Here is a 144,179-nt window from a genome sequence, read left to right on the forward strand (position 1 = left end):
CTGCGTCGCCTTCACTCAGGGGTTTTGCTGCCATGACACGTAGCTCATGGTGGCTAATGTTAGCAAACTGTACATTATATATATATATATATATATATTGCTGTGTAACAAACTTACCCGAGTCAGTTTGCTGAATCCTATCTGTTCTTGTTATACTGTTACATTTTAGCATCTCACACACAAACCTTTCAATGCTTTTACCACAACAGTGAAACGATAGACACGACGTACTTCGGCAGAAATGGAGGGAAAACAAAGTGACATTATCCTGTAACTACCGCGTGTGGCCACAGTGACTCACTTTAAGAGCCATGCAGAGCAAAAGCTTCCACGTTAGATCATTTAATAACAAAAACTCTTCTCGTCCTACTCTCAGCAGGAATGTAAATACCCAAAATGTCAAACTTCTCCTTTAAATTTTAAACTTAAAATACAGACAATAAGAGCGAGTTTGTGAACTTATGAGTGCGTTAACACTCGGAGTCCACGAGGTTTAAATCGGCTAAAATATAGACAACAAAGAAAGTATTCTCATTTTTTAATAATTGCATTTTATTAATTGAAAAAACAAAAAAACAAATGCAAATAAAAAAAGAGCAAAAACAAAAAAAACAGTATCATTAGGTAAGACAAGGCGAGAGACACTTAAATAAGAAGAGTTCCATGTTGGTGAGGATAAAGGTGAAGGCGGGTTGATGTAGGAGGGGGGGGGGGGCATTGTTGGATGTGGCAGTTTGGATTATGTACACTGTTTCTCACTGCAGGACTGGCAGACCCCGTAAAGGGGGGGGGGGGCTCAAAGTAGCAGGTCGGAGACACTGAAACACCAGAGAGAAAGGCACTATCCAGAGAGAACAAGAAAACACAAACACAGTAAACAAACACACAAACACACACACACAGGACCAGAAATCTAAATGTTCGACAAAAAAAGTGCTTGACCACACGCCACATTAGACAAAAAACAAACAAAAAACCCCCAAAAAAACGTTTACATCATTTAAGCTGATCTCTCAACTTTTAGCATAAAAGACAATCTCTCAGTTTTCTGTACTGTTTATCTGTGCCAGCTGCGGATCTGCACTGGTGATTACACAATGTGATTATCCAAACTCAGCCTCCTTGTTACGTGCAGGTATAACAAGGAGGAGAGCGTCTGCGTATGCATGCATGTAATGAACGTTTGTGAATATGGATGTGAACATATCCTCATACACCACTCTCTTGAATGAATATCGACAACATCACTATTTCAGCATGTCTTTTTTTTCTTTTTTTAAATCCCTTGCATGTTTTATGTGTAGTTCAGTTCTCCGACCTTGCTTCCCTCATGTTAATGTCTGTGGACTCAGTCAGCTACATTCACTGCCCAAGTAAAAATGGCTGCAATAAATACATTGGCTTTAAAAAAACAAAGAAAAAAAAAAGGTGGTTGACCTTTATACAGGGCTTTGTAATACGACAGCTCTTGCAGCATTCATGGCTCTACTTGCTGGTCAACATTTAGCTTCCTGACAGTATTAGTTTCTTCTCAGAGAACTAATGTTACTTTTCTTGCATTATAGACAAGTTCATTCAAATGGAATTTATGACCCCTTAAATATCATGCTGTATTATCTGAGAGCCCTCAGATGGATTCAGAAAAAAAAGGAAAAGAAAAAATAGACTGACAATTCAGCACATCCTAGAGCTACTAGGTCTTATCCAGACTAACAGAAGATTGAACATAATTTACAAAATGGAAAAAAATACAATTTGTGATGAGAGGTAAAACAGACAAACACATACAAATATATAATATATATTCTTAAAAAATGGATTCTCTCTATAGTTGATTTATTTATACAGCCAATGGCTGATGTACAATGCTCACGTGCCAATGATCTTAGACATGGAAACTTGCTGTACTGTAGATTGCATCTTTTTTTCCTCTCTTCTTTTTTGTACAATTTTTAAAACCATTTCTTCTTTTTTATATTTTTAATCTTTTTTTTTCTTTTCTTTAAAACAGAGTTAGGATTTATCGGTAGGCATTTCATTTAGGTGATTAAAACAACATGCGGCAAAGAAAGAAACAAAAGAAAACACAAAAGAAATGAAGGCAGAATGTTAAGAAGTTAAGGAGAAGACAGAAGCAGCTGTGGGAGCGGTAGAATCATTTGGTTATCTTCACGGTTGGTTGCACTACTCTTTAGTTTCTCTGCATTTAGATTTCCCTCAAAGACGGTTCAATCCTCGCCGAGGCGTTCACTGGGGAGGTGAACGTTCTCAGCGCGAGTAAAAGTTGATTTTGCTCAGCTGCCACCCACACAGCGACGCCTACGACAGCACTACTCCTGTTTTATCTCTCTCTTTCGGTTGTTCTTCCTGTCTGCTCCTGTTATCGTGGGATGGCGAAGAGGGGTGGAGGGGGGGGTTGGATGGTGGGGAGGGGGGGGCTGATGAGATCAAGAATGATGATGATGATGGTGGTGGTTTGGTGGTGGTGATGGTTGCTGTTGTGGCTGTTGTTGTTGTTGTTTACATGATCTGACTGTTTACATGTTCCGATTGACAGGCGTGACGTAGTTGCGGGGGAACATGCCCGTCTGGCCGTGGCAGCCTCCTTTCCACCAGTTAGGGTCAGAGTTGTCCAGGACTTGGATGAAGTCTCCGCGTCGGAAGCCCAGCTCTCCTTCCTCCTGGGGGTCAAAGTCAAAGAGTGCCTGCACATATGTGGGATGCTGTGCGATGGAAAAGAAGGAAAGAGAGGTTGAGAGACAGGTTAGCACGGGTGTGATAGGATGACTGACAAAGTATGTGACAGAATAAAAACACTTCTCGCGATGAAGTAACCCTACGCTATATCCTCAATATTCAACGCTCTAGACGGCGAATACTCCAAAGTATGACACTGGGATTACGAGATGTGTACAATATATCCAACAAGGTGTGCATTCCATAATTGTAATTAAAGTATGGGCAAAATGCGTCTGCTGCAAAATCGTTCAAATCTTGAGAAAACAACAAATTTCAGTGGTTGAACATACGCAACGTACAAGAACAAACAAAGAGTATCCTGCTACACAATCTCTCTTCCCCCTCCTGCTATGTCTCTCACACACACACACACCTTTCCCTCTGACTGTCTAACCTGCAACTTCTTGTCATCTATTTAATGTCTGTGTGGTTTTGTTCACTTCCTCTCTTCTTTCCCTCAGACCTGCAGGCTACCAGCTTCACTGTAGCTAACTTCCTCCGGCCTATCGACTCCCAGACTCGCGCAAATTTCACATCAATTTGAAATTAAAGCGATTTTTAAATTATTTTATATTTTTCGTATTTATTTAAAATCAGTTACACAAATTATACTAGCTCCAAACTCTTTAGTGTAGCCTCACTGTGGCTGTCTCTACCTACAGTCTGTCTCATCACACACACACACACACACACACACACACACACACACACACACACACACACACACACACACACACGTTGGTATATTCAAATGACTTCTCGGCACAAGAAAGATGTTTTCACGCATCATCTTCTCTCAACCCCACAGCAGGAATTATATATTTATGCATCTTGATTTCATGATTTCTGAAAATAATATAACTGAATATATAAAATAATTGTTCTAGTTTGAACAGTAAATCTCATTTTATCCTCAAATAAAACACATGTTCACCTCTGAACAGTTTATATATTACATCATTCTGTAACCTTACAGAGACTATTTCTTGTTGTGATTTTAGTTTAAAGGAGTAGAGCTCAGAGTGTGCTCACTCTTCACTATCAATTCTTACCTGGGGGACCTGCTCTATGTCTCGCAGAAAGATTTGTTGATTACGAGAGACTGAGGTGGAGCGGTGGTAGTCCACAAGCTCGTTGAGGGAGTTAAACTTCACCACCCATAAGAAATACTTTCCAGCGCCGTCACGAAGAACCTTGAAGTGCTGGACGTCATTTCCAAACCTGCATGAGGGCAAAGAGAGGAGAAGAGTGAGGAGGGGGGTCAGATTCTGACCGCCTTATTCAGTGTTTTTGACGGCAAACTTCAGAGCCCCAGATAACTTTTCTCAGTGCATGCATGGTACAGCGTGTCACTAATGAATGACCTTGCATGCTGACGGATGGTTGTCTTCATTTTTTTGAAAGGTGGCCTACTTTTTCTTCTTCACTGGCTCAGTCGGTCTCTTCCTGCCTGCACTTTCATCATTCCTCTCTCTCGTCATTTGGCTTTTTATAAATAATAATAATTTTATAAATAATCAGCTATAGACAGCTTCGTTTTTGGACAGCTAAATGGATCGTGTGCTGAAAGTTCTATGCCGGCGGGGGCACCGATGATAATCATCATCATGCACACACCTTGTGGTGTAGAGAAGCATGAAGCCATGTAAGTATTAGTGAAATTAATCAGTCAGCTCCTATTGAATGTCTGCGACTGGCATGACTGAGTGGAATCAGGGCCGTCCAGACAGTAATTAGGATTCCATATCTTAGCATTAACTTCACATGAGACCTGCTGTGAACTCTCTTTGTGGAAGGCCAGAATGGAGAGAGACAGATAAGAGGAAATGAGCTCTTTGTGCGTCAGCTAAAACAGTAAGTACTCATAGGGCTGATGTCCAACTCACAATACAAATCCTAACAGGCGAACATCGGTCACCAGGGGGCAGCACTGAGACTTCACAGGCATAAGGAAGAGGCTGTGTTGATGACTCAGACATACCAAGTATGGAAACACAAGAACCTGATCACTAGTGAGGAAACTGTACACTGATGTCAGCATCATTTTAAATAGTATTTATAGAAAACAGAGTGCGTGTGAATCATGTTCTTACTGTATATTGGTGCGGCACTAACTTACTTCACAGAGAGGGAGAAGTCTCCCGGCGCACTCTCGCTCTCTCTGATGAGGAAGGCCCCGTCGTGCCTCTGTTTGTTTAGCATCTCCTCTGCTTTGGCCCGGGGAATCTTCCCGAAGAACCACCTGTAGGAGGCAGAAAACAGGTACAAGTTAGCATCGACTAAGCTGACCCAAAGCAACCGCGTAGCCTTCTTCTTGCATAGACTGGATCCATGGAGTCTATAAGAAATGGGAATGTTTTTTTATTAAATTCATTGGAAAACCTTAATAGGAGTTTTGAATATAAACAGTGGCATTCAGTGCAGCCCTACAATACTGTTTGTTCACAGCTCACACCAGGAAGTAAAGAAAAAGGTATACAAGCATTGTGAGTCCAATGGAGCTGCACTGTCCATCCGTGTACCAGGAAGTAGGTTAGTCATAATCTAATTATAGGGGGAAAGCCAACACTATTTTTTATTGTCCCACTATTCCCATGTGCACGAGGGAGCATCCGTGTTTCGGCGTCTCTAAATCGAGAAGCATTAAAAATTAACAGATTCAATTTGAGATTTAAAGTCAGAACGCTTTTTAAAGGGCCATAAAAGTGTCTTTGTTGCATACATGCTGCTGATATAGAACTGTAAGAAGAGACCCTGACAGAGGGAACAAGTGAGCGTGATTAGGATGGAGAGAGAAAGGTGGACATAAAGCCAGTGAAAGCTCTTTACTTGTGTAAATAATTAAAAAGTACAGTCAGCCAAAAGATGGCATCTTGGCTCCTTTACACGTAGGTGAAAATCAATAATGAAATGGCTAACTCTTGACAAACAAGGAGAAAGACTCGGTGTGTGTGCTCGCTTTGCTGCCAAGCCGACGCAAAGCGAGCACGCACACCGAGTCTTTCTCCTTGTTTGATACAAGTGACAGCAGAGCGAGTGATGGAGCCAATGAAACAGGACATTACTATCAGCAACAGACATGCCCACAGTCAGGTGATCCTTCCCATTTCCATTTGGTCCAATCGCGGTTACCCGGTTGCCAGGGGGTCGGCTGCGTGGCTCAGACACTGATAGAGCTTAATCAAACCTTTACGCTTTCTCCAAGCAGCAAGTTGGAGTTTTGTGAATTAACATTTATAAAAAGAGTACGAAAAACGTAATCGTCCACATACGATCCCATCGCCAAAATGGGCACAAAGCCTAACCCACACTTGAAAGCATTCATGCTGCTCTCCCACTCTAATTATGAGACTATTAGCCACAAAAACACAATTACTGGCGAGCGGGGTAAAAGATGTGTTTACAAACAGAAAGGACTCTTGACTTGGAGCAGAGCCATGCTGTATTGTGCCCTGCTGTATAGCACAGCTGTGTGTGCGTGTCTGTTGGGCTGCGTGGGTGCCTGGTGCTTTCGGGTGGCACTCTGTTGTCACCACAATGGGAGGCGAAGGCAGACTCCAGCCACAGCATCACTGTCCCCACTGTTTCTATGCGTTACTGTACTGGGGAGTTCCTCAATCAAACGTTTGCAGTAAAGCTATATTCTGTCCAGAAACTAGGTGATAAAACATCTAATATAATATAAAATATACTATACTGCGTCACAGTGAAGTATTTATTATTCTACAGCACCAAGACAGGTCCAGAATAAAGTCCATTTAAAACTACTTTTGTTGACGTCCTAGGATGTGGTAACACTTTAACGGAGCCCATTAAGGCGAGCACCATGAGACATTAGGAAACCTCTCAGTCACTGCAGTCTGTGATTTGTGGTTCTTCTGGGATGTAGCCTTAGTGCAAATTTGGCCCGCTGGCTATTTCACTATAAAATCTGCACGGAATTATCTGCACTTTGAAAAGCAGGTACTGAATGAGTTTCCATTGACAGCACCCCCATGATGCCTCCGCTCAATGTCTCGAAACTCTGCTTCTACGTTAACGTGCACAAGAAAGCACATAATTGTTTCTAAAGCAAGTAGGACATGCGACATGAACCTTGACCGGGCTGACGAGAGAGACAAGTGTGGGCGGTGGAACACACACACAGTCGATGACCTTATTGTGTGCTGAAATAACACAATACGAACAACATAGTGTTCAAATTCACAAATGGTTCCCCTGCGGTGGAGCACAGGTCGGATCTTCTCTCGTGTAGAAATGTCAGATCCTGCACATGCACTGCCTTCCTGCTCTCTGTGATGTGGCAGGCAGTAACACTCATTCTAACCCCTGATGAGAGCCTAATACCAATAAACTAATGATCAATTTGAGGGGTGAAATTTACCTCACGGGTGGAACAGGCAGTGATAGCTGCTGGCACAAACCTCTCCTGGAGGCTGATGGCATTATTAGCTGGGATATGCTAAAGTATAAATATTCCAACGTCCCAAGTCACAAATATATTCACAAATATAACCGAATGCTTTACATTACTTTTTAAAAAAGGGACTATAACGCTGATCTACATACGGCGCTGAGTTTTACAATTGTGTCGTGAAATGATGTTTATTCATACAGGGTGAGTAAACACCTGAAGAATCTGTTAAAAAAAATGATAATGAGATTATTATTTTACCATTTTGTTTCCAATCCAAATAATTAATAGTTTGTTAGATGCTGTGCAAAATGTTGTGGTACGCCTTTCTGTATGTGTATTATTTTGCAGAAAACATTGCACTCAGCATGAATGTGTTGAAACAGCCTTAAGAGACTTCATTTTAATGATTACGGGAGGTTTAGGGTTACAGATGTACGAGGCACAGTTAAATATTGATTCCCCATAACCATGATAAGTACTGTCAGCACTTGAGTATTGTCGTTACACCGGCATAAGGGGCATAAAAAAAAAAAACACAGGAGCAGTAAAAGAAAAGAAAAAAAGAGAAAGAAATGCAACATGGTGTCTTCCCCCACAAACATAAAGGAGGTCAATCTGATCGCACCACAGCAATAAGGTAAGTGTCAGACTTGAGCACATTAATAAAGAAGGAACTAATCTAGCACTGAGCACAGGACCACAGGTAATGTCCACACACACACACACACACACACACACACACACACACACACACACAGGAACTGACAGTTAACATGTCCAAATTAATCAGTACAAGCAGAGAGTTTCAAGAAAGGTCACGCAGGCGAGAGGTGCTGTAAAGGTCGCGGAGCCAGCAGCCACCTTCATAAGCTGGCATAGGGTCAGTTGAGGTGCACGGGGGGGAAAGTGCACCACTGTAAAAGGAAAGCGGGGGGGGGGGCGCTGGATTCATAACACAAGACACATCGAGTGCCTCATTGCAATTGAATTAATCGCACAGCCCGACAGTATACACACACACACACACACACACACATTCACAGATACTTTCAAATTAAGGCACAGTTACACAATTAAAGACTGACCAGGGATCTGGGATGCATAATACTTACGGATGGGCTTTCATCTCTATGTAATTCTTGGGAATGAAGCCATCTTTTCCATTTAGCTCTGCCTTGTACCAGTTCTGGTCACACTCTTCATTTAATACCTGGTGTTGACAAAGAGAGAGAGAGGAGTCGTTCAGGTTAGTGCCACACACAAATGTCAACAATGGACAGCAATCAACCTCCTAAATTTAGCTTTGAGCCATTTCCTTTAATTTCCTGTGACTTCAGAAGGTGCATGTTACAAACTGCTTGGTAAATATTGGGAGCAGCTGGCAAATACAATTTAAAATGCTTCAAAAGATAGCTTCTAAAACAACCAATAATGTGTGTGGATGTGACGAGCACCTTTAGCTGCAGAGACTCATTTAGCAGAATGCCTCAGTGACAGGCGGCTGAGGGCATTCATGTCTGAAAGTACGGTTGCAGTGCAGGTGTGGTTGGAGAGTGGTGCGTCGGTGTGTGTCCAAGATAATATGCATGTGCCACTTTGTCTATGTGTGAGCGTGCTTATGAGCGATGGCTCTGGTTGGCAGCAGCGTCTACAAAACGGAGCCCATGAGTGTTGTTCCATTCTTAACTTGAAATGTTCGATTTCTTTTTGATTATTTGAAATCATTTTAAAACTCTGAAGTGTTCATTTCCACTGAAACTTTTAGAATTGGGTCTTTAAAAGAAAAGGGACAATAAACAATAAGGAAAAGCCGTGCACAATATCCTTTCTTACGGTACATGTGAAATCGTTTTTACTTTTCAGCAACACAGACTAGCGTTGGGTGATAGGAAGAATGCATCAGATATCGGGGCGAGTGGATGTCACCGGGAGGCTTTATTTGGTGCTTTTTGTCTTTTTATTTAGCTTATTTAATGGTCTGCCCCGGAGAGGGAGTGAGTGGGGAGATGCTCAGATTTTGCCTCCACCTTAATAAACGTATTTTGTTTTATGAGGTGAGTTTTCAAGATATCCAGCACACACACACAACACACACACAATCGCTTGTTGTTGGGCAATTTTAACATATTGCCCAACCCTTTACTAGACATTTACAATTTTCAGAGGAAAACAAAGCAACAGCACTGAGTGACGCAGCATCCGTCTGAAGGATGTTGTAAAAAGCACTCAAAGCCCATTTGATAGCCCAACTTATGGCCAACAAACAGCAGCCTGAAAAGCAAGAGAAAAAGGACGTGATACACATGTCACACAGCCTAGCTGTCACTTGTTTGATTCTTTGAGCAGCTCGAGGTAAAGCAGGGCTAACATTAATCTCTCCGCTCTCATCCAGTCAGAATCTTGTACTGAAGAGTGACTCAGTTTAACTCAGAAGAAGAACACAAGTCAGGTTTGTTAAAAGCAATTTCTTTAACCGTCTTTGATCACAACTCATCTGCATAATTCAAGAGAATTTTTTTTTTTTTTTTGCTTAGGCAGGCATGCAATCCTTAATGCAGCGTCACTGGAGTTTTCTGCAAGAAGAAAGCAGCACACTGACAAACGGAAAACATCAGACAAAAAGAAGACTTGACAATTCTCTATGCATATTTTTTTCTAGATCACCATTTTCTATTTTGCCTCCCTCTTCATCTCCCCTTAAATTCAGAATTTCCCACTAACCCAGCCCAAGACAGCTGTCCAATAGGCCCCCGTGTAGTGAGTGGCCTGGGTCTATTTGCTCCAGTGAGCCTGCAGAATGCCAGCTGTCACTAGCCTCCCCCAGCTGCTAACCCTGCACAAGACCAGCATTACTGGATCAAGGAGTGGCCTTGGACCAAAAACATAAGTAGGTTGAAATCATGAGTGGGGGGTAGATGTGTCTATACGTGCATTTGTATGTGCTACACAGTGGACTTACTTTATTTATTTTATATATATATATTTAGATATATATATATATATATATATATATATATATTTAGATATATATATATATATATATATATTTAGTTATATATATATATATATTTAGTTATATATATATATATATATTTAGTTATATATATATATATATTTAGTTATATATATATATATATATATATATATATATATATATATATATATATATATATATCTTATATATATATATATATATATATATATATATATATCTATATATATATATATATATATATATATATCTATATATATATATATATATATATATATATATATATATAGGAGTACATCTGTGATACACAGAGAGATGGGGCGAGTGTGTTTATGTCAATGTGACACTGTCTGAGCCAAGACTCACACAAAAGGCCTTAGCCTTTGGGCTGTATGTTGACACACCAAACCAACCTTTAAGAACTAGCTCCTACAAAAGGAGACTGATCCAACACTGTTGCCTCGCGGCCAGCTGACATGCAGTTCTCTGCTCACATTTGCACGGGCATTGTCAGCTTAGGGTGTACTCTATATGAAGGATAACAAGACAGAGTACAGTCATGATATTGGCTCTGTGAGTACTTAGGCACAGCTGTGCTTTGCGCTAAATGCAAATATCAGCATGCTCACAATGATAATGCTAGCATGTTGATGTTTAGCTGGTTTAATAATCGTAATCAGAGTTTAGCATGTTAGCACGCTAACCCTTGTTAATTAGCGCTAAACACAAAGTACAGCTAAAGCTGATGGGAATGTTTTGCAGGTATTGTCGACTCATTGTCAAGTGTCAAGTGTCAAATTGAATCTTTGACCAAATGATGGCGCGAGATGAAACGTCAGGGGATCACCAAAAGTCATGTCAGTCTGGCAATCCATTCAAAAGTTATCCAAATATTTCACTCTGGACCAAAATGTCAATGACAGTGTTGGCAATAAAGTCAGGAGATCCCCAACATTAGTAGTAGAAATCCTTTCCTGACATCTTACACATTGAACCTTTAAAACCAGCCATTACTGGGGCAGTGTTCATAAAGAGTCTTAGAAAACAACATTTATAATCATGTTCTTAGATTTTGTCATTCTTAGAATTATGAGGTTTTCTAGGCATTTTCTCAACAGTCAAAGACTAGTTCCTGGTAAAGATAAAATCTCTTCATGAAGCTTCCCTTATGAAAGCCCTTAAAAGGTGAACAACTGTTATGAGTAGTGGGACATTCAAAAGCCTTTCAAAGTTTCTTAAGAAGTTGAAAATGGCAGAAAGACAAAGAGGTTGGAGAAATATTACCCAAAACACTGAATGACTGAGTTAATTAATACATTAAATAATAAAATTAGCAGCATGGTAAATGAAGATAAAGCAAATAAATCTAACAGCGTTCACCATGTGAATATGCTACTGCAGTGAGGTCCGTGTTTAACAATGTGTTTACAATGTATTCAACAGAGAGGTTCATTACATGTGTTCATAATGACACCCGTCTCAAGAGACTCACTTTAATACATTTCTATTAGCCAAGTGTCAAACTTGTTATAAGGCAATTTAATAAAATGGCTTTTATCAAAGTTTTTATTTCTGTTTCATGGGTTTGTTTGTTTATGTTTATACACGTATACACACACACACACACACACCTTCTACATTCTCTGACACAGGACTGTCTGACGTATTGCCTGTATAATGTTTGTAATGCATTTTAAGAGATGGCTTTGCTGTAAAAAAGTGCAATATAAATAAAGATAATTCATTTATTCTTTAAGCCCGTAAACATCTGTGTGCGTATATGAAGAAGCAATGCTTTCCGTGGACTTATTAATGCTTACTGTGCAATCATGTTGCCGCCACCGGTGTTTTCCAAAGTAGCCCGTCTAATGAGAAAGTCCCGTCTGTGCAATCGATGCAGTTCTTAATGCGTTTTTGTCATTAATTATTTTGCTAATATTTGTCAAACCCTGTAGACGGATCTCGGCTCTCTAATCCTGCAGGACACAACCTCTCGGCTGAGCGCACAGACACATCGAGCATGTGGGGGCGGGACTGATATGGACACATTTCTCCATCATCATGCTCGCATTGTATTGAAGCTAGTGGTTCGTAAAACGTACAGCGAATCCAAACGTGTTAATCAAATCCATTTTATTAAAAATCAAAGCAACAAAAACTGTAGAAGTACAAAATGTGCTTTTCTAAAGTATTGTAAGTGGAAGAGCGAGACGACGCTTCATCCTCACCACCCAGGCTCAAGCCCACTTGTTTGCAAACATCCACTCTGCTGAATTGCCCACGAAACCCTTCCGGCTCCAGCCGTGCTGTTCAGTTGACCCTGAAGTCTGACCTCCCTCAGGGAAAGCAATCAAAAAAAAGAAACTTTCTTAACTGGATGAATTACTCTTGACAGATTGACATCAAGTAAGTACAACGTTGTGAAGTAGATTGACTCTGCAATTGTGAAAATAAGAACTGGAAGTTACATTTCTCATTTCATTTTCAGCAAGATGACAGCAGAGAGAAAATTGGATGCACTTTTCTTCAACCCATCATGGTCAAATAAAGTAAAACGAAAGCTCTCAAAGTTAAAACAACATTCCTAAAGCAGAGTAGCTCAATTATATTACTGATAAATCATAAGTCTCACTACGATGCATTTGAACAGTGTTGAGGAGTCTCTCTGGCAGACAGCACAACATGTCCATATGAACTTGAGTAACCTTAAATAATTACCCAGTCTACAACCAGCTAATAATAGACCACAGCAGGTGCTGCTATATACTGTACTCCTAAGCTTATATGAATTGCTAAGATGCTTAAGTGAATTTCCAGGCAATTAAAAAGAAGCACCCGTTTGTACAAGTGGTATCCCGATCTAACTTTCATTTTCGATGTCTGATGCAGAAGATAAAAACTATAATTACACAATATATGCAAGCACTGGTTATATTGCTGGTGTTTTTGAAAATGCTTTATTCTGTATGCAAACCTGCAATATTACAGCACACAGCAAAACTCATCGGACATCCAAGTGAAACAAATTGGGGTCACGTCCTTGGTGCAGTGGGACATATGTTCACATGCACCGTTGTGTTGTTGTGGGATGATGGTGTCTGAAAGATGCAGCAGGGTAAACCGCAGCATGGCTCCTAAGGCTCCATTGAACAAAAAAGTAAGAAACTTGTGCGTACATACAAAATCCATTTCCAGCTTAAAAACAAAATGTTGCAAAATCTGGACAATCTTGATATTTTAGGCCTTGTTCAAATAAATAGCTTTACAAAACGATAAATGCCGTTACATTTGTACAAACAAGTAAAACCGTTATTTTATTTTATAGACAAAAAACAGAATTCAGTAGCGACTGTATGACCAAAACTGAAATTATTAAAGCATGTAGTCAATAACCAGAAGATGGATTGCATTGTATATAGACTTAGTACTGGTGAGAGGGAGTGGCTGAAGAAAGAGACGGCTAATGAGTGAAAGCACTGGTCGAACAAATTCAATCAAATTAAGCGGCTGCAGTGACAGAGAAACATCCCTCACCTCCTACAAAGATGTCAGCAAAGGGTTGGGCTTGCCAAGCACTACTGACCTCAATTGGTAATTTTCCGACCACAGACCGAGCTGAGCCGCGGTGTCTTGGTAAAAAATAGAGCGCAAAGAGAAGCCCCTTATCTTTTTAATATCTTCAAAACTGCCTGTGGCACAATCAACTGAAGTTCTACAGCACAGTGTCTTATGATTGCAGCATGGTGGCAGACTTCTGAGTAACGTGTGACGAAAGGTGTTTCAGTAAGTATTAGGTCAAACAAAGAAGAATTATCTCTTCTTATGCCACCCTTTAATACCCTTCTAATACAAAGATAATTATCTATTTGCTTTCAGATTTCCATAAAAAAAAAAAAAAGGAATAGTTCCACATTTAAGTAAAAGTGCTTACCGGTATTTGTTTTCTGGCAGAGAGTTAAATGAGAAGATTGATACCAGTGTCATATCTGTCCAGTAAATATAAAAGGGCAAATGCAAGCAGCTGGAGCTTAGTTTGGCACACTGACAGGAAACAGGGGGAAACAGCTAGTCTGGCTGTGTCCAACGATGCCCACCCACACCTCAAGCTCATTACACGCTATGTCACGTTTGTTTAATCAGTACCAAAACAAAAAAGTGTAAAAACAAGTTTCCATTAACAGTGGGTGATCCAACTCGCCAGTTAGGTTTAATGAATCTGAATATGCATCTCAAGCCTGTCACAACATACAATAAGTGTCCGTTCTCACTGTGACAACCAACTTTCCCAAGTTGATATCCTTTAGGAAATTTAGGAGACATTTGCAAAAACCTATTCAAAAAGATAAGACCCGAAGCCTGGATATTAAAAGGGAGTGAGATGGTATGCTCAAATATTGCTTAAAATAGAAACCAGAGGAAATAGTCAGCTTAGACGTGCCTTTGGAGTGACATTTGACCTTAAATGTTTACGGCTCCATCTGGTGACTCTCAAAACCGAAAGAATGGCAGCCCATGAGGAAAAGCAGAAATAAAATATTTGCTTAGCTGGCTTCTTTTTTTTTACCATACAGCGAGCAGACAACCGCAGCATTGTCTTTAACAGAACTCTGTCTCTGTGTTCCAAGACGAGCCAGCATTGTGCTGTGGCACTTCTGTGGATGATATGCATTCCCATCCTGCCTCTCTCCCTCTACGAAACATTTTTTGTCTCTTTAATCTGATTGAGCCACAATAGTTGTAGGAGTTTCTATTTGAGAGGCTAAGGTCCATGCCAGGGATTATCTCCGCCACAGCTGCCACTGTAGACGCCATCCTCCCCCTGTCTCACACACACAAATATTATAGCACTTCCACCCACAAAAGCCATGTGTCACACACACACACACACACACACACACACACACACACACGTGTAATGTCATTCACAAGAGACCCAGCTCCACAACCACTAATTCAGCATCTCTCTGTAAAACACTTATACAATATCCAACAGGGTTGCTGGATTTCAACGTTTACAGTAGAGATTTATTTAGGGCCGATGTGGAGAAACTGGTGCGGGATTTATTTTATTCTGTCATCTAATGAAAGGTCAACACAGCCAGATGAAGTCAGATTCTATAAACACGTCACTGTATTACAGAAATGTAACAGAAATGATGCCTGATGCCTGGACAGAGGTTGTCACCATCTATTGTTGAGTCTATGCAGGGGCTTTTATGGGGCTCATGAAGTAATGCCATAGTTATTTTTACACCACTTTCATTGTTTACACCAACACCGAGAAAACATGGATTTTTGCTGGCTCTTTGCTTTGATTCGGACGGGGAGTAAGTGAGGACCACGAGGAGATTAGATTCAAATCCTTACTTTCCCGGTCACCTTAAACCGGATGTCACAAAGATAATCCTTTGTATAACACTTAAGTATGTGAATAAAAGAAATAACCGCGCTCAATAAGTCATGATTGCATAAGGTCAGACTCAGCATTGCTTGGCACGAGATGGAGGTGGAGAGTAAGGGTGGGGGCAGAAAAAACAAGATGATAAAAAAAACCACACGTCTGCACCGTCCACATGGGATTGCAATAAATCAGTAGCAGGGATTACCCTGGAGGGTGAGTTAATCTGAGTGTGCGGCAGGTCGTCCAGATAGAAAGATAGACGAGCTAAAGCTTCATCGGAACCTCGGAGGCTAAAGCCTGTTGGGTCTGCCACTAACTTTAATGAAACTGATCGAGCCCCTTCTGCTGACTATTTGCACACCAGACGGCAGCCATGACAACTTCAATTACTGTGTGGTTATCTAAAATCAGACCACAGACAATTATCAGTTACAACATTGTACCTGGTAATATGCAAAGTGGAGTCAGTGAATCAAAACTGACAGGAAATAAATATTTTAAGAAACCCAGACAGCCCGACAGATCAGGAGTGGCACACGCTACAATATCAATCCTAACTCCACAGGATAAGGAAGAGCGGAAAAGGAAGTGGTTCTTTGTAAACTCAAAAGGCAGCACATTTGCAGGGCAATATAACATTTGATCTCACCTCATGTGCAATAATCTGCTAAAATGATACAAATCTAAACATTGTATGAACATACCAAACCTACATCTGGTGCGGCCCATAGATTTCTGAAAGTGTACATTACACACCCTCAAAAGGTTTGCTATAGGGACGGACTTCAAAGTCCACGTGGAGGCGGCTGCTTGGTCACTCATCCTAAACAGTGATTTCTAGCAGACAATAGAGTCATCAGGCGGGCTGGCTCACACATATCCAAAAATAGACACAAGTAAAAATACAGGGAGAATAGATGGCCTGTGATGGCACAAGAACTAGGAGATGCCTGAACACATCTGTGTGTATGTTTGTTTGTTCGTCAGTGCCAACTGTGTGGATGTCCTGCAGGAATGGAATCTAAGGCCTGGTATTTTGACATACTGGCAGCAGAAGTGACCCGTTAGTGGCACCAGATCTTACACTGATTCACCCATTGAACAGTACAGTATCTAGGACAGTATGCAGGGACTGTGGGATTAAGGCTTAAAAAAAGGTAGGTTACATATTGGTGTAATAAATCATTTTAAAATACCCTCAACGCATTATCCCCAAAGATGATTATCTGTGCCAGCCTAGACTGATGATATGGAGAGGAAGACAGCAGTTTTGGGGGTGTGTTTGGGTGGAGTGAACCCACACACGTCCACATTTTACTTTGTTTAGCACAACAGCTTTAGGGAAAAAAACAAAAGCCGTCAAAATGAGTTTGACCTCCTTTGCTCCCAGCAGGGAGGCGTCAGACTTGGATCAGGGAGGCAATGAGTGCCACCCCGATGCAGAAAGACACAGAGAAAGTGATTACATTGGATTCCAGTAAATGAAGGCTTGTAACACTCTTGTAATTAAAATAATGCTTGAGGCCATTACCACATGGGGAGCCTCCCTTATAGAGCAGAGATTGTATCTCCGAACACACATTATACCTCACCCAGGGGATACACTGAATGTTGGACAGCCCGGCAGAAGAGGCTGACTGTGGCTTTAAAGTCCACCAACGCTCATGCAGACGTGGTTCTCAGACTTGAGGTAATAAAGTAATAACTTTATTACCAACTATTGTAGGCATATACACACTGAATTAAACTGTTTTTATATAAACAGGGAAAGTTGAAAAGATGAAAATGTACGAAAAGTAAGGAATACAAAAAGAGCACTGTATGAAGTCTTCACCATCGTTTGGACTATAAAACCAGGATACAAAGGAGGTGATCCAACAGTTATAGTGTAGTTGATTATAAGAAAAAAAAGAATCTCATCTCATGACTACTGAAAAATTAGTCATAATGCCATCAAAAGAAGAAGAACCCACCAGCCAAACCAGATGGGTGGTAAACTCTAATCAACAGTGTAAGTGTGATTATGGATATGGAAGGATACTTTTTGGCTTAGCCCCACACTTTCCTCCTCTCAACATTCATTTTTACTCCTGCAGCTCGGGGGAGGATCCTCTCTTACGTCATGATGTTGTTCGTCACAGCTTGAATCCTCAGCGCAGTTTGTTTTGGCAATACCCTCTATTGACTCGTGCTTTAAAAAAAATAAAAGCTACAAAATCTTTAGTGCCGTAAACAGATGTGACAGCTTAGGCAAGTGTGTGCATTCAGGGACAACTGTTGTATAGTGTTTATAATGGTCTGATGCCAACGCAAGGCTTCACCAGCTGTTGAGTATGGTTGGTTAATCTCTTCAACGAGTGGCACCAAATCTGAAGTCAGTGGAAGCCAAAAGTTGACGATCCATTGCTTTCTGTTATGTCAAGGAATATATGTCAAAGGCCCATCAGTCATTTCATGTAATTGTTATGCATTAAAAAAGGAATATTTCACCCACAAAATGACAATTTTTATATCAATTAATTACTCAGTGTTATCTTGAATTACTGAGAAAACGTATGTCTCGCATTCCTCCACGGTGAACAAAGAATCCAAAAAACTGAAAAGTCGCATTTAACAACAGAAAAGCAATATCAAAACAAGCGTTCACAAACTCTCACACAACTCCATCAGTATGTTACAAGTCTCATTTATCCAGTGGTATGATACTTTCCAAACATGTTACATTTAGCTAAAAACATTACTTTTTTAATATACTTCGGACTCGCAACGTCGACTTTCCACCGTTTTTTAATTCTTTGTTCACTGTGGAGGCCTGGGAGAAAAACTAAGTTTTCTTCAAGGTAACACGGGCGAGTAATGGATATACAAATGATCATTTTGGGGGTGAAGTATTCCTTTAAACATTGGTTTATCAGTGTCTGCACTACTTCTCACTCCTATGCTGTGCAGATTGGGAACTAAAGCCGAGTAGAGAGAGAATGATAACTTTTGGTTTAAATACAGCAGTCAGTGACTTTATGGCACATCAGGAGGGAGTGATGTGAAGATGAGAAGGAGCGAGATCTAATTACAGCTCTCTGACTCAACACTCTGCTACAGAGAGGAAGAGCAGAGAGAAAAGAGGCAGAGGAAGCAAGAGAAGAAGAGCAAAAAAAAACAAGGCACAAACAGTGACGGAGGACTGATCAAAAGAGAGAGAGAGAGAGAGAGAGAGACCGAGAGAGAGAGACAGAGAGAGAGAGACAGAGAGGGCAGAGGAGCACTTTGAAGAATCACACTCCTTGTGATCAGCTTAGGAAATCTCCTCAGGGGCAAATTACAAGAAATGAGGGCATATCTTTTTCCAAGCAGCCAAACTAGCTATTCTGTGGACTGCACTGTCCTCCATCTGCGGTAGCCGGCTAGCTAAATGCCTTTTTGTGATACCTTGGGTTGGGCATCGTTTGGATTTTAACGATTCCGGTTCTTAACTGTTCCTGATTTTGATTCTTTGGGAGGGGTCCAAACAGGTCACATGCTTATTTCACAGAACAAACACGCATTTATGGACACCTTTACAGTCCTCACAGGTTTCAAAACAAACTATTGCTAACCTTGGCTCCCAGGACAAGAACTGAAACAGAACTGCATGCATCACCTCTTTGATCAATTTGTCAACAGGAAATGTTTGACTTTCAACCAGGATATCAAAATGTCATCCTAGTGTTCCTTATTTCACTGGTTCAGAACAGCATGTATTAACATGCCAAATCAAAATCCTATGCATTTCCACCGAGTCCCCTACTCATTCTCCACACTCAACAGCTCGTCTTTGTTGTGCAATAAGCTATACCATTGAGCTATAAACAGAGACTCTTTGAGGTCATTATTTAGGAATCATGTGCCTTTACCACAGAGGGATACAAACACAAAGACTGCCTGAAATCTATATTTATATAGTGAACTACATTTACCATCTGTGTCTCATACATTACACAAATAGAACTAAAAAAGTAGCGTTGAATCAGCGAAGATTAATCGATTGTCAACTATTAAACTAATCTCCAACAATGTTGATAATTCATTTATCTGTTTGAGTAACATTCTCTGATTCCAGCTCCTTAAAACGTGAATATTTATGTTTTCAACATTTTCTGACGTATATAAATAATTATCGACAGATTAAATCAACAATGACATTAATAGTCATGTGCAGCCCTAGTGGAATCTGTAATGCAATGAATCACATTTTAAAGATATGAAAATGTCATAAAGCCTGTCAGTGATGACACAAAATGATAATGATTAGGCAAAGTGTTTGCAAATGGGAACCGACTGCTCACAATAGAGTAAACTATTCAGAGTCTATTATAAAGGGAGTAGTGAATGAGTGAACGAGAGAGTGATTTCTGACACAGCTCAGTCAAGTGCCTTAATAGCACCTGTACTGCTGCTACTCTTTGCATAAGGTCTATACAGGCTGTCCCTGAGCACAATGTACTGCTCCAAGAGGCTGTGAGCAAGCAAGGCCAGAGAGAGAGCGAGCGGAGAGGAGAGGAGAGAGTCAATTCATCTTCAGCATCAGCAGCAGGCATGAGTGCAGACGTATTAAACCATGCGCAGTTGGGCAGCTATTAGGCCAGAGTGGGAAGTCGCTGGGACAAATAAGTGTCACAACAACGAAAAGGGAGAAAGGCAGGAAAAGGTTCATGCAAACACACTTTCTTCCATTACTAAGCTAAGGCAATATTTGCAGTTTCCACATCGCCTTCCATTGGCCTTGTGACATGCTGGTAGTGGAGTCGCTAGTAATAGCTACTCCAGCTATTTTAAAATACACCTGTTTTCCCTCTTAGCTCTCATCTTTTTTGCTACTGCTGCTTTACTTCTGAAAATCATTTACAAATACAGGTTGTGCACACAACAAAAGCAACACATGTACCAGTGTGTTGCAGGGGTATTTTCGGTGTTTCATCCCGACTGGCTAATGTCTGTGTGTTTTTGTGTTAAAGACTCCTTTAATACCTACATTCCTTACGGGCTATATGTCCTATGGCTATACTTCATAACAAAGCATTTAAAAAAAGTTAAGTTCCATTAACAAGATCACACTGTTTGAATTAGACAAGAGAAAGAGAAAAAAAAAAGTCAGAGAAATGTACTTATCTATGCTCGCTCTCCAGAGATTCAGCACTTAATTAGAATATAGACTGCTCTTATGCAAATGTGAAAAGAAACACACACACACAGTTTAAGAAGGGTGAATCTCAGATGTAACAAAAACTGCACAATGAGCAACATAGCAGCAAATGTATTGACCCTTCAGATCCAGTCATCTGTAATGCTGCTTTACACAGACAGCCAAGAAATGTGCAGAAAAACCACCACTGACTTGAAGGGTTTAGAAAGGAAATCAAATAGTGGGATTTGGATCTGGGATTTGAGCTCAGACTCTAATGACGGCTTACGAGTCTTTCAAGTGAGGTTTGGATTTTCAAGACATTCAGGCATCACAAGGCAGAGCTGATACAACTCTTCCTCTCTTCAGTGGTCAGATGTACAGGGAGGGGAAATCAATACCCTAAGCACTAATAGGCGATGAGGGAAACATTAAATCAGAGGAAGGGTGGGAGGGCATTAAGAGAAAGTGTTGAAGAAACTGGCTAAAGGCTGATTTCGCCTCTATATTGCAACCCCTAACCAGGGAAAATCATTTCACTGCAATTCTATTGCAAGTAGTGCGACTACTAAATTCTAACCGTATGCGTCAGAAAGCACCAGGCGTGTTTCTCTGTAAATTCAGGGCTGTGGCGCGGTAGTCTGCTCGAGTTTGCTGTGGAGATACAGGAAGTTACTGGGTGTTGGAAGACATATCAAACAGGATGTGAAAACAGCAAGGCTGAAGCATTAACATAAGCACGCGCTGATACAAGGACACACTAATGTTGGGACAGACGAAACAACTTTACCACAGATTCGGAGCCCAATTTAGCTCTGGGATCGAAGAAGGTTTCTCTCAAGGAAAACACTCTTCTTTTTGAGAATATCCCATTCTTATATTCAGTTGAAACAAAAGCTAGGTCAATGTACATACCTCAGAATATAGCATTTTAGGTAGAGAATAGCTAAACCGGGAAATCTAACTAACCGATATTGGCCTGATTAGCTATAAAATCGATTAAAAAAATCTTATTTCGTTTGGTCACTTTTACCATCCTGAAGCACTCCAGTTGTAGTTCCTAGACCATGCAAACCTCTTCATCACGTTTCAGAGTTTTGTTTATTTATTTTGCAATTTTGGTGACTGAATATTCAATTTCTCAGTGTAATAATAGTTTACATATTCCCTTTCGTGAGCTGACATTTGCCTTTGTGCATCTTAATGTTCCACAAAGGCCTCGCCTCTATTGGCAAGCTCTCATTCAATTCCTGGGTTGACTTTAAATTGGAGTTTTATAGCATACCATTTCATTAGTGGCTGCAATATAAGATTGACAGAGTAGCATGACTTAAACAGAGGTCCAACAATAAATGATCTGAATCTGTAGACGGCAGTTTGAAGACATAGCGAGGTGGAAAGGTGGAACATAGATCATTCTACACGGGCACAGTTCAAAGATCTGTTGATAGGAGCTAATTCTGTCAGCTAGCAGGGCTGTTAATCTTTATTTATTTAAGGAGGAAATGAGAACAAGTGTACAGTGCTCAGGGCAATGGCCAGACTCTACAGTGGCCTCCACATGCCTGCTGCTTTGCCTCTAGATCGGCTTTCTGACACAGAAAATGAGCAGAAGAAGACTCGGCTAGGCATTTATTTAAAAACAGATGATATGATTATAAAAAATAAACTGGTCAAACAACAACGCACGATGGGACCGGTGACAATTGACTGCAGATGTGGCTGGTTGATTAGTCTTAAATGTATGCTCATGTGCAACTATGTATTTGAGTCAAGAGACAGCTGTGATGAATAGTGATTTATCGGTCGATTGCTTTTACACTGTGCAGTTCAAATGCTACAGTACCAGGTCACGTAGACAAAGTTCTGATACGTGTGAACCTAGCTCGAACAATGGATTTTTCACTTCAATAAATGACCTCAATCATATTAGTAAATCATCTCCAGTAATCTACCAAGGACAAATATTACTAGTAAGGTCAATGTGATTTTTCCCTGGTTGTTGCACCTCAAGAGAACACTTCAACTGGTAATGTTAAAAAGTATGCGTATGTTCAATGAAGTGAATGTTCTGAAGTTGCACAAAGTAGATGACAATAAGCCCACCAGTCAGGGAAAAAGGCACCAAAACTGCAAATCTTATAGTATATAGCTGGATTTAGAAAAAGATCTTCTACCCACTGGTGGCAATTTCCCCTTTTGTGTCTATGCATGATGGGAGATCAGACTGTGAAACTGAACTATTCTGCATTATGCAAATGTGTCATGGGCCCACTCTCTGCACATTTGTACTGTAGGATATTTTACATACAAGCCCACGCTTCAATGCTTTCAAATTTTTATATTTCTGTATCCAAAATGTAAGAGACTCAACAACTAATCTACTCTATGTTCAGATTAAGTGAAAACAGTTTAACAACTTGAAACCGTCTGTAAAGATAAAACAGGATGGTGGTTGAAACAGCTCTGTGTGCCATTTACTGATAAAGCAATATGTGGAGAAAAAGCACACAACTAATTAAAAGAGACGATACATTTTATAAAACATGAAATGGCTCTGACTTTGTGAGGGGTTGGAGCCTCAGTTCAAATGTGATAGTTTGCGTCACTACTCGTGAACCCGCCAATGATAGAACAAAACGTTGGCGTATGACTCAAGGCTGCAAACTAGATGGGAACTGCGTGAGTCACAGTGACACAGAGCTTGCTAACCGGCTGACAGTTGTGGAAACGGATTACTACATATATTGATGGAATTGGACAATATGGATAATCTAATAAAAATGCCTTAAAAGTGTTGCAACACAGTAATATTTATGAAGGAAGGCAAGAGGAGCTGAAGAGAGTGATAGATAAGAAATACTATGATTGATCAGTCAATCAAAACAAAAATATCACTTATCCAAAGACAACCAAAACAAAAGCGAATGAATCCTCAGATGGATCAACATTTCCCCCAGACTGATTTAACATCAGTGAACACCTCCTTAAAAAGTAATGCTGGTTCTGAAGAAAATTCACAAATGACATGCAATATGAATTTTAATGTTCATACTTAATGCTCAACAAACTGGCATTGATAAAAGTCAGCATACACATTTCAGGATGATTAAATAGTGCAACACAACGGGATTGAATGTCCCCAAGACAACCTTTTGATCCCCGCCGTGTCAGACCATTAGATAAATGGTTATATAAGAGGCCTTAAATAAAAGCTATTGAAACGATGGGGGAATACTGCCGTGTGGCATTCAGTCAGAGCTGCCTAATATTTGTGCTTCATCAGCATATTGAGTTTTGGTGAACTGTAGTACTGATGCCTATCCTACTTGCTACTAGACGTCTACAGTATTGACCCACACTGGCTTCATTTCATCCATGCATACTGAATGCAATGTTGACAATACCCAACTGCCTTTTTTTGTATCTACAGCAATTTCTACAGTATCACAATCAATCGACCCCGCCGTAGTGTGTGGTAAGAGGTAGTGATATTGTGAATGAAAGCAGGAGCAGATGAACGACGTCAACAGATCTGATCTCCTTGTATGCCAACGTGAGGGCTAGTGGCAACACAGCCACCGTCTCCCAGTGATACTGAAAATGGTGAGAAATTGAAAGGATGCTACATTCATGCACAGCCTTAACACAGGCTTGCTCTCTCATGAGAGGGACCCTTTGTCCTAAGAGCAGAGCTGTTTAGTATTAGCATCAGCAGACAGATAGCACTGGTGATGGAAGCAAAAGGAGCCACTATGAACACTCCACCTCAGGAAAGTTTGCTTTTAGATGTACTACTCCAAATGCCTGTGTATAGCATGCTGTATATTTTCAGGTGAAGTAACAGGTACATGTAATGTAACCTGGAACACTTCTAAATAAACAGACTTGTTAGGCTTTTTATGGTTGCCAATTTATTTCTCGAGCACGTTCTATTATTTGTGGTAATGTTGCGAATTGATAGAGAAGTTTAGTTAAGTATTATTGATATTTAAACAGCTTATAAGTAACAAAAAGTGAGATGGTGAGCGAGAGAGAGACCAAACTCATCAGCCACACACAGCTAAAACCAGTCCAATACTAAATGGTATTGGTAGGTTCCAGGCCATCAGTTTCTCACTTGTTTTTTCAAAGAGTAAAGTTGCTGCAAATTCACCATTGTGTGTCTCAATATGTACAAAACTCAGTGACATCCTGGTAGGACATGAGAACTAGTCTGAATACAACTGTTGGATCAATTACTCAATAATCATTGCTCATAGGCTCCCAAAATTGACTTACAACTGCAGACTTTTAGCTACAGGTTAAATTAAGATGTAGCTTGGGTCAACCTGAGTACGAGTATGTTTCATTGGATGACAGCAGCTTGTCCGATCCTGTTTCTCATAAGTTACCTGGGGGGAAAGATTCAGACTTGAGACTAAAGTATGAGTACTGCGAGGAGGAACAAACACAGTTTAAAAGATGATGAAAGAAACGGAGAGGGGGATGGTATCTGACAAACATTGGGCCAATTCATTTGGTCTCAAAAAGTAAACCGGTCCGATAAGCAAAGCAGCCCACAATTAATTCAGACGAAATGTGGACAGTGCGAGATGCAAGGCAGGCTTTCCTTCTCTGTCCAGAAATAACTTGACACTTTTTCTGTAGCTCTTATCGTTGTGCACTTAATATGTAAAGCCAGGACATATTAATATCTTTTAATTTTAAAGTCATTGTGTGCAGCACTGGTGGGCCTAAAAGTCAGACATTTGAACATAGTGGCATTTACTGTATCTGTTAATATAGTATGTCGGGTGGGGTTGGCTACATGCTATATAGTGTGTGAAAAAAAAATATTACAAAGTGTCAGAGTAGAGCCGCATGCAGAGGATAAGCCTCGATTTGAAGAAAACATTTTTTATTATTGGCTTTCAGTCATTAATGTAAAATGACCGTACTTTCTGGGGAACTGTGACTTCTGTAAATTAGTTAGAAAAGGCCTTAAAAAGAACATCTTACAGGAAGGAAACAGATTCAGAATCTGTTCAGCAACATCGTGCTAAACAAACAGGGAACTGAGAAGTACAATTTAGGATTGGAAATTTGAAAGAAATCTGTAATGTAATTTACAGGGAACAATCTGTGGTATTTCCCATTAACATCTTGGCTGGAAATCTGCCATGTGGCTTGACGTTTTCCACTAGCTGTTTAAATTAGAGGAAAAGTACAGTGTTTTCTCTTCTCTTATGCAAATTTAATAAGAACTCATATATAGCTCTGTGCTTCCTGAGCCGACTTTCTCTCCCTCTAGGCCCCCCTGGTGAGATAAGAAATCTTTTTTAAACTCCCTAGTCCCCACTCAAATCTCTTATTCAGCAAAGACACAGCACTCATCGCTGCGAGAACAGCCAACTCATTCAAGACAGCCAACTTCTATATTATATACAGACAAAGAATAGTATAAAATCTAGGTACGTCATCACATGCATGCATCCTGCATGCTGCTGAATTATTAGCACAGAGCGGGCTCATCTCACACGAACAGAAAAGCAGAAGGCCTCTCACAGTTAAGATAAAGATTCTGTGGGAGGATAACAGCAAAACTACTTGGAGTGTTTATTTACTGGTCACTGCTGATCACGTAATACTAGCTACAGTTCTCTGGAGCAAAAATGTATAATATGATAATAAAATTATGTGTATGTTAAGTTGAATCACAACAATGTTCCATCTACCTGCATGTTTGGCAAAGAAGAAGTTGCCCATAAAAACAATTTATTGTTATGATCAAAACAGGATGACAGGTAACACAAAGCCGTTTGGTCCTTTACAAATGTATCTTTTACCAAAGGGGCTATTCAACCTGTTTTCAGCAAAAAGCTTAAGAGGAGTGTTCTTTAGAAATGTCTTAACCGTAGGCGGTCCTTTTTAATGGTAAAATAAGGACGGACCTTTAAGCCAAAAGGGAAAAAAGGGATTTCTTAAAGTCATGTATTATGAAAAGGATGTTATTTAGCGACACATAAATAAGAAAATACGAAGGTTTATCTTGTTTTTCTGCATTTGTTGCTTCTTCATCCTGCTCGTCATCACTATGACGCTAAACAAAGGAATTATGATGATTGCATTTAAATCCAAAGAGAATCATTGTGTCGGAGAATTGCAGTATGTACTTTCTAATATCTTTGCTATCTTATCAAGGTCAGAGTGACATAAACGCTTTTCAAGCAACCAGAAAGCATGAGGCTTTGAATAAGCTTCTCGTGCCTGAGGATCTGGACAAGCCTGGGGTTTGCACTTTAGATGCTTCATAATGGAACAAAAACCTGCCATCTTTGCCTCTTTAAGCCCTTTGCAGTGAAACACAAGCACTGCTCCTTTAGAATACTTCACTATCACACAACGGGCCAGAGATTCTAAAATGTTGTTGTTCTGTTGGCACATGTAATTACCATGTGCATCATCACATGACGCAGTAGTGTTGGATTTTAGGCTGTAGTCCAACCCTTCTGATCTTTTTCTTTTTCAAAGTGGGTTCATGTTTAACAGATACATCTGGCAAGAGATTGATCTCAATGTAAGGACAGATGTAACACTGTCGCTTTATTTGGGTAATTATTTTAAATCCTACAGATTTTCTTTTTGTGTTTAACAAAAACAACATTACTTAACACAGGCTGGGTATGATTTACTACACAGGAAACATACCTACTACAGCAAGAAACTATTTTCCAGCATTTCATAATTATGAGTAATACAGACAAGTCTTGACATTAAATTATCAAATACTTTTGTTTCACTTACCTTGAGGACTTCTCCACGCTTGAAACTAAGCTCATCATCAGCAGTAGCTTTGAAATCGTATTTAGCTATGGCCTCCATGGTTGTTGTTGGGTGCTGGAAAACTGCTTGGCTGTAGTTGTGTTTCAGTGGCTGAATAAAAAATAAAAAACACTTATCCAGGCTTCCGTGGCCAGATGCTTTCCTCCGAGTCTCTCCTCCCGTCTATGACCCGCTCCTTTCGGGCTGAGACCTCACATACAGGTCACAGTAATGGTACCTACAAACCAGACATAATGTGGTCCACAATCAGACTCAAATGTAGTAATAACTGCACAGGGGAGGGCGGTCTTTTTTTAGAAAAGAAATGTTAGGAAAATGTTTACTCTTATGCATTAAGATTCTCATTTAAAAACATAAAATAGAACATAGAATAAAAACTTAAGATGAATTTGGTTTGGTCTGAACCTATAATATATATAGTACATGTTAACATTATATCTCCTTTATGTTGCAAGTTTGGTTTTATTTTAGTGCCTCTTAGTTACGCTGATAATGTGTTTTTAAGAAATTGCTTCCCTGTAATCATGAGATTATTATTCCGTGGTCTAGACATCCCACGCTTTGTTCATTGAGATCTTTAAAAAAGTACTTATGGTCATATCAATGGCAGACCTATGTGAAAAGAGAATAAGCGTCTACATAATCTAGCTGCTGTTACATAAGGGGACATTGATGCAAAATTCACTACAATGAACGTCAACTCGTAAAGACTTTGACAGCCAACCACCTGGCCCCACCACAGATAAGTCAGTAGCATACTTAAGCAGAGCTGACAGTGATACACTGGAAACACCTACAGGTGCCGAGTTAAATGGATAAAGCCATGTTATCTCATTAAGTTGTTTGCTAATATGCCACCGTGTAGCTCTGATGGGTTCACACTAATAAAGCCCTGCATCGAATATAGCAAGTAAATTACAGCCTGGCAGCCAGATAACAAACAAAAAACAGAAACAAATGTATGAAAAAGTATCCAAATGTAATTGGTTTTTTTTTTAAAACAATCCATTTAATCTCGTCACATATAATCAGTTTATGTGTTAGCTTTACAGAACAGGAGATGCAGGACAGTTTCCTAGAAAAGTAATTTGACTTAACGGTAACTCCTAAAATGTGACTGCAGCCATTGTTTACAGCAATACAACTGTCAACAACTCAGCCCGTGGCCACTAACGCGCCTGAAGACAGACGAAGATCGCACACCAGTGACAGAAGTAAATTAGTAAAGACAAAGTAATGAAAAGGGAAGCTGAAGTCCAAAGGAAGCCTGCAACAATCCTCTAGATTTTACAACCTTGTCGTGGTTCTTTACGGTCAAAACTGTGTCAGATTTCAACATCTAGTAACATACCATTTAGAGCATTATTAGACCACGTTTTGTACTGTTTTTCACGAGACTTCGAGTGGATCGATTCCGTTCCAGCTAAACAGCCTGCGCCCAGTGTTCTAGAACGCTAGAGCTAGCATGCCGGCTAACGGTCGGATAACAATAACTGCGATGCAGTGTGACTACCAAACTTAACCCATTTATTTTTACAACAGCGGGCAAATTAACGATGACATTACTCACAAGTGTCCAGTTTAAAATGAACATGCAGTGTATATTAAAGCACGAGGCCTACACGCTAGCTTCACGTTGGCAAATGTGAAAGGGAAGAAAACACCTTTTTTTCATAGCGCAAGCTGTTGTTGCTAGCTTAGTGGCACAGTTAGCCCCAGCTAACGTAACTGAACTTGCCTAGCCTGCGTCGGGAAAGGAAAACAGTACACAACTTTTACGTTAGGAGAAAGCATAAGGAAAGCTCACCTCTCGAGATATTCCGTTTCGATGCTGCCACCGTAACAAAACCCTATCGTGTGACTATCCACTCCCTGCTTCCTCTTAAGAGGCAACAAACGATGTATGTCTGATGTCGCTTACACCCCGTCCTAAATGTAGCTACTAGCATAAGGTTTGCGACGTTTATTTCCGCTTCCTTCCACAGTGCTGAGAGGGTCGGCCTGCTGTTGTGACTGGAGCTCCTCCCTGTCAGTCTGTTCCACTTGCCTGCCAAACCCACCACAAAACTGTTTCTGCCGCCTACAACTGGCTTTAATTATCCTCTATGATTGTTACAAGTAGCCTAATGCTAAATATCTAATAATAATATGGAGGCTACTTTATGACACAGCGCTCTATGTATATCTAATAGATAGTTAGACCACATTATTCCATATCAGACATTACATATATGTATTGAGGGTGGTGAAATTAGGCAAGGTGGAACATCAGATAAAATAGGTTAGATAAGGTTGGAGCATCCTATTTCTTTAAGACAAATGGCTGAAAAATAACAGTTAAAAATGTTTTTTTTTTTTTCCACACCAGTGCTTGACATCTGACTTTACTGGTCAGGTAATACAAGTAGACAGGGCAATGCATGTAGTGAGCCAGGTGACAAAGGTGCATCAAATGCAATGCAATCATATTGGCAAATTCAAGATGTATGCATGGATATTTACCTATATACAAAGTAGCTATATATGTGCACACACATTGATGATTTTCTGGACAAAAAGAAGTACTAAAAGAACACTTTTTCCACCTTGCATGTTGTCAGCGGGGAGTGTGTGTGTTATCCCACCACAGAACTCAATTATTTGGCACATATTTGTTCTTCTTTCTTCTATTCAATTTTTTTGGACATCTGCTTTTAATTGTGACCTCTCTGTCTGTGGCAACCTTTAAATACCTTGACAATGCTGACACCTAGTGGAAAAGTTTAACCTGGTAAAACCAGCGTCAGCAATGTGTTGCAGGATGAAAGTGTACCATGCTGTTCAATGGTAAATCATGGGGGAAGTTCCCATCAGAATTTATAAGAGCATTGTTATTATGAGATACCTAAACTATATATCTTTTAATAAAATGATGGATAAAGCTATATATAATCTCTCTCTCTCTCTCTCTCTCTCTCTCTCTCTCTCTCTCTCTCTCTCTCTCTCTCTCTCTCTCTCTCTCTCTCACACACACACACACACACACACACACACACACACTCACTCACTCTCTCACACACACACACACACACACACACACACACACACACACACACACACACACACACACACACACACACAAATACTCTCTTTCTTTCTCTTTCTCTCATACTCTCTCTCTCTTACTTGCTCTCTCACACACATACACACACTCTCTCTCTCTCGCTCTCTCTCTCTCTCTCTCTCTCTCTCTCTCTCTCTCTCACACACACACACACACACACACACACACACACACTCACTCTCTCTCACACACACACACACACACACACACACACACACACACACAAATACTCTCTTTCTCTCTCTCTCTCTCTCTCTCTCACACACACACACACACACACACACACAAACACTCTCTTTCTTTCTCTTTCTCTCACACTCTCTCTCTCTCTCTCTCTCTCTCTTACTTGCTCTCTCACACACAGACACAGACACAGACACACACACACACACACACACACACACACACACACAGACACACACGCACACACACACACACACACACTCTCTCTCTCTCTCTCTCTCTCTCTCTCTCTTTTTTTTTTTTCTCTCTCTCTCACACTCGCTCTCTTTCTCTCTCACACCCACCCAAATTGAGAGACTTCCAAAACGGAAGCTGTGATATCGTGGTTTTAGCGTAATGACCTCCTTTAGTCATAGAGTCTATGATGTTGCTCATTTTCAGACTGATAGGATGACGAGTGTTTTAAGTCGGCGTTTTTCTTTCATAGTGCGATTTAGTTGTCGCGTGCACTGATGAAGTCGGTGGATAACAATAAAATGCGCGCGGCGTTGCATCTCTGCTGTCAAATCTCAAATGTTTTTGAGTGGAACTATTTAAAAAACAACAACTTTATAATGCTATTCATGTGATATTTTACTTTATTTCGTTCGAAAACTATGCAAATTGTATTATTATTATTATTATTATTATTATTATTATTATTATTATTATTATTATTATTATTATTATTATTATTATCAGTTTAGAGAAAGACCACAAACAGTTATTTGGGATGGACTTTGCCTACATTTCGAATTCCTCCTTTTCATCCTTCATTTCGGCCAAGAATCTAACAGAAGGTAGGTTGTTTGTTCCTTCCCAATTTTTAAATCGCGCCTGAACACACGATGTTAGTGCTGTGTCAAACATGTAAAAACATTTGTTGAAGAATTTAGACAGATTAGGTCATCTGCAGCTGTGGAGCTAAAAATAAATCCAGTGTCTTAAACATACATTGATATATGTATGTTTTGTTTGTATTTACTGCATATTATTAGTGCCTGACAAAGAGCATTCTGTTTGTATCCTCAGAGCATGAGCAGCACAACAATGTTCTCATGCCCAGCATCTTTGGTTTCATCTGTTTTTTTGGGATCTTTGGAAACACAATTGTAATCTACACCATTGTGAAGAAAACCAAGTTCTGCTCCCAGCAAACAGTACCAGACATATTTATCTTCAGCTTGTCCATCGCAGACCTCCTCTTTCTCCTGGGAATGCCTTTCCTCATTCACCAGCTTGTGGGCAACGGCTCCTGGTGCTTTGGTGGCACCATGTGCACCGTCATCACAGCACTTGACTCCAACAGCCAGATTGTCAGCACGTACATCCTGACTGTAATGACTCTGGATCGCTACCTGGCCACTGTCCATCCCATCCGCTTCAAGCATGTTCGAACCCCCTTCGTGGCTGGGGCTTCGGTGGCTCTTGTGTGGGTGTTTTCTCTGATCTCCATCACTCCGGTCTGGATGTACACTGGACTCATGCATCTGAAAGATGGCTCGGTTGGCTGTGCCCTCCTGCTGCCAAACCCAGCCACAGATACATACTGGTTCACCCTCTACCAGTTCTTCTTGGCCTTTGCTCTGCCTTGGCTGCTCATTTGTGGGGTCTTTTTCAAGATTCTCCAAAACATGTCAGCTACAGTTGCTCCACTGCCCCAGCGCAGCCTCAGGGTGCGGACGAGAAAAGTGACCCGTATGGCGGTGGTCATATGCCTGGCATTCTTCATCTGCTGGGCCCCGTACTACATCTTGCAGCTGGCCCACCTCGGAGTACAGCGGCCCACCTTTGCTTTCCTGTACGCCTACAACATTGCTATCAGCTTGGGCTACGCCAACAGCTGCATCAACCCGTTTATCTACATTGTATTGAGTGAAACATTTAAGAGGCAGTTCATTGTAGCCATTCGGCCATCGCACTGCAGGGTTTTCAGAGTTGCCCCTGCTCGGGCTGATGACAGTATGAGTCTGAGGATGACACAAGACCGCTCTCAACCATCTCACTCGCAGTCAGCAAGGGAACTACTTCAACACATGCTGCCTGTCACTGTGGCTGTGCACTGAGATGGACACCGCCATTGCCAACAAATGGCCACCTGCCACTTCTGACTGCAGTTATTCCCTCAGGAAACATCTCTGTTTACATGAAGACTTAATGCCTATTCCAAATGCAGTGGTGGAAGAAGTATTCAGATCATTTTCTAAATTAAAAATACTAATACCACCATAAATACTCCACTACAAGTTAAAGTCCTGCATGCAAAACCTTATTTAGGTAAAATAATGAAAGCAAAGTAGTCATTATGCAGTAAAATGTTCCCTGTCAGTGTTTTACGATTATATTTGATGTTTCTGGATTAATTATACTACTGCTTTCATGTGTATGTTGCAATTTACTGCTGTAAATGTTTAAGATTGTCCTCATTAAAACTCATTGTATGCACTGTTGGGTAGCTTAATCCACAGCAATGTATCATATATTATAAGATATTAATATGTTTGTAGTTGTGTTGCTGTCCTGTGAGAACCACATACTGTATCTCTACAAACTGTTTTGTTTTCAGCTTTGTGACGATGCATTGTCCAGCTGATCCAAAAGGCTTTTTAAATAGTTAATTCATCCTAAGAAGTATAAACATAAAGGAACACTTCATGCTTCCTGTGGAGATGCATGGTTTTCACGGGACAGGAAGGGGATGGAAAACTGTGATCTGAAAAGTAACTAAAGCTGTCAGATAAATGTAGTGAAGTACAATATTTATGTTTATGTTTATGTGGAAATCTGCAATCAGTATTGTGGTATTACAGAATGATTGTGCATGTCAATATGTTTGTCTTATCATACAGCCACGGCACTAATAGACCCAAGTTGAGTTTGAATCATGGAACCCATCTGTAATCCATCTCATCCATATTCAAAGTGATGCATCAGCTGCAGCTTCTAATTGTTTTCATTGTTATCATTTTAACTTTATTGTGGCATTGTCTTGAAACAGAGTTTTGCCGGATCACTGCGTACATATTTAACACATCTGAAATGTCAGAAATAATTGTTATTCAGCAGCTGCAACACCATTGTTGTAAAGTGAGCACAAACAGCTCCAGGTAATAATTAGACAGTGTGTAAAAGCCCAGCTAGCAGAGTATGTGCTAAACGTCATGTGACTCCTGTTTCATTTGAACCATATCATTAACTGACGACAGATTGCACACAAAAAGTGTCCATTACACTTGTGTTATGTTGCATTGGCAACTGTGTAGATCTCATTACTGATTGTATCTACGTGGCTCTTTAACGTGCGATGCTGTGATGCAGTTATGTGTCTGTGTGTACTTAGCTGGGCATCTTTACTGCGATGCAGAATATACTCTTTGGCATGTCTATCGTAGCCTGCTGTATGTTTTAACTGGTGAATTCTCTAGGAGATAAAGAAGTCTTTACAATGTGAAATGTCCAATTCAGTTAGCTCTTAATGTTTTATTTTCAGTGTGTCATACGATTAAAAAGGAAATCTTTAGATTTTTGAAGAAAAAGCATCAATAAAGTGTTGAATTAAATTGAAACATTTCTATTCAACTGTGTGGTCACATATCAAGTTGAGAGAATTTTAACTAGGAATATCCGTTGTGACATTTTTCTCAGACTTAAAGAGGATGAAAGCAACTTTTTTTTCTTTACACTTTCACAGTGGGAAGGCTCAGCATCATCGCTAATCTAAATGTCAGGTGGCAGGAATTCAGTATCACCCATTATCTTGAAAAGAACAGAGGAGTGGAATAGAGTCAGGATTACAGCGCAATTACATGATCATTCCCCAACAAACTAACCCAAGATAAGGAAATAGCAAAACAACCCTGCTGAGAGAGCTTCTTTGAGTAACGGTGGTAATAAGACATTAAGTCCTGATCACAAAACTGTGTGTGACAGTCTGGAACTAATGTCAGAATATCTCACATTTTAGTGAGCATAAAGTGGACATATTGTGTGAGTTTAGTTTAAACATACATTTTTATTTTTATTTGAATATATATATATATATATATATATATATATATATATATATGTTAATAAGCTAATGAAATAATGATGAGGTTGACAAATGTGTAAAAATGATTCAGAAGACGTCTTGAGTTTAAATATTCCCCTAAAGCGACACGTTGGAGAAAACGAGCAGGATATACAAGCGAGTCGTAAAGAAATATATTTTTTAATCAAAGAAAGTTAATTGGAAAAATCTCCGGGAGAAATATCCTTTCAACACTTATATATTATTGTAATACTATGGTGTGACATAAAAGCAGATAATATAGTTTTATCATATCTTGTGGTGAAGAATAACTATCCTGATCTTCCACAGCAGTCTGTAATATAATATGATATAATAATATAATATAATATAATATAATAATATAATAATAAAATATAACATAATATAATATAATAATATAATAATATAATATAATAATATAATATAATATAATATAATATAATATAATATAATATAATATAATAATATAATACACGGTTCTGAGAGAATAGCAGAAACAGATCCGTGGCTCCTGCTGTGCTTAGATTTCAAGCGTTCAAAGCTCAGTTTCTGCTCTGTATTCTCTCAGTGTCCAACAAACTGTAAATGTTGACGTCAGACTGTAAACTAAAGAGAGCAACAAGTCATGAGACAGCCCTGTGCCTTTCATGTTCACTGCACATGAAAAGTCATAATAAAAGTGTAAGACAAAGGCCCAAGGCACTCATGTATGCATGGATAGATTACTGAACACAGCCTGTTTGAAGTGACAGAAAATATTTCTTGTTGGAAACTCAATCCAACGACTACAAAGATACACAAAACAATCACAAAGACAAGCAAAACAAGACACAAAACACAGAAAGGGATGCAAAGTTTCCACAAAAAGATTTAAACGACTAAAAAGAGATACAGAACAACGACAAAGAGAAGCAAAATTACAACCATAAGACTGCAAAAAGATACAAAACAAGAAAAGTCAAAACAAGATGACACAAAATGAACAGAAAAACAACCACAAAGAAATGCTAAATGACTACAAAGAATCATAACACAACCACAAAAAGATGCAAAACGAGCACGGAGAGATTTAAAACAAAAGAACCATAAAGTGACGCAAAACAAAACAACTACAAAGAGACAAAAAACAACCACAAAGTGATGCAAAATGACGACAAAGAAGTGCAAAACGGCTAAAAACACCTTGACGTTTGTAGTCGTTTTGTGTCTCTTTCAGTCTGTAGTCTTGCTCCTGTAGGTGGGGGCCACACACACAGACCCGTTGTCTCATAATCTGTCCATGGATGTATCTTTATCTTAAAAAAACAGCCACTGACAAAAACATTAGTGGATGTTTATATTATCACAGACATCCACCTGGTTATGACTCAAAGCGTCTTTTGCATATTGTACATCCCATCATCTTTAAACCGTCTGTTTCTCTTCCTTGGTGGTTGGTTTATATTTCCTATATAATATATTGGCTTTCATGTGGATTCAACTTTATCGCTACATAAAACAGTAGGTGTCCCTACAGTTTTGAACATCCCTTATATCTCCACACGGTTTGTGACACATGAGGCAGTTTGGCATTTTGTTGTACTCATTTGATTTCCCAAATGGCATCACTATCGGTTTCATTTTCATCAGCTCATGCATTCTGCTAGCATCACGCAATTGTTTCTGAGAGCAGCAAGCTTTTTCCTTAATCTGCTTCACGAACCGAGGAACTCTTTCTTTGCTGATTTCTATACTGGTTTTAATTTCCAACTTAATTTAGTAAAAACCCATTTTATCCCATTCCAGATGATCAATGAAGAGATAACATTAGTGTTGCACAATGTTGCCCATCACTCACTGTTACAAATCAGATGTTACTCTGGAAAGAAAAAAGCAGAGACAATTCCATATGTTATTCTATATAAAAGATGAAATACATAGAGGGGGATCTAATATGAAACAAAACACGAGCAGCGAGTAATGGCCTCAGGATATTAAACAGCCTTCATCATTACACAAATCCGTACATGAGCAAGGACAACAATTACCCTCTGTGTAATAAGTTTGGTGTGAAGGCAGGGATCAGCCTCCAGGCCTCACAAACTAGCACCATCATTCTGACTATATCTATAGCGCAGATGTGTGTCTCTGTAGCCAACACGCTTTCTTTTTGTTTTCAGAGCATTACGTTTTTTCAATTTAGAAAACATTTTCACTTTCGTTATCGCCTGCGCTAAGCCGTAAAAATGCAAATAGATGCGCATCAACATCCTCACAACAGTGCGGCCACGTCCGCTAACGGCCACTACGGGTCATCTCTGTATACTTTCCTTCACAAAGTAGCATGCATGTGTGTGTCACTGGAGATATAAATGAGGATGTGTGTGTGTGCGTGTATGTGTATTAAATACGTTGCACATTTATCCGTACCGTTACGGTACAGGTGCCCAGAGTGGCCAAAAATGTGTTTCCCCCCGTTTTTCTTATTGAGGAGTGGGAGTTTTGCCGTTATGATGTGTAGACTGTAGCGTTGCTACAGTAAATGCAAGATTCACTTCTAGCCAAGAAACAGCACCACGAACACGTCCAAGCGGTTTGTTCTAGTTTAAGCAAATGACACCAAAAATAAGCCGCAATTTCTTGCCAAGAATTTGATGAGACGATTGATAGGCCTACCACTCTCATGTCTGTAAACAGCTAGAGCTAGAAGTTAGTTTAGCTTTAGGTCTTCCGGTGCACTTTTTCTAATGATGAATACAGAAGAACAGCAGAAAGTACATGCTAGTTGGCTGTTGGCTGTAGTCTTCGCGGTGTGTCCAAATGCAACTTTTTGACGCAGGCAACGTGAGCCGACGCAATAGTCTTCTCTATTGCCACTAGTTCCTTGATGTCTGTTTGGTGTGTCTGGGCCTTAACAAGAAGTCATGTGGACTATTATGCAAAGCTAGTGAACATCCTAATAGGTTAACACTAAATATTCTGGCACATTAACCCACCAGGCATAGCAAATAGTTGTTTTTACACTTTGGCTTTTGTACAGCTTGAACAAACGAAGGGTGCCTAAGCAGTCGGGCTCTCTCCTCTATAGGTTATTTGGTTTGTTGGGACAAATTAGAAATATAACCTATATACAGTAAATGAACCATTAAAGTATGCATTTCTGCTTTAGCTGTTGAGAGTACCATAAACATGTATTTGTGATTTATTCAAGCGCTGTGCTTCTGAGCATTCAACTAAATAATTAAGGGTACAACTCCCTCCGTTCACACTGATGTGAATGTTGAAGTCTTGTGAAACAGACCAGGAAGTGTGATGCAGGGTGGAAGCATGTGAACCATGGCCTATCTAAATAGAAATCACTCTTGCATTACTTACCACTACCAGCAACAACACTTCTGCGGAGATAACTCAAATTATGATTCTGTACATGTTGCCAGTGCATCAGCCACATCCAGGCTGATTAACATTATGTAGGTATCCTCCGTTTCCTCTGAAAGAGTGGTTTTACTGGAGGACTGGTTTTGAGAAAAAGAGAATTCCTTCAATTACAGAAAAACGAGCATGGCATTGACATCAGATTGAGTCATTTATGTGTTTGGAGGACAGAACCTGCCAAAAAAAAAAGAATGACTCAATACATAAAGGAATATGCCACTAAATGTACCAAAAATAATATCAAAAATAAATGTAGGCATGAATGAATTGATATTTCTGGTTTTATTAGTTTTTTTTATTTAGTTACCTTTACATTAGTTTCCCTCTTATTAAAATGTATTTATGCATTTATTTATTTTTAAATGTATTCATTCATTTTTAATGTACGTATTTATCCTTTAAATTTCTTCCCCTATTTTTTTCACCAAACTTATTTATTTCTATTTTCTTTTCATGGGGTCAAATTGAAGCAGAAATTAATAAAGGAATGTAAAAGGAAACGTATAAAGAATAAAATCCAGAATTAATAGGGGGAGAAATGCAAAGGGTAAAATAATTCTGTAATACATCAATAAATAAAGACATAAATAAATACATATATTTAAAAATACATGTTTTTTTCTTTTATTAAAAAAAAGAGAAAATTAAACAGAAGACAAACCAAATGAATACAGATAAATAGTTAAAAAGCAAATTAAATCAGAAATATCTAGTTGATCTTTGATCAATTCATTAATGCCTACATTTGTTTTTAATATTATCTTTGTTACATTTAATGGCATATTAATGTATTTATCAAGTAATTTAAAACATTCTTTATTTTATTTTGGCATGTACGAACAAGGCTGCAACACTGAGAAATGTTTTTTCAGTGTGAGTGACCTGTTCTTTGAAGTCAATTTTCACACTGCTGAGTGAAAGAGCCTGCAGCATTTTGAAGTTTATATGTATATCCAGTGTCCAATTAGCACACAGGATTATCTTTCTATATGGAATAGTATTGTGTGTCAGTGATAAAAAAAAAAAAAAATTAAGTAAGTTTCAGCAACACCTAGATATTGACAGACAGCATCAAAGAGGTTCAATGTAACGAGTTTCTCTCTCTCAGCTTACATTCTTCTGAAAGGTTCTCTGAAAATGTCACACAATGGAGCAGTTTGTATTCTACATTTGATGAGCAGCACTTTCCACAGTTCTGCTGCGAGTCTGATCCTCCTGCTGCAGAATTGTGACTGTACAGTCCCTGTACAGTAGATGATCGGATTAGATTTGGAGATAGACGCTGCAAACATTTGCATATTAAAAATATGTTATTTTAAAGCATTGGACCAATAGCCCAATAAGCATTCTGTACAGAAGCTGATTATCTGCCGCTTATCATTTAATTTGCGTCATCAACAACTTACAGGTCATTAAATAGTACTTAGAGAAAACTATTCTTGCATGTTAATGGTAATTGCTTTTTGAGCTCTGATAAGTGGATACATTGAAACAATTAAAAATAATGACAGAATAGATCAACTGAATAGTCACTACATCTCAGACCACTAATTTATCAAATCAACTCTACAAGTTGGTTGGTGTGCACAAAGAAGAAAAACATTATTACTGTAGCTGCTGTTGAGTATAAGTGGGACATGATGTGATGGTGAGAACATATTTCTAGACCAATGAATAAATCATCTTTATGGAAATGTTCACCATTCTAACATATTACCACTGAACAATTGGATAATTCATCCTGATGATGGTGCCGTACAGTTTGTACTCTGTAGCTGATGTACTTCTGTAAAGTCTGATTAGTGTAGTATAACAGTATAAGGAGTCACACTGGAATCACAGCTCCTCTTTATTAGCGACCAAGTACAGGCCTTCCTCAGGCAAATACCCACGTAAAGGAAAAAAGTGATGTATGTAGTAAATGACCAGTGACATCCTAATAATCTAATCACATTCATATGTGTCAGAATATCCTTGTTACAAGGACAATAAAGACATTAAAGGTAGTGATGTGTCCTTTCGTGTCGAGGCTTCGAAGCGTGTGTCGAGTAATCGCGGAAGATTTTTGTGAAGCGCGTATCGAGGCTTGTGTTGATGACGTATGTGATGACGTTCGAAGCCTCGCGAACCTGCCGTACCACGGGTTTGGCGTGCGATTCGAAATATAAAGGGGAGCGAACCGCAATTGAGCCCCCTCATAATCAACACTTTATATAATATATAATGTGTGGGTTGTTGTCGTCGTAGTATGCATTGTTGCTGTTGAGTTGTTGGTATTGCGTTTGTATTGGATCATTATGGAGCTAGCCAACTAGCGAGCCAGCATCATCTTCCTTTTGAGCAAGTAAAGATACCAAATCTAAATCTGTTGAAAAGATATTGTACATCCAACATGTACATTACACCTCCCTGGTGGCAGCGGCCCGGGGTTCGAAACAGACCTGCTGCTATTTGCTGCATGTCATTCCCCTTCTCTCTGTCCAATCTTAAACTGCACTATCATTTAAGGCAAGGCATTTAGCAAAATAATATGTTGAGTGGATAACGTTAACTAATTCATTCAGAATCCCAGGGCTGATCTGGCTGGTAAATTATCTAGCTTGCCAAATCACCAGCTAACGTGATCCATGATAATAATTTGTGTATTATGACAAACGGTGGTGATTTTAGCCGATGATAATTGTGGTACAAAGCAAATGTGCTACATATAACTACCAATTGCTTTCTACTAGCCATGAGTATTGGACGGCAGGGAAGACATCTAGCAAACTGTAACCTAAGTTAAGCTAAGGTCTTGGCACAACAGGGTTAGGCTAACCCTAATTTATTCAGGCTAACCCTAACCGGGCCTGAAAACCTTCTCCTTCCAGCGGTCCAAAGCTCCTGTGCTAGCGGTGTGTTAAGGCCAACACTGCCCTGGTACTCCAAGCTCCCAGTCCTGGTAGCACAGCTAAGCTAACAGCTAACTAGCTGATGGCAGCTACTGGAAGCGATAGTTAGCGGTTAGCGTTGCTTTAGCAACAATTTAAGCTTCCTGTCCATCAGGAAACTCAGTGACTCACCGAGAGTTGATGCAGAGCAACAAGAAGACAAACCAGATAACATTTTCTACATAAAATATTCTCCAATTTCACCAAAATCAACTTCAGTCGTTCAGGGCGCAGAGCGACACTGACAGCGACACCTATTAAAAGTCAGTGTTGCATTAAAAAAATATGTTTTTAAGCTGTTATTTTAAGGTTAAAATAGTCACATTATATTGTTGCTTTAATAACAAGTATTTTCTGAAAGTTCCACATTCAACCTTTAATACGAATAGACAGATAAGTATAATTCAGAAGAGTTGTGCCAAACCCCTCAGTAGTCTGGCCTCGAACCAGCCTTCATCAGAGCAGAAACTCTGGCTGACAAGTTGCTTGACTTTAGCAGAGAATTCATTATTTTCAGAGGAAGCACTCCTGTCTTGAATACTGAAAAATACCATTGTTGCAAGATGTGAGCCGGAGATGAGAATGATGAGATGCACACTCTGCTCATAAATCATTCAGGTACAGTCCATTCATCTGTGAGAAAAGCTGTGTTTAATTGGCAATCCATAAAACTTGCACTACATTAAGCAGATATTATCGACAGTCCAGTACAAGGACTTCTGTGTATTGTGTCCAATTTAACCCCATTTACAGTATGTAGTAATCTGACTTTATACAGTAACCTGAAACATACAGTTTTAATCTGGTACTTAAATTACATAATTACACATCAGGTACAAAATGTAGACTTTTAAAAAAGTTAATAAAATATAATCTAGCCATATTTCCCAAATAATGTCTCAGAAACATCCTTCATTTACTTTCATTTCATTTTGGTAAAGAGTGTTGTTAAACAGTAATGTTAAATGACACAACATGAGACGTGAACACAGTTACAGTGTCGGCAAAAATCTGGATTCTCCCTTTTATATTCCCTAATAATCCCCATTGATGAACGTACAATATACATAAAACAGAAACGGTGATTATGACTGACGGCTCTTACTACTTTATTAACGTTTTTGTGAATGTGAAAAGCATGATTCCCATTCAGACCCGTTACATGCCTGTGGCTGCAGATAAAGAAAAAATGTGTGTGTGCACAGTGTGAATCCTCGGTTTAATCCCAAATCAGAAAACTGATCTTTGCTTTTGTACCTGGTCCTCTTGATGTTGGCATTTTATCGGAAGGACTTTAAATCCAACTTCAGTGAAAGAGAACGGAAATCAAAATGCTGTTTTTATTGCTCTGTAAGCTTCGGGGGCGGTTCAAATTTATTTTTGGTACGAACAATCTCACTTGCGGTTTGATGATGAGCCAAAACTCTTTGTTCATCCACAGAAAACAAACCCAAACAAAAACCATAAAAAAAAGTTATTTGAAGGGGAAGGGGTTTTCACAAGTTAACAGATTCCCCTTACATATTTTATCTAGTGAAGATGAATGGTGGATTGTAGGTTGCAGATTAATTGTTGTCAATATCTGAAACACAGAAAAAGAAAATGCTTTTTGCCAATTTAGCTGCAGTGTAATTGTACCTTTATTAGCGGTGTCAGTTAGCATGTAAGCTCTGATCATGTCGCAGAAATTTGAATTAAAAGAAAGAAAGAGCATCGGAAATATAACATGAAAATGATTGTAAATGACAAAGCAAATGATGTATGTTGTTATATCAGAACATGTACAATGCAGGTGTTGGTTCATTTTGCATTGTTTAACAATTGTACATGCTTCAGCCCATGTAACATGATTTTATAAAAGTGTAATGGGCTTAATGCAAATTCACTAAATCACCCACTGCTTTTCAAATATTGATCATAAACTCCAAAATAAAACAATGTATCACCAGTAGACTGCTTTGTAAAACAACAAAAAGGAAAAAAGAAAATCACCTTACAGCAGTATTTCTCCTCAGTAAATTCAACTCTGCATAGATTTAGTTTAAGACACACACAGGTAAGAACTTATAACAGTACTATGAAGGGGAGCGAGAAGATGTACTTTGTTTGCAGTGTGCCTCCTGCTGGGAGCTTTAGATGGGCGCTGAGCGTAGACATCAGTAGAGAGCTCATTCGGGGCTGTCACAGAGGCACTGGGAAAAAATACAAAGTCATCAGTCACATGGGAACCAGTCACTGAAGCAATCACTAGGATTAAAGGACAGTTCAGCCCAAAATCACATACACATATTTTTCTCTTACCTGTAGTGTTGTTGTTGAGTGTTGGAGATATCAGCTGTAGCAGATGTCTGTCTTCTCTCAATATAATGGAACTAGATGCTCTCGGCTTGTGGAGCTCAAAGTAACAAAATACATTTGAAAAACTCAACAGTAATGTCTCTGTCTGTGACAGTGCGAGATGTAAACATTAATAGTGTCCACTTTGGCTGAGCTGTAACGTCAGCTAGCTTCGGTATAAAGAAAATAGTTCCTACATGAAACTGCTCACAACATGTTCTGTGGATTATCTTCAGTAACCGGGTCATGATTTCTATAAAGAGAGCTCCACAAGCCGAGAGCATCTAGTTCCATTATATTGAGAGAAGACAGACATCTCTACATCTGATATCTCCAACACTCTGCAACTCACACCAAAACAATCTACATTAATAAACAGCACTACAGGTAAGAGGACAAATATGTATTTTTGATTTTGGGGTGAACTGTTCCTTAAACATTAATGATAATAGTTAAACAGACTTAGCTTTACACTCTGAGAATTGAAAACAGAAACTCCATGTACTGCAATGTAAAGCCTTACACTTATTCTGCAAGACTCACTTACTGCATTACATATTAAAGCATCAGGGAAGCTTCCCAATAAAATCCTGTTAATATCATCATTATTTCTTTCCTTTACCAAAGGAGATTTCTAATTTTAAATCAAAGTTGATGTGTTATACTTGCTGACACCAGAAAAAAACCCAGCCAAATAGAAAAAAGCCTGACTCCTATAATTCTGTATCTAGCATATAACTTAAACTTAAAAACAGGATTCATGGACACATCTGTGCCTACCCAGGGATGTGGTACTGTATCATGTCCGCTGCAGAGTGGCGTAGCTGGGCTTGTCTGACAGCAGGATGCGGTGGGCTGGAGGGGCCACTATTTCGCCGTTCCTCTGCAGGGAGGCACACCTGCGAAAAGTCAAATCCAGCCTTGTCTGGAGGTTACTGGAGCTGTGAGCACGCTTAATGTCTACAGGGTCGTGAATCCCAGCCTTTCCGTTCACTAGCTGTACTTTGCAGTTATGGGTGTCACCATTGGCCTTCGTCTCTTCTGGTGCCGCTGTGGTCAGCGTTCCATTGGAGAGGGACAGTTTGGCTAAATTACTGCTCGCCAGCCTTCCAAGGTGTCCGTGGCCATTCATACGCCGGTCCTGCAACTTGATTGGTGATCCAGGAATGTCTTTCTTCATGAAACCAGGTTTGAAAAAAGACAGGAGGCTGTCGTGGCTGCGGCCCTCCTGCCCCCTCTGCCCCCTCCTGTCCTCAGCTTGAGTGGCCATCTGTAACAAGTCTCTGTGTGCCCTGGAGGGCACTGTCCCTGTCTGGACCTTGGTCCTTCTCAGTGTGGAATCTCTGCTTGGAGGTGCACTGTGGCTGATATGACCCACTAGAAGGGCCCCTCTCTGAAGCTGCAGGTCCAGGGTCCTGCCGTGGTCCTGCCTTGCTCTCTTCGATGACCTCTGCCTCAGAGTAGCATCGCTGACTTTGACATTGCTGCTGCGACCGACTCCCTGGCTCATGCTTCTCTCCACACAAGCTCTGATCTGTCCCTCTGGTATTTTGGGGGAGTAACACGTGTCGGAGCCGGGTCTGTCTGTATAACTGAGACTGCTGCCGCTAGGTGAGCTGCAGTCCTGTCCTACTTCAAAGGCTTTTCCCTGGGCATTCCTTAGTGGAGGGGTGGCCACCAGAGTTATGATAGGGTCTTTGGTACATCGTGGGCGGCGCCCAGACTCCAGGTACTCCACCAGCTCTCCAGGCTGGGTCTGGGCTGGCTGTCTGATGTGGTCCTTGGCGCCAAAAGACCACCGCAGTGGCAGAACCTTGCTCAGAGTCTCCTTGGACTTAGTTGGTGATCTCATGCTTACACTCTTGCCTTGACTCCCACGGACAAACGGCTTTGCTTTAACCCCATCTAGAAGGAAAAGACATGACACGTTGCTGCTACTGCTATGGTTTACTTAAAGCACGTTTTAAAATCAATTTGTCATTTATGGCTAGTGAATATATATATATATATATATATATATATATATATATATATATATATATATATATATATATATATATATATATATATATATATATATATATTATAGCATTTGAATGCACTCTGTAACCATCTTTCTATAGTTTTCATTAGTAGATTTAATAGTTATTGGTGGAATCCGCTATACCTGCACTGGATTCAAATTATTTTCACACACAGGACAGATTTAAATGAAAATGATGCATGAATTTATGTAATTGGATTTATGTATTTTATTCATTGATATCAGCCTCACTGTTAACGCCACATCAAGCTGGATTAAGTTACTGCTGACGTAAAACAAACATTTCCTACTGCAGCTACTTCCCATTAGAAGTGTATATGCAGCAGTGTCAGGACAATTAAAACATACTAAACACGCTACTTCAGATGCCTACTTGTTTCTACTGTTTTGGGGGGTTCTTCTCCAAACACTGGCAGCTCAGGAGACTCTGGAGCCTGTTTGGGCTCCGGAGGCCCAGTGATGGGTCCTCCTGACACCACGCTGCCCCTCTTACTGTCCCCCGCCAGCCGGACCAGCCAGTGGTCAGAGGTGGATGAGCTGGTGGAACCTGCAAAAAGGAAAAAAGGAGACTGTGATTTTTGTATAACAATTCATCTAAAAACAAGCCATGTGAAGTCATAAGTATCAGCAGTATTTCCACGCCTCTGTGAGAGCCTCGCTATGCTGAAACCATGAATATAAATGCTTCTGTGGGTGCAAATGGAGACTTTTTCTGGCAGCAGGTCAGCTTTCTCTGCTACCATATAAAAGCATCTGCATTTATTAGTTAAAAATAGTACCTGAGATCACACTGAAAATGCACAAACAAGTCGGCAGACTGAAATAACAGGGGGGAAAATAACAGGCTGAACTGTAAATAAGGATGGTGTGAGGTGTAATGATACTTCCACATTCCCTCCATTATCTCTATATTTTGTCAAAAGGATGGGAGGCAGATTCCACCCGATTGTTCTCAATATAACACGGCGCTACAAAGAAATTGAAAGGACTAACCGGTGACGGAGGAGCTGGCAGACCAATGGGGGATGGTGTTTCTTCTCTGATAGAAGAGGATGTAGGCTCCACGTGTGCACACCTCCGCCTCTGGCATCGGCTCAGCACTGCTGTCATCGTAACTGTACCACTGGCCGTCCACTGAGTTTCTGCAGAAGGCTTCAATCACAATAACAATGGAAAGAATTAAACTACATGTAAGACTGGAGTAGACTACAGACAATGTGAAATCCACACCGATTCACGTCAATGTGACAAGGGAGACTTGTAAGAGCTAAAATCTTCAGACAACATTTGCACTTTCATAGACCTCCATCGTTATGTCCCGATAAAGTCTGATACCATCGAGATGTACTGTGTTATGTCTCGCCTTGCTGATATTAAAACCTGGATGTCTAAAAATGTGCTGCAGTTGATTAAATTAAGGATGTAAATGAATGGCTACAAAAAACATCATTATAAATCCCCTTTGTGGCCTCAGGACAACCATAAATAACACTCTCTCGTCTAGTATTTACAAAGTTAAAAGCTGAAGCCTGTGGTCTAGGCGCAATTTTCGACCCCAAGCTTTGATGCCTAGGTGACCTAAGGGGTGCAAGACAGTTAAACAAGGTTAGCTCATTCCTAACCTATTGCCCTCACTAAACACACGTTAGACAACAGCTGATACAAAATGCTGCTGCCAGACTTTTGACACGTTGTAAGAGAAGCGAGCACGTCTCGAGTACATTTTAAGAGTGTACTGCTCCTTTTTACAGCTTTACATGGTCAAGTTAAATGGTGTCTTCACTAAAGGTGAACAGGCCCTTCAGCTGTAAGACTGATCCTCTTTTAAACCTATTCTTATTTATTATTATTTTATACCTGTGTAATGTCCGCCGTGCATCCCTCCATGGTGGTTGCACACAGCATACAGATCGTACAGGAAGTCTGGAGGAGCCAGGTCAGGTCGTCGGGGCTGTTTCCAGCCCGGCTGGAGAGGGGGCTGATGGGAGCCGTGGTTGCGGCTCACCATGTGAGGCGTCATGTCCAGGCCCATCAGGGGGAAATGCACGAACGTGGTGAGCTTGTTCCTCCGGTCTCCCACCTGCCTGAAGCGCTTCAGGTGGAGGATGAGGATGTCCGGGAGCGTCCACAGGTTCATCTTCACCATGCCCTGCTGCAGCTGCTTACAGTGGGGGCACTTCCAGGCATCATCCGGGGCAAGCTGGTGTGGGAGAGGGAGACGAGGGAAAAGAGGTCAATAGAATTGTCTCTACCTGCTCCTCAACCGGACTGAGCCTCAGAGTTTTGTACCTCTGTATTTCTCATTCCGAGTTATCAATTTTTAAATGATGTTTGACCGAACGCTGGAAATTCAAAGTCCTAATCTCCTTCACTTGGAACAGGGAGTCAATTTTGAAGAGGTTTCCATGGCTACTACATTCGCTTACTTTTCCCGCCTCCCTCTGATTACCACTTTGAATACTCTGCAGCGATAAGTGGTTACATTAAAAGTCATTCATTTCCAGATTTTTTGTTTATACATTTATTGGCGATATACACTTATTTATACTGACAGCTCAACGGACGTCAAACTAAACTGTGGGTCACCTTTCATTACTTTGACACCAAATCTATTCAATTACCACATCTTTCAAAACTCATGAACTGCTTTCTCACTCGTACTAAACCCCGACCAAAACCCTGCATCTACATGTTTACATACCATTGTGAAAACCTTACTCAAAACAAAATGCCCTAACATGTGCTACATTGTGCTTTATCTACATCCAAAAAAAGGAATAACAAAAATGCATAAACTCCTAATTGACACATACAACACTGAGCGCTTATTTCCATTGCTTGATGACTTATATAAAGACTTGTGAGACTTCCATTGTCTTAGGGGGGCGCAGCGGATTCATTTCTGTGACATTTACTGAGAGGTAACGCAGCCCATGCATTACAGAAGTCCCACTCTCTTTGTTATAATGGAGTCTTGGTTAATGCTAATTGCCTACATAATAGAGATACTTCAAAGACAATAATGAAACCGTTGCTCTGTTGTTTTAGGTCATTGTGTTCTGGGTCCTGTCGGGAGACATGTGTTGTTAGTTGTTTAACACAAGAGTTAATCCTGAGATGTGTGTGAAGCCTTTTGGTTGCATTAGTGTTAGAAAGGTGTTAACACTTTTGAAAAAGTGAATCCAGTAATTAGAAATGTGTTAAAATACTTTAACTTTAACAATGAAGTGCGGAAAATGTTCTCTTGTTCTTGCCGAACAACAATCTCATAAGTCAAGTTGTGCGTGCTCAGTGAGAGCACACAGGGGATTTGTTATAAAGTGTGTGTGCATGTGTGTGGGAGAGCAGATAACTTCTGGACTTAAACTTTGGCAAAAATGGAGAAGATACGACATACATACGATAATTATGATATTATCTCTTAATGCTTAGACATAATAACACACATCACTATCTCATTAATGTGCCAAAATGTCTCCATCAGATGCTCCACTTACAGGCTGTCAAAGAAATACTAATATTCTGATTGCACTATTTACGATTGACATTATCAATAATTAAAAAGTCTGAGATTCTTAAATTCCCAACTTAAGTGTCTGTTTATCATCCACAAACATGGGCAACTAAAGGTCAGCTGGTCAGCTTCAAGACAAAAGTTCAGTTATGTTCATTTAGACTGAAATCTTTTGGAGCAACGTTGGTAAACCTGAGCACTGACTGTCAGCAGTGCCATGCGTGCGCCTGCAGCTCCACTGGGTGGTGACACAAGGTAACAACAGCAGCACTATCACAGCAGTCAGCACAACAGCAGCCAATGAGGACTAAACCGAAGATAACCTTTCATTGCTTTGACATAAAATGACTATAAATGAGAATGCAAAAAATAAACCACAACACTGAGCGCCTCATTTAATTCCCGGAGGACCCCTTTGAAAGACCTGTACCAGGTGAGGAAAGGGGATAAGCCAGGATACGAGGACGATGCATGCCGCGCTGGGGATGAGAACATGAGTTAAGAAAAGTATAAAAGTTAGTAAAGAAAAAGATGAAATCCACTCCAAGCTAACAGCGATGCATACTGTGATGATATCACTTGTGACAATGTTTTGTTGTTGGGAGACAAATGTTGTTCTGATACAAGAGTTAATGCTGAGGTGTGCATGAAGAGTTTTAGTTGCATCAGTGCATTTTGAATGAGAGATTAACTCATGTTGGTAAAGAGAACAGCGTGAACCGTTTTGAAAAAGTGAACTCTAAAAGAAAAGTATAAATATAAAAACATATAATAAAGGATATTTTACTGTATACACAGTCGCTTTCTATACTATAATTAATTATTAATTAATAAACTAGAATTTAAACAATAAATAAATATCACATTTTGCCCTGTTTTAGAAGTATCTATGGTGGGTCGGGTTGGTCTGATAAATAATTTGTTGTTTATATGATTTTTGAGACAATGATATTAACAATTTATAAAAAGACTGGAAATTATAAATTGGAAATCATTCTGAATATCTGTGTAACATATTTCTTTTTTTACTGAAACTGATAATAAAACTAAACAGAAAGTGTTTAAGTAACAATGCTGACTGTCATTGACTGACTGCTGATTCTTGATGAGCAGCACTGAAACAAATGGACAGTTTGACATGAATACGTGTTGATCTCCACATCATTGCAATATTCTGCTCAAAACCTGTCTAACTTTACTGCACACTACGCAGCCTGAGGAGAACAGAAAATACTTTTTTCAGCTTGATTTCTTAACGTCATCATCTGTTGTCAATATGTGTATCTGGGCCACACATAGAAATATATATATATATATTTTTTTTTTTTGTTTGTTTGCAAGTTAGACAGTGTGCAGCTGCTTCTTTCCAACCTGTTGATATGCACCACCGCCTTCTACAATCGGCAGATGTGTGTACTGGTCGACACAAATTCCATACGGTATCTTTTATAGAGAAAAATATGAATAGTCTTAAATAACTTTTAATTCAAATTTAGCGACATGTTCATATTTAATGTATTATCTTTGTAAATGTATCTCTACATACAACAATATTTTACCTGTGCTATTTTAGTTTGATCAAACATGTCAGTCAAACATGTCATATCAACTATGATTATTATTAGTTATAAATAAAACTAAAACATGTTAAAAGTGTTACACATAATTTAAGAAAGACTCAAATCTATTGGCAACGCATCCAGACTTCAATAAACTAAAGACCTTATTCTTGAATGTTGATGTTTTTTTTAGCTTGACTTCCATTGTGTGTATTGGACGCATAAATATTCAACTTTTCCAAAAATTCAGTCAGCAAAATAAAATGTCTTATCAATTATTAGAGCTGCTGCAGAATGTGAAAAACTGTCTCTATGATAATGCATGTTTTTTCAGTCATTTCGTCGTGTTTGTCACAACCGCCTGCGTATTCTAAAGAAACGTTAACAACTACAGTAGTAATGTGACTTTAAGCAGAGTTGGTTAGGTAGGGGGGCCCAGTGTAGGGGCCCATGGCTCTTAATGGAGCCACTGGTTGTTGCAGGTATCAAACAATAACACACTGACTACCTGTTCCTCTTTGGTGTAGAGCTGGAAGCACTCGTCCAAGGTGCAGCTGTACTGTTGGACGTGCTGCTGCTGCTCGTTCCTCACGCTCTCTGCATCCTTCACCACCTCCTCCTGAATATTACCAAACAGGCTGCGGCACAGCACACAAAGAGGTGGTTAGTCATATAAAACGTGCAGACAGTAGTTGTATGTCGGGTTAATAGAGAGAAATGCTAGAGTAAATAGGTGGAGGTCTGTAATTAAAAGCGTACTGACCAGTCTTTGATTCTGTGCTCCCACTCGATGATGAGCTTCACATGTGGAGGTCCTCCTGAGCAGCAGAGCTTCAGAGCTCTAAAAAATAACCAATAAAATAAAAAGGTGACATTACCTGATTTACTTGTACCATGCTTTCTGAAATGTGCTGACATGTACAGTCAATGTACTGGACCAACAACCTTATTATAATCATTTGAATGCACCTGTATCAAGGCGTTTTAAACACTGGGTGGCAGCATTGCTACATTATTTAATGAAGTATGAATGGCTGTGAATGTGTGTGTGCCTGTATGTGTGTGTGTGTGTGTGTGTGTGTGTGTGTGTGTGTGTGTGTGTGTGGTAAGTTACTTTGTGGGAATGTATTGGTGATTTAGTTGTGGATGTTTTAGGTAAACAAAGGTATTATAAGCTACAGTACACTATGAAGGTATAACTATACCTTTTGATTTTGTCATAGCACTCATAACGAAACGCAGTTCCCACAGTTCACAGCTGACAAAACACCAGCTTCTCAGAGAACCTTGTGAGAAGCGGTTGAAAGCTCAGCAAAAAGCTATTAAGTGGAAGTTAAGATTATTTCATCAAACTACTATTTCAAATGTCTAGAAAGAACTTTCATGCTTATCAAGAGTAAACTTTGGTAGCTATTGGGCTCTGAAACACTATTAGGGAAGGCACAACAAGCAAAACTCAGCTTCAATCTTTCAAGAAGCAACTCAAACATACTTTCAAAGTAAACTGTTGATGCAAAGAGAAATAGCTTAATGCCTATTAACACGCTGTTTTCACTGAAGTGTGATATATGTGACACTAATCACTTGACTATCTGAGAACAAGACAAAGTCTAGAGCTAGCAGCTCTGTTAGCTGTACTCAGTCACAGCAGTGGTCTGAGCTATATGCTAATATTAGCATGCTAACATCCTCACAATAACTGAATGATCTTTTACTCGTTGCTTTTTGTGAAGTATATGATGTGGGTCAATATATATTTCGAAAATGAAAGTCGTACACACAAAAGAACATGTTCACTATGACAATTCTGACATGCTGACTATGCAGGTATAATGTTTACCATTTTGTTTACCATCTTAGTTTAGCATGTTAGCATGCTAATATTTGCTAATTAGCATTAGCACTTTTGTCTGATGATGGCGCAAGATGAAAAGTTAGGGGATCAAAGTTATTACAATTTACCCCGAGGGGAGAATGAATGTCTTTTGAGGATTTCACTAAAAATCACAAAATGTCAACCTCATGGTGGCGCTAGAGGAAAAGTCAGCGGATCACCAGAATCAGAATTATTTATCCTCTGGGGAACATGAATACGTGTACAAAATGTGTACAACATTGTCATCCATAGAGCCATGTTGTGAGAATAGTTAAATAAACAAACTGTGAGTACATACTGGAGATGATGTCAATATGTCCTTTGGTATAAAAAACACAGTAATTACACAGAGAGGCTGATATGGTTAGTAAAGTAGACTAAAACACTTGCACTAGCACATTCTTGTACTGTTTGATGTGGGGTTGACTTGAGGACAGAGCATATTTCTGAATCATTAGAGTTCAAACGCCATCATTACATTAGTTTTTTTAGGATGGTGTGCTGCACATTTGCGTTTCAAAAGGATTTGCCCTCAGCACCATTCAACGAATGAATTAACTGTTCTCAGGCACGGCACAAATGGAAGTACTTGCAACACTTTGCCAAAATGCCCCTTTGAAACAGTAATTCACTTCTGCAAGTGAAAGCCTTCAGACGCGTGTAAAGATTTGTAAAAAGGGATGAAATGTCTGCACATTTCAGTCAATGCTGTAAAATCTGGTCTAATGATAAACATAAAAAGATAAACATTTAACCACCAGCTTCAGAACATCTGTATAGATAGTGCCAATTATTAAAACATGCTGGACATAACAACTTTAACAGTCATATTAGTGTGTACATGTGTTTTTATGTCCAAATGTCTTCAGTAACTGGCTGCCTGCCTGAAGCTGTAGCTACAAGAAACACTTTATCAGATTAGAGCAGATTTAAATTGCATTAAAATTGATTACATTAGATCAAATTTGAATGAGCCTGTGGGAACATTGGGTCATTTCAGTGTTGAAAGTTTGGACCATAATACCATTAATTCTACAACAAAAGAACACATTTAGAATAATCTAATAACCCTCTAGTCTAATTATAGAAGAATGAAGTGTCCAGACAGCCAGCCAGCTCCAACAACAACAGTCACAGGACTGCCTGCTTACAGGAATATATTTCACCTGGTAAAACATGGATGATATACATTCATGTATAGAAAATCTAGAAATGTATCCAAAGATATTCCTGTGAGACACACTTGTATCAGAGGATACAGGACTTTTTATTGCATCAATGGTTGTTCAACACGCTCTGAAAGTGTGGGTGTTGCCGAGAAAGATTACAGGGAAAGAAGAGGGAGAGCAATCAAGTGCCCCAAAACTGAGCAGAACAAAAGCTAGTAACAGTTAAGAAAAGCTGATTATATGTATGGAGAGCTCTGGTGGAAAACCAATCAACACATCCAGAACAGCAGGACTATTCTGAATGGAAACCACAAGATTCAGATCCTGCAGATCAGCAGCGTATGTGTGTGGGACATCAGTCCTCCGTGATGTATTTTCGACAGCCTCACCTGTCAACAGCAGGGTGGTAGAGCGGCCGCCCGTCCTGAGGAGACAGGTAGCTGTAAAATGCTGATCCTCCCACCACACGGATGTTGAACAGCACTCTGGTGCTCTGAAGGAGGGACACAACAAAAACACTGTAAAGTAATCAGGGTATATTTATGCTTTTCATAACAAGACTATAAACAACAAGACTATAAACTTTCAGGATTTTACGTCTCCCACATGAAGCCTCCCAGATATCCTCTCCTCAAATACCACACGTTTTAATTATTAAATATTACTTCACTTTGATTTAGCTGATCACAGTTTTACTACTGATTGAGCAACACTGGTATGACATGTCCCTCAGGATGAATTGTAATACGTTTTGATCCCCTGACTTTTTATCCAGTGCCATCATTAGGTGTAATTTTAATTAGTCAAATACTTTAATTTATGACCAAATATCCCGCAAAACTAACGACATTCCCGTTAACCTCAGCTGTACTTTGTGTTTAATGGCAATTACCAAATGTTAGATGGTGAATATGGCAAATATTATACCTGCTTTACGTCAGCATGTTTTCATTATGAGCATGTTAGTATGCTGACGTCAGCGTATACCTCAAAGCACCGCAGTGCTTCAGTAAAGCCTCACAGAGCCTCTAGCGTGGCTGCAGACTCTTCCAGTAAGTCTTGTTAAGGTCTAAAATGAGCACTGCCACCACACACACTCACTGACTCACCACAACAAGGTATGAGATGCTGGTGCTGCTTGTAGTTTGGTGATGTTAGTCATCCATCATGGTTTTGCACATAACTACAGTATGATGAGATAGTTTCATGATCGCAAAATGAGAACACAAAGCTCCGGGTTTTAAAGAAGCAGCAGCAACATTTATCATGACTTTACTGTGATCAGTCAAAATGACTGCTCGGTTTAAAGACTTCAGACCATAAACATGTGGGCTGAAATGGTTTATGAATCCAATATGTGTGTGCAAAAGAAGAGTTACTACCAGGGATAAGTTTCATACGGTTTGTTGAAATACTGACGTATCTCTTTTGATCAAAGCAGAGAATGTGCCGTTTCCTAGACAGCATATCAGGTTGTTTTGTACAGACACTGGCTCTCTAGCTCAACCTCTGTTTTAACCTTCATGCAAACTGGCAGGTGTTATGATCTCGTTATCAAAAGAAAGATCAGGTTGAGAGATTGGCTTTCTGCAGCAAATAATTATTTCAAACATTAAACCACTAGAGTCAGATAATCTGTGGAAGATCTCGCTCCTATTTATTGCCCCTCCTGATCAAAGGGAGTGACCGGGGATCAAGTTCGACTAGTCTTAAAAGTTCAATGTGTAAAATATGCCAGAATACAAATTAAAAAACTTTAAAACAATGAACTAACATTATCAGCAGAATGTGAAGAGGTAACTGTGTTGACGTTATGTCAAACATGTCTCTGTGTTGTGTTGTGGAGATATCTACTGAAGTTAGCATGCTAACAGCTAGCTGCGCTCCGTCCAGCCTGTAATACCACTTGTTCCTCTAGAGGTGATAGTGAGTCAGTGTAGCTGCAGTCTGCCCTCAGTACAGAGGGAGAAGAAGTACAGCTGCTGACTCTCTTGTAAATATTACAGCCATGTTCTGTGTCTGTTTTAAAGTTTTGTTTATTGGATTACATTCAAAGCGGCAGAAACGAGAAAATCCCCCGCACCGCCTCGCTTCGTCCTCCCAGCTGCCAGGAGGCTGTTTCGTTGAGCATATAGCTGTCTACAGCCCCGGGAAACGGCGTAGCTTCAGTTAGCAGTTAGCTCGAGTTCATACATTCAATATGGCCACGAGATTTTTAATCTCTGTGGAAGGCTTGAGCCTTGGCACGTGAACCATCATTAACATCTGATGACAAAAATCAGTGTTTAAAAAAACGTGACTAAAATGTCCTGTGTTGACATGTTGGTCACAGTCATTTGTTGCTGACACACTTGTTTGTCCACTCGTACTGAATTGGAACTTGGACAGCTGTTCAAAACTTTAAAACTTTATAAACTGACATGTTTGTTTTTATTCTCTGTGTTAACTTTATGTAACACAGTTGCTGAGAACAGGCTAAAGCAACACAAAGAAAAAGGAGCACAAAGTGGGACATCATGGAATATAAGCCGAGAACTGCACCTGACATTTTGCGCTCACAGCAGTTCAGCTTGAATCAACATGTAGCACCTCAACATGGATCACAGTGTTTAAGTTTGGTTTGCATTCAAAGTTTGATTTTACAGAAGAAAACAAATATGAATAAACCTGTAGATAATCTGACTACTTTCTCATATCTGGACTGGAAAGCCAAGTTGAGAAGAGAAAATAATATAAAACTAACAAATATAAAACTAATATCTTTTTGTCCTCTGTCAAAGCCTGCTTATATTACTCTGATATTTGCTTAGATTGGAGGTGCTTTAGGAGCAACGGAGTGCTTTGCGAAAAATGAAATAGATTTTCTCTCGTTTCACTGAAATCCTGTGTGTAGCTGCTGGCAGAGCTCAAACACAAACACCCACTCTGAGTCCTGCGAGGGAAGCTCCATCCAGCAGGATCTTTCTGATGACAAGGAGCACACCAAGAAGACAGCTCATTGCTGGAAAATATTGATATGTTGAACACATGAACCCACTGGAATCCAAAGCCCTCAGGGGAAGTTACACAATACTTCTGAATTACTGCCTCAAATATGCAATATACAGTATTTCAGTATCACTAGTCTGCTGAAATATTGCAGCAGTGAGTACTTACATATAAAAGTACTTGATGTTGTAACAACTAATATTTTGCTCTCACTCTAAGCAAGTACACATGCAGAGCCATGTAACTAACTCCATATTATCTTCTCTTCATCTCTTTCAGAATGCTGTGTTTATGGTCACTGCAGGCAGCACACTCCCCTGTGGTGCTTAGGTGCTGCGTGCTGCTTTTCTAGAGAATTCATCATCTTTTCTGCGTGTTCATTTTCAATCTGCTGCTTGAAAAAAAACGGGAATGCAAGATGACAGGTGAAAACCCCAAATAAGTTTTCTTTTCATTACAGACTTACTTGGGCTTACTGACAGCTCCAGTGACAGGCTTGTGTGTGCATGTGAAGACCACCCATAGAGTCCTACCAACTTCTTAGGAATAGGGTTTAAAAAAACTACAGGAAAATTCCTTTAAAATATGATACAAACATTTCCACACCTTCCAAAGGTCTTGTATTCGCAAAGCTACTGACTACTTGACCGTGTCCTAACCCTTTCCCCAAACAGAGGATTTCAAATCATAGCTTAGCTTCACAAAAGGTCTGTCAAGATTTGGATTTCTCCACATGTTGAAGCAGTGGACCGGGGGCTCTAATAAGAATACTTTACCTTAAAGAGCCTACCAAATGATATTTCGTCAGTGTTGAAGCGTCCAGCAAAGACTGCTGTCAATTATTACGAGAAAGAACGGACAACAATCGATCGTCAAGGATAATTGTGAAGCGATGTGTTGTATGGGGATGTGGGGCCGTCTCCAAATCTAGCTTTCTGTGGCCAAAAGATGATAAAATGTCACGTTTATGGACAAGAAAAGTGTGTCAATGAAACCGACGATTTGTGGGCAGCACTTTGAGAGATCGTGTTTCGAACAAACTATGCTCGCCAAGGAAATGAGATTCAAAAATAATTAAAAACTGAACGCAGATGCTGTGCCTACAATACTGCCGAGACCCCAGCCAGCACAAGCCAGAACAGGCTTCCCCATTTTATTCTGTAGTTTGAGTAAAAGCGTGAGTCTATTTAAGCCACTGACAGAACTGAGGATACCTGTATGATCAGCGACCATCTATTGGACATCCACACTGAGGAGGAAGCTGTGTGTACACCAGTAAGTATACAGACTGTACGTCATCTGTACATTACAGTTGTAGTACCAGTAGACCTGCACATGACGTGTTAAAAATACAATGACCACATGCATGTACATAATTCATATATTTGTTTAATTTGATATCATTGCTCTCTCAATCATTTCAACCACATATTTTATTATGAATGTTATATATATATATAAAAAATATATATATATATATAAATATATATATATATATATATATATATATATAAAAAATATATATATATAAAAAAAATATATATAAATATATATATATAATATATATAAAAATATATATATAATATAAAATATATATATATATATAATATATATATATATATATATATATATTATAATATAATACATAATATAATATAATATAATACAGACACAACGATAGAACCTCAATCGCAGAAACTTCGAGAATGAATCAAGTTATCAAGCTTTACAGACGTCGATGTGTCCAAGTAATTGAATATTTAGGGATCGAGCAATTTGCGGACAACTAGTCGGGTTCATAACAATTCAAGGAAACCAAGCTATCGACTCGATAGCAAGCTATCGATAGCTTGCGATCTATTTACTGATCGAGGATAATGTTACGTTTTATTATGATGTATTTACTATATATTGAGAAGTTCTATGAACTATAGTCAAATGTATATACCTGTCTGAGTTCTGTTGCCGCACATGATCTCCGCCAAATCCAGATTCACCGTCACCATCATCCGCAAGTTCGCTCCCGTCTGTGTCTCCATCTTGAACTCTGTGTCTCGAGCTGCTCTGTTTCCACCACGTTAAACTCGCCTGCATGATCTAAATCCACGACACCTGGCATCCTCTTCAATAAACTCCTCTTCTTGAAGGTGCAACGAGTGACGACTCACTGTCACTCGATTCTGTCGAAATATCAGAGCCAGAGTCCGACATCGCCACGTCTGCCGCTTCTGTCCGTGCTGTCTGTGTATTCAACTGGTGGACTGTTTTTTTCTACTTGTGACGTCAGAACACGGCGTCGGGTGTTTCCGGTAGCGCCAACGTAAACCTCGGTGGTCGACATACTAAATCATGATTTATTAAATACTGCGATCATCGTGTCATAAATAACACATCATTTTACACCACAAATAGCATTTACTATCATCAGTAGAAATTCATGTTTATCATTTCGTAGACCCTTTATTTAAGGCATGAGTAGGATTTTCCAAAAAAACAATGTATCGACTTATACAAAAATGAGCCAAAAAGTGTGTGGTGGTGTCTGTACAGACCCTGTCCTCCGCCTGGATTTTCTTATTATGCCGTGTTCGGGACATTTCTAAGTGTCAACCTCAATAAAAACGAGTGACCAGGTGACAAATCGTAAGCACGCATCCAAAAGAAAGCCACAAAAATGGCCGAAACTGCACCGTAAAAACACAAAAAAGCGAGCCAAAGTGAGGATGAATCTTGGGCTGGCTTTTATCTGCTAACAAGCACCTTAACTCTAACCGTAGTAAGGGTGCGTGCACTTCTGCTGTTGTGCTGGGGAAGAGGGGCTGATATAATCGGCTAACAGTTGTCATTTCAGCCAACTAAACTGACAGTTGCCAACCCTTTACTCCCTCTTTCTGAAATCAAACAATTCTAAACACTTCAAGTGGTCATCGTTGCTGAGTGAGAACAGAAAACATCTCGAATGCCCCCTGTTGGTGGTTAGTATAGTACATAAGCCCCACCCCCTCCATGTTAGCGGATGGGACAACCATACACTGTATTTAAAGATCTATATACAGTATATGGTTCCTACGGTCACTGACCGTGTTGCTAGCTAGCGTTAGCCAGCGCAGTTGGACCGTAGTGTGTGTGTGTTTGTACCCGTGTCGGCAGATACGCAGATGATGTTTCTAAAACATGAATCATGAGTCTGTGTATGTGCGAATTTGATCATAAATGTTTTTATGGATACATTATAGTTATTTGTTGTGTCTTTCTAGCCAAACAGCTACTGTGATACTAACCCAGGCTCAGCTGTGGCTCGGCCGGATGTGAGATAACGCAGCTCCCGCCTCCGATCACTACTGCGCAGACTCTCGCTACACATGACAACAAAAGCACAACATGGCAGCTCCTGTATCCGGGATATTTTGGCTTTACTTTTGTACAGTGGGAGGAAGTTGAGACGAGTCGTCCATCTTTACAGTCTATGGTGTGAATGTAGACTATGCATGTCCGTGTGAACATGTTTATTCTCCAACCAGTAGAGGCAGATGAAGAGGAATCTGTGAGTAATACCGTAAACAGGGGGTTGTAAAAACATTACCCTGTGTGTGTGTGTGTGTGTGTGTGTGTGTGTGTGTGTGTGTGTGTGTGTGTGTGTGTGTGTGTGTGTGTGTGTGTGTGTGTGTGTGTGAAAGAGAGTAAGTGTTAGTGAGGAGAAAAATTAACAAACGAGCATCTGAGATCTGGTCAGGCTCCGAGCAACGTCACCCCCGTCAGCGCGACTGCTGAGAAGAGGAGGGGAAAAGCTGTGAAAATTCATCTCAGCATCCTGTCGGAGGAGTGCATGCGTGAGCGCTCCAACAACACTGGTGGAGATTCAGAAGTCTAATGTTTCCCCATGAGAAAATCCTTGGTCTTGCTTTGGACCAAGGTTAATCACTCTTTGTGTTCAGTGAGGAATGCTGGTGGCATTGTTTTTGACTGACAAAGCAAAATATCTCCAATAACAACGCATGCAAACAACACAGTGTTTCATTATGTTGCGAGTTATTCAGAGTGTGCACCAAAAGTCTAGAGAAGGTGTGCATGTGCGGGACTGCTTCTCTGACTGTTACTATAAGTACCGTAAAATGTGCAGCCATCAGTGTACTGTAGTGCATTATATTGCTAAGCGGGCTTCAGTGAGCATCAGCCACATTCCTGAATTAAGATGTCAATCGTTGTCAGTGGCAGGAAAATGTCTGTCAGAGACGGCCATGTTCATTGTTTTTGAATTGCATCTTTACTAAAGCTAAAATTAGATAAGCGGAAACATCCACTTGTGAGTGTAATTCATTGATGCAAGAAAACTACAGATTCTGTAGAGATGAAAGATTTAGAGCAAACATCTGCTCTGAGCATTGCTTCTTTCTTGGCAGAGGCAGGCTCCAGCAAACTGATTATACTGTACGAGCCTGGTTTTAATTAAATGGCTGACAGCATGGGGCACAAAGGAGACTACAGATCTCCGACAGAGTTACTGAAGACGTTGCACCTGACTCTTCTCTTCCTCTCTCTCCTGGCACTTCTCAAAGAGCACAGAGTAATGTGCAGCAAGATGGTAAACAGTCTCCTTGTACAACCCGTGCCCTGTATGGCTCTTTACAGCAGCTTTGTGTCAGTTGGCTGCAGAGACACTGATTGGAAATCTGTTTGGCTACATGACTAACAGCATGCTACTGCACACAATGTTCTGAAAGAAAATAGACCCTTTGGCTTGAGTGAAGTAAATTATTCACTTGAAAGTGACAAACTGTACTTCAGGGGTGCATCTAAGCAAGCTATGCTGTTTGCATTTCTATCATCATCATTATCCCGTGTTTAACAGTAATCACACCAGTTAAGGTAAACAAGCCATGCTTCTTCTCAGTGAGCCAATCAAGTCTCATTAGCACACACATGACCTGCAGCCACAGCAATATATATATACATATATTACAATGTACATATCAGTGAGATACATTACATTTATAAGATTATTAAAAGGTCCAATCTTTAATAGTTTGACCATACAAAGTAAAGCTTTATTAAAATATAAAAATCTGACAAATGATTTGAAATGAGCATTTTGTGTGTTATGTCACTATTAGAAATATGCCATATAACAATGCATGATCAGCGGGCGAGGCAGCTAACTGTGGGCTTAACGAAGACTTCCAGCAGCACAATTTAATAACTGCAGTTTTGTTTGCATAATTGTAAGAATTCATTTATTTCATTCCTGACATGATTGATTGGTTCAGCGTTGAAAATCTTATTTCATCACTGCAGTTTACGGGAAGAAAGATGTATTATGAATATAAAGTCTTTTTTAGACACATTGAAAAGAAAGTGTCGTCACAGTGTCTGTGTTAGTAAAAGTATATGCACAACGTTAATTAGTATTCAGTAAATCAAACTGAATGCTGAATTTTAGTGGTGGGACGATCATTTTGCCTTTAGATATCTGATTGTACCTAAAAAAGTAGCTGCCAACCTTTGCCATCAGAATATCGATAAATGTAATTCAAGCTTGAACTACAAGGTCTTGTTGACATTGTAATGTTTTTAAATGCTTCACACACTACTTATTATCATTACATATAATATGAATTGCTTTCTTGTAACTGTGGAGTTATTCACCTATTTTAAAATCATATTTCAATCCTGTGTACTCTCAGGAAAGAACTCCTTATCTTAAGATCGAAGGCTGTTAAACAGCGTTCATTGACGAGAGCTTTGACTGCCTGAGCAAACCCAATGTTTGCTCTGCATACTGACACTTAAGAGGGCAGAGGGCTGTCGCAGCAGGCTGAGATGAGCAGACTAAAGTCATTTTCCCTGGACAAACACGACCGTGCCACAGAGTCACAAGTGGCACTAAAGAGTGCTCCCCAAAAATCTATTCATTAATAAATACACAAACGAGAAACAAATGGTTTGGATGACAGGGAAGAACAGCTGTATGTGTGTCTCTGTCTCTCGTTGACTGTAAGTGTCCATCTGTGAGTGAGTGTTTCTAACCAGTTCACATGACTCCAGTCTGGTGTGCTAGTGAGAAGAAACCAATTCCTCTCTGCCTCCAGCTGGCACTTTAAGCTCTCCCACCTGTACCGCACAGTGCCATTGTGTGGGCATGTTTTTCTCTGTCCTGAGCCAATAAACTGGGAACAGGTGCACCAGCCAGCATGCAGGAGGGAACCGTGTCCCCTCTCTGCCTCCAGCCGGTGCTCAAAACAATCACGCCCACACAATACGGCAATTAAAAATATGTTTTACAAGCATCATGGAACATTTTTTATTGACTTATTACACAGGGCTGTACTGTAACTTCAGTCCAGGGTTTTCTGGCTGTAAATATAAAATTGAATAAATAACAAGAAATGTACCCCCCCCCCCACTTTCGCTGGCAGTTGCAGAAATTACAGTAGATATCCGAGTTGGAATGAAAACTATTATAGCTGACTGTATGCACGCTATTGCATCAACTTGCAGATCCTTTGGGATGTGTTTCATATGAGTTTGAGAGTCTGTGTGAGTCAGTTCATTCTCACCAGCTCCTTGGCACTGAGTGTAGATAAAACACTTAAGTAGGTGTGGGGCAATAAATTCCCATGTATTTTGGCTTTGTCCTGAAATCGTACAGTTTTGAGGTAATGTTTTATATGCTTATCAAAATTCTGGGCTATAATATACCTAGGTCATGCATGGTACTGTAATCTGGTAATATGACAGGACATACTGTGTCAAGACAGATATCTGCTGAAAGTCTTGTTGGCAGCTTGTAAGAAGGCCATTACGAAGAGATGGTACAAGGCAGAACCACCAACACAAGTATAAAAATAAATGATATGTCACACGATACTGTTACTCACAAGATAAGAGCTCAAGAGGAGCGATGTCGAGAGAAGTGGGAGAAATGGACGATGTTTACATGTCAACGGCAAGAAAGTACAACTGAAGATTTGTCTTTCTTTTGTGTGTATGGGATATATCTGTAATGGAAAAGCAATACAAATAAAGTATAAAAGGGGAAGTAAAAAAGAACACTGTAGCTGTAGCTGTCCAGTACCTGTGCCTGAGTGCCATTGATCATCAGGTAATAAAGCTTGCTGAGGATGCTCTGCTGCAGCTGGTCCCAGGAAATAGACCGGTCCTCCCGCATCAGGAATGGAGGTCCAAACCTTGAAGATGAATAAAGTTTAAAATGACAGCTCACAGCGCTCCTCCTCAGCCCTGAACCGCTCACACGTCTCTTTCTCCCCATTGTAAAGTAAATAATTATTTATTAACATTATCAGCATTAGAGCAGAATTCTCATTACAGCATATCTATGGAAGGACAGAGAGAGATAATAAGGAGTGGAAATAGATGAGGAGGAGAGGGACAACCATCACATGACACATTCATTATAATGCCCATTTAATTGAGGGCAGCCCTCCATTGTATGCTTGAGTTTTATTAGTGTGAGACCATGCGAGCATGTGCATAAAGAGACTAACAAACACAGTGAACGACGATGTGATGCTAATAAACTGTAGATTAATGAGCAGGAATAGAAGGGTAGTAAATAAAAAAGTGAACTATTTCATCCTTTTAAACATTTTCATGTTCTTTAAGACATTGGAACAATAAAACGGTAGAAATCGAACACATCTTCAGTCAGTTTCCCATCAGATCATACTTGGATACCACGGAGATCCTCAGAGTACATGAGGTTGGGTTACTGTTCATGAACCATTAACATTCTGTGGTGGCTGAGGAGCAGCAGCCGCAGCGACCACGACACGGGATGAGACAAAAAACACAACAACAGGGGACAGAAAATGACTTTAAAGTACAATAATTCATTTGGAAACTTCCATGGAGTAAGAGACAAACAACTCCATTATTTTGCTGTATGGTTTGTGGCAAAAGGACTTAATGTGCTAAATTCAAAGTCCTTCAACGTTGTGTAAGCAAAGCTGTAGCTCCCTATTCCCACAGACAATGATTTAACTCCTTTAACCTAAAAGTGAACACATTGCAAGAAAGAAAGAAGTCTAAATTTATCATTTTTATTTATTTTAGATTTGATGGGATTATGCAGTGAAATCTATTGTCTACTAACACACATTGGTCTGTATGTAGTGTCACCTTCCCTCACAGAAGATGTAACAGAATTAAAATGTCATGAAATCTAATTATTTACTTTCACAAGTTGTATTGCAAAAACAGTGAGCATCTACTGCTCATCTGCTTTCACAGTTTTGACAAGTTAAAGAAAACTGAGAGCTTTCACACTTAGCTGACTTTCAGAAATGTACCTGTGATGCTATTCTACAGAGCGAGAAACAAGTATGTGACTCCAATGTCACTTTCTTGGCACAGACAAAGTCCTCCAGTTGTCATCTGATGAGAGCGAGATAGGTGTGCGGTGTGATCAACGAGGGCGAGGCGTTTGAAGGAGAAAGTGAGACATGGATGGGATTGGACTTTCCCACAGCAGTGTTGGCGAACTCACCTACTGTATATTGATCCCTCTGGACTCTGTCAGGGAGACGGATGTCTGATCTCTATATAGTGCCAGATGTCAGATTCAGTCGTTTGGCCTGAAACTCATCTCACAGTGAGATGGAGTCCTTTGTGTAACGGGGAGCTAACATGACCTTGATGTGCTGCATCAGAGCAAGGCTAGGTATAATGTGACTGAGTCATTGAGCCACATAGAGAAATCAACAAAAACCTTAATGACATTTTGCCCCATGCACACGACTTCAACATGAGGAGCAACTCAAAGCTGGGCAGGCCTGCCTTGCCTAGCAACGGTTGCTGAGCTATGGTAGCAGGGGTTTCGTAAAGGGTCACTTGACATAATTACCTAACATCCTGCTGGCCTGTCGCTGCAGCGTTGCACACCAATAGTAGAATCTTTACGGGGACGCCATGGTTGAGGAACTCTGATGACAACGTCCCGGATGAAGGTAACCTCTGACCCTCAGGACCCGTGGAGTACGGAGACGATGGGAGGCTGTGATGGTACCCTGGTAAAGGAGGAAGAACACAGGAGTCAGAGAGGGGGTGTAAAAAACAAACTAGGAAGAGATACTAAAATGAGTCATAGGAAGAGGAGAGAAGAGAACAAGGAGACTAAACAAAACATTCTTTCTTTTACAGATACAATCTTGATAAATCCTGCTGATACTGATCACATACCAGTTTCACATTCTTTTGGTAATCAGCTTTCTTTCAAAGATTTTACACTGATAGCTGACAGCATGAAGTACACGATATTTCACATTTTCTCCTTCAGAAAGAGAGATGAACTGATTCCATGCACTGAAAATGTGACCACTAAACTTAACACCTCTAACAAGGAGTGAGGAGGAGAATTGAGATGTATAAAGTGGCGAGACAGCAGCTTTCTATTTGGGGAACAGTGATTCAGAGGGGAGAACAGATGGACCAATGGCTGCCCGCACTCTCGGCAGGAGGTATTATCTGATGCAGCTTCTGCTCCACATCCCGTCCTGGTGGGGTGCCAAACAGCGCCACTTCTCTCCTGTTCCCCCGTCTCTCTATCAACACAGAGGAGTGCGAGGGACTGAGCGAAAAGTGGAGATTATAAGATCCTCGTGAAATGTGATGTCAGCAGAGCTGCTCACACAGCTGACAACATCTGGGCTTAACGTGCAGGTCGGCCCTTCGGACGTTCACGGTGATAAATCACATGGTGAATTAGACTCGCAGACACAGATGAGAAGGTATTGATTAAGCACGGTGGCTGTGCCTTACACAAACGTTTCATTAAACACTGTTGTTTACACCTGACGCCTGTTTCATCACTGACAAAGATAATGCCACTGCTGAGCATCCCGCTACTGAGACCCTTGCAAAGTCGCAAGCGTCTTTGTTGGTACATCCCTCCTCTTACACAAAATAATTGAGCCGTGAGCACCATAAGCTTTGCACTGTATGAAGGGCTTTACAAGCTTTAACATTAACCCTTTGATTGCAATGTCTTGACCCTGAGAATAAGAATAATGATAAGTATGCACAGCCTTTCATTTATTAATGTCGCTCTAATTAAGCAAGTGATAGCACTTGCTTAAATCATGCACTGTAATTTACATGAGCAGCGACCTCTGACAGCTGTTGGAATGATTTATGGGGAAAATCTTCTTTAAATGGCCGACGAAAAGTGTTCATGAAACCGCAGTAAAAGCAGGGGTCACCTCCTGGCCTGTCCCACTAAGATTTATACGGGGGCGTTGGGGAGGAGGCCTACCTCTCGTCACTTATTAAATCATTTTCTATGGCTCACTGTCAAAAAGGCTACCGTTTCGCCACATTTTTTCAAGGCTCCCGTCACTGCTCTAATTTCTTTTACCTTGTTTACAGGATGAATAATGGTGGAAGTATGAGATGTGTGTGTGTATGCTCGTGTGTTTTAACACTGTCGGACAATTCCCATAGCTATACTGAAAAAGGCACACGTGAAAATAAGTAACACACCAAAAGTGAACTTTGTTTAGCCGACATACCTGTTGATCCTTATTATCAGGACGCCTCAAACTAATTCTAAGAAAGTGCAGGAAGCCTGTGAACTCCTCCTTCCTCTGCACTCTCAGGCTTCTTCATTGTCAAACAGACACAAAGGATGAGCCAGACTATGTGAAAGCCCATAATTAAACACCCCTGCCCCTAAAGGGATCTACTCCACCCACAGCAACAGAACACCCCCCCCAATCCCATTAGCTGTCTGCACAGTCACATTCAAGGTCTTTAACAAGGTGGTTAGACAAATACATGCACATCTTATCTGACTTAAGCTTGTTTTGATTGTCTGAATATAAAAAACTAATCATAATTCTTTTTAATATTACATAATATTTTTGCTGACACATCATTTATGGACTGATAATGTGATTCATGATGATCCTTTGCAAAAGGAAAGATGAGTGAGATATGTGACTTGATAAGCACAGTTATGGATCATTTTATGAATCTGAGCTCCAAAATAAATAACTCGACTGTCACATGTCCTTGATTTCCTGGTCGAGCAGAGCAGCCCCTGTGGGTTGGCTTGATTTATGTTACAAATATGTCATGCACAAATTGGTAACATGTGGCAGCCTGATGAAGATAAAATAATTCTACTAATGATATATTGATATATTATACTGCCACATATTTGGTTTGATCTAAATTATTTGGTCAACTGGGGCTGCGGTGGAATAGACAGGTTATTATAGCAAGGTGGCAGCCATGATAAGGGTTGGTTGAATTCTCTAAATGCTAAGAAAAGCGTCTTCAATGCTTCCTTTCTTACTTCCATTTAAAAGACCCACGTCATAAACATCCACCGTCGCTTAATTACGTAGCCTAGTCTAAGTGCCGTCGGATTCTCTTTGCATCGCGGTTGTCTTTATGAATGCTGCGTCACATCTTTCCTTGACTTCATGAAGTTTTCCAACGAGGTCGAAGAAAAGTGATAGAATGTCATTTTTGACTATTCGACCGCAGCCCGAGTCCATCGCCCGGCTGGAGACGCTGTAAGGCTGTCACTGTGGTGCTAACCGCAAGCGTCATCATGCTAATATGCTCACTCAATGCTTACATGATGATGTTTAGCAGCTGTAATGTTTTGTTGTTCACTAAATAGCACTAAACACAAAGTACAGCGGAGGCTTATGGGAATGTTATTACTTTTGCAAGTATTTAGTCATTACCAAAACATTGGACAAATGTGCAAGAGGAAAAGTTAAGCGATCACCAAAGTTATTACAATTTCTCTTGAGGGGAACATGAATGTGTGTATCAAACTTCATAATGATCAACACAAAAGCTGTTGAGAAATTTGATTCAAAAGCACAAATGTGGACCTTGTGGTGGTGCGAGAGGAAGAATCAGGATCACTGAAGTCATTAGGATTCATCTTCTGGGAACCTCCAATGTCTGCATCAAATGTAATGGCAATCCAACTGATAGACCCTCATTATCATCTTTAGAGGCGCTGATCAAAATCTTAAAATGTCTTCAACTCACAGATTTACACTGTGACTGAGGCACAAATACAGGCAGCAAGTGTATTGTCAGGTTGGGTGCTGAAGCAGGATTCTGTCACGGTGGGGAAAAGGTGAGGACTCAAATGCAAGACGGCAGACGAGGAGAATAACAAAAAGAGGGCTTTAGTCCAAAAAGATTCCAAAATAACAAAAAGGTTAAAAGTAAACTGAAAAGACAAACCAGGATGACACGGGGAGCGCAAGGAAGCACGAGGAGACATCTGCAAGGGTAACACTTAGATGACGAACTGACAAGGAACACTGGGACAGACAGGGATATATACACACAGACACTAACGAGGGGAACGAGACACAGCTGGGGAGAGAAGCTAAAACACAAGGGCAAGGTGAATGGACACAGGAGGAACAAATCAACAATCACAGAGGGGAAACACACAGACAGGAAGTACAACTAGACATGACATAAGGGGGAGTGGCCACTTCAAAATAAAACAGGATATACAAAAATCACGATCATGACAGATTCAGCTGACAGACACACTTACTGCACAGCTGTACAGTAGTCTCTGTACTGGTAGTCATCACTGAACTATAGCAAAGAGGCTGTCTGGGTTTGACTGACTGACCTAAAATGGTTAAAACACTCTTTGACCAGATGGAAACATACAAGTGGGCTACTGGCATATGATATAATATAGCAGCATTAGATCAAAACAAAAGCTAACGTCACTTTGACCTCATGGCGGTCGCTGTTTTTTAATTGAACAGTCCATAAAATAAAAAGCAAAACCCATTTAATGAAAACTGTGTGATGAATGAATAGGAGGAAGACCCTGGTCTGTTTGTAACAGAGATAAAAGAACGTGTATTGGATACTTAACTCTGAAAGCCAATTATCTGTTTCCAAATATTCTTTGGCAGGTGATCCCATATTCAAATCTCGTCCTTGGCACCAGCATACGCCACAGTGACATTGTGCTTATTAATTTCTGTCAGTGCAATGTCAAATTAGCAGCTCTGTCCTGCTCTTTATTGGATTTAGGGAAGTTTACACTCCAGCAACTCAAGTCAGATTTACCCGAGATAGCTTTCCGTTTGGGGCACATTAGTCCTCATTCTAAAAGCCGGTTATTGCAACATTATTATCTGCTAAGGAGCCAAACAAAGTACTGTTAGAACACACAACAGTCTGGTCTTACATTTGTCCTTATCATACAGTAGGTTTACAGTTCTGCAGTGTCATACAGGAACAATGATGTTTTCTTATTTGTATGTCCTTTAAATAGATCATCAGCGGGAGAATGCTGAATCTTTGCCTGGGATATGAAGCTGTAGCCCCATACCATGTCTCTAAGCACGGTATCATGTATGTAGCCTTTATAGTCTCGTTATTCTGCCTATTCCAGTGCCAGTTGTCAGAGCCACAATTCCCAGTCATAATTTCTGTGACCCAACAAGACCTTATAAGACAAAAATGTCCGACTTTAGTGTGCAGATAAGAGGTCAAAGGCGGTGGAGGCTGGGAGTCAGGAGTGGGAAGGTCACGTCATCATTGGTTTGCCTTTGGCACGATCCAAAATATATTATTTTATCATTCTTAGCAGACACTGAACAGCTCTTTACTGAGCGCCTCACGCTGCCTCTTACAGCCCTTCACATCAAGAGGTTTTACATTTAAGTGTGTGAGTCAAAATCCACTAAATGGATGCCAGGGAAATTCAATCAATCAAGTGTATTTTGAGGAAACTGACCGCAAATGTGCATGTTGAAGCATATTAAAACCCTCTGATTTCACCGCATGCAATGCATTCAGGATGCTGTTCTCTACACTCAACATGTTGCTTTATTCAACGCCTAAGGACATAATCCACATTGATAACCATTCCTTAACTTTACCACTGCACATAAAAAAAATCTTAGATCACCAAGCTTAGCTTTAATGAGACCCCTGCTGAGAGTTTGTTATTCTGTCTCATACTTAACCCACAGGATGTTTTACTTTCAATTAAGCATTTGTGGATAATTGATTAATGTGGGATCAAGCCTTTTATGTTTACTATTTGCAAAAGGGGCATAAAGATCAGCCTAAAAGCATTACAGATCACTGCTGTGACTGGATATAACAATATAATACAAGGTGCATTCTATACGAGAACACAATATTTTAATGCCATTGTTTACTCGTATACCATTTAGATTTTATAGCTTTGATTTATCACAAACAGCGAGGCAGGAAATACTTATGTGCTGTAGTTGAGTAAAATAAATAAATAATGTAATGTTTTATTTATGTGCGTAACTGATTCAAGAGGCTGGTCGGATATTTATCTATCTGGAAAGTAAAATGTTCTTTTCAATTAAGTATCAAAACAAGTTATGCTGCCTTTTTGGTGCCTCATTTTGATATAGCTAGAGAACAAATAATGGAGGGGGGAGGAGAGGTGTTACATCATATGAAGTGGTGCAATGTTTCAGCAGATAAGTGGACATTACCTTCATCAGTAACTGCTGTTACGGTTCATTACATCCTGTTCTGATTTAAAGAAACAGTCATTCAGAGCAAACAAGCACACTTCCTAAAAGATGACAATATCTTACAGGGAAAACAGATATCAGGACAATCTGCAGTGTTGAGTCTCCATATCAAGCCACACTGTCAGGGGGGCCTCCTTTAAGGCAGCACTGCTCTGTGCAGTCATTGAGCAACATAATTAAAGCATTAAAAGTCATATTTTAAACAGCGCTGGGACCACACTTACAGGCCTGTGAGAGAGGATAACGGAGCAGAACCGGTTTGTTTACGCCACAAAGCAAGAAACAACGGGACACTACGCACTGAGGCACACACTTTACATCACAGAAGACATAAATCTGATCTGCACGAAGGGAGGGGGGGTGTAATCAAAGAGCTATATTTGAAGTTATATTCTTCTTAATGTGCTCTCCAAGGTCCCCCTGCAGTAAGGTGCGTTCCCTGAGGGTTTCATTAAGCAAAGTAAATGAATCAAATTGGTTTGTTTGCTTAAAGACATGTTGTATATCTACGTTGAAGAAGCAAAAAATATTAATTTAGTACCACAAACTAGTTATACTCAAAGACAATGGCCGCTTTTCATTACGTTAACTTGCGCTTCCTCGCGTCCTTTCTAGTCCTTTCTAGTCCTGTGACCCGCAAATTCCTCAGCCATCATGGAGGATTTTCCAATCCCTTAAATGCATCACGAGGCGACGCGAAGTTAGGAAAGAGGAGGCTTCTGGAGAAGCTGATAGCGTGGAAACACAGGAGTATCCTACGCGGAAGTTTCTTATCAAGTGGCATGTCGTATAATTGCTGCTCCACGTGACCCACAGCTGCGCAGCACATAAGAAGTACATTGCATCTCTTAAGATGGAACCTAGGATTTCTCATTTGGCAGCTTCAGCTCCTCTGCCCTCGCAGCTCTTTGTCTCATATCCTCCCTGGGAGGAGCTAAGACGCGAGGAAAAGATGCGAGTGAGGGAGGCGAGGAAACGTGTAAGTATAATGAAAAGCACCCAGAGTGTGTTATGTACAAATGATGTGTTGTACTTCAGTAGTGCAGATACCTGAGATCCGTGCAGAGCCTCCTCTGATGTACAGGGGCGGAGCCTGGAAGGCGTAGATGACATCATTCTCAGCTATGCTGGTCAGATCCTCCTCATCAAAGAAGGAGCGGTGGAACCCTGTGGAGTAAACCTCCGTCAGGATCACCTGGAGACCAACAAACACACACGTTAATTTTCTTTTTACAGTGCCAGAATCTAATAAATCTCTTAATCATGTGAGAGTGAACTTTGAACCCACTTGATGGAACTCCATTGTTTGCACAATTATTTCTTCTAATCTCAGATCCAGCTTAATGTATTTCAGCTAAGTGAGTAAGAGTACATTTCAGCCATGGGCATGCAAGAAAAGATCAGAATGAAATCCACAGATCACTACATCCACACTCCTGAGCCGTGCTGCTCAGTTCCAGTGGTTTGCAGTTTAAAATGGGATCATCTGAGAGGACTTGGTCCACACAGTATTTATTCCTGCTTTATGTTACCTGGTCTGGGGAAATCTTCCCCTCGTCAGCCACGATCCTCCTCAGGCTGGCCACAGAGCCGAACAGAGGCACAGCCAGTCCGACCCGCAGGTACCTCTGTCCTTTGGTGCTGAACACCAGAATCACACACAACGACCTGCCACGGACGAGGACACACAATCAGGGACGGTGGGAAATAGAACAACCTCTACTTTGATTTCCGTGCAATTACTACTGCAGCCTCCTCTACGTCCAGAAAGGGACAAAAGAAGACTCCCATGAATAAATCAATACATTTTAACATTAATAATAGATCATTAGGACTTATTTTTATGTATGCCAAATAATGGAATCTCTATTGCATTTTTAAAAACAGTGAGCGCTTGGCTGTGACCTCTCCAGAGGCAGCGCTGACATGAGCAGGGTGCTGCGGCATAATGGCTTCTGTGAATAACAGCACACCGAGGAGAAACAGAGGAACCCTCTCAGGTACCTGTGGAAGTCTATGGCCTGGAGACTGCAGCCAAGAGATATTATATGGAGAATTGGATAATTTTTTTAACTGAAAGGAAAGAAAAAGAGGAGGTCAAACGGCACGTGTGCACTAAAGGCAGGACATTGCTTTTGAAAGATAAAAATAGATGCAAAATAACAGCTTCTAACCCAGAAAAAAGTCCATGAATGGAAAAAGTTGACCAAAGTCATTGGTGAGTTCTTGATCATCGTACAGTGAGGCTCTGAGTGATGGAGAGGAAGAGGATGTCAGAGCACACAGGTTTAATCACAGGTGAGTGCGAAGGACATCCAGCAGCAGGACAGATGACTGCCACACAAACTCAGGATAACCTCCACTCTGCAGCCAAGAACATCAAAGTAATGTCACATTGTCGGCAGTTCAACCTCCAAACTGGTTGTTTTAGCTGCTCACACCTTAAACTACAGTCAAGCAAATAGTTTTAGGGACTGTGGACCATTTTTCGATCAACAATTTCACGTGGACCTGTTGACCAGGGATGGGATTCACAGAGAGTAAATTGTTCTGTGTGCTAAAGTTAGAGAGGAGGTCTCCCAGGCGTCTGTTTGTAGTCGATGGAAGTTTTGGTTCAGGCTTGATCTCTCAAGTCGAGGTTGTCTGGCTCAGATACTGGAAGCTGCCATATACTATGTTTGGAATCCATCTATACCTTTTTAGGATTTATTCTGTACACACAACATCTATTGCACGTCTGTCTGTCCAGGGAGAGGGATTCCTCCTCAGTTGCTCTTCCTGAGGTTTCCTCTAAGCACAGAGGATGTTGTACGCTGTGCTGATTGTAAAGCCCCTTGAGGCACATTTGTGATATAGGGCTATGAAAATAAAATGTACTTGGCAGAGTCAGAAACTGAGAGAGACAAAACTTAACAGAAATGTAACTTTACTTGCTTTTTTTTGTGGTCATTTACTAAATGATAAAATAGAGAAAGACCTCTCAGGTAGTGGCTTCACACAGAAATGCATCAGTATATTGTGTTGGGCCCATTGACAGGGAGTGATGAGAAATGCACTAAGTACTGCACCAAGTTTAAGGTGATTACTGCAAGAAATAGCCTATAAAGTTATAGAACTGTTGCAGTAGTTATAATTGGTCCCGTAGCGAATGTTCAGAGACTCGTTACCGGTCCACCGCCCTGGGGTTGAGAACCTCTGATTTAAGGAACCAATCGGGTTCATATTCTTCAAGCGTATCAGAAATGTATTTTGTCCCTAAGCCAGGCAGTGCTTTATAAACTAGCAGCAGGTCTTTGAAGATTGTCCTGTGACTAACTGGAAGTCAGTTTAAAGATTTAAAAACACGAGTAATGCATAATTCTGCTGGTTCTTGTCAGACACAAGTATTGTTAAATCTGAAAAAATTATTATTGAACCGACGTGTTTACTCCCGTTTCACTGATTTAGGTGGGGAACAGGAAACTTCAAAAGAGCTCAGTAACAAGAGTGCAGTAATTGGCTGCACTAATCAAGCCTCAGCTCAAGAAGGTATCCCCAATTTATGCTAATTACATTTTTCATAGCAGCACGGACAAAACAAAACACTGTTACTTCTAAACCACTCTGTATGGGACTGGATTTTATTGTTCACTTTAAGCCTTAATGTTAGCATGAATTTGAGACGATGATTAGCATTTTCTTGACAAACCACCCTGTTACTTTTGTTCCCATCTTATGATACAATATTCAGTTAAACTCTAACACTGCCTATAGATATTTACAGCCCTAATGTGTTGCTCAGTTAATGCATTTGGTTAATATCTGCAGCCACTGAGATGCACAAGCTTTGCATCACGTTCACGCAGCAAGCTTTACATAAAGTGTAAATAAAATCATCCAACATGCGAAGAGCACAGTAATGCCAAGTGACAGAGCTTAGTGTTTGGATAGCTGGGTACAGAAAATGTTGGTTTGCTAACAAACAGTATGTGTTTATGGCTTACAGACATGATCCAGTTGAGAGTGAGCTGAACTCTTCACACAGAGAAATACATTAAAAAAATATTTCCAGAGACGATCCATCTGCCATCTGCTCTGTTTATCTCTCAGAAGTGTTTTCTTTCACCCTGTCGGCCACACAGTGAAAAGAAAAGGACGGTAACTAAATGCTCTCAACTTCAAAATGAAGCTCTTAAAAACAATTTCCCAAATTAGAAGGGATGCTGGCTGAACTGATATGACCTCCTTCAAAGACTGAAAACTAAAAGGAAGGAAATAACTAGCAAGAAGAAACCCTAGCAAACCTTCAAATAGTGATCAACACACCTCTGTGTGTCAACCACTTAAAAGAGTTGTGCTTAAGAGGCAGGGGCTGCGCAGATTTAAAAACAACATTTTAGCCTAAACAGCTTCAAATGCTTATGTTTAGTTTTAGGTTATAGATGGTATTCACTTTCTCGCCAAAAATAAGGATGATACAACTCTCATATCTGTATGTTCATTGTACAGCTGGAGGATGAACATGAGCTCGAGTAGTACCTGTCCAAAATCTGTGAGTCTGTCGACTAACTATTTATTTTCTACTGAACTACATCCGGCAAGCGTATCACCACGCAGAAGGAAGCGTGCATCTACTCAGGGACGAGAGGCTCGTGCTCACTCATTGCCGTGTGCAGTTTTCTAGAAAGAAAATAGTTCCTACATTTCATATTTTGAGTAACAGGGTCATGATTTCTGGAAAGAGACATTACTGTTGAGCTTTTAAAATGTATTTTTTTGGCAATCTAGTTCCATTATATTGAGAGGAGACAGACATCTCTACAGCTTAGGTTGAACCCGCTGTTGCCCAATGTATGAGTATTTAAGTGAAAGCCAGTGTTTAGACTTCCTAACAAAAGACAAAAGTTGCATGTGGACTTTTTGTACGTCGCTTTGGACAAAAGAGTCAGCTAAATGAACTGTAAAGATTTACCACATGATTAAGGGGAGAGGAAAACAAAAGGAGTGAATGGGGTGTCCCTCCTTGAAAACGTCAGGATTTCCGGAACAGGACCTTTGTTGACCCGACATGGAGGCTGATATCACACACACACACACACACACACACACACCTGATATCACACACACACACACACACACACACACACACACACACACGTCGGGTTTACCGGGGCTGGAGATCAGAGTAGTAGTAACAGATCACAGATCAGGAGTCAGAGTTGAAAGCAGACAGGTAGGCAGGCTTTCCGATGTAGGCTTGCAGATGATCTGACAAGTGTGGACTGAAAAACAGGGCTTTCTATACAGGGCATGATGAGTAGTAAATGCAGTGCAGCTGGTAAGTTAACGAGGGTGGAGCAGAGACAGGTGGAGGTAATTGAAAACAATTAGTGGTGTTACCAGGCAGGGAGAGGGCTCATGACAGGACCCCCCCCCCCCCCCAAGGGACGGCTCCAGAAGTCGCCAAGAAACACCACCAAGCCGGGCGGGAGGAGGGGAAGCCGGCGGAGGGTCAGAATTCCTCTGAGCGGTCAGAGTCCATATCCTCAGCGGCACCGTCTCCATCAGAAGACTCGACATCCGAGGACCCCAGCTCAGAACCAGGTTCAGGGTCAGGACTAGACACCGGAGCAGGGGCAGGCCAGGGCATGGCTGGTCAGGGTGTTGGCGATGGAATTCAGTGATGAGGGCCAGATCCACAATTCTTCCAGCGGGAACCCGAGACCTCTCTTCAGGACCATAACCCTCCCAGTCCACCAGATATTGGATGCCCCTACCCCTTCGTCGAGAGCGGAGCAGTCGCCGGACCGTGTAGACGGGGCCACCGTCGAGGAAGCGCGGAGGAGGAGGCGGTGGTGCTGCTGGGACCAGTGGGCTCTCATGTACAGGTCTGAGCTTGGAGACGTGGAAGGTGGGATGTACCTTCATGGTCTTGGGTAGCAGTAGTCGGACTGCCGTAGGGCTGATGACCCTCTGTATGGGAAAGGGTCCAATGAAGCGAGGCGCCAGTTTCCGCGACTCCACCCGCAGTGGTATATCTCGAGCTGACAACCAGACCTTCTGTCCGACATGGTAAACTGGTGCTGGAATCCTCCTCCGGTTAGCTCCGATAGCATAGCTTGCACTGGACTTCAGGAGTGTGGCGCGAGCCTGGGCCCATGTGCGGCGGCAGCGGCGGGCATAGGCGAGCGCAGAGGGACAGGTAGCATCTACCTCCTGACTGGAAAACAGAGGTGGTTGATATCCATAAACACATTGAAAGAGGGAGAGTCCGGTGGCAGAACTGGTGAGTGAGTTGTGGGCATATTCTACCCAGAGAAGATGTTGGGCCCAAGCACGGGGGTTGCGTGAGGTCACACACCTCAGTGCCTTCTCCAGCTCCTGGTTCATGCGCTCTGTTTGACCATTCGACTGTGGGTGGAATCCCGATGACAGACTGGCGGTGGCCCCAAGAAGGTTGCAGAATTCCTTCCAGAAGGCCGCAGAGAATTGAGGGCCTCGGTCTGACACAATATCCCTGGGCAGACCATGGACCCGAAACACATGTTGCAAGACCACCCGGGCGGTCTCCTTTGCAGTTGGCAGCTTTGGGAGGGGCACGAAGTGGGTCATCTTACTGAAGCGGTCAACGATGGTGAGGACGACAGTGTTTCCTTCAGATTGCAGGAAGGCCCGTAACGAAGTCCAGGGAGATATGGGACCAGGGTCGCATGGGCACTGGCAGAGGCTGGAGTAACCCAGCTGGGGGCTGACTGGGGGTCTTGTGCTGGTTGCAAGTGGGGCAAGCTCTAACAAACTCCTGGATATCTTTTCTCATCAACGGCCACCAGAAACGTTGGGAGAGCAGATGGAGGGTGCGTGTGATTCCGGGGTGACAAGCCAGGCGAGAGTCGTGCCCCCACTGAATCACCTGAGACCTCAGATCTGCTGGGACAAAGAGACGGTTAGAGGGGCATGCACTGGGGCCCGGCTGGTTCCGGATGGCTTCTCTGACCTGCTCCTCAATGTCCCAGGTCAAGGCAGCAACAACACAGGGGCTTGGGAGGATGGTTGTCGACTCCTCATTGGATGCCTCATCCTTCTGAAACATCCTGGAGAGTGCGTCGGGCTTGATATTGCGGGAGCCAGGACGGTAGGAGAGCGTGAAGTTAAAACGGGTGAAGAATAATGACCACCGACGCTGGCGGGAGTTCAGCCTCCTGGCTGTCTGGATATACTCCAGGTTTTTATGGTCTGTCCAGACCACAAACGGAACTTTAGACCCCTCCAACCAGTGGCGCCACTCCTCGAGGGCGAGCTTGACGGCCAGTAGCTCGCGGTTGCCGATGTCGTAGTTGCATTCTGCTGGAGTCAGTCTACGGGAGTAAAAGGCACAGGGGTGCATCTTGCCATCCTCTGCTGCTCGTTGGGAAAGCACCGCTCCAACTCCTACATCCGAAGCATCCACCTCCACCACAAACTGCCGTCCAGCGTCAGGCATTTGGAGAATAGGGCCTGAGGTGAAACGAGCTTTGAGGGTCTTGAAGGCTCTGTCAGCGGCTGCTGTCCACTGAAACGGCTGTTTCACGCTGGTCAGCGCAGTGAGTGGTGCTGCCACTGTGCTGTAACCCCGGATGAATCTCCTATAAAAGTTGGCGAACCTCAGGAACTGCTGCAGTTTCTTACGGGTCTCTGGAACCGGCCACGACACCACAGCAGACACCTTTGCAGGATCCATTTGAACGCTGCCTTCGGTCACCACATAACCCAGGAATGAGACAGACTTGGCGTGGAACTCGCACTTCTCTGCCTTCACGAAGAGAGAGTTCTCCAGCAACCGGCGTAGCACCAACTGGACATGGTGAGTGTGTTCTGTCTGAGTTTTTGAAAAGATCAAAATGTCGTCAAGGTAAACGAAAACAAACTTATTGAGCATGTCTCTGAGGAGGTCGTTTACCAGCGCCTGGAACACTCCTGGGGCATTGGTGAGACCGAACGGGATGACGAGATATTCGTAGTGTCCTGTTGGAGTGTTGAACGCAGTCTTCCACTCGTCACCCTCTCTCATCCGCACCAGATGGTAGGCATTCCGCAGGTCTAGCTTGGTGAACACTGTGGCCCCTTGCAGCAGTTCAAAGGCAGAGGAGAGTAGGGGTAGAGGATAACGATTCTTCACTGTAATGTCGTTCAAGCCCCGGTAATCGATGCACGGACGGAGAGAGCCATCCTTCTTTCCGACAAAGAAGAATCCCGCTCCCGCGGGGGAAGATGATGGACGGATTATGCCGGTGGCCAGTGAGTTGTTTATGTAGTCCTCCATGGCTTTTCTTTCTGGGGCTGACAGCGAGTAGAGACGGCCCTTCGGGGGTGTGGTGCCAGGCAGAAGGTCGATGGCGCAGTCATATGGTCTGTGTGGTGGCAGAGACGTGGCCTTGGACTTGTTGAACACCTCTCTCAAGTTGTGATAACAGGCAGGAACATTGGATATGTCGGGGGCGGTGCTGGAAGCTCCCCGGTCGATTGGCAAGATGGCTCCCTTTAGGCAGGTCCGATGGCAGCCCCTCCCCCACTCGCGTATTGTGCCTGTTTCCCAGTCCAGTTGGGGGTTATGAAGACGGAGCCACGGAAATCCAAGGATGAGTGGTTGGCCGGGTGAGGGTAGGAGATGGAACTGGATGGACTCCTGGTGGTTTCCTGACAGCAGAATTGTCACAGGGGCCGTGATGTGAGTGATGGTGCCGAGACGGTGTCCATCCAGGGCTCGTACAGGAACGGGTGGAGTGAGTTGTTGACGGCTCACGCCCAGTTGCCGCACGAGCTCTGTGTCCATTATGTTTGTTTCGGCTCCAGAATCCACTAGGGCGGCCAGGGTGTGATTTGTGTCGCAAAGTCGAAGGCGGAGCTGAAGCAGGGGTTTTCGGATGGGGGGAGACTAAAGATGTATTGAGCTCACCCGGATCTCCCCTACACCTGGTGAGCTGCGGCTTTTGACGGGCTTGACAGGCGGGGGGTGGAACGTGGAGGACTCCCCCCGAATGCGGATGGCTGGTTGTCTCAGACGCCCTCTCTCTCTTCTGCGGGTCTGGATACGCCGATCAATGCGAACGGCAAAGGCAATAGCGTCATCAAGTGTCTTGGGCTGCTCATGAGAGACGAGCTCGTCTTTAATGTAGTCCGCCAGGCTGTGGAGGAAGGCGTGCACCAGTGCCTCGGAGTTCCACGAGCTGCGACTTGCCAGGGTACGAAAGTCTATGGAGAAGTCTGCCACCGTCCGATTGCCCTGGCGGGTGGTCAGCAGTGCCTGTGATGCTTCGGTTGTTGTTGAACCTAAGTCAAAGACCTTTAACATCTCCTCTTCGAAGGCACTGAAGGAGGCACAGGCTGGGGTCTGCCGGTCGAACTCTGCCGCTCCCCACAACCGAGCTCGGCCGGTGAGATGGGTAATGACGTAACCCACCCTGGCTCCCTCCGTCGAGAAGGTCCTGGGCTGTAATGCGAACTGCACTCGGCAGCTGGTCAGGAAGGCTCGAATCTGCTTCGGGTCACCGTCAAAGCGTTCCGGATAGGCCAATCCTCGGTTCTGGAGGCGGTACTGCCGGAACTGCAGCGTTGGACCCTGAAGCAGCTGGAGAAGACACAACAGCGGGATGGAGTAGGGCAGACGGTACTGGAACAGACGAAGCAGGCGTGGCCAGCATTGGTGAGTAGCAGCAGGACGTGGGCTAGTAGTGGTTGTTGCTGGTTAAATTGTTGTTGGTGGTTGAGTTGGAGCAGGGAAGCGATATCGCCGGTCATCCGATTGATGTCTCCCTCAGTGCGTTCCAGTTGCTGTAGGACAGACATCTCAGTCTCTACCTGCATGCTGGTCTGAGCGTGCGCTGGGTCCATGATGGTCAGATCATTCTGTCAGGACAGACAGACGAGGACCCAGGAGCGCAATTTCGAGATCAAGGTTTTATTGAAAACACACACACAACAGGGCCGAATGAGGCACGGCAGTAGTACAGTTCAGGGATATTCTAAATTCGTAGTCGTAAGGCAAGTCGGGTTTACCGGGGCTGGAGATCAGAGTAGTAGTAACAGATCAGGAGTCAGAGTTGGAGTCAGAGTTGGAGTCAGAGGCAGGCAGGCAGGCAGGCAGGCAGGCAGGCAGGCAGGCAGGCAGGCAGGCAGGCAGGCAGGCAGGCAGGCAGGCAGGCAGGCAGGCAGGCAGGCAGGCAGGCAGGCAGGCAGGCAGGCAGGCAGGCAGGCAGGCAGGCAGGCAGGCAGGCAGGCAGGCAGGATTTCCAATGTAGGCTTGCAGATGATCTGACAAGTATGGACTGAAAAACAGGGCTTTCTATACAGGGCATGATGAGTAGTAAATGCAGTGCAGCTGGTAAGTTAACGAGGGTGGAGCAGAGACAGGTGGAGGTAATTGAAAACAATTAGTGGTGTTACCAGGCAGGGAGAGGGCTCATGACAAAGGTAAGTCATTGTTCCTCAATGCTGAGAGTTTTCCACCAGCTTTCCCTTTTAATAGCAGCCCTCTAGCTTCACAATTACTTGTGTTCCTGCTGCATGTTGTGCATGAACAAAGCTGGGTGTTGTCCATTCTGTTTTCCTATCTAACCCTTTTCTTTAAGTGCCTGAAGCTTAAAAAAATAGTTCCACATTCTCCTTTCTTGCTGAGCATTAGATGATCCTAATAAAACTCTCCTCATATGTTGTTTTGTTCGATTCAAAGTGTAAAAATGACAAATCATCCCTGTTTTCAGTCTTTGTGCTAAGTAAAGCTAACCGGCTACTAGCTGTAGCTTCACGTTTAACCCACCGATCCTCTCATCTAACTCCCAGCCAGAAAGGGAATCAAATTATTCTAATACTAATACACAGTGATAATAGTGAGGCATCACAGAAAACACAGATATTATACTGTAGGTTAATATGTTTTGGAAACTGGGCTGTCTAAAATAGATGCAGTCATTTGTTTGGGACAGTTTGAAATGGTCTACCTGAGAAGAACCATGATTTCAGATGAAAGCCGTAAATCTGTATTGAAATCTGCTGTCCTCACCTGGTCTGGCGAAGAGGAATGGGGAGCGAGATGCAGAGGAACGGGTCAAAGGTGTTGCTCTGTTTCATACAGTGTGGGCACGTCAGTGACGATCTGAGGAAAAGAAAGCACACAGTTACATTGGTCCTGAAAAACCAAAGACTTCCAAACTAATCTCAAAGTCCTCCTGATTAAGTCTGGCAGGAAAGGAGATGTCTTAATCTCATTACCCAAGTGAACCGCACGGTCAAAAAGAACACGTGTTTCATACGGAACCACTTGATCTGATTGTGAGAATGGAAAAGATGAGTGATGTAACCGGTGAGAATGGGAGAGACGAGTGGTTGTGGTGTGGGGGGTGGTAGAGGAAGCCCCCTGGGTGATGGGGGTATAAAGGGAATCAGAAGAAGAGGTTTCCATCTTGTTGCATCACTTTCAGCCATTACAGGATCCGGAGCGGAGGATAGTACGGAGCTTTCCTACGCGCTGGCCTTTCTTCCTCTGCATCTGAATGCACAGGACACAGATCACTGAAAAAGAAAATGTCTAGATGCGCACAGCAGGGATTTTCTATGGCAATACTTTTCCTTTCAGTCCCTTTCCTTCATAGTCAGACTTCTTTCAATTAATCCCACTCAGGAGGAACCAGCTAGCCAACTGTTTGAACAATGAGTCGGAGAGCCCACTGAAGTTAATGGACTGATTGCTGGAAATTATTTCGTAAACTGTCCTGTAACTAAATTAAATATTTTGTCCAGTATTTGGAGTTAATCTGTGCAGGATTTCCTGGATAAGACTTTCTGTAAATACACAATAATTAAATGAATGTTGAATTAGTTTCCTCTAATAAAAAGCACTCTATTTGTTTTCCAATGATTTCCAAACAGGGTACTTATACCCCAAAGGGTACTTCTGCAGTTGCGAGGGGGTGCGTCTTTTGAAGAAAATAAATAAATAATAGAAATTATGATTTGAAGGAAAACTAGAATTACCGGCTCGCAGTTCTATTCCTGCCACCAACCAATCAAGTGTCAGTTTACGTCCATGTCTGTCCAAACTGTCACCGCTTCATCCTGTTAGACATCTGTGTGATATTCTCAATTGTTATGGACAAAACCTTGTTTTGTGAGGCCACAGTGACCTTTGACAACCAAAATGTAAATCAGTTCATCTTTGAGTCCATGAGGACGTTTGTGCCAAATCTGAAGAAACTCCCTCAAGGTGTTCCTGAGATGTAGCGTTCACGAAAATGAGATGGACAGACGGACAACCCAAAAACATTAAGCCCGTCATGGCTGTCACTGACGCAGAGGCATAAAAATGTATACAAATATTTAGTCAGCTTTAAAACTTTAATACTAGCTACATGTTGTGATCAAGAGCGCATGAAAACTAGTTAGCAAGGGAGGAGAGAAGTCTAAGGGGTCAGAAGTAACAGGCAGCTAAACATAATGTATAAAAGGCTGAAACGTGTAGTTTCTGCCACTGAACTAAACACTGCCGGCCTCAAACAATCTTCAGTGACTGTTTCCAACACTTAAATGTGACTTTGGGGAGGCAGCGTTCTTTATGGAAGAAAGTTTCATTTAAAAACCAGCAGGAAAAAAGATTTGGTGCAAAAAGGGAATAAAGAAAAGATTGGATTAAAAAATATTTTTAACGCCCGTTAGCGAGAGAGTAACTTCTCAGTCTTAACATTAAAACTCTGGTTATACCTTGCAGGTCTTTGGTATGACTGTGTATTACTGCATAGATCTTCTGTTAGCATTGAACTGTCTCACCACAGTGGATATTAATACATTATTCTGAATTAAACTTCTTTGGATAAACAGATCGAGGGTCATATATATTTTAATGACATAATTACCGGGTACAGTGCTAATGTCATAGCTCTAAATTACTTTTTCATTGCATTTCTTTTACCATCTATGGATGGATGTAAATCTGCAGCCATCTGCAGTGAAATAACTTTATTAATGACAGTTTTGATTCACCACTGCGACTGACAGTATGGGAAGCCCCATGCTGCACATAAAATGATAATAGACTTGTGTGAAGCATAACCCAGCAGCAATAAAGTACAGAGAGTGCGAGGACTCTGGGAGACTTAAATCTCACATGAAGAAAAATCCTGTTTTCCACATCTTAATTAACATTTTGGGATGATATTTAGATTAAATCAAGAGAATTGATCGACTCGTTTCAAATGCCACGTTATGTTTTGCTGTCACAAACCATGCCTTATAAATACTCCCCATCCTCTCCCTAATTCTCATGACTCCCCAATCTTATGTGTGTTGACCCTTTACGACCTTTACACGGCATCCCACCATGGGAAATTAAGCCATAGATGAACTGTTCAAATGTGTTTTCCTTATAGGAAGGCACCTGACAGACCCAGTGGGGGAGGAAAGGGGAGAGAATAAAGCTCTATTCAAGCAAGCCCAGCTGACACTGGCTCTTAGTGGATCTCTCCCTCTTGGCAGAGCAGAATGGCTGCCCTACGGATGTCTTATTCTCGCCAGGAAACAGTGAGGGTAACTGCACTCCATGCATACAAATCACACTCTGCTTCCACTAAAACATAGATGTGCCCTGCACTGCTCGAAAACACTTAAAAAGAGAAAAGGAGCAAAGGAAGAGGTAATATTCTGGTGATGCTCTAATGGAGGAAGCGTGCAAAGGTTGAAAGGGAATGTATAGCCCTGTCTGAGAGGCAGCCACGCTGAAGGGACTCTGAGCTCGACTACCAAACACTGTAAGGGCTTTGGACAGTAATGCAGGTATCTTTATCTATTTTATTTCCTCTCTTTGGAAAGAAAAGTCTCAATAGGTTCAAATGAAATCGACTGGCCGCTGATTCTTCTCACTAATCCTGGCATCTATCCTCTGTTGGGGGATGAACGCTAGTTTATTCACCACACTAATGCTCTGAACTGGAAACGTTGTGAACCTTATTGTGTGCCTCATCCTTCACTGATTGAAATTACAATACACACATCCTAAACAGGGCCTGTAAAGTACCAGTTACCCAATCCTTCAAATCATAACAAATCAATCAGTGGATAAAACTATAAATCTAAACATTGGGTCAGGCAGTCCGGCTGATCAGAGATGAGGGTCTCTCAGAGAAAGTGGCATCGCAGTAAGACGAACCGCGCTGAAACTGCACCACGGTTGTAATCTGAAACGCTCGGCTGCCCGTCACTCGGCTTCAGAGTAATGAACAAGACAAGACAGACATTTTCATTGCAGTCTCCACCGACTGCAGCCCGCGACCCACCCGCAGAAGATCACAGTCTTTGATCTAATTTAAGATTTACTTACTTGATCAGAGAGAGTAAAGAGCAATAGGTTTATACGTTTTATACTGTACTGAAAATGACAGCTCTGATGTTGATCAGCTCCAGCATGGGACGACAGAAAACATAAATTAAGTTTAAATAAGTCTTGGCTTGGCTTGGACAGTGATTTAACTTGCTTGAACATGTATAATGGCCGTGATGATTGCATAGTGACAAACCGTGCTATTACAAGGATATTTCTCCGGTCTGTCAACTCTAGATGTTGTATCACATCGGACACTGCATTGTGAAGTGTTACACAGGCAGTGGTGGGGCCTCGGCACTCAGAGGAAAAGAGAGGGACAGGAGTCAGGAAGTATTTGTTTGAAGTCCAGTACCAGCAGCGATAATACATACATTATTCATCTCCTTTGAAAACCTCTTAGCCTGTGATGCATGTTTTTTTTAGCATTGTTAAAATATAATCTGACTGTACACTTACTGTATATGTTCCTCTGTAAAGTTTGTGCTTAGCCAACCCAGTCATGTATATATTCCCTCTATACCACCTCACGCCCTCTCCAGCACAGTATCTGAGTGGGTGAGAGGAATACATTTTGCCTGCCAGGCGGAAAAGACTGCTGCTTCCTGTCTAGACACACCCAAAGTGTCACAGCTGAAACATTTGACAGTGAGGGTAGCAATTAAGAGATGCACTCTGACAGATGTATTACTGCCAGTCACACAGATATGCCAATTTTCAGAGGAAGTGGCAGATGGAGGATGGTGCCGACAAACAAGATATCAGCAGTTAAGTCTGGAGGGAACTACTTTTAGAAAATGTTTTAATTAAACACAGATCAGATGGTGTTGGATCTAAGACCTTGATAATCAGTCAGTGTGACCAGAGGTTTGTGGAGGAGGTCCTAATGGTTTTGGGCTTTTGCATCAGCATCAGGAGCTGCATACAGAAGATACAGCTGACTATCAGTGATGGAAGAAGTGATTAGATATTTGCACAAACATGGATAAGAAAGAAAGATTGAAAAGCATTAAGGTAAACTGACAGTATGAAGCAAACCAGGAGGGAGTAGCATCATTGAGCTGATTTTAGAGTAATGAATTGCAAAGCACAGAGTGCAGTCCTAAACTTCCCTGTATAAGAGTAAATATAGTTTTTAACATGACCATGACCGCAACAAATCTGCGGTGCAAACTTCCTAATGTTTGTTTAGACCACACCAGAGCTGACACATAAGTTGACGAGATAAACTCCACATCTGAGCGACGCTCCTCTCCCAGTGGGCCACAGCTGACAGATGTACATTTCATGTCAAACTAATTGACTGCGTCTTTATATCTTGGATGACTGATTGATGGGAGTCATGAGTACATACAGCTGCATTAGAAATGTTGATTATACAGTGGGGATAAAAGCCTGCTTTATATAAATTAAATTAAACTCTTTGTGATTTAAAATACACCAGAGAAATTCACACTGGTGAACATACTTGACCACTGGAACAGCTAACAACCTCAATTACTGTATTTAACCCAGCAGAAAAAAGGTAAGCACTCTAAATAAGTACTTGCACTAAAAGGATTTAGTTAGTGCACCGGGCAGTTATTCATCAGACCTTTTAGCATTACTACTCGTGCCTGCTTGGTAATTACTGGAGGGACGGCACAGATTTACTGTGCTTCTAGCTGGGCATCTGTGTCTCTGTATAAAAGACTTAATGACATTTCCAATTCATCAGCTGTATCTAGCAATTACATTAAATCCGATCAATGAAATACCATACAAGCATGGTGGACTGTGTGAGGTGGACTTGTGTCACGCAGGTGTTACACAATTATATTTGCAGTCACTTACGGAGCAACACTGTTTGGGTATATTGTCATTCTGGGACAAAACACAGGTCTGTTCTTCGACAGATGTGTTTACAATATCTATTAAGGCTGTGACCTTTCTCTTGCAGGCCAGTCTGACATTTAGACCACCTGACAACATTAGAGCTGTGGTACACTAAACACAAATCACAAGACGGTATATGTTGATTTCAATACAGATTACAGTGATTCCCCGTGAGTCCGTGCGACGGCCCTCCTCTCCTTTCCTCTGCTCTGTCTACACAGTACACACTGAAATGTGCACATAAATTAGGTGCAGCGCCCCCCCAAGACAATGGTAGGGGAAACACTGGATTAGAGTACAGCCAACATCAACACAGACTCTCGGTAAGTCATTCTTTTTGCAAAAGCGGCAGAGATTCAAAAGGTTTTGCTTACACATATATCCTTGCACATAAATATATCGACCCCCCCCCCCCCCCCCCCCCTTGGCGTCCCTCCCCATGGGTCTCCCATGGATGGCTTAACCGTAGTTAATTAACAAAGGTATAATGTTTATTGTTTGTCTACTCATGGCCCATGGAGCTCATCCTTTATTTGCACTGCTGCGTATGACCACGTCTCGAGAGTGGAGCATTTGCCTTGTTCATTTCGGGCAGTAGACAGCTTAAGGAAAACAATGTCATGAGAAATGTCAGTTATTTCCTGGTTGTGAGGCAGCAGCCATCTTCGGACTAAAAGTAGTTTTAGCAGCTGTAAGACCTTCTTGAACCGAGAAGAACAAATGAATTAAGTTGCCACATATTATCTGAGACTGTTAAACTGTTTATGGTACAGAAGCAGAAAATAAATCATAGTGTTACATTTCAGATAACAGAAGTATAGATCATAATGAAACAAGCTAACAAGCTTATTTGAGACACTAATTAGAGACTCATCGGTTTTTCCCTGGAAAAACTAAATTAAGGGGCAAATAACAGAAATCATTTCACATTTCATTAAGGCTATAAAGCAATAAATAAACATAACAGTGAGAACACTAAAACTACTCCTAAGTGTGAAATTACAGCCCTATGCAATAGTTTGCCAAACCCTAACCCACTGTAGCTACATCTCAAGCCTTCTGTTCTCGCAGAATATATGGGCAACGCACTAAAGGCCCTGTCACACATATCTGTATGACAGAAACGTATGCCGGCGCATACGAAAATTTGTCGGACTCCAAATACGTCCAACTTTTCATCGGATCAGATCGGAAAAGTGAACATATACAGATACGCATGTCTAGCGCATCACTTCCTAATACAAAATGTATCAGACGAATGCCCAACGAATGCATAAGATATACAAAAATATGGGCAACACGCTGGTGTACATAGATATAAGGTAAGGTATAAGTAGTATTCATTAAGAGCTCACTGTGTTACGCTGGTGTACGTAGATATAAGGTAAGGTATAAGTAGTATTCATTAAGAGCTCACTGTGTTACGCTGGTGTACGTAGATATAAGGTAAGGTATAAGTAGTATTCATTAAGAGCTCACTGTGTTACGCTGGTGTACGTTGATATAAGGTAAGGTATAAGTAGTATTCATTAAGAGCTCACTGTGTTACGCTGGTGTACGTTGATATAAGGTAAGGTATAAGTAGTATTCATTAAGAGCTCACTGTGTTACGCTGGTGTACGTTGATATAAGGTAAGGTATAAGTAGTATTTGTTAAGAGCTCACTGTGTTACGCTGGTGTACGTAGATATAAGGTAAGGTATAAGTAGCATTCATTAAGAGCTCACTGTGTTACGCTGGTGTACGTAGATATAAGGTAAGGTATAAGTAGTATTCATTAAGAGCTCACTGTGTTACGCTGGTGTACGTAGATATAAGGTAAGGTATAAGTAGTATTCATTAAGAGCTCACTGTGTTACGCTGGTGTACGTAGATATAAGGTAAGGTATAAGTAGTATTCATTAAGAGCTCACTGTGTTACGCTGGTGTACGTTGATATAAGGTAAGGTATAAGTAGTATTCATTAAGAGCTCACTGTGTTACGCTGGGGTGCGTTGTTGAACGCTGATGTTTTGAGTATGTTCAAAATTACCGGACGTACCCGACGTGTGCTTCATAAGATATGCAGACGTTACGTTACGTTAGACATACATGAATACGGAATACGTACGTGAATACTTACCTACGTAAATATAGTAAGTGAATACCTACGTGAATACCTACGTGACTACGTTAGAGGAACGTTAGATATAGGCTACGTCGGCTGACGGTGAATCCTACAGCCAATGTATTGATAACGAGTGGATACCCTATTCCTACCCTATGTTAACATTATGCCTGACGACGGTGTAACTTATTAAACGTGTTTCTACAGTACAGCTAGCGTTCAGCATGTTAGCCGTTCTCCAGCATCAGCATGACGTGAACCAAATGGCACTTTTCCAGCTCCGTTGGCCAGACGCTCTGATACGTTTTAAATAAGTAAGTGATAAGCTATCAATGCTTGACATATGTATAATAATTTGTTATGTATTCGTTATGTATACGTCAGCTACAACACCGCTGTGGAAAAGATGGACGTATTTGGACTCTGACACATTTGGAGCTAATTTTCATATATGCCGGCATGTTTCTGCCATACGCAACTGTGTATGTCTGGCGTGTTCGGCGTATCGTCTGCGTCCTTCAAACGATCACAACATACCCTTAATTTATATCAACCTATTTGGATAATGACTTTGACTGGGGTCAGTGGAGTGTAAACTTCCCCAAATGTAATAACATTAGAGCAGAGCAGAACCTAACACTAATGTTAGTATACAATCTGATATAGTGTCACCAGGAACAGCTTCCTCACAATGGTGAAATACTACACAGTGGATGTGCTGGTTGTGATTGTGAATAGATTGTTTTATTTTATTTTAGATGTAACCTTTAACCCCACAACAAATGTAGTATGAAATAGCCCGGACCTTGTAAGTAAGCTGGGCAATGACTGTAGGTAGTTAGCTAGCGTTAGTTAGCTAGATACGCTAACATTTGTAGCTTCCGTTAAGGCAGACAGAGACACTATTAAATCCCTTTTTAATATTTTGGCTGTAGTGTTTTTGGATTTGATGAAGGTAAAAAAAAAAAAAGACACCATCCTCCAAACTGTTCATATACAGAGTATCACTTTTACCAGAGCCCCACGCACACGGCTTCAACATGCAGAGAAATCCAAAGTTTGATAGACAGACAGAAGTTATGATTGGACAATCACTGTTTGGGGGAGGGGTTCAGCAAACAGTACATTATTACACCATAACATTTTCACATGGTGATATTAAACTTCCCATGGAATCACTGTAAAGTCTCCTAAAATATATATATATATATACATATGTGTGTGTGTGTGTGTGTGTGGTATGTTGGAGAGGATACTCACTTGTACTGCGCCTGGAAATGTTCCTGGACAAAGCTGTGCTGGACTCTGGGCTGCTGGGACGGGTCAGGAGACAGCACCTCCTCAGCTCCACCGAGGCCCTGCAGCACAGAGGAGACCATCCGTAAACACAACGCTGTCACACTATCAAATTCTTCAGAGAACCATCATAGGTTAGCAGTTTCCCATCATTGTGAGAGGGGAGTCTTACGGAGGCTCCCGTAGAATGCAGCTTTAGCACTTTTCTTTAGCAATGAAGTGATAATCAAAGGTGGAGGAAAGCATTAATCCAAACATGAACCCCTGGGGAGCCCCTGTTTCATCTACTCCCCTACAACAGAGAGGAAGCTGGCCTTGGATGAAGATAAAAGAAAGATGAAAAACTAACACACTGATCACGGAAAGCAAAGAGGTGGGACGGCCCTCACAGGGGGCGTCTCACAAACTTCAAGGTGTATTTAAACTGAACAACATTCTGCATCCGTTTTACAGAACAATGAACATGTTTTCTTCACTTAACGACTTCTATAGTAGTTATACATATATTTGTTACGCTTGGTAATATTGATGCTCAAATGTGAGCAGTCTAGTATTTCCCTGACTCACGATGACTGAAAGATGTATAGTGCTGTTAAACAGCTACACAATAGACACATTAAAGAAATAATACAACATTTTGGGTACTACTCCAGAAGCGAAAAAGTATATTTCCCAAAATGCCCAACTATATAATTCATTTTGGAAATGGTTGTGCAGAGGAGTGGATTAAATCTAAAAGTGCTAACAGTTATATTAAGCAGTCACAATGTATCAGTTAGGACATCTCTGTACAGTATCCACTCCATTTCACACGTTACCAGAAGGGGAAAATGTCCTGAAAATGTCACCAAGTGGTTCTGCTTAAAAGGCCATCATGTGGCATTAAAGCACCTGGTTAGCATTTATCCGTTTGCACGCTATCAACCCCACAATAGCCTGGTGTATACGTCAGGCACTTGAGAATGCATTAGGTCCTCATATCATTTCAGCTGTGCTTTCACACCGGGCTGGCAGTGCCAAACAGAAATGCACTCCGATCCTTCTCTGTTGACACACGCTCTCTCCGTTCCTTTCCTATTCCTTGGATTTCTAGCTCCTGGTCCCAAACTGGCTGCCACTGTTCCCAGGCTGCCAGCTAGACCATGACCTCCGCGCACAGACGGAGCTGAAAGGAGGTTTAGAATTTCTAAAAAGGGAAAAGGGAAGTGGAGGGCGTGTGCGTGCATCTCAGAAATCATTGCGAGACAGAGACGGGCAGGAGGGTCCTTTACAGTTCACCACTATTCCAAATCCTGAGTCTATTCTTCTAAGAGCATTTTAGCTTTGCAAAGACAGAGCGCGAGACTGCAACCTGACCTTCCTGCTGCACTGTGCTTCAACAGGCACATACAATCACACATCCCTACCCTCTCTCTCACTCTTTTCCTCTTTGCATGGAGTTCAGGCTTTTTCTATCACTTCAGTTATATTCTCCCTCAAAACAACAGGACTTTCAAAACCCAGCTGATCCTTTTGTTGCTTGTTCAGGTAAAACATGCAATGTGTAGTGCGTCTTTTTTTAATATCACGCACTGACATCAGGCCCTGCATTCCACTTCCTTTTTTCCTCCACATACTTGGTAATGGATTCCATTGCTATCTTTATGTAGAGATAACAAAGCCACCAAGTGCAGATACTGTTGGTCTTATCACTTCTCAGAAATCCATGCCCAGCTCGGCCATATCAAAAGACTGCAAGGTGTCAGCTGTGTGTTGACAGTAGCTATTGAGGATATGGACATTTGAGCTCAGTAAGAAAGTGAGACTTGCACACAGACATCTGATAAGGCCTCAGTCATCTAAATGATCAGGGCCAGATAGCAAATCCCACGGAGTAAAGTGTGACTGCCGCTGGTCGAAGAAATTGTTTTAGTTTGTTAAGTGATCCCGACAGAACAGGGGTCCATTGTAAGAGGTGCCATGTGCCCGTTTGAAATTGAGATGCTATCTCTGAAATTGGTTGTCAGAAAAATATGGCAACTTCAAACTGATAAAAAAAAAATGCAACTAAAACAAGCAGGCAACAGATATGAGAAGCTATTTTTAGAGTCAGGTCTGACCGGTAGACGGCTACAACAAAAGGAAAAGATAATGGGAAAAACATAGGGTGTGAAATTTCTGTTTTTACATTTACACACTAGGATTCTTCTTCTGTACATGCTGTACAACAGTGTACACATATTGAAACATTTTCTTTTGTTTTGGTTAGTTTTGTCCATTTGCAGCCTACAATGCAAGCACATACATTTTCCTACAGTGCAGATGCAGCTGACCTACTTATCTTCTGTTCTCTGTTTATTGCACTTATTTCCTATAACATCAATATTACTTCGTTATTGTATAAACATTTATTGTACAGTAATTATTATGTAATTAAAACCCTGTAAATTAAAGGTTAACATACAAATTAAAGATTTCTATTGCCACTTTAACTTGTCTCCCCTCATCACATACTTTGAGCTGGTTTGTGATAAGTAGGGGCTATTCCTGGGGAAAATAATTATAATTTGGAAAATAGGAGTAAATTAGCCTGTGTTGTTACCTCCTGCAGCAGACATAGTGGCTACTGATTTGGTTTTTCTCGGAGGAGTAACTGCGGAACGGTTTGCTGTTTTTGGAAGAGCTGTTCGCAGCTATTCATGTCACTGTTACTTCCCTTCAGGATAGTTTGTTGGAAAGGGTAGCATTTGATCCTCTTTTGGACCTACCTTTGGTATTTTAGGGTCAGTTTGGGCTAGGGTACCTTTAAGCAGTGGGTAGAGCTGTCACAAACCGGCTCACAGTATGAACTAATGAGTGAAGACGAGACAAATTAAAGTGCCAATAATTGTATTGTGTTTGAAATAAACAAAGATAGCCATTTCTAAAAAAAGAGGTGTTGATGTGCAGCATCAGTAGTGCAGGATGTGTATGGATGACAGAGAAACATGCGTGTTGTAGACTGCAAAATGCCACACCAAACCAAAAACCAGGAGTAGTAAAAAGCAGACGGAGAGGAAAATAAAGAGGTAGGCTTGTAAACATAAACTGTGAGCGCTAGCATTCCACAAAGTTGTAAATTATCCAGCATCTAATCAAACACTTCATTGTCATTCATCTCTGTCACAGGTCCTTGCACTCAATACAGTCAAGTGGGAATACAGTCCTTCCCTGCTGCTGGCGTTATTTTGTCATGCAGTTATTAAACAAGAACATAAATATAAGCAATATTTCCTGAATGAGAGGTCGATTTCCGCCCCCGCTCTCAAACTGTCTGGACATTAAAGAGCTTTGGGCTTAGTGGTCACAGTTCCATAAGACAGACAGAAGCGTCCACATCCAGCCAACATATCCGAAAAGGTAACATGGAGAAATATAAACTGCTAATATCAGAGATATGAAAAATCCTGAGAATTGTCTACCTCTGCTTAATCCATAAGCCTCAATGCAAGGAGAGGGGCATGTGCCAGTGCCCAGAGGAGCAAGGAGAAAATTAAAACGAAAATCTCTCACTCTGGCACCTTAGCGTGCTGTAATTGATTTCTGGGATTTAGATAAATGACAGAGATACAGCATACAGCTGGTGTGGTGGGCTGGAGCCTTGCCTGCCGGCTCAGCACTGTCAGCAGGAGGCCAGAGTTCACTGACTGATTTTTACGCTGACTTAAAAAGGGAAGAGAGAGGAGCCGGAGTGATGGAGAGAGGCAGACATGATGAGCACATTGTTGTCCAGCTGGCTGCTGAGAATCAGACAGCTATTGTGTATCTCATTGGGAACACCATTGAGAAATAGAAAGTTAATCTGGGGAATCATTTTTCGATAGTTATTCATATTGACAAACAAAGATGGCTTCCTCCCTGAATATAAGGATTGATTATTTCCCCAGGTAATATCAAAATTAATAGGAACATAAGTACAGTATCGACTAAATAAAAGTGGTAAATACTCAGCTAATGCCAGAGGACTTTCCCAAAGTAAGATCAATGTTATAAAAAAAGAAATTTGGCAGCACTGCATTTACTCATAATCCATTTCAGCAGTGAGGATGCAAACACAGATGAGCAGCTCACTACCAAGTCTCGGTTAAATCCAACACTGTTGACTCCTGGTCATCTGCACTTCAGTATGAAAGCCTGAAATCACACAGATTAACGGCGCACTCTGTCCCATCGGCTTTCAATTATTCACCCCAAAAATGTTGCTGCGAGTGATTCGTCTCTGCGAGTAGATCCACTGTAAAGGAACTCAGGCACTCTCACTTCACTGTGGCGAAAATCCAGGAAAAGCAGCCCCCCCCATCCTCGCAGACCACCTGTCTCATCCTGATGGGGTTTCAGGGTGGGGGGAGATAGAATGTAAATGGGGGGACGAGTGTTCCCAGTAATGGCCCTGAAGTGAATAATTTAAACAAGCCGTGGAAACACACAGGGACGGACATGTGCTGCTGCTGAAGAAAGCACTATAGGGGAGTGATTGAGAACAAGTTCCAACAGCACCTAAATCCCTGTGGTGATCGTAACAGAGAGAGAGACGCGGGAGCGGAGACACACAGATGTGGGCAGGTGTACAGACACTGCATGTGTGTGTGTGTGTGTGTGTGTGTGTGTGTGTGTGTGTGTGTGTGTGTGTGTGTGTGTGAGAGAGAGACTATCGATATGGACAGTTGGGGATAGAGCGAGAGAAAAGAGAGTGTTATTGAGTAACTGAAAGTCAAAGTAGTACAGACAGCTGACATACAGCGCATTGATAAATAATGGACAGTCTCCTTTAACACTGCCTCCTGTTGCTTGCACACCTCTCTATAAATAGTCTCAATGATACGGACTGTGGAAGCTTTTCTCTGACCCTCCGCCGCATTATTCCCCTTCGCCGATCACTCTGGGTGGGGTGCATTTGTATGGACATGCAATGTGCCTAGACATTGGTGCATGGACTCAAACTGACCTCACGGTTGTAACTGAATGACTGCTGCATGAACAGAAGCGATGCAGTACACTGGGTTCAGTCTGCACTAGGTTTCACTGACCGGACGGGACGAAGGAAAGACGCAGGTCAGTGCACCCGTCAGTACTGCAGCTACTCGCAAGATCACGGGTGTTATATATATCGTATACACAGTACCAGTCAAAGGTTTGGACACACCTTCTCATTCAATGTGAAAGCCAACTTTCTGACATTTTTTTAAAAGTTGGCTGTTCTCAGCCTCTCAAATATGACATTTCCTGCTTTTCTGTTTTATATCATATTAAACTGAATATATTTCGGTGTTGGACTGATAAAACAAGACATTTAAAAGACATCTCCCTGAACTTTGAGAAACTGGGATGAACATTTTTCACTATTTTCTAACATTTTATAGACCAAAAGATGAACCAAAGAACTTTCGGCAGATTAATCGATAATGAAAATAATTAGAGCCCTACTGTTAAGAGCTGTGAGAATATATATGCATCAATAAAGCATCTGTAATGCTGTCAGATCTTTAATTTGCCTTATATTTCCACAGAAAAGGTATCTCTGGCATTACACCGCCGTCCGTAACCATGACAGTGACTCTCTATGAGCAAGCATCCGCTCTGATGAAATGTCTTTTAACAAAACACCTAATTACTTTCTGGCTCCATTGATGCTTTTCTGTGCTCTGACCTGAAGGTTCAAACAACTTCATACATTTCTCCCAAACTGATCAATAGTGTCACAAAGCCAAGTTTGTACACAGAGCAGAGGTGAGTTGAGGTCACCAGGATTTACTTTAAGATCACCCTTGAAATGTTTACAAGGTTTTAAAGCTGCCTCTCTGAAACTCTACATGAGCAGTTATTAGCTGTGCTGGCGGCATGGCTCCATGTATAACATGTTAGTCTATTGTTTCTCCACTTTGGGTGGATGCCATGTACAGACAGACATCCATGATCCCCAGAAGATGAATCCTACAGACTATAGTGAGCATCTGACCTTTTCTCTAGTCACCATGAGGTTGACATTTTTGGTTCTAAGTCTTTACAACGATGGGATGGATTGTCATAAAATGTGGGGTTAAGTGTCTTGCTCAAAGACACCTGTGGTAAGTAGGATAGGCTTATTGTGGTTGTTTTTGCATGACTGGTGCTTTTGCAAGATTCTTTGTGGAGAAAAATCAGTTTTACAGATTTGTCGATTAAATCGACTAATCGAGAAGTCGACAAAATCGTATGAGTGTTCGTCCACTAAGAATTTCCACCTGAGGGACAGCCACAGTCCTTACCAATTCATTCTAATAATTATTTCTTGTGTTTTCAGAATTGACATGCCGCTGACAGCCATTTGCATTTATTTGGCATATTTGCATGTAACAGAAACACAAAAGCAAACCATATATAAAAAAGGAAATACTGAAAGACCTGGTTGATCAATTCCATCTCAACAACAAATGTAATGGAAATGTGACTGAAGTGAGAGTCAAAAATAAAAATGAAGTATGACGGGTATGACTGGTAGCTGTGGTGTCCTGTTCATCATGTAAGGCCAGTCACAAAGGCTGTTCATTGAATCCCACTCTCTGATGGTGAGAGATGCAAGGAGAAAGCCATTGCAGAGGCAGCGTGCATGAGTGCAAGAATCTAATGAACACAGGCCTCAAAAGGAATTTCAACAAAACATGAAAGAGGCAGAGGAGGAAGAAATACTGTGATGGATCAGACAGACATGGTAGACAGGAACAAACACAAGAGGAGCTGGTCAGGAGGGAGGCCCTAAAATGTCTTGATGCACTGCCGACACACTTTCTGACTGACAGTGTGGTGTAGTAGAACAAGCAAGCTGCTAGTTTTTTTTTGGGGTGTAATATGAGTGAGTCACATTTTAAAAGCAGGACATGAGTGTTGTGAGTGATAACTGAATATGACGTCGCCTTGACCAACCACTCTGCCAACCACCCCGATCCTCTATCCTAAGACTGAGTCATAAATGAGGATACTGACTGAGGCTGCAAAGGTTTCTTACCACAATTCAAAAAATGGACTGGAAACTCTAAATTGCTCAAAAGGTAAACATGTGAGATTGAGTGACGGCCTGCCATCAGTTAATCCACCTGTTGTGGACTGGCCCCTTGTTCAGGATCGTCTTTTGTCCAATGCATGCTGGGATAGGCTCCAGCTGTTTGAGTTTGTCACACATAAGTAATGGAGATGAGTAGGGATGCACAGTACCAAGGCCAATACTGAACTCATTAATGGAATAGTTTGACATTTTGGGAATTACACTTGTAGAGAGTTAGAGGAGATGATTGATACCACCATCATGTCTGTATAGTAAGTATGTTGCTGGCACCAGGAGACGTTAGCTTAGCTTAGCACAAAGACTTGAAATGGCTGTTCAAAAGTAACAAAATCCTCCAAACATCCCCTATAAATCCTACTTATTATCTCGCTGCATCACTTTTGTTTAATTTGTACAAAAACAGGTGTAAAAATCGCCTTTGTGCGAAGCTAAGCTAAGCACCTGCAGCTTCATATTCAACATACAGTCACGAGAGCAGTCCCAGCAAGAAGGAGAAAAGGTGTATTTCCCAAAATGTGGAACTATTCCTATACGCGGAGCACATATCTGCCAAAGGTCATGATCCACATGAAATACTGTTTTGGGTTCTGCTCTTCAGTTCCTGCGGTAAGCTAGAGTAAGTAAAGCTACCTGCCAGGCTGTTGACAGTGACTTTTTGGGTATTATCTCACATTACCCAAACGTAAGAGATTGCTTTAAAACTTTGCATGGACAAAGAGTTTTAACAACATTTTATAAAAGAAAACAGCTCAGGAAACGAGGACTAACGTTCTTGTTTACATTTGAACATGTTTCCTAAAAGCACCTGAAGTTGAGTTAATATATTGTAATGATGCAATATCACAAGCCATCTAAAAAATATTAATAACATTCTCACAAACCTACAAAGGCATGTTGGTGTATGAACCACCAACGCATAGAAGCGATCTGTAGTTACAGACTCGCATAAGCGTTCACATATCTTAATCAGTTCCACACAGAGACGTTTACAGATAATGACTTAAACCCTAACCCAACCACAAACCTGGGAGAAAAGTCATTGAAACTAGTGAACTGGTGGCACATTTTACTGGTGAATACGACTTTGTGAAATGTCTTTGAAGAAGATTCATCCCACCTTTAAGAGAGCAGCAGGAGAAGCTGAGGGGGAAATTAATTCTAATGAAGGCGGCTCGGCCTCCTGAGCTGAGGAGGTTTATCATTACTCTCCTGCTTCTGCGGCTGCCGCTGAGGACTGTGGCGACACATCCTCATGATAAAAACAATACACACACACATCAATCAACAGAGACACACAGGAGCCTCTGGTACCTGCCAGAGAGTTTTAATGGCCACCACAAACTGCAATAAACAAACTCATATACAGTGATATTGTTAATAAGAATTAAATGTATAATATTGTAGAAATACAAACTTTGCCATTTGTATTTAATGAAAGCTCTTTCTCCAAACTGGCATTTGTTGGTGAAGCCGGAGCGATAATGATTGCTTTTTAAAAAATCCATTAATCTTCACAAGCAGATTCAATTTAACTCAAGATAACACATTAAAACTGGACATGGCGTGACTGACACGCCTTCCCTGCTTAAATCATTTATATCAACAACTGTTTGAATCATTCCAGTCAGCCTGGTTTCAGGCAATTGAATTTCTGGAAAGCCTCCACTCAGCAAATCTGAATCGCTTAAATTGTTGGGGTCGGTGCTGTCTGCCAATCCGGCCCAGCAGGGTTGGGAATAATTTGTGTGTGAGGGAATTTCTTTGTATTAAATAACAAATCAGTCTGTTGATTTAACTATATTTCTCTGCAAAACAAGATGCTTCATTCTTCTCCTCAGGCAAAACACGTTTGAAGACAAAGAGTTCAAACAATGACTCTTAAACAGCTCTGCGTGCTGCCGATTTCAACTTTTAACTGTCGAATATTTAACTTATTAAGCAATTAGACTCATGTAGCGTCTCCGAGAAGTCAACATCCCACAAAAAATGCAAATGGTACTTTTATTCCTTTTATTTCACAAAATGTTTTCTGCGCTGGGATCCCTGCAGAGCATTAGTGCAGTTTATAGAAATGTCCTCTGACTGCTCCAGACAACACAATGAATCACCACTGGCATAAAGAACGGTTAGATGTAGTTTAATTGTGTCTGTGCCACAGTGAGCAACCCCAAGACAACAAATCCAGCTCCTTGTTTTAGGACGCGGCGTTGAATCCTACCTCCATGCCTGACAGAGATGCTTCATTCATTTAGATGAACACTATTAAGTTCATTTTAGACTCGTAATGTATCTAAACTAAGCGGCAACTTCTTGGTCTGAAAAGTGTCTTTCTAATATCCAGCAGGGGGAGGAGTCAGATTATATAGAAGTCTATGAGTAAATGACCCGACTTCTCACTTGATGTATTATCACAGTAACATTTTCCTAGTTTAACGTCTTCTTCAGTACATTATAAATTAAATGATGGTCACATTAAGAGAAGAATAGCCAATAAAGTAATGTATGCTTCAGGGCGGGGCTACCTTGTGATCGACAGGTCGCTACCACAGTGTTGTCCAGTTTGGGTGTTATCTGTGTTTTCATCTTACAGCGTTAACTGTTTCACAGTGTGTTTTCAATTCATGAGATTTAATTGCAACATTTTGGTCGCCTAAAAATGTGATGTTCACTGTCGGGTTGTACTTAGCGCCACCCTCTCATGTCACTTCTGGCTCCAAAAATACAAGATGGCGAACCAAACCAATGGATGACATCACGGTGACTACGTCCACTTCTTACAGACTATGATCTGCACACAGACAACTCTCTTTTTAGCATCTGTTGGCCAATCAAATCTGATCTGGGTGAGAGAGGAATTTAAGTGGTCATAATCTGCCCCCACAGCTGCTTTTCCAGCTGGGTGGCTCCTAGCCACAGGAAGCCATTTCAGCTTGGCAGGGCAGCCAGAATCAAAGGCAGAGCGGAGAGGAAACCCACACACACAGCAGAAAACACACAAGAGGAATCACAACAGAACTATTCGCATCCAGCCCTGACAAGAGAGGGGAGCAGCACTGACCACACACAGGGCTCGGCTGCGTGTTAAGAGGTGCATTTATGGGCATGTAGTGGTAGAAGGAGTGAAAACAAACCATGTTTGAACCCTTGGTACAGTGTCTGGGTCACCGTCTGTATGTGTATCTAAATTCAGTACACAACCACCCACATAGTACATATCAAAGGAAAGGAAGGAAAGGAGAGCACAGCTGATAAACAAGGAGGTGCCACATTGTGATTGTTGTGCTGGTAATGTGTAGGAGGACGAAGACCAGGCTTATCAATCCCAAGAAAGTGAGCAGTTCCAAGAGCTAGCCAACTCCCCTGACTGAGTAACCAGTCGTGACTCCTTGAATATAAAGTAACAGTTAAAATCCTACCAACCTCCTCTCCAGAGGCTCATGCAACCAGCTTCAACAGAACAAGCTAACAGCTGCTCAATCACTGCAGGCCAGAAGCTGCAGGTCAGCATGCTACGAACATATTTACCTCTGGACTGGTAATATCGGCACAAGAGTATTTGTGCATCTCTGAGACATTAGTCCAATCTGAGCAGGTTTTATCAGTAACTGGACCAACATTAGATACAGCGAACAAACAGCACATCCTGGCTCTAGCTAAGGTATATTTATTTTCTTTAAAAAGAGTAAAACTTAAGCCTGAGATTTGTGTAACCTATTTTATGTTTTATGTCCTCCAACAAAGCCTGAAAGTTGTACTGTCATAGCTCCCCAATTTTAAGTATATGCATTTTCATTTGTCGTTACAATTCAAATTATGTTTATTTAATTTATTGCTCAAATACCTAATTTACTTCAACTTTGCAGCCATCAAGGTCGTGTCACTTGTGTGAAAAGCATTTTTCTTCATTATGGTAAATTAAGTGCATTTCAGGGCTGGGCTGCAGTACTTGTGCCTTGTTGGAATCTGAATTGTCTCGGGTGTGACGTGGAACGCAAATTAGTAAATAATATGGGCCAGTAATCTACTTTAACTTGATTATTTTTACCTTTGGTACAACTAGTCTGTTATCTATTATTTTGCCTGCATTAACAGAAATGAGCTGTTATCCAAGCTGTTTGTGCACGGTTCATTTCTCTCTCTGTTTCCCCATCTCTCTGGCTGTCACTACTGCTTTATGTTCCCCCACCCATTGCCACACTATTGCAGAGAACTCAGTCTCACCTCTTCTTCTCTGTACTAGGGCTGCACAACAAGTGTCTCTTTCTTCCTGCGACTTACAAAGAGCCACATTCATATAGCACACAGAGAGAGAGAGAAAGAAAAAGAGAGAGAGAGAAAGAAAAAGAGAGAGCGAGAGAGAAAGAGAGAGAGAGAGAGAGAGAGAGAGAGAGAGCGAGAGATATTTTCACACTGTGTTTCCTAAGCGATAAACAATCAACAAACCAAGAGAGAATGTACGCCACGCAAGTCAAAGCCATGGGGTGTCAAGGTAAATGTTACACTGTGTGTAGTGTATGTCTGCTTGTGTGTATGCAGAATGATGACCCGTCACCCTCCACTATAAAAACCTACTTCCGCAACAACTACTCTGACACTCAGAGGTTGCAACCACATAGCCAGCCCAAGGCGGCTGCACATTGAAAGGGAGAGTGAAGGGGGGTACCCTCTCTCTGCCTTTTTATTTGGGCTCTGACTCTCCTGTGTTAAGTGGTAACTAACAGCACATGCTTAAAAACAATTAGCATAGGCCCACAGGCTCCTGAATTGGCAGCAGAAGAGGATGAAGCTTGCCGACTCCTAGGCTGTGAGTGGGAACGTGCGTGGACTGGTAAACGGAGCTGACGCCTCACATCATCCTGGCTGTGACCCTGGATGACTCTGCCAGTCAGCCAGCACCACCAGAGCTCCAGCAGGGTGGCGACAGAGGAGATTAACACAGAGGTGAACCAACAAACAAACAAACCAACACAGACCAAAAATGATCCTGAATGAGTTTGATTTAGACACTTGCAGCTGCTCTTCTTCTGCCCTCGATGAGCCCCTCACAAAGCTCCTTTGTGGGTCGAGCTTTGACAGCAGACTGCATGTCACAGCTTTACTGTACATTCTTACAGAGGCACACTATGTAAGAGCTACCAAAGGGATGACTGATTCATCGTGAGACAAAATGACAGAAATAATTTCCCTCCCATTCCTGATAGTGAGCAGAGGCCTATCAGGCCGCATGTTTCCTCGCTGATAAAACCGAAATCCATGACAACCTTGGTGTCTGCAAAGAGCCGACACCGGCTGATGGCCTGGACAAACATAAGAGACTGTCACAAGAGATGTTCTGCTCTGGACAGAGTATGAGTCTCTCTCTCTCTCCCTCTCTCTCTCTGATTACAGCACCTATTCTTCTGAAATGATCCCTAATTAAAAACATCAGGATGTTTTCACAGTTCCACAGAATGGCACAGAGATTAACAAGGGAACTGTACACAGGAGCTTAATACTGCAGTTAAATGTGTCATAGAAAGCTGGACCTCCAGCAGCTAAGACCTCCATCTTATTCCGGACTGGTTAGGAAAGATACAATCTGCTGCATCAATGCACAAAGATGACATACAGACGGTGCATTCTCTGCTTGTATCAGCACTCTCATTCTTTTGGTTGCATCCCAAAGCTTATGACCACAAAGAAGGTTGGAACAAAGACTTATCCTTAATTGAGTGATTCGTTTCATAATACAGGATTCAGCATTGCTGCAGCCAATGCACGTAACCAATGGTCAACCTCACAATTCTTTCCACTTTTCTTCGGAAAAAGAATTCAGATGCATGGTCTAATTCTTCGAGGTACCAATCAGCATCTGCTTTGCATCACACTCAGCTTCTAGTACAGCTACAGATCTAGTGCACATCTGAAGTCACAGTAAGATGACAACAACATCATCTGCAAAAACAGAGATGCCAACTTTAGTCATCAAACCAGACTCTCCAAGCCTTAGTTTGGTGCTTTGATTGTACGTGTACAAGAGTTTAACATATTAAATTGAGCGTGGAAAACCAGGAGATCATTAAAGTCATTAAAACTAGTGCCATGCCACTAGCAGGGCTAATGATTCAAGTTGACCGGGCACACCTTTGTGCTCTTTGGCTTATCCAAATTGCTACCTGAACCCACAATCTCTGCATGCGTTAATACGGTTATTGATTTGCTCATTTCTGGCATTACCTTAAGCTTTTATCGCCGCTAGTTTCTAAAGTTTTCAAGTTTTCCATTTTGACAAATGCATTTTGAAATAGCGGACCGGTTTGACAGGCCTCGCATATGGATTAGATTGTTCCAAAGCACAGCAGATTTTGGACAAGAATTGTCAAGGCGGCCGGCCAAAAGGAGCATTTGGACTGGGCAACGAATGTTACCACCAAGATGCTTCTGCGTGCTGTGAGTCCTGTATCCATGGTGTCTACCATGCGGTAGACAATCAAGTCACCATGGATACAGGACTCACAGTCCCGGTTTAGTCCACACCAGACTACTGGGCAATTTCATCCTCTACATCTCTGTGGAATCTGTTTCACATAAATCCAACAGTCCTCCAGACATGCCTCCATTCGGCCTCGGTTATAAAACAAATGGTCACTGCTTGTATTTTAGAATAGGAGCTGCCAAACATTAGCTTCATGACCCCACTTTATGTTCACCCCAGTTTGTATTGGCTGGATCATGTTTACTATGTTGGCTTTCACCCAATCAGGGACAGGATTTCTTTCTGACGAGTTAAAATGAGCCGTCTCTAAAGGAGACGCGAGCAAACCCATCCTTTCCTTCAATCAAATGAATCATGATGCTGACACCATCATATAGCTGGACCAGAGGTTAAGTCAACTTTTTTTTTTAAGGTTTATGTCTTCCACACCTCACCAGGGAGTTGGGTGTGAAGGGTGCAGTGACATTTTCCCTAGGGTGCTGCAGACTCATCGTGGCAGACCTTATCAGCAGCTTTCCAGTCCTAAGCTGTCATGACCCATGTGCACTCCAAGACACAGTCCAGACTCTCTCTCACCCCCCACTCTCAAACCTCACCCCATCGGTCACTCTCATCCTGAATTAAAAGGGCAACTACGCTCACAAGAACATGGAAGCTCAGTTCATGTGCTATCAGAGTATTCCGTATGAAAAACAGAAACAGAAGAAACTTGGGGGAGTTGTCAGGTAAGATTTTCATTGATAGAGGGAGCTGGCCATACACACAGATATAACTTATCACATGCTAATGGAAGGATTGTATATCATCTACAGTTGATAAAGGAGAAATGCTACACTCAAGACAGATCAAATGAGCTGGCTTACTCCAACAGACTTACAATATGACCCTGGATTGATAATGATATGCTTTGCTGACAGTGCATTCCTCTTCCTTTCAGAAGAAATTGCCTTTTCTTCCTTTTAATTGATACAAGTAGTCAGTGCAAGAAAAGGTTGCAAGTCTGACTTAACAATTTCATAGAAAAAGGAATATTATATCTTAAACTACTCAATGTATAGCCTTGGGAGTGTAAGACTTCCTGATCCCATAATGATGAAACAACAGAATAAATCATTTCAGTTAGTGCCTCGGGAAACAAAGGGCACTAGGTTTGAGTAGAAATATTCGCAATGACTCACCAACAGCAAGTGTAGTGCTTCTCATAAATTATACCACTGGTTATCACCCCGCTACAACTCTACAAAAAGAGAGATGTCTATTTCACAAGCAAAAACATGTATTTAATAATACATGAAAATGGTGCCTTAATGGCTCACAGCAGAGCAGGTCAAAGTTCCATTCAAGGACTATCAGGATGCACCGCGCCTGCAGGCCTACCTCGAGGAGGAGAGACGTGCCGAGAGAAAAATCAAACCAAAATCACCACACTTGTACTCTCCTTGTCCGCAGGCAATGCATTAGACACGGAGCAAGGTTGCAAAACTGAGATTGCCACACTGGTTTCGGTGAAATGAAAACTGCACTGCAGAACAAATTTTGAGAGCTGGAGGTAACCTCTGGAGAGTTATCTGTGAGGATCCTTTCAGGGGAATTATCAAACGGCTCCTGGACATCCTTATCAGGAAGGTTAGCTAGCTTGATAATAAACAACACAAACATGGACATTATTAGTGATATTGACCGCTGGAGGAAAAACATCTGGAAACATTTATCAAGCTTCGTGCAGCAACAGCGAGGAAAAGTCAATGCACTGGTATGACACACTAACCCGTTTGAAACTTTAAATATAAATAATAGAATATATTTTCACGTTAATTAATGTTTGTCCTAAGTGTGAGTTAACATTCATAAAATGATAATCCATTAGATGTTGTGAAATGTATTGGCTTCACTACATATGAAGCCACAGGAGTCCATGATATATGCATTAATTCATGTATCTACTCATAATGATTCATACATTACTTATGCATCAATTAAGAATGCAGTGTGAACTTTTATTATAAAAAGGGCGATGGGTTTCCTGTTCAGTAAATTATCATGTCATCTGTTACTACCTGAACCAGCCTTCTCGATTCTTACCTTTCCGGGAGCTTTGGTCTTGTTGTTGTTATTGTTGGAGGCCAGGTTGACGTCTTCATGGACGCGGTCCAACAGCCACAGGAGGAACTCCAGGGCGTCATGTTGGGAGTTACCACGAAACTGTGACCCATACTTGGACACTATAATCTGAAGAGGGGAATAGAGAAACAGAAACTGAAATCCATGAATATATTTATCCTATCCAATTTTGTTTTGCTTTAATTGGCTTTTATAATGTGACAGCTTGTTAGAATTAAAGCCATAGTGGCTACCTGGAGAAGCCAAATAAAATTGCTTTTCTAAAATATTATATAACAAAAAACTTGTTTACTGGTTTTGACAGCTCGGTGTGTTCGTTGGGCAGCTCTACCCGGGCCATCTCCACAGAACGCGCATTACCAGAATTGCAAATTTGCACTAAGGCTCTTCCCGCTTCCCTTGTCTCCATCTGACCCACACTTTGATGCAAAGTCATTTCAGATTTGCAAAATATGGCTTTGTCTAAGACTTAAAAAACATGCTTGTTAATAAAAGTATTGCCTTCACTCCTTTTCTTCCTCAAGAGACATTTTACATCAAAAAAGAGGTGTGAATAACATTCTTCTTAAAAGTAGGTTGAAGACTACTTTAGCTCGCACACAGTATAATGTGACTTCAGATGTGAATGGCACCGACTCAATTAGGCAGGAATTAGCTGCATGAACTGCAGTTGGCAGCCTGGAGAAGCGAAGGCAGTGATGAGAGATTATAGCAGAGGGAGCAGCAGACTGTAATCTTTGCTTAATAATCCACTAATATGTGATATGCCTCTTATATCTGTTACGCCATAACGTGATGTAGCATGTCTGATGAGGAAGTCAGAGGCCTGTCACTGAAGAGCTGCCAGTCGATGCTCAAAAGGACGGGCAGAGATACTGAATTAAAAATACTCTTTGCCCTGAAGTGTCCTGGAGTAAAGCATGTAGCTAAGTATTTGTCCAGTGCAGCAACTCAATGCAACATAATATAAAACTGTAGTTGTTTGAATACAACACAGAGTAGACTGGTATAGTCTCCCTTTCAGATCCCTTTAAAAGACGGCCGTTCAGTACGAGAAGAGTAATAACTCAATGGAAGTAGAGCCAGGACTGCGTCTTTAAAGTTTCTGAGATGCATCTACAGACAAGTGCAGAGAGTGAACATATACATCTATAAACAGAGAAAAACTGCTGCTGGAGTTTTGGCAGAATGATAAGGTCCTCTCATCTTCTCTTCTGATCTTGTCTTGAAAGTGAAGCTTCCTTTTTCTCATAGATCTAAAAGCGGAAAAGTAAAATCCAACACTGGATCCTTTCAATCGTTTTAAGTTAAACTGGTTGCAAAACACAAAGGGTTAATAAATATAGATTTACATGTTTAGCTAATAAATTGGACAGCTGCGTGTCTCTGTTGAGCAATGTTTTTATTACATCAAGAGCATGTGAACCAAGAGCCAGATGGACATTTTTTTTAACTGCATGTTTGCACTAATATTGTCACTTTTATCTTCTTATCTTTGTCTTCTCATCCCCCACTCTGGGAAGTCTTAGATTTTCTCTGAGTTTTTAAATATGATATTTACGACATTAAATATGCGTGTTCTTCAGATGTTGTGGATGTATTTTCACACACAGAAATTATATTGTTTATATGTTGTCATACTGATTGGAGAAGATTCAACATAATACAGCAGATCCTTTTTACATCGATGCACTTGAAACATTCAGGGTTGCCGAGCACAAATGCCCCCTGAGAACCATGGACACACACTAACATAAAGCTGTTGTGCAGCAAAGTAATAACAGTAATTACCTCCAGCCTTTTGAAGGTGGCAATTGTCTCAATGATATAATTGAGGTTGTGGAAAATGCCGTGTTTTTTATTGCTCTCTTTGGCATAATGGCCACTGGCCAATTTGTAATGTGTGTAATCATCTAACTAAAAGATAAAGGCAAAATTAGAAAACACTTCATCTTTTCTCTTTATCATTTAAGTAACTTTATAGCCAAGTATTTTAACTGTTTAACCATCATTCTACATAAATACAGTATATGAACCGTTCACATTTAGCTGTCTATTTGAACCTATTTATCCATTCCTGTTAGCTATCCATTTAAACTTTTATTTCATTACTTTTAGCTAGCTTAACTGTTTAGACTCGCTCGCTAGTTCATGTCAATTCCTTTTCTATGCGAGACGAGCAAACAGCTGCGATCACGATGAAAAAAAGGGGAGTTTTACATTTTGATGGCAAAATTTGTTTTTTTTTTGCAGAAAAACTGAGAAGAAAAAAGTAAAGCAGTGTGTCAGGATGTTTGGTCTTTACCTGCTCTTCTCTGTGGCCCTGGCCTACAGGGTTACAGATACAAACAAAAACAAAGTGCTGCTTCACGTCATGTACATTGTGGGAGAAAGTGCAGGTTGCTAATTTACACATGGTTTGCTAATAAGAGCAAGCTACTCGCTAAAGCTTGCAAGCGGTCACCTCCCCAACACGAAGAGCAGGAAGTGGTGAAGGCGATGTTGCACGATTTTCTTCCAGTGGGTGTTCTCCGTCAACACATGGCATTCAACTGTTGCAGCTGACTTAATATGTGGATATTTATTTCAAAATAACTTTAGTTACAATCTTTCCACATACACCCTGGCAACTGTAGAAGTCCATGTAGCCCTGTTAACGACTCACTGCTCTACTCTATATCTTCTGTGAACCGTCTGACTTACTGCAACCAGCAACATGGATAATCATTACAGAAATCAACACGGAGACGGCAAATATTGACACATTCCTGTGAGCAAAACCTGCTGTCGTCACAACACACATTTAGCTTCCTAAATAGGCCCATCAATAACTGTTGTAGGGAGGATGACATTCCTGCTCAGCTCACCCTCACTCCCTTCTTTCTCAGGCTTCTCATGTTATGGAAACCAATAAATTGGCTGTTGAGTAACTGTTTTAGTTTCAGGCTTTGTCCCTGTGTAGGCCTCTCTGTGCAAACACACCATCCTGCCAGGGGGGATGCAGAAAACGCACAGGAACTGTCCAGATCAAAAGCACACATCTGCTCCCAGGTTGAAGAAACTCAACCCTTCAACTGCAACGTCAGAGACACATCTGTGAGGGTGGAAGCTCAGGACACGTTGGAAATGTAACACAAAGAAGCACAGCGATACCAAAACTTTTGCGAACATTTATAAAAGCAGCCTCTCTTGTCCTACAACACAGGTGGTACTGGAATGTGGCGGAGCGCCAGGTATTCGGCAGGACTTTGTGGTTTTATTGTGTTCTCCTGACTGGGACTGCGAGGAGGCAACTGCTGATTCATTAACCTTGAAGAACTTTTGATCAAAGAGGATGATTCCACATTTACAAAAGGTGAACAAAAAGCAGAGCGTGTACGTCCTATTGGCAGGGTAATAGTCAAAAAAAGAGATGCCGTTTTCCTTTTATCATTTCTCATCAAAATTCATGTGGTGTGATTTTGGGTACTATAGGTAGTCCTTTTAATCTGGCTGCATTAGCTGAACCTTTCCAACGCCCTTCTGACAAACACTTGACTTTCAGAGGCCTGTAAAGACTGATAATCAACTTAGAACAACAATAGATTCATTTAGCATGTAAATAAAGACCAATCCTTTTAGGATGATGGTTTAGAAGTGATGTGTGCTGCCTGGAGTTCCCACAACTGGGAGCTAGTTCTGCATCTCAGACACAAGCCTTGGATCTATCTGATCATTTTATAATGCCTCCCTCCAGGCAGCTGTGGTATTACTCAACAGGCAATTTCAGAAGGCCCTGGACCTCCTACAGTCACAAACCACAACCAAGATGCACAGCAATGTGTGTGTTTGTGTGTGTGTGTGTGTGTGTGTGTGTGTGTGTGTGTGTGTGTGTGTGTGTGTGTGTGTGTGTGTGTGTGTGTGTGTGTGTGTGTGAACACAGGAAACATCTAATCACACACAAGGGAGAGGGCTTAGTGTTTTTCTTTGAATCTATCTTTTAATCTTGGCAAGATGTTTCCATGTTGTTCCCTCTGATTGTTGTCCTGAAAATATTTGTTATCCGAGTCTCATGAGATAAGAGGAACATTAAAGTGTGGAATTTGGGGAATTCTGGTTGACAGGGAAGTCTTTTAGTGAGCAGAAGAGAAATAAATAAAACCAATGTTAAAATTGATTCTGACTACATTTCAAATGCAGCAAAAATAAAACGTTGCTGGTTTTCAGGTTGGCTTTTCTCATTTAAATGCAATCAAGTGTGAGGAAAGACATGAAACTGCCTATACAGTAGGGGTCAGGATATTCCAGTAGCCATACTTGTACTCATTTCTTACGGGGTAATTAGCATTTCCAAGAATAGATCCATTGTGGAGTTCTTTTGTTCGCTGCTCCATATTATCTACTTCTTGCCTTGAACTATGGCTCATAGAAATCCAGAGCAAAGAGCTGCAGGCAGATAAAGTACAGTTGCTTTTTCTCCCCTATCTCCAGCGTGGGCAGAGTAGGAAAGCCTGAGGGTCTCCTGATAGGGCTCTGTCGCAGCCCCTGATCCTCAGGGAGGGAAGATTCTTAAGTGGAAAGTGAATCATCTCCTCCCTGAGCCACTGCACTTTGCATCACAGCTGCAACACTACTAAGTAAACACTTTAATGTCACCTGTATCTTACATGACTCGCCATGCTGTGAGAGGAAATAAAACGCTAGTTGTTAGTTAGTGCTGCACAGACCTGCAGCTCCGAAGTGAGGATTAACGATGCCAGCAGTGTGAACCTGGTTTCTATTACTAAAGTTTTTAGTGTCGTAATAAAGGTTGGAAGAAGACACCTGCTGACCCCATGTCCTCAGACTGCAGGGACAGCAGCCTCATAATCACTTCGCAGGAAAACAGTGAAGTCACAGGGCAAAGCACTACACACTCATTACTGCATGTGGGGAAAATAATGGTTGCTATACTATTGGCAATTATAGCAAATGATGCAAGACTTGTGACACCCCTGCCTTGTCTGAACATTACATTTGTGCACTTCATAGTGGTGTTGATGATGGCATACTGTGTGCATAACATGTGATTATGTTTGACCAAACAGTAGGCTTACTCTGCACTTCAGGTACCTTTAATGTGAAAGTATGTGTTTAGTTAATGATAACCACTGAAAATGTAAGACATCCCTTTTTAATATTTTATTACCAGCGCTTTTCATCACTGAATCTACACATTACTGAGCTCACGTCCACCTGCAGACATGTGTGTGTTTTGGCTGATGTGTTGTACTTTGGGTACCTTGAAGTCCACAGACAGTTGCGGGGTGTACTCCAGAGTCCACAGAGCCCTGACAAGTGATGCCAACTGCTCCGTGACTTCTCCCTTGGCAAGCTGCGTCTCATCACTTTTGACCACCCCGTTGATTCTCGTTTGACTCAGGTCCAGCTTGTATCGCTCCAGCCCCAGGTACTCTGCGAGCAGGTCGGTGTTGCTCAGACACTGGACCACAGCGTTCATGAAACAGGTGTTCCCGTGGTTTTTCAACCCCTGCACACCTGGGATTCTGTCTGCGTATTGGTAGAGTAGTTTTTCTCTGCCGGTGCACAGGGAAGAAGAAGTGCTTGAAGTGGTTTTCACTGCACGATCCCAAGTCACATATAGTTCCTCTTTGATGATTCCCGAGCCGGCGCTGAGGGTGCAAGGTGCGCCATTCCGAAAGCCCCCATCGTCGTCCTCCACGTCCTGCGCGTCAGCGTCTCCAAAGTGGGTCAAAGTGCCCAAAGTTTTGATGATTCTGTTCATAAAACTCCCTACAGACTTCAACGATTTCCTTTTAAAAAGCTTCCCAGATTTCGGCTTCTTCTCTTTGCGCTTCTCCTCCTTCGATGTCGGCATTTCCTTCTTGACTCTGCTCTGTTTCTCCATGACAGTGCTTCTACTCCCTCGCTCGTCTATTCTGAGACTGATAATTGTGTAAATTCCGACGCCGGTGTGTCACTTCTCTGCCAGTGTCCCCTGTCCGGATAGCAGAGGGAAAAGCGCACATGGGTGACACCATCGCGGAGCCAGGAGGCACAACAGCTCACTGTTAATCCACCCAGCGCTGACGGAAAACCTTCCTCATCCATCCCAGCACTTACTGGAGGCGTTCATTATTACACCGACACCGCTGTCACAAGCAGCATCTCGTCATGCCCAGCGCAACATGAGCCGCTCTGCCGTCCAGCTGCAGCACTCACTGAGCGCTCCCCTCCCATCGCTCCCAACTTCGCCTGGAAAAGGCTTGTGATTGTGTAGCTGCCCCCTCCCACTTCCCTGCACATGGAGGAGATCAGAATGTACACTGTGGATTCTATACCAATCTGACACGGAAATGTTTTTCTTTTACTTTCCATGGTGGGAAAAGTACCCAAATCGATTACTTATCTTAAAACAACAATAGCATAGTGTAAAATAGGGTACTGCTAAGTTAAAGTATTCCATTCAGACCCCTGTCCAAGTTTAAGTACAGCAGAATTATCAACAGAAGTAAAAGTGCTCATTCTGTAGAAAAAGGCCCCTAACTATGACCCCAAATGTATTATATCTGACATTATTAGATTGTGAATACTGATCAGCATTAAAGTAACATTTAACTGTTGTACCTGGTTGAGGGGGAGCTAGTTTTACCCACATTATATACAGTAGGGTAGTTCAGTGGAGTCAGGCCAAACTGTTGCAAGGTCAATCGATGATTAAAGGGGTAGGGACTAAGAATAACAAAGGTTATGCCTCCCAAATGTATACATTTTTTACTTTGTTGTAACATATTGGATTATTTTTCATTTTAAGATTCAAAAAGTTATTTAAATGAAACCCATCTGAGAGGTTCAGAGAGGAAATGTCTCTTTGGTGGAACTGCTCATAGACATCTGAAATGAGACGAGCGGCCCCAGTTGACAAACATTTGTTGGTGTTGCAAGCCAAAATGGTTTAGAACCACTTATGTTATCTTCAACAAAGCATTGTATTTTATAAGGTATTTGATATCTGATATCTGAAAATTAAGTGCCTCTCACTCTGAATTAAGGTAAAAGTACCTCCAAACTGTACTAGCAGTACAGTACTTAAATACATGTGCTTAGTGAGTATATCATCCATCCTACTGATCTGTTGTGGTGTGTAACTAACTGCATCCTAGAAACACTTTTAGGACGCATTTAAATTAAGCCTTTTCAAATGAGTTGAGCAACTCTACAATCTCGCCACATACCTGGCAACTCACAAAGTACTCCCTGGGTACATGATGGTTAGGAACTTATTGGTCTAATGTACTGATTTCTGCCAATTAAGAATAATTTTAAAAAGCACGGAGCATATATTATGTGAATGTGTGTGACTCCGGCAGCCTACAGAGGAACTTCATTAGCTAAACCTTGGAAGGCATTTATCACAGGTTACAGTGTCCGGGATTACTACTATCATTCTTAGGCTGTGAAGTGTAGGGGACTGGCACGGCTTATCTCCTTTGCTCACTACATAGCTATGTTTAAATCACAGAGGGCTGTCTTACTTACACTAAAAGAACAGCAGATTTATTGCAGCAGTGAGTAAAAGCATTATGAGTGACTCTCCTCCTCACTGCTAATGCAACCTAAAGTGAGTCTGAAGGCAAGCAGAGCAGCAGGATCTCCTTCTTGGCTCAGAGTGCTGCTGCTGATGGTACGGAGTACAACCAGCAGGCTCAATTTCAAGAGAGGAAAGTCAAAAATATTCATGAAATACTTTAAGCTGAGAGCTGGAAACAAACATGTGTGCACACAGCAGAAGGGCTTGTGCTTAGAATACTACAACTTGAAGGCAGGTATGAAAAGCCTCACCGAAGGCCTTCTTTCCCAACATCATCTGACCCCAAGATGAGGATGCAAATAATAATGTTCTCTCTCAGACACCAAACATGCCACCAACACTGCAGACTTAATCTAACTTCCATGAAATATGTTTCACATTCAAGAGATTGTGCCGATTGTGATCAGTTGTCTTCAGCTGTGTCTACAGTGACTGGGGGACTTCTGCAGCCAACACCCTGCATGGAGACACTGTACCTCCAGCAACGCACAAAGATGATCTCACTCGATACAATCAGTTGAAAGAAGAATGTAGATCTTTTTCTTAAGTAAACACGGCAATACTATAAGTAACAGTCCTGCATTCAAAATCGTACTTTAGTGAACGTGCATAAGTATTAGCATAAAATGTACCTGAAGTACTCAAATTTAAAGTACTCACTGTGCAGAAAGGCCAATTTCAGAATAATATGCATTGTATTACTTGATTATAATTATTGATGCATTAATGTGTTCATCACTAATGTTGCAGCTGGTAAAGGCGGGGCTCATTTTAACTACCGCATCATAATTTAATAGTTGATTTATATTTTGTAATAATAATAATTTAAACCTGCAACGTAATTAAAGCTGTCAAATGAATGTAGTGGAGTAAAATGTACAATAATTGCCTCCAAAATGTAAAGCAGCATAAAATGGAAATACTCAAGTAAAGTGGATACAATGACCCCAAATAAAATAAAAATATAAAGCTCGACTCGGCCAGGAGGAAGTACATATCCTGTCACTCCCCTGACGTGTGTTGGCTCAACTCTTTGAATCCTCCTCTCCTGCTTAACTCCACATTGTTGATGACTTCTCAGCCCCAACACACCCAAGCCATGCACATGTTCGTATGGTGTTTCCCATTGACAGCAGAGTGTGATGAAACTAGCAAAAAGACATCAACTGGAGTATTTCCAACACATTCTACTCCAAGGGACGAGATGCAACCTTTCAACTTCTGCAATAATGACCCAGGGGCACCTCTGGGTGCTGCGGTCTATAAGTAGCTCTGTGCATGTTTGGGAGTTTGAGGCGAAGCAATAATCACCTCTGTGTTTGGCAGTTGTCTCCATATTATGCGCTTCTCTTTCAATTGTTATTTGATGCTATTTTTAGAGCATTATTTTGCATTTTCCTTTTCAAAGTCGGGTACCTTTTAATATTCCTCTGGCAAAGATGATTTCTCACATGACCAACACCGACATGCAATTCCATGTGTACTGTAAGTATTTATAAGTGCAAAGACGTACAGTAGATATTCTCTTCCTCTATGTGTGACCTATATTTTATTGTCTTTGATGTGAGGGAACATCTCATACAAAAAAAGGACAACACTTTGAACATGTGTTATGTGGTACCAACTCAAAGTTAGGATAATATAAACAACTAACAGCACACCTAATTACTGTAGATCAGTGTTGCTGCGTGGTGGCCCATTATCTAAGGCATGTCCTCCTGCCTATAAATGGAGAGGTAATTTGCCTGTGACGTTCTTCTCTTTAAAGAAGGAAATGTCATTCCCAAAGATGAAGTAAGCATCAGAGACCATCTGGTCGTGAGTCATATATGCCGTCTGCTCCGGGAACAAGGACTTACTTATCTAAAAGAACAAGTCTTACTGTCACTGTTACACTTCCCTGCGATGGCTCCTGTGCTACAGTAAATATGACCAGAGGCAAGTACAGTACGCACATCACACAGGTTTTGTGCATTTACTACATCTAACCCTACAAGTAATACAGCACATTAAATGTTCTGAGCACCTCTCTGTTTCTTTCACTAATAAGGACCGGCCTTGTGTCTGGGAGGTGTGCATTGCAGTGCTATTAAAGTGTAATCTAGGTCCTCACAAAATGCCCACACAGGCAGACAGAGTGAGGAAACAGCTCGCCCCAGGAGGAAATCAATACTGCGTCATGTTTTTTTTACAGCGCTGACTAAATACGATGTTCTACAAAAGTTTTTAAAGGTTTAACAAGACGATCCGAACTAAACTGACTGAACCATGCCTGTAATGTAAATTAGATTCAGCAGAAAAGAAACAAAAGGGCTTGAGTGGGCGAGTTCTGGCTTCCACCAGGTCCCAGATTATGCAGGCCCCATCTGAGCTGGCAATAACACATTCCTTGTCAATGCCTTTAATCTTAATGCAGTTGGCAGAGGCCTTATGCTTTCTCATGGATTCCAGGAGCTTGTGAGGCCTGGGCAGGATCTCCCACACACGAGCTAACACGCACACGCACCTGGACGGAGAAGAAACAGCTTAACAGCACACATGAGGCAACTGACACAGCATTCTCTCTAGAGACTGTGAAGCCCAGGATACAGAGCTATTTCTATTCATGCCCTATTTCATCCACAACCAGTCCTACTTTCACTGATTCTCAACTGTTATCAGTTACAGCAGGAAACTAGACACACACATGCAGCAAGGAACCAAACCAGCTCACATTATAACTGCAGCAGAAATGCATTTTATTCCCGTCTCCCCTGTAATCTAATCATTAATACTATACATTTGTGTGTGTTAAAATGTTCCCTGGTGGGATTATCTCACCCTCCTTCCTCATTATTCCCCTGCTATCTCAGATGGTGGCTGTCAATCCCAAGATATGGGTCGCGCAAATAAGAAGCATCCTCTGTCCCGTTCTAGCAGGAAACACGTGAACTTTCCATCATTATGTGGTTGAAAAAAGACAAGTGCTGGCTGCATGTATGAGCATATGATGGAGATTGTTTTGATGAAGTTCTTGTAATTCGTCATAACATCAGTCAGCATCTGCACGCTGAGTGAAGAAGTGAAGGATGACCTGCAGAAAGGCTGTTACATTCAGAGGGTCATACACGAATTAGAGTGAAAGGTGCTACTTAATGATGCTTCCAGTAATAAGAAGGTTTGTAGAACTCTGCATTGACTTATAATTGTCAGTAGTGCCACTGTAAAAACACAACACACAGACAATAACACCATCTGTTTTTCTAGTTTGAAAAGTACGCATAGGCTGTCAATCCATCATAAATAGAAGACATACTGTGTAATACCTAAATACTTACGCTGGAACTTCCAATGACTTGTGTTATGGCTCCCTCTACTGGTAGGGTTTGAATTGACATACCACTCTTTCCAATAAAGAAAGAAGCAAAAATGGGACAAAAACAATAAATGAGTTTCTAACAGATGACACTGATGACCATACTGAAAACATGCCACAGCACTAGGGCAGTCACAGAACATGAGCATCTGTCACAAATGACAGGACACATCGTTCACAACACTGTTCTGGCTCATACATGTGGCTCTGAGAAACCGACTATGTGCTTATGTACAGGACTGTCTCAGAAAATTAGAATATTGTGATAAAGTTCTTTATTTTCTGTAATGCAATTAAAAAAACAAAAATGTCATGCATTCTGGATTCATTACAAATCAACTGAAATATCGCAAGCCTTTTATTATTTTAATATTGCTGATTATGGCTTACAGCTTAAGAAAACTCAAAAATCGTATCTCAAAAAATTAGAATAGTTCCTCAGACCAAGTAAAAAAAAAGATTTATAACAGCAAAACAAAATCAAACATTTGAAAATGTCCATTAATGCACTCAGTACTTGGTTGGGAATCCTTTTGCACGGATTACTGCATCAATGCGGCGTGGCATGGAGGCCTGTGGCATTGCTGAGGTGTTATGGATGCCCAGGATGCTTCAATAGCGGCCTTTAGCTCATTAGCATTGTTGGGTCTGGTGTCTTTCAGCTTCTTCTTCACAATACCCCACATATTCTCTATGGGGTTCAGGTCAGGGGAATTGGCAGGCCAATCGAGGACAGTAATGCCATGGTCAGTACACCAGTTACTGGTGGTTTTGGCACTGTGGGCAGGTGCCAGATCATGCTGGAAAATGAATTCCTCATCTCCATAGAGCTTTTCAGCAGACGGAAGCATGTAGTGCTCTAAAATCTCTTGGTACACAGCTGCATTTACTCTGGGCTTGATGAAACACAGTGGACCAACACCAGCAGCTGACATGGCTCCCCAAACCATCGCTGACTGTGGGAACTTCACACTGGATTTCAAGCAACTTGGATTTTGCTCCTCTCCAGCCTTTCTCCAGACTCTGGCGCCTTGACTTCCAAAGGAAATACAAAACTTGCTTTCGTCTGAAAAGAGGACTTTGGACCACTCTGCAACTGTCCAGTGCTTCTTTTCCATAGCCCAAATCAGACGCTTCTTCCGTTGTCTTGAGTTCAGAAGTGGCTTGACCATGGGAATACGGCTATTGTAGCCCATTTCCCGGACACGTCTGTGAACAGTGGCTTTTGATACCTGGACTCCAGCTTCAGTCCACTGTCTTTGAAGCTCCCCCAAATTCTGGAAGCGACTCTTCTTCACAATGCTTTTAAGGCTGCGGTCATCTCTCTTGGTTGTGCAGCGTTTCCTGCCACATTTCCCCCTTCCAACAGACTTTTTGTGGATGTGCTTTGAAACTGCACTCTGTGAACAGCTTGCTCTTTGAGACATTTCTTTTTGTGTCTTACCCTCCTGATGGAGGGTGTCAATGATGGTCCTCTGGACAGCAGTCAGATCAGCAGTCTTCCCCATACTTGTGATTTAGTTTACTGAACCAAGCTGAGTGTTTTTCAAGGCTCAGGAAACCCTTGCAGGTGTTTCGAGTTAATTAGACGATTCAAGTGATTCTAGTATACTTTTTCATGATATTCTAATATTTAGAGATAGGATATTTGAGTTTTCTTAAGCTGTATGCCATAATCAGCAATATTAAAATAATAAAAGGCTTGCAATATTTCAGTTGATTTGTAATGAATCCAGAATGTATGACATTTTTTATTTTAAATTGCATTACAGAAAATAAAGAACTTTATCACAATATTCTAATTTTCTGAGACAGTCCTGTAGATTTCTGCTGAATCAGCATGTCTACCCACTACCACATTGTACGGCCCGCGGGCCACATCCGGCCCTCTGGCCGGCCCTGTCCGGCCCGCGTGAGGACAATCGTAAATTATAACATATATGAAAAAGTATATATATGTTTTTAAACAGCACCCTTTTAAAATAAAAGCAACACCATTGTATTGCATGCATGGTGTAAATAACTTTCTAACTGTGTTGCTATTATTTTGAAAAGGGTGCCGTTTTTCTTTATTTACGTATGCACGTCCGCTCACGACAAAATAAGAAAGATCGATACAGAATGCCGCGTTTTTAAGAAGACATGGACTGCTAAGTATGTATTTACAGAAGGCAAAGGTAAAGCCGTGTGCTTAGTTTGTGGTGCGCAGGTCGCTGTGTTCAAGGATTACAATTTGAGTCGCCGTTCAAGAACTTGTCTGATGAAGAGCGGGAAAAGGAGTCGGGTGCTTTTCTAGCTAAACTGTAAAACCAACAAGGACTTTTTACAAAACATTGCACATCCAGAGATGCAGCTGTCAACACAACTTATGTCTTATCCCACAAAATCGCTAGAAAAAGTAAATCAGTTTATCAAGGAGTGTTTGGTGGATTCTGCAGAACTCATATGTCCGGAGAAAAAGGAGGCATTTGAGAAGCCAAGCAGTCAATGAACGGGACAACAACAGGGAGGGATGTGTTCACGGAGGTAAATGCACGTGTGGACAAGTTGGGACTGAAATAGGACAAGCTGGCAGGCGTGACAACGGATGGTTGTCCAAATCTGACGGGGAAACATGTCGGACTTTTGAAGAGAATGCAGCATAAAGTGACAGAAATGAACCCTGAACAGAAATTGGTATTGTTGCATTGTATTATACATCAGGAAGTGTTGTGTAAGTCAGTTCTAAACATTAACCATGTTGATGTTGTAACTAAAATAGTTAACTTCATCAGGGCAAGAGCATTACAATCACAGACTGAACATCGTGACATAGGCTACCACGCCGCTGTCAGGTGGCTCAGCCTGGGCAAAGACTGATGTATATATATATATATATATATATATATATATATATATATATATATATATATATATATATATATATATATATATATATATATATATATATATATATATATATATATATACATACATACATACATATATATACACACATACATATATATATACACACATACATATATATACATATATATATACACACATACATATATATACATATATATACACACATACATATATATACATATATATACACACATACATATATATATACACACATACATATATACACATACATACATACATACATACATATATATATATACATACATATATACATATATATATGTGTATATATATATATATATATATATATGTATATATATATTGGCCCCCCTCCCCAATCATTTCGCCCTTCCCCATGACCTCCCATGTATAGGACCGCCTTGGCTCATTTGACCGCTGCTCGCACCGGCTTATTAGGCCCCCTGGGGTTTTATTGGCCACTGGCGATCGGGCAATTGCGGTCGCCAAGACTCATTTGGCCTGCCCTGGTGTGTGGTGTCTGGCCGCCCTGGTGCTTTGTACTAGCGCCGCTCCTAGCTAGCTGTTAGCGCCGCTCTTAGCGCCGCTCCTAGCTAGCTGTTAGCGCCGCTCCTAGCTAGCTGTTAGCGCCGCTCCTAGCTAGCTGTTGCTGCCTGCCTGCCTGCCTGCCTGTGTCGTTTCCTCCTGCAGAATGACCAACAGCCTCAAACCGATTAGTTGCAGCCCTACTACTATGCTGACTTCATACTGTAAGAGTAGTTACTGAAAAGTAATTTTTCATTGCCAATGTTACAACTTCAAGCTGTGTTTTTACTTTAAAACCATCATCAGGAGAAGGTAATACATACCAGTGCTTCAGCTGATTGCATCAATTAGGCTGATGATGTCACAGACATATTTGTAGATAGAGCAACTGACAATCAACAATGTTCTCAACATAGTTGAGCTCCTTAGAAGCTTTAAAACCAGGACATGATGTTATCATGAAATTTCATACAATGCACTGTTTGAGCCCCTTGAACCTTTGAAGGGATATAGAACCAAACATTCAAATCTTAGCTCATAGATAATGCAGCAAAAGCTATTTATTTTCCCCTCAATAACATGAATGCAGTTCATACTGTGTAGGTCAGAAGATTTTCACACCGCAGCTCTTTACCAGCAGACATTTGGATTTCTTATAGTAGAAAACACAGGTGTTACTAAATACATTAATGATGGCTACGTTCTACTCAAGTGTCCCAGTAAGCCATGAGTGACAGTGAGCCAGCATGCACGATACCGGGACCCTGAACCTGAAGCAGCTAAATTTACAGCTTGGGGCGGCTGTGCTCAGGAGGTAGAGTGGTTCGTCCACCGGTTGAAAGGTTGGTGGTTCGATCCCCAGCCCCTGCAGTCAGCATGTTGAAGTGTCCTTGGGCAAGATACTGAACCCCAAATTGCTCCCGATGGCCTGGCCAGCTGTGTGTGAATGGTTATCACTACTGACGAGCTGATGTGCACCTTGTATGGTAGCCTCTGACTCTGTATGAATGTGTATGAATGTGTGTGAATGGGTGAATGAGATGTGTTGTAAAGCACTTACTTACTTTTCCCACATTGACATTTTAAAACGCTTCCTTTGAAAAAAGCCTAGTCATTGAAATGTCATGTTGTTGCCCCTCTGATCACAATCACACCTGAGTCAGCAAGTAATATCAAAACAGTTTGCTACTTTCCTGAGTTTTCCAACAGGGCAGTGACCCTTTCATCATACAGTTAAATAAATCAACACGGAAGTGGCTTCAGAACAAGACTGTAGCTCGCTACTGTCCTAACCTCCCAAATCTTTATAAAATGACATTTCCCACATTAAATGACCCCTCCTGTCTATTTCTTCAGATACAGGCTGCAGGGCTGATGCAGCAGTTGGACAGTATCGTGTCATATCAGCCTCTGAGGTTGTATTGTAGTCTTCAACTGTCAAAAGCAGCTGAGAGGATAAAGTTTGAAACACCTCGTATAAAACAGCATATCAGGTAGATTTAGCTGACTGACATACAGGCTGCTTTCTTTTTTATATATTAATGTGACACTTTGAATATTCAGTTGCTTCAAGTAACTTATGTTAATTCCCTATTAATAAGAGCAGTGACATGAGGAGTAAGCTTCACTTCAACTAACAAACAGCACATTCATTTACAATACAATGCATTTTCATGGGTTCCCAAGGTATTGGGAAACAATTAACAGGAAGAGAGCAGAAAAGACATGCCAACAACATTGAAAATTTAAATGATTATTGTAGCCTATTAAAGCTAGAGGAGAAACCATCATTACTGGAACAGCCGCTATAAAATAAAATCTTAATTAAACTAAAAAGTAGCTAATATTCAGATATCTATAGTGTTTCATTTTAATTGTATCTTGATAGGACCAGTTTCTTGTGTATGTAAGTACATACAATATCGAATTTGTGTGCGCTTTGTATATTCATAAAAAAGGGTCTTACCTTTCACCGGCTTGTTGGTGCCGACGTCATTTCCTTCAGCGATGGTCGTGTGCACCTGCTTTTAATTAGCTAATTAGCTGATACCTGTGTGATAACTTGGAAACGATGTCGCCATTAGGGGTAGGCTATATTTGCATTAAGTAGCTTCCAAGAGGCCTTTTTTCTGACGGAAGACATTTCGAGAAGTCGCAGTTGGCAAAGCCCGGGTTAATTATATGTAGCGGCGCTAGCTGCAGCTAACTCCAGTGTGTTAGCATAATGCTAATAGGCACAAACACATTTAGTGATACACCTGTGCTTGTCCTACTATGACAAGTCAAAATGTCTGCTGTTATAAATACATTCATTTACAAATACAAAGTAGACAAGTTATTTATCAAAGTAACCTACATAAAAGTTGTTGATAGTGTTTAACGCTAAAACAGCTGAGAATACATTTCTACTCACAATGAGTTGGCGACCCTTAAATTGCTCGTGAATGTGTCTGTCTGCATACTGATCTGTGATAAACTGGCGACCTGTTCAACGTTTACAATACCCCACTCAATGCATGCTGGGATATAGGTGCGCGCATTGAACAATATTACTAAGAGGTTATAGGCTTTATAACGTCATAATCCAGCCTAAAAGCAACAGTTTAAACTGCCAAATGCAGGAAGAAGAGCTGGCAAAATAAAGTGTGGATGAACTAGTTTATAATATCACTGCCTCATATAGTGCGTACATCTATAATTACGTGTGATTATTCCGTTATATTAATGTGTTGCTTAGATGTATTATTATGGTGCATAGTTTAGTTTTATTGTTCAGATGCAACCCCGGTGGTGTGAAATGGACTTGGGAGCAAATAAATAAATAAAAGAACATAATTCAAAGCAGTAAATAGGTTTACGTTCATCTCTCAAACACCCACAGCATATATAAAAGTACCCGGAGCAAAGTGATTTAAGGCAATGCATTCAGCCTGTGCACTTATATCAAATCATATCATGCCGTGTGTCGTGCGCTTACAGCCACGCAGACTGTAGTGTTGGCCTGTGATGTGGGTGATTATCAAGATATAAAAACAAGTCTGCTTACTGCTTTGAATTATGTTTTTATATTATTTACTCCCAAGTCTTTTTTTCACCACGGTGGTTACAGCTGAAAGAATAAGACACAAATATTATACACGTCATAATTTCCCCAAGAGGATAAAGTATCTTATATTCTATAAGAATACACCTAAGCAACACCTTCATTTAATGGAACACAGAAATGTAATTATAACACGATCTACTCGTGCCAGAGCTGGGGCTCTAACATGTGTGATTCTAACAATATGCTGTAGACTACTTTGCAATGTATGAAGCACTTTGTCGGCTTTTAATCGAAATCCACAAAATGTTCATTATTTGGATTTGCTTGTGCTTAAGGGCATATAAAAATGTACTATGACAGAAATGTATACGTGCCAAAATAAATAAAATAAATGTTTTCCTTTTTCTGTTTGCAGGATGGTGTTGGATTCCCCTCCACTTTACACAGGCCAAGAAGACTCCATATAATAGCTGACAAGATGAGGGTGAGCTGACAATGTCCCACAGCATCGTAAAGATTTAGACATTAATGATCAATCACAGTTTTCTGAAACTGGTGTGTCAACACTGCTGAGTAATCTTCTGATAACTGATCCATCGTCAGCATTGTCCTCATAACTGACGACTTCGGTTGTATTTATCAGCACTTTATCATATCATTTTCTCTTTAAAAAAAAAAAAAAGTTATCTAGTTTAAAACAGTGAAACTTGCAACTTCCATAACAAGGCTTGCACGGCAATGTTTTTAAAAAGAAACACATCTGACACATTCGGGTTTCAAGTGTATGTTTAATGTAGTTTATATGAAATTGAACCGGTGGCACAAAAACGCCAAAGAACATTTCCATCTTCATTCCAGGACAATAAGATCACAATAAGTGACATTTCATTTGATGTGATAAAAGTCAGCTGATGTCTTTGCGATAAATTTCAATAGGCCCTCTATTTTATGTTTTGCATAATGTGTTGTGAATCAGTGCCCTTTGACACTTCAACAAAAGTGAGGTTCATGCTAGAGCAGGCGATGTTCAGAGCCGCTCGGCACAAAGGTCTTTATTGGGGTCACATTCAGCTTGGCAGACCACCCGGCTGTGCGGTTGGAGACACATTCATGACTATGTACCCCGAGCTTTGCCCTCATGACAAATGAGAAAAAAATAGTCATAATTCTCTCTTGGACATAAATGACCTGTGTCACCTTCGCTGAAAGACTCTTCAGTTACACTCTGCAGCTGACCTCCAGGGTGGCATCTTAGCAGCGTGAATTATGCCAAACATGAAAAGCAAAGCTCCCTGTGTGAAACATTAATCTTTGAGTAGAAAGCATGACCAAAAAACACTGTCTCCCTTTATTCACATCAAAAAGTGGACTTATTGTTCCCACCCGTAGATCCGCACCACTTCTGCCCTGCAGAGGGCAGTGTTTAGAAGAGAATGATGGCAGAATAACGCTGCACATGGACACTCCTCTTAGAGATATTAGTTGAAGTTCAGTGTAGGATCCATGAGTGGAAACCGCAAGGCAGGCCCCGAATCATCATGCCATAAGCTTTGGCACAGCTGATCCTCTAATTATGAATGACATCAGAAATTGTTGTAATTTGTGCTTCTCGTGTGTCAGTCAGTCCAATGCAGTGGTTTGTCTTGAATTGCAGGATGTTTTATTGACCACCAAATCTCGTCCATCTCTATTATCATATTTGAGTGAAAATACGAGTACAAAAACCCAATTAGCGTAATGTGTTGTTTGGGATGTTGAGTTTCATTAAAACCTGGAATTCTATTTAAATCAAACAAAATTTGTGTAAACATTTAATCAACACATTAAAACTCTTAATCTGCACCGATTGGATCTCCTGTTTTAAAGTCTGTATGAGGACAAAGAGAAAGCTTAAGACACAGTGTGGGGTCTCTCCAAGCAGTAATAATATTATTCACGCTTGAGTTACCTAAGCTTTCCTCTCTCTAATACTCGAGCTCAAAACCAATTTGAGGAAAATGGCTTTAATTGAATATTAGTTTGTAAAAAATAAACAGAGGACAACTCATTATTCTAGTGTTTAGGCATCTCACTTTTCTCTGTGGCTCCACTAATCTGTGGCGGCCCGGCAGCACTTCAGTGTGGCCGTGGCCTTTATATGTGCCTGATTGGCTCAGCCGGCCTTAGCACAAGGCTAATTGGATAAGCTGCTAATCTTCACACCATCTCTACCCTGCTGGATCCTAGGTGAAGGATTACATAGATACCGCCGGGTAAAACAATTTGTTGAATGCAGTTAAACGTCTATCGTAGGTTTTCTTACGGGAAATATATTTATTGAGCCGTTTCTTTTTAACACTTCTGATTTCAACAAACAAGTTGTGAAAAAAGCAGGTGGCCTGTGGAGGTTTTCATTTGTAGCCATATTGGAAGAAAATATGAAAAGAAGGGGTGGGAGATTCAAACATGACTTCTCAAGATTTTCTGTCTGTATTATTTAGATTTCCCTCTTGTGGACAAAGGTGTTTAAAATGACTGTGGCAGGACATAAAGCATATACTGTATGTGTTGACAACTCTGGTATGCACTAGTATCACCTCTGTTTACAAAGAGTTTCACATGATGTAGTAGCAGCGCACAGCTATGTTTTTGCAAAATAAGATTTTCCCTCTTTTCACCTCATTTGTTGACCTCCGCTCTTAGCTATACATTCACCAGCCATCACTGACGAAACACAGAAATGTTTATGCAGTAAAATCCATGCATGTAAAACATTGTGATCCATAGCTGTGATTACGTCTCCATAGAGAGTTCTGTTATTATTACACGCTTTGTACGTCTACTCTCTAAACATTCTATTTGTCAAAACTACAGGTGTGTTTTTAAGTTAAAACACTATGTACAGTAACTTACTAAAATGTATAAATGACATGCAAAAGATAGCGAGTGTACTGGTGGACAGCTTGTATCAGGATATCCTATGGGTGTTGGCTCCTATTCCATGTCACCCATGTGCGGGAGGTGTCCTTGTGAATATGAGGAAGTCCACCTGAAGCAAATCCAAGTACATTTCACCAATTCCAGAGCTGGTCGGACTGAGTCTCTGCAGATGCAGAGTGAGTTCTGTTGAAGACTGGGAGCAAACCGGGCAATAAAGGGTCTAAATGCTGCCCTTCCAAAAGCAATAAGACTAGGTGGCCCTAGTGATAGCTGGGTTATTGTCTGGTATTTGCACTTCCAAATGTACAACTGGCAATATGTTAAACCTCGATGGTGCAGCCCAAACATATCTCAAGTGTTTCTCAGGGGCACATGGAGATGCTGAACTGTCATCTGGAGCTATATGCTGCACCTCCACAACAGAGCAATGCATGAGAGTTTGATAAATAATGCATGGAGGTCTCGTACTTTACTCTGGCGTTATCCCTTAAGTCTGTCTGTTAGTCCAACACTTCGGTCCAGACTAAGATAGCTCAGCAACCTTTGCATGGATTTCCATGACAGTTTGAACAGATAACCATGTTCCCTTTCATCCAGCCCTATCATCAGGTCAAAATTGGTTTATGACCAAATACCTGTAAAACTAGTGACATTCTCTCAGCTGTACTTTGTGTTTAGTGCTAACTAGAACTAGCATGCTAACATTCCACTATATTTTGAAACCTGGCGCCCATCAGAATGCAAGAAATGAAGTGTTCAATGCTTCTTCTTTTTTTAAATACATACATTTGAATATTCCTTTAACAGTGTTGCAAAGTAGAAATCATTCCATTTCATATATATTTATTTAATAGTTTGCAATAATGGCCAATGATTTTGAGCCCCTGCCCCTCTAACTGCACATCCCTGCTAATATGCTAACTAAGGTGGTGGACATGGTAAGCATTATACCTGCTAAACATCATCATGTTAGCATTGTCAAAATAAGCATGTCAGCATGCTTACATTAGCATTTAGTACCGCCTCTTAGCCTTGAGCATGGCATTAGAGTCTTAGTTTTCAAACATATTTTTATAAGGAAAGAAAAGTACCTTCAGCGCATACTGAAGCGCTGCAATATGTGTGTCTTTGTTTATTTGTTAGGATATGTACAAGCAAACTGCAGACATAAAAATGTATGTGTGGCACCGTGATTTCATTAGTGTGTTTACGCTGTGTGTGCGCGCGGGGGTCTTGGAGGTATTTGGGGAACATAAACTTGTCATTAATGAACATCATTAGAGACGATTGTTCATGACGCTGCAGCTAAGTGCAGTAAGGAACTGCTAAAGAATGCAAGATGTAAGTCCAAGTTAATCAGCTCCTCTGCTGCTTTTCTTAGCCTTAGCCAGGCCCCACCACAATGCCACAGCCCTGGAGGACAGCGTGATTACAAGCTGCTATCTCGCTAAATAGTGCTCTTGCTGTTATGCAGAACAGTGATGACATGATTAGTGTTTTCCTGCTCATCTAGGCCTTGTGAATGGGGATGATGACAGCTGCATGTGGTTTGGGAAACAGTGCTAGATTGTTCCTCAGTGCCTTTAAACATAACACCTACCGCAGAGAATGCTTCGTGTGTGAGCCACAGAAATGAGTGTTAGCACAATAAGAGCCCTCTGTCTTCATTCCCTTATTATTGAGTTGAATTTGCGGTTTTTGGTATCAAAGGGTACATGAATTTTGGAAATTAAGACAAATTATTAGTCTTGTAGAGTGATGGGAGGAGGTTATCTTCACCACACACTGACATCTAATGTTCACAGATAGGAACAAGTTTTCTTAGTTTCCTTTTTCCAGCAAGAAAAACAGACTGATGCAAGCGTATGTGTAAAATACTACAAAGACATTCTTAGTTTGCCCTTGGTTTAACACCACCTTCCTTTGCTCTATATTTCATATCTCCTGTCTGCTTAAAAAGGAGCTTTTATGTAAAATGAGTCTTTCCATTTAAAGAAGACTCACGTGCTACAATATCCTCGTCCCTAACACCTGTAGAAATATTAAAGGGAACTTTGCACTCCATTAAACGTGAGGCCCAGTGAGGAAGTGGCGGTTTCTGTCATCAGAGTAAATGCTTGATGTGCGGGAAGGCCTTCACCCAGAAAGGCCTGCGCTGGGATCTGCCACAGTGTGAGTTACTGGCACTCTCCTCTGTCCTGCAGGTGCTGGTTTGTGTAGCGGAGGGCTGGTGGGAGCTGTCGGAGGTCATTGGAGGGGGCTCTTGTAGGGAGTGAGTGATGTTCGATCTAAACAGCATGTACAAAGAAGTGAAAAGGAAATGGTTTTGGCCTGAGCAGTGAGGAAAGAGGCTGTTAACAGTATGCTCCAATAATATTTCCATTAACGACTTCTCATTAAACTCCCTCTGTTTTCAGCTGCTAAAAGAGGATATGTAAGCTCCCTGCATTACACCGGATCCATTTTATTAAAATCTAAGTTTTTTTTAATAATGTATAACCCTCTCTATCACATGACTCATACAATCTTTCTAACTCACACTTTCCTGTTGAGTGGATGAATGTCTTTAAAGTGGTTTTACAGTATCAGTGTAGTGCAGAGGTATTCCATCCCAGGCGAGATTTGCTCTTGTTATCTTTAAACCCCAGAGGTTACATTGATCCATAAATCACCAGGCCCACAGTGTCTAAACGTTCCGGCTAAACCTGCCTGTCCGATGGTGGATTTATGATTCGCGGGTGTAGCAGCGAGCGCCGGCGCGGTCTCCACTGGGTTCAACTGGTGCTCTCCTGTGCACTTGTGTACATATTTAGAAAAAGTGCGGGGTGGCTGAGTGCTGCTCTGTTGTGGGTCAGACCGCCTGAGCTATCTGTAATGATGCTACTGCACCTCTCTGGCTGCATGAAGGTATAATATTCAACATTTACGTATTTCAATTTCTAAAAACGACTAGACCTATATGTTTTTGAGTAGTGCACTTACATTATGTTTCCAACAATTTTCAAAACTCGAAAAATCTGTAATTCTCATCAAGGTAATGGTCCGTTTAATTTGGTCCCGTATAATGGTGGTATTCCCTTTTCGCATGCGTCAGTGTTGTGGTTGTCTGTCAGAAACTGTCAGAAACTGTCATCAATTGACTTTTTATCCAGTTTTAAGCCATATTTTTAAGATCTTGGTCACTTTTAACTATACATTTTAACTGGATGAAGGATTTTAATCCTTAGACGTGAGGATCTTAAGTTATCAGAGAAGCCAGTTCAAACGTTAGTGGCAGCCAACAGCGTAACGTGGAACTGCTTTATTGAGTGTTTTTACCTGGTTTTAATTACCATCACATCAAATCAAATCAAATTTATTTATATAGCCCAATATCCCAAATTATACATTTGTCTCAGTGTGCTTTACAGACTGTACAGGTTACGACACCCTCTGTCCTTAGACCCTCGCACCGCACAAGGAAACACTTCCTAAAAGAAACCTCATAATTAAAGGGGGAAAAATGGAAGAAACCTCAGGGAGAGCAACTGAGGAGGGATCCCTCTCCCAGGACGGACAGACGTGCAATAGATGTCGTGTACAGGATAAACAACATAGTACAAATACAACATTTGACAGAAATGATGTTGTGTTGAAAAAGAGAAAGTATGTCATGTCCATTTGTGTTGGAGAGGAGGAGACCTCTGCGGCTATTTCGGCATAAAAACCTCCTAAATGTCTGGATCTTAAGTTATCAGAGAAACTAGCTGAGCAAACGTTAGCAGTTAGCTCGCAGCCTCTCCATTCTGTGTCTGCTTAACTGTGTCCGGAAAACATTGATTTTTAACACAAAACTGCTTTATTCAGTGTTTTTACCGGTTTTAATCGCCTGGTCCGTTGGTTTTGAGGATCAGGAGACCTATGCGAAGAATTCGGACCCCGGTAAAAACTTCCTGAACAATGAACAACAAAGGAATTCTAACCGGGTTAGGTTGACTGTAATGACGGCAATGGTGGTCCCATGACCCCACGCTACTTAATTTGACGCCAGAAAACACTCATTTTTCATTTTTACGTTTAATGAGATATGTAAAAAGCTGAACGCACACCTCTGCAAGACTCTTTTATAGGTGGGAAGAGTCAACACTGAAAGACTTGGATTCAGGACAACTAGAAGCACAGCTGAGACCTTAGGGAGGGCTGGGTGATTGTAGAAGCTGTGCTGTAGGGTGTTTTTTCAGATTCACATTCATCTTGTGAAACTATGTGCTTTCAACAAAGCTTGGCAAAGATGTAAATAGCAATAAAATGGGATTGGAGTGTACATGTTTCCCTTGCCAAGTGTTAGAAAAAAGATATTCCCTACATTGAGCGTCTGGCAACAGAGCTTTGTCTGGTGATGTCATCTCTAGGTCCACAGTTTCTGTTTGTTTCACCGCCATTATATGTGAAGGTTCAACAGACCTGAGTCTCTTGTGGTCTACCCTGAGACACATTTTCCCTTGTTTGGTGTCCAGTCCAGGCATTAAAAGGCTTTGAAAGAAGAAGAAAAAGGGCATATACAAACGGCATGCCTCTTTGTGACATGTCTCTGTAATTCCATTAGCAGTAATGCTTCCTCTCTATTGCCATTCATGCCTCAGGCAATTTGGATCTGACATGTTTATTAGCCTGGCATGACTTGCCTTTCTCTCCACTGGCAAAGATGGCAGCTAATAGAAGATTGCATTAAGAGCAGAGACTTGGAGTGAAGCAGTGTATTACAAGCAATGGGATGATTGGTGGTCTGGCCTACAACGGCGAGAAGTTCCAAAGAGGGCAAAAAGTAAGTTTAGCCATGCTCGGTCAGTCAGTCTAGAGCAGTGGTTTTCAAACTTGTTGTGGCCAAGACCAAAGACCATGACAAAATCTCAAGGCACACCTGATATAATCATATCCAGGGAAAATACCTTCTCTAACACAAAGTATCACTGTTATCATTTATTTAGGCTTGTCCTTGTAAGAAGCTATTCTCCTTCATTAGCAGAGAGCCTTTGATGTGTCCGACACACACACACACACACATACACACACACACACACACACACACACACACACACACACACACACACACACACACACACACACCCCTACAGTCAGAAGGAAAAGTAAGGAGAACTTAAAAAATCCATGTGATGACTCACGACACACCAGTGTGACGCAGCTGACGCTATTTGATGGATTACCATGAAATTTGGTGCAGATATTCATGCTGCCCTTAGAATGAACAGTAAAATGTTTCCTTTTCATCTGGTGTCATCATCAGTTCAGTTTGTCCTTTGTATTATAACCAAATACTGTACTTAGTTTTGAGTGCTATTAGCACAATGTAATGTTACTGTAGCAACATACTCAGGTGCTAACATGCTAAGCTGGTAAACCTGATAAACGCATACCTGCTGAACATCTAACACGTACATTTAGGGCTGGGCGATAGTACGATCTTGGAAAATTTCACGACAAAATCTTCCACGTTCAAGATTTAAAAAAAATATTTTTTGTAAAGCTTACAAAAACACAAGATGAACAGTCAACACCTCATAGTCTACTCCGTCGCTACTGTTGAAGCTGTAAAATGGTGAATAAATGTTTTGAGCGTCACAATTACTTGTGAAATGACTCGTTTCACCATCAGAATTTGATCAATTCAGTCGTGTAACATTTGGAAAGTCTAGAGGAGCCGCACTATTGAATTATGTTATCTCCATTCAAGTTAGCATACGGCAGACTAGATGCTACAATGGCTTATTGCTGCTCTCTACTGTTTGTTATTAATGATCCTTTTAACAGTTATTTATATTTTTTGTCCAATACTGTTCAGATATTCCATCAGCTTCTTCATTTTAGTCCTGTTCCGGCGGAAGTGTGTGTGGAAGGTGTGCATGCTCTGAAGTAGCGCACAGCAGTGAGATGACCAACAACAAGTTTTGTATAAACTGTAAGATCAACCCTCAACGACCCGTTCTGATAATAAACAGGGTATGAGCATTATGAATTATTGAATATATATCGTAGTAAGTATCGACATTGATCAATATAAAAAAACATCTTGATAACAGTCCTACATTGATTGCATATTTATATGTACTTTGAAACATTTTCTTCACAGCATGTGATAAAGAATTGGACCAAAATGACGACATGTCCACTGTAATTGATAACATATCAAGCAAGTTTCATGCATTGAAATGGGTTTTAATTAGGTTTTGGCCTGAGCTAGAACTAGTAGTCAACTTAAGGGTTGTAGCGATGCACAGTAGGACTCGCAATGCATGCAAAAGAAAACAGTGAAGGCTTGCATGATAATTGTAACTAGTGCACTGCAATGTGTAAAGCTTTCGACAGCTTACTGTGCCATTGTGACATTTAATTCCTAAGGTGGAAGTACAGCACATTTACAAGTCCTACCCACGGTGTCATGGAGAATGTGTCCTTTGCTGCGCCTGTTTAATGTGTGTGTAAGAGGATGTATGTTTCCTGTCAATGAAGAGTAGTCGTCTTATTTCCTGTGTGGATGTTTTAAACTTTTCTACACAAACATTTTCATTGGCCCCAGAGCTGATTTTTACCACAAAATGCTTGGACATGCCAGCCGCCGTGTTTCCTCAGCTGGTGGATAACCTCCAGTACTCACGCAACTCTCCCTCTGCCATCAATTTCCTCCTCTCTGCCTCCTACTGGCCTATCTTTCAACACTTGAATGGGCAGTCAACATGGCTGACTGTTGCACGCAGTCTTTGCTGTGAGCTAAAGTCAAACTAAATCAAATATAATGGACAGGAAAGAAAATATGTTCTGAACGAATAAACCATTTTACTAGATGTACTCAGCTTGTGGAGCTCAAAGCACCAAAAAAATACATTTGAAAAAAACTCAACAGCAACTTCTCTTTCCAGAAATCATGACCCGGTTACTCAAGATAATCCACAGAGCTTGTTGGGAGCAGTTTCATGTAGGAACTACTTTCTTTCTACCACACAACCGTATCGCCACGCAGAAGGAAGTGTGCGTCTACTAATCTAGCCATTAAGTGCATATTTTATTTTAAGACCATTTACAAGGTTTTAAAAGAAGCCAGCTTGAAATATTTAAAAGTCTGCAATTTCAACCAGCACATTAGGCTAACATCAGTTTTTAGCTAGCTGGCTACAAATGTTAAAATCTGCCAGTGAATGTTGTCATTTCAGACACAGCGGGAAATTGCTAATTCGGAAATTGTTCTTTTGAAAACTAACTAAAAAGTTTGAGTGGTAAATCCACTGCTATCTATATACCATTTATATGTATCATTATAAACTGCATTAAGTGCTGTACAAGAATGGAAAGCCAGACAGGTGTAGCAACAGTAGGAGGGGAGGAGGGGCTTAGTGGAAGGTCAAGTGTTCTTAAAGGGGAACACCACCTATATTAAGAATTCCAATATGTTATTTCCATGGCCTGTGAATAGTCGATTAATATTTGTGAACATGAGCTACTCTCTCTCAAAGCCAGAAACCAGAGAAGTCTCAAACTTAGACAATTGATGGGATGCTTTTTTGTGGATTGATTTTGTGGACCGCACATGACGTTTTTTTTTTCCATCGTAGTGTTCTCAGTTCCAGATGAAGGTCTAGGAACCGAAACATTGTGTCACTGATACATTGAATTGCAAGTAAACATTTTCCCTCTTCTCTGGACTTTTCCTCATACACACCTGTCTACAAGAAATGGAAGGTGTGAATCAGCCTTCAGAGTCAAGTGCTCTCAGTGTCCTTTATAATGAGGCTGGTTCTAAGCATGGGCACCGGGGGGGGGGCTATAGTTTTGGGATTTGTGTGAGAATTGCCAATACCAATTACATGTATCTTGAAAATGGGACTAGTTCCCCGTTTATGGAATAGTTCCATTAATCTGCTTTCCTGCCGTTGTGGTTGTACGGGGAGTTATGCGCAGGACAGTAGCGCAGTAACTTCCTTTATTTCCTACAGTATATATAAGAGCACACTTTTATTGCTCAATTCTTTTTTCTAACATCAAAGTTCACCCAGACCCCCTCAGTGACCTCACCCTGTGGTTGCCTCACTCTGGCTACGGACAAGAATCCGACTACGTGGCAGGTTAGAGATGAAGAAGCCAAGGGTGAGAACAACAGTCTGAGTGTGATACTTTGAAGTTCCTGCATGCTCTGGAAACAGGGCAAGGAATCACCTGCCATAAAGAAGTGTGCGTAAGCGCTGAGCTATTTGTTCTGGTGCCTGGGTGGTTATGGGTCCCTAGGGAGGGCTGGCTCCGGCCCCTGTGAGATCACATCAGTGCGGATCGGGCGGGAGTCCACCCGGAGGTGGAACTAATGGGCCCATGTGTTCGCAGACACTTCCAAGAGCCAGATGCTGGAAAGAGAGACGTCCTTCGACTTTTTCACTACACCTCCCCTGGAGAGAAGAGCGGGGGTCCCAGTCAAGCTTCACACGCACGCTGGACATAGAAATATACAGATACACATACCATGTTAATTTTATTTTGTACAGTCAGGAATGCTTTTTATTACACACACGCACACACACACACACACACACACACACACACACACACACACACACACACACACACACACACACACACACACACACACACACACACACACACACACACACACACACCTTTAGGTTGTTGAGTCTACATGGAGACTGTTTCCACTCTCCCTGTTGTTGATGCGGCACGCAAGGTGAAATAGTCTAATAAAAGGGATTCAGGGCTCACATCTATCTATTCCATATGATCTGCCTGCCCCAGTAAAAGTCACGTACAGACTGTGGTGCCTGCGCCGTATTATTGATGCGGTCTTGACCTCTCCGATCTGACGTCTTGTTCAAAGTGGTTAATGATTACCATCTCTCAATGCGTTTCAGCTGTCGCACCGGTAATCCCCACCCCTGCACCATCAGAAAGATTGTTCCTGTGGATGTGAAGGCCTGGACATTGTTTTGACCTCATCTCTTCCTCCAGTCAGTCATTAACTCATCTGTCGGATCTGATGTAACATCAACAACAGATCTGATGCAATGATTTGGATATGAAGCATAGATTAGACTCAGGCTTACGAGAAATACGTGTAAATAGCCACCTTGTGAAGCTCAAACTAGCAACACTCAATAACGCAAGATGCTGTCAGTTAGTTAGAAAATAATTATAGTTATATAAATATAGATATATATAAATATTTATATGTCTATAGTTATATCGATATATATAATATATGACCACCACAACATTGGATACAGTCAACATATAAACTGCTCTTTAAAATGAAATTAGATGAATAATTGTCAAAACCTTCAATCCCGGTACAATATTATAACTTGTAACTTCAAGCCTTGTTAAATGTAATGTAATGACTTAATTTATAAATAAAATCTGAAATAAGTACAAAGCCTGCAGTGAACATTAATATATGAAGAATAAATCTGAATATTACTGAGCTCCAGTCAGCTACGGTAACAAATCACACCAACGAACGTTCGGCCCAACGTTGACGCTCCCGTCAGGGCGAACCGCCTTTCACTTCACCCTGTAGTTGGGAAGAAAGACTCAGAGACTCTACGTGGGTCTCGAGGACCTGCAGTGTTTATTCATAGACAAACTGAAATCTACACTGTACATTTACTACCACTTGACAACTTCACTGCTACTTTCTTCTCTGCTGATCGCCCACCTGTCTGCTCTGAGCGCAGTCACTCTCTCTCTTTCTCTCTCTCGACCACACACTCGCTACACTCGCACTACGCACTGAGCTGTTCCCCAAAGGAGCTATGCTACTCTTACAACAATGTAAAATGTATACGTGTATTGAGTAAGAGCTTGACTGGCGTTTTAAAAGTTGTTTCCTCTTATTTGCATTTGTCACGTGGAGCGTAGGGCAGCGCTCTCTGGTTTGTTAGATTGTTTATTGTCCAATTTGCGTTCTATTACATCACAATGTCGGTTTGAATGTGAGTAATTGTTCAGCCTTATTACAGACTCAATAAAAGATCAATAATAACATTTTAAAATCCAGTTGTGTGACAGGCCGACCAGTGAAAGTTTCCTCCTTTTAGGCGGTATCATCCTGATGCACACTCGGCAGTCCTGATGGGATGTGAAGTGGTGATGTTGTGACAAACCTCCATGTGAAATTGACGGGGAATGTGTCTATCACAAGTCTGCTCCATCCAGTCCAAACCGGAAGACTGGCGCAGTCCACAGAACACAGATAATGTGACGCCACCCTCTTCCTTGCATGTGTATAACATCCCGGAGTTCGGTCTGGATCAAAGCGAGAGACGGATCGCTCACATCCTCAGTAAACCCCGCAGAGTGACTTTCTTCAGTGTCAAAGAGGGTTAGAGAGAGCGATTCCTCTGCGCCTGAGAGAAAAGGTTGGCGGCTGAAAGTGGTGGAGGCTTTCTGCAGGGAGGAAAAACAAGCATTTGTGAGGGAAGAGGTCAGCGAGGCCTCTGTAATGATTGCTTAATAACAAAGACAGAGGTGAGAATGAGTCAGAGAATGAGAACAAGATAGAAAATAAAATGTGACTCAATCCCCATCCATTGTTTGCAATATTAACTTTCGGGGTGGGTTTAGGAACTTTTCAATAAGGGAGTCGGACTGGGGCACAGTTTTAAAGAAGGCATGCACATTTTTTAAATGAGTAAACACATCTCAAGACTAATTTAAATCCCTGATTCCTGGCAATAACAAACTACATAATTATAGGTTACATTAATAATCATTTGTTATCATTTTGTGCCTCTTTGTGGTCGTTTTTCATTTTTTTGTGGGCTTTCTGAGTCTGCTGTCTCTTCAAGCTCAATAAAAAATGACTTACACACTTGTTTGATGAATACAATTGTGTATTCAAGGTCACTAATTCCCTTTGAAACTTCAGAATCGGAAAGATCTAAACAAGAGTTTATTTACATGTTTCAAATGCAAATACTGTTGTTTCAATGATATAATTGAAAGTTTTCTTTATTTACAGAGAATTAATTAATTAATTGTGGATAATTTGCAGGACGCTTGCGTCTAGACACAGCATATTAAGATGCTAAAATATCCTCACCTCCTCCTGTGAGATGCACATGCATTGAGATGCACTGACACACTCTGGTAATGAGTTTGTGTTGTACTCTGTAATCGGTTTATCAACATTTCCCTTAATCGCGGGAAGACTGCTTAGCTGTTAAATTGGTGTGAACGTGGAGTGCTTGTTTTCCAAGAAAAACAAATTTGGGACCTGTTGATTTACAGGCATTGCTAGTTATCTTGTGTGTGCATGTACCAGCCTGTACCAGAATTAGATATGACTGCCTGTTTCTGTATTTCACAGTCCTGGTATCTTTATTGGTAAAAAAAAAAAGTCATCAATTTCCCAGGTTTACCACATTCTGTCCTCTTTCATCATGGAAAAATAAGCTGTTGTCCAGATGGGAGCAGACAGGACACATCACTCAGGAATCTTAAACGTGATTGGATGAGCAGAGAGTGTGAGTCAAGAGCATTAAGCTGTTTTCTTTTCCTGGCCGCAGAGAACAAGTGTAGTGCCAAGGGCTGGACGGTCTGTGCCTCTGGTCAGTCACTCGCAGCAGCGGGGATCAAAGTGCTTTCCCTTAGATGAGCCTGAAGGAATTGTTTTTATAGTGATGTTGAAAAATCTCCTGTTGTTCATGTAATGCTATGCACAGGGCAAAAAGTGTACAAGCACCTACGTGAAGACTTTATTGGAGATCAGGAATGAACCGGAATAAAACGTGCCACCTGATGACACCAACGTGTTGTGGCTGCTCTCTGCTGTAACTTAGAGAATAACTGAACACATGTTTAGAAAATAACCATGATACTTTCATTTAAAGTAGCCCACAGGAATCTTACCATGACATTTGGATCACACATAAGATAGTAAACATACACCAGCTTGACTTCAGTGTCTCAGCAATGTCATTGCGAGCATGTTAGCATGCTGACGTTTCACCGTGCATGGCAGCTGGATTCTTGAGATATCCCGAGGAAACGCTAAAATCCATCTTGTCAGGCTTCAAGTAATGCATTTGTGTCCAAACCGCAGTGGTTGAGCCAATCGGCTTCCTGGCTACTGGAAGCTACGGGCGTTGTTTATGTGTGTTTGACGCGATGACATGGAGAGGCAATTGTTGGTTCAAAACGACAATAAAGAGGATGGCGCCAAAGATCCTGCAAAAGCAAAGGTTATAATAGAGCTGGAGAGTATTTTTACATTGAAAGAAGAGCAAAGAACGCCACCGAGGCTTTTCCCAATTGAACAGGATGTTTTCACTCTTCTCCCACTCCACTAATAACGTGTAACTTCAAGCCTTAATATAATTAAAATGGGTGAGCTATAAAAAAAAATCACCCCCCTGCAGTTGCCATGAATAGAAAAATAAGCTGTGGAGACCAAAACCGTTTTTGTACAAGGCTGTAAACATGTTTATTTTGGCTATAAAGTTGGGCATTTTACCATGAGGGTCTATAGAGATTGATTCCCTTTTGGTGTCAGCCTCAAGTGACATCTAAGAAAACAGAGAATAGCAGCAAACAACAGCCAATGACATCTAAGCACAACCAGTCCAGAAATAAAATCTTTAACTGTATTTTTTACCTTAATTGATATTGTGATGAATGTCAGAATTTATCATGATATACATAGAAAAACATCATCCATCCCTACTGCCGTGTATTTCCAAAAAAACTTATCTACTTTACACTGTGCATTTGTGCAGGAAAAAAATAGATTAACACAGAGACATTTTAACACTAAGTGTTTGTCAAAAGGATGACACTTGGTTATACCAGTACATGAAAAAATATCAATTCAAATAATAATACAGCAAGAAGCCCAAGGTCACCATCCTGAAGGTGTGTGTGTGTGTGTGTGTGTGTGTGTGTGTGTGTGTGTGTGTGTGTGTGTGTGTGTGTGTGTGTGTGTGTGTGTGTGTGTGTGTGTGTGTGTGTGTGTGTGTGTGTGTGTGTGTGTGGATTTCCTCCTGGCTGGTGATCTGACCCAGGTCCTCCTCCTGTGACCCTGTGGATGATTGCTGTGACTGAGACGTGTTTGATCCCTGTGCTGATGCTGGGCTTTTGATGGCCGCAACACTTTGATGCCGCGACAAGATTGAATCCGACCACCCTCTGTGACACACAGTTGACCAAATAGCACCATCAGACCTTGTATCTAAACAGGAGGTGCTATTTGATTCTGAGCATTGATATTTGTTGTATTTCTGACATTCTGCGGCCACTATTTAATACCCTGTGAGGCGGAATTTGGGCTATAACCCTTATACCCGAGAAATATTATGTTTTATTATCTAGCTTTGTTTTTTTTTTCCTGTTGACATATATTTGTTTTCCTCCAAGACCACTTTATACAGAGCTTTTGTTAATCACAGGAAATGTAGAAAAGTCTTGACCTTGCAGTAAAATAGACGTTCTCTCCTGCAGCTCCCTACTGGTTTTTATACAACAGTTCTGTTTCCTGACCGTTTGATGTCTTCCTGTATTAATCCGAGCAAGCAAGGAGCCTGATTTATTAGCAACTCAGGACCACTTTACTTTTACTCTGCTTTTATTTCAACTTCTGTAGGATGGAACAACATACTGACTGACTAATGGCGAAAGCAGACCTGGTCTGTAAAACATACTGCTTGTTGAAATTAAATTCCGTTTCTGGTCGTATAATAAGAGTATATGAAGACATTTTCATTGTATATGATTTATCATTAATACAAAAGAACTTAAGATGTGCCGTTAGTCAGATTTTGTTACCTTTGGACGGAGCCAAGCTAGCTCTTTCCTCTTGTTTTCAGGCTTTGTGCTAAGCTAAGCTAACTGGGTGCTTGTTGTAGCTTCACTGACAGACATAGTAGTGGTATGGATCTTTCCATCTAAGGAATTTCTTTTACCTTTGGGATATTTTTTTAACTTTTGGGATATTTTGATCCCTTAAAACCCAATTTGTTGATGGGATTTTCACAGTTTGTGGCTGCTCACACGCTGCACATTTTGTAAAAGTATTAATATTGATCATAATTTACCGATGTTGTGACCAGTCAGGTTGTTCTCATACACTAGCTATACCTACAAAAAGCAATGCACTGTAATTCGTATATATCCCACAAAATAAATTCTTATATAATCTACGTAATTGTGAACCAGGAAGTGTAGAGCGACAGTATCCAAAACATTGACTTATATGATACATAAGTTTGCCACATCTGTAGTTATTTAAACCAAATCCACAATATTTTGCGAAACCTAACCAAGTTGTTTCATTTGAAGATGGAATTGTATTTTGAAAAGACTGCATACATGCATACAAGCGGAAATTGACACGTTTTGCTGGACATTTGTAGAATAACGCACGATAAATGAGGAATAACATTTTGTAAGATATCATACTAACCGTTGTATGAGAATAGGTTGCACCAGTAAGTCTAACATCAAGTGTTACACACCAGGTAGTAAAGGGGGAATCTTTTGAGATTTGACATTCATGAGTCAAAGGTTTTACATTTGCATTGCAGCCACTCTGGAAACCAAAGCCAGACGTGCTAAAAGTTATAGGGCTACCTCGTCAACATAAAGGGTTTTTCAAACACTAAATCTCAACATAGGTCAGCGCTCTGTTTTCCTACATTTCTGTCTCGCACTCGACCCAGAACTGTCTGGTAGCTTCTCAGAGCCTCATGGATGGACAAGAGCAAAGAGGAAAAAATGGCGATAGAAAAAGTGATTGTGAAATGTGGGAGCGAAGAGTGTTTGGCAGGGCTCATCTTGTTTGCTCAGTAAACCCCCGAGGCCTGTGTTTTTTCGCTGAGGGAAATGCCCTCATTGTTGGGCCCGGAGACCGTGGTTACGGGCCAGCCCGGGGCCCAGCCAGGCAGGTTGGGACAAACAACAAGATGAAGGTCAGCTAATATAGCAGTTAATTCCACTTCCTGGTCCCCATGACACCCAGGCAGGGTTTATTTGAAGATCCCAGACCCTGAAGTCACTCTGCACTTTGTTTAGTCCATGAGTATTTTTGTTCTGAGCCAACACTTTCAGATATTAATGTATTCAGATGAGAAAGAAGGGAGGGCGGAGGAGAAAAAGGAAACGGGGGATACAGCAGAGCAGTGGGAAGGAAAATTCCAGATTTCCACACGCCTCTCAGTCTCTTTTCAATATTTTGTCTAATAAATGTTACATCTATCTAGAATAATCATTTTCAAATCCTTGAAGATTAATCATACATTTTCACATAAATAAAAACAAATCATCAAAAATATTCTTAGATACTTAAGACTTCAGTCCAGGTCAATTTTACAAATAGAGTGCGTTTCCCATGGCTACTTCACAGTAAAAGTATGTGACTACTTCACAGTAAAAGTCTGTGACTACTTCACAGAAAAAGTCTGTGACCACTTCACAGTAAGTCTAAGACTACTTCACAGTAGGTCTGTGATTACTTCACAGTAAGTCTGTGACTACTTCACAGTAAAAGTCTGTGACTATTTCACACTAAGTCTGTGACTACTTCACAGTAAAGGTCTGTGGCTATTTCACAGTAAGTCTTTAACTACTTCATAGTAAAAGTCTGTGGCTACTTCATAGTAAGTCTGTGACTACTTCACAGTAAAAGTCTGTGACTACTTCACAGTAAGTCTGTGACTACTTCACAGTAAGTCTGTAACGACTTAACAGTAAGTCTGACTACTTCACAGTAAGTCTGTGACTATTTCACAGTAAAAGTCTGTGACTACTTCACAGTAAGTTTGTGACTACTTCACAGTAAAAGTGTGACTACTTCACAGTAAGTCTGTGACTACTTCACAGTAGGTCAGTAACTACTTCACAGTAGGTCTGTAACTACTTCACAGTAAGTCTGTGTCTACTTCACAGTAAAAGTCTGTGACTACGTCACAGAAAAAGTCTGTGACTGCTTCACAGTAAAAGTCTGTGACTACTTCAAAGTAAAAGTCTGTGGCTACTTTACAGTAAAGGTCTGTGCCTACTTCACAGTAAGTCTGTGACTACTTCACAGTAAAAGTCTGTGGCTACTTCACATTAAGTCTGTGACTACTTCACAGTAAAAGTCTGTGACTACTTCACAGTAAGTCTGTGACTACTGCACAGTAAGTCTGTAACTAATTCACAGTAAGTCTGTGACTACTTCACAGTAAAAGTCTGTGACTACTTCACAGAAAAAGTCTGTGCCTACTTCACAGTAAGTCTGTGACTACTTCACAGTAAAAGTATGTGGCTACTTCACAGTAAGTCTTTAACTACTTCACAGTAAAAGTCTGTGGCTACTTCATAGTAAGTCTGTGACTACTTCACAGTAAAAGTCTGTGACTACTTCACAGTAAGTATGTAACTAATTCACAGTAAGTCTGTGACTACTTCACAGTAGGTCTGTAACTACTTCACAGTAAGTCTGTAACTAATTCACACTAAGTCTGTGACTACTTCACAGTAAGTCTGTGACTACTTCCCAGTAAGTCTGTGACTACTTCCCAGTAAGTCTGTGACTACCTCACAGTAAAGGTCTGTGACTAATTCACAGTAAAAGTCTGTGACTACTTCACAGTAAAGGTCTATGGCTACTTCACAGTAAGTCTTTAACTACTTCACAGTAAAAGTCTGTGGCTACTTCATAGTAAGTCTGTGACTACTTCACAGTAAAAGTCTGTGACTACTTCACAGTAAGTCTGTAACTAATTCACAGTAAGTCTGTGACTACTTCACAGTAGGTCTGTAACTACTTCACAGTAAGTCTGTAACTAATTCACACTAAGTCTGTGACTACTTCACAGTAAGTCTGTGACTACTTCCCAGTAAGTCTGTGACTACCTCACAGTAAAGGTTTGTGACTAATTCACAGTAAAAGTCTGTGACTACTTCACAGTAAAGGTCTATGGCTACTTCACAGTAAGTCTTTAACTACTTCACAGTAAAAGTCTGTGGCTACTTCATAGTAAGTCTGTGACTACTTCACAGTAAAAGTCTGTGACTACTTCACAGTAAGTCTGTAACTAATTCACAGTAAGTCTGTGACTACTTCACAGTAAGTCTGTGACTACTTCACAGTAAAAGTCTGTGACTACTTCACAGAAAAAGTCTGTGGCTACTTTACAGTAAAAGTCTATGCCTACTTCAAAGTAAGTCTGTAACTAATTCACAGTAAGTCTGTGACTACTTCACAGTAAGTCTGTAACTACTTCACAGTAAGTCTGTGACTATTTCACAGTAAAAGTCTGACTACTTCACAGTAAGTTTGTGACAACTTCACAGTAAAAGTCTGTGACTAC

At 41.2% G+C, this 144,179-nt stretch overlaps 3 protein-coding genes across 3 annotated transcripts; 1 reads left to right on the top strand and 2 right to left on the bottom strand.

The window, feature by feature from the left end:
* Positions 1 to 525: 525 nt before the first annotated feature.
* On the bottom strand, positions 526 to 29,573 carry grb2b (growth factor receptor-bound protein 2b). Its single transcript, XM_029437686.1, has 6 exons — positions 29,340 to 29,573; positions 27,494 to 27,749; positions 8,269 to 8,366; positions 4,859 to 4,981; positions 3,792 to 3,960; positions 526 to 2,723 (listed from the first exon to the last, which is right to left on the bottom strand). Exons 2-6 carry the CDS (start codon positions 27,569 to 27,571, stop codon positions 2,538 to 2,540), a joined length of 654 nt encoding a protein of 217 aa, XP_029293546.1. The 5' UTR covers positions 27,572 to 27,749; positions 29,340 to 29,573; the 3' UTR covers positions 526 to 2,537.
* Positions 29,574 to 31,564: 1,991 nt separating this feature from the next.
* Positions 31,565 to 34,389, top strand: mchr1b (melanin-concentrating hormone receptor 1b). Its single transcript, XM_029438241.1, has 2 exons — positions 31,565 to 31,657; positions 31,890 to 34,389. Exons 1-2 carry the CDS (start codon positions 31,591 to 31,593, stop codon positions 32,921 to 32,923), a joined length of 1,101 nt encoding a protein of 366 aa, XP_029294101.1. The 5' UTR covers positions 31,565 to 31,590; the 3' UTR covers positions 32,924 to 34,389.
* A 7,376-nt stretch (positions 34,390 to 41,765) lies between these two features.
* usp43b (ubiquitin specific peptidase 43b) lies at positions 41,766 to 112,742 on the bottom strand. The gene is made up of 16 exons (XM_029438167.1): positions 111,794 to 112,742; positions 106,495 to 106,641; positions 90,845 to 90,942; positions 82,297 to 82,389; positions 72,815 to 72,950; positions 72,333 to 72,477; positions 65,600 to 65,762; positions 63,812 to 63,923; positions 54,141 to 54,244; positions 51,470 to 51,547; positions 51,215 to 51,344; positions 47,491 to 47,833; positions 46,627 to 46,785; positions 46,007 to 46,180; positions 44,370 to 45,494; positions 41,766 to 43,444 (listed from the first exon to the last, which is right to left on the bottom strand). The coding sequence occupies exons 1-15, from the start codon at positions 112,418 to 112,420 to the stop codon at positions 44,389 to 44,391; spliced, it is 3,615 nt and encodes a 1,204-aa protein (XP_029294027.1). The 5' UTR covers positions 112,421 to 112,742; the 3' UTR covers positions 41,766 to 43,444; positions 44,370 to 44,388.
* Positions 112,743 to 144,179: the final 31,437 nt, after the last annotated feature.

This window comes from Cottoperca gobio, chromosome 8 (assembly GCF_900634415.1).
Source record: "Cottoperca gobio chromosome 8, fCotGob3.1, whole genome shotgun sequence".
Classification (NCBI taxonomy): domain Eukaryota; kingdom Metazoa; phylum Chordata; class Actinopteri; order Perciformes; family Bovichtidae; genus Cottoperca; species Cottoperca gobio.

Bases quoted from the DNA above. Each gene is read 5' to 3' on its own strand.
- mchr1b (XM_029438241.1), top strand. From the start codon at position 31,591: ATGGACTTTGCCTACATTTCGAATTCCTCCTTTTCATCCTTCATTTCG. The intron at 31,658-31,889 runs GTAGGTTGTTTG...TTGTATCCTCAG, and splicing joins GGCCAAGAATCTAACAGAAG to AGCATGAGCAGCACAACAAT.
- grb2b (XM_029437686.1), bottom strand. From the start codon at position 27,571: ATGGAGGCCATAGCTAAATACGATTTCAAAGCTACTGCTGATGATGAG. The intron at 8,367-27,493 runs GTAAGTGAAACA...TGTCAACACCAG, and splicing joins AGCGTGGAGAAGTCCTCAAG to GTATTAAATGAAGAGTGTGA. The intron at 3,961-4,858 runs GTAAGTTAGTGC...GCCCTCATGCAG, and splicing joins GACTTCTCCCTCTCTGTGAA to GTTTGGAAATGACGTCCAGC.
- usp43b (XM_029438167.1), bottom strand. From the start codon at position 112,420: ATGGAGAAACAGAGCAGAGTCAAGAAGGAAATGCCGACATCGAAGGAG. The intron at 82,390-90,844 runs GTGAGTATCCTC...TCTTTTCCTCAG, and splicing joins CATTTCCAGGCGCAGTACAA to ATCGTCACTGACGTGCCCAC. The intron at 51,548-54,140 runs GTGAGGCTGTCG...GTTATTTTTTAG, and splicing joins TACCACCCTGCTGTTGACAG to AGCTCTGAAGCTCTGCTGCT.